Here is a 116,556-nt window from a genome sequence, read left to right on the forward strand (position 1 = left end):
AAATGACACCACGTGGTATCTCATGCCGTGCCTTTGTAACATGGCACAGTTCAATCCACCTTGCAGCAGAAAATTTGATCTGGAATCTTCTATGGCGTGACCGGAAAGGGCCAGTTATTAGGAACCAATCATTGTGCAGAAAATAAAAAACTTATATAGGAATGACGATTGTCTGTTGTCATTAGCTCCACCCATAAGCTTCGAGAAGAGACTTCCCAAGACAGAGATATAGACAGACAGACAGAGAGGGCACTCAGAGGTCAGACAAAGCAAGGTTCTGATGGGAGCATCCCCTTTAGATGACCCTTACTCTTCTCCGTAAAATCTTGTCTTGCCCGAAACGAAGAGAAGCAGCCAGCCCTTCCTGCTTGTGATGAGAGGTCCCTAACCCCTCCGTGTTCGAGCCGAGGTGAAGCAGCGAGCTACATATCAGTGACGAAGAAAAGTAGTCAGCCCTTCCTGCTTGTGTGGAGGGGTAGTTGCTAAGCCCTTCTTGTCTGTGACAATGTGAAGTACTCAGCCCTTCCTGCCTGTAGCAAGGACGAGTCTTCAGCCCTTCCTGCCCTCCATTTGCACCATCTTAAAGGCACCCTTTATGTGACGTCTACGAGCCCATGGTCATCATACCAACAACATTTCTGCTGAATTCCCAGCTGCCCTTCTGTGACGTCTTCAAGCCCGAGGTCATCGTGCCAGCATCATGTCTTCAGCTGAAACCCCACCCATGAAAGGATAACTCACCAAAACACCATTTAAGTATTAAGATTGCTCTACCTTGCAACCTGTTCCCCTATCTGTGACTGCTTAGATTTATTTTGTTTAGTGTTATGTTGATTGAGAGCAAAGGGGAAACAACATTTCATTTTCTTTGTAAATAAGGTTGTGAATAACCGTGTTGTAGTGTTGTGAGAGTTTCTTTTTATATTTATTTCCCATGTTTCAATTGCTGGTGTTGAAACATCATTGTTTAGAGTTTGAAAGAACCTGGAACGATTCTTGGATCGTGACAATTGGCGACCTGGCCAGTATTTTCAACACCATAACCAATTGAAACAGGGAGGATATAGAATGAAGCAGAATGAATCAGTTAATGAAAGAGTTGGTTGAGTCGTGTAGGCTTCTGGGTCTGGAAAGTGATGCTCTTCTCGAGTATGTTGAAAAGAAAGAAAGGGAGAAGTTCGAGAGAGATGAAAGAGCAGTTGAAGGAGAAATTAGAAAGCTGCCGCTAGAAAGAGAGAGAAGAAAGAGAGAAAGAGTGTAAACATGAGTTAGAAATCGCTTGGTTAAGGCGAAGTTCTCATAATAGTCTGTCAGGCAGCACACAAGGTAGTAATTCATTATTGAACGATGAAGATGTTGATAATTTAGGTATGGGTGCAGCGTGGAAATTAGTGCCAAAATTTGATGAGGAAGATGTAACGAAATATTTAATGAAAAGAGTAGGTTGTCCAAAAAATATGTGGACTTTGTATTTACAGTCGGTCTTACATGGTAGGGCACTTTCTGTGTATAGTTGCATGTCTGAGGAGGAATGTGGGGATTATGATGTTGTGAAGGAAATTGTTCTTAGTGCATACAGGTTAGTATCGGAGGCGTACTGCAAGAAGTTTAGAAGTCTGAGAAGGGACGAGAGCAGTGCGTATGTAGAGTATGGAAAGAAGTTAGAAAGATTTTTTATGACTGGTTAACTTCTGCTGAAGCTGATAATTTTGATGATCTCAAGAACTTAGTTTTGCTAGAAAACTTCAATGATAACATATCCCAGAGATTAAGCTATATGTAGAAGATAGGCGTGAAAAATCTTTTGCAGATGCAACTACGTTGGCAGATGAGTACAGTCTAACTCAGTTTAAGTGAGAGTAAGAAGAAAAGTGGTGCTTTGACAGGTAGAATACAACGTAGTAAGTATTCCTGTAATAGTTGTAGCAATACAGGTAAGAGTGACTACTATTGTTATGCATGTGGAAAACCTGGTCATACTTCTAGCTTTTGTAAGAATAAAGGGACATCTAGTAGTTCCGAGGTAACTTGTTAGCGATGTAATAAGAAAGGTCATTTATCAAGGAATTGTGTAGAAGGGAAAATGTTAAGAAACCAGTGTCTCTAGTGAATAATCTTTCATCAAGCGTGAATGACATTATGAAAGAAACTAGGAAATTTTAGGGAGAGTTTCTGTCTGAAGGTGTAGTTTCTTCTCTCGAAGGAGGGAAGTCGAGAATAGTAGTTTTGCTTCGGGACACCGGAGCAGCTCTCTCCCTCATTAGAAGAGACAGTGTGCCAACGAGGCCGGTAATTAGTATAAAAGAACAAGTAATGTTGGGTGGGTCTCCGAACACTTGTGTTGTTTGTCCTTTGTTGGAGGTGAACTTAAAAAGTCGGGGAGTGTCGGGAGAAGTAAAACTAGCAGTTGTAGACAATTTCCCTGTTGATGGCGTTGACATAATTGTCGGTAATGATTTAGCTACAGCCAAGTGTGTGAATCTTATTTTGAGTGAGACTCCAGTTCCTGAATTAGTAGTAACTAGGTCAGGTTTAGATACAGATGTAGACTACGGTCATGATTTGTTCGTGGATTCGAACGGGTGTGGTAGAGGCGGTATAATTGATCTGAGCATGAGTGTGGCTGAGAAGACCGACTATTGGTGTTGGCAGTGTTAGCCAAGCTGACGATGTAGCTGTCAAAGGTAATGACGTAGACGTAGTCGATGTAGTGGTTTCAAGCGGTAGTTGCTGCGATGGGTTAGGCATTAACATTTTGAATAAGGATGAGCTAGTCAAGTTACAGAGAGAGGATGAGACGCTAACCCGAATCTTTGAATTTGAGCTGGATGATGAGCTCGACAGTGTTTGTAAGGAAATCTTTTGTCTAAAAGACGAAATTCTGTGTCGTTATGTTCGTCCTAAGTCAATTAGCAAAGAGGAGATTATCGAACAACTAGTGATCCCTAGGAAGCTTCGCAAATTAATTTTGAAATTAGCACATGATGATCATGGACGTTTGGGGGTAAATAAAATGTTTAAGTGCATAAGTAGGACGTACTTTTGGCCTAAGATGAGAAGTAACGTGAAAAGATATGTCCTAAGTTGTCATGAATGTCAAATGGCCGGTAACCCTAATGAGGTAATCCCCAGGGCTCCTTTATGTAATATTCCATCGGTAGGCGAACCCTTTGAGAATGTTGTTATTGATATGGTCGGGCCTTTCCCTAGAAGTTAGGGAGGGAATATCTATCTGTTAACAATCATCGATAGACTAACCCCGTAAGAAACAGTAATGCAAAAACCATAGTTAAACGCTTGTTGAGCTATTTTTCTAGGTTTGGTCTGCCTCGCGTTATACAAAGTGATACGTAATGGCAGTAGCCTAACTTTGTGTCTAAGTATTTCAGGGACAAAATGAAAGAATTAGGTATCAAACTTGTAACTTCCTCACCTTATCACCCCGGGTCACTGGGTATTGTTGAACGTTTCCAGAAAGTGTTAAAGAGTTGCTTACGAAAATTGTGCAACAATTCTGAACATGAATGGGAGGAAAAGTTACCATTTGTCTTGTTAGCCTGTAAAGTCACCGAATGACGCGCCAGGATAGTGTTTTCGGCGAGTTATTGAGTGTTAAGTCTCCGCTGAGCTTGTTTTCTTTGGTGAAATTTTTCTTCAAGCTCAATTAGTCACGCCTAAAACGTGCCAGGTCACGAGATTTTAATCATTTTTACTTTATGGTATTTATACGAATGTCAACATTGTGTATCACATGTTTCTTCATTCACAGGCATCAAGACTGTATCTATATTGTAGCTCTATATATTTTGTATTGTAATTTGTACTCAGTTCACTGCATATTATTGTTTATTGTTTCGACCTCAGGTCACAGTCAATTCCATTGTCTCTCATGGCCCGGCGTCAGTCGGCCGCAATATAAGCCGCCTGGATCTGTAATAAAGCAGCAGTAACCTTTACCTGCTCGTTTCTTTGACACCTTACAGTGGTGACCCCGGAGTATCCCGGAGCCATTAGCGGACTCACACGGCGACTCAGTCTTGGCTCCAGGATTTCTCCAAAACGCCTTAGCGGCCTAAACACGGCGCTGTAACCAGCGTTTGAGCGTGCTGACTATTGTTTAACCCCACCAGCGTCATTTTAGCATAAAATACACGGCGTTTATGATAATATTTTCAATAGCATTTCAATTTACCCCACTCCAGTAAGGGGTCAAAGGAGCAAAGCATGGAATTGATATCCCCTCCTTCATGCAGTTAAACGCGACCTCGCGGACTCCGGGTTTACCTACCTCCCATCACAGCCGCGCCCACCCCTGTAGGCCCTCCCGCAACTCCACACCAGCGCCCTGAACACAGGACGGCCGGGCAACACAATCGCGGTTACCTCACCTTTGTAAAGCTGCGCGTTACGCAGGGGAACCCATCGAGGTGGCTGCTCAGGGTGGAGAGCCACTTCAGAATCGCGGACCTCACGGACGAAATGTTATTACAGGCCGACAAGTGCTGTTTTTTTATTTCCGGAGGACGTGTACAACAAACTCATCTCGCGAGTACCAAACACTCACCCTCACATACAGCACCACAAAAAGTTCCTCCTCGAAGCTTGCTCCCTGCCCATCGCCATAGCGGGCCGCCTATGCTATATATCGACCTTGCCAATAATCCACGCCACGACCTCAATCCAAGAGATATTTGGGGCATGGTCGAGATCTCCTGTCAACACCAGTCTTGGGTATATACAAACAAGCGGCAGGAGATAAGCTTCATACGGGAAATCTTCCTTCGCCAACTCCTCCCGAAGTACGCAACCAGATCGCTCACCCCTACACCATGCCTGTCGAGGACCTCATAGAGGCGGCACAACACCACACAGACTCCGTCAAGGCTTCACAGCGGCTAAAACCGGCCACACAGCCGGTCAGCTCAGCTCCAGCCTGAAGAGGATATAGAGCAGCCCGTCAACGCCATCGCCAACAGACGTCCACCGAACCACAGCAGACGGTGGTCCCCTTTCTGTCGCTACCACAAGTGGTTCGGAAAGGACGCCCGAAACTGCCTGCCGCCCTGCTCGTTCAACCGCTCAAAAACGGGGGTGGCGGCGGCCAGCAGGACAGGCCGCCATGGCAGCCGAAGAACCCAGGGCCTCAAAAACAGTAGGTTTTACGTCCGCGACACCGTCTCCGGCAGGATGATGCTGGTCGACACAGGAGCCTTTAAGTCGGTCTTCCCAGCATCCAGAGAGGATAAAACCAGACACCAGACCCGGCCGCCTTCCTGACGGCCGCCAACGGAACCCCATCCTCAAACGGCACCAGGCTCCTGTCGATCTCCATCCTTGGCCAGAGTTACTCCTGGGACTTCATCGTCGCGGACGAAGGAACCCCACTCCTGGGGGCCGATTTTCTGGCGCACCGGCCTTTAGTCGACGTGGGGCGTAGCGCCTCGTTACCGACTCCAGCCGGTCTCTCCCGTTAACGGCGGGACCCAGACCCACCATCAGCACGCCGCCCACCAGTATGCACACCTTCTGTCGGAGTTCCCTGAACCAAAACGGAAGCCGCGAAGTCCCCGGGGCCCCAGCCAACGGCACGGCATATACCACCATATAGTGACTAAAGGGCCCCGACACATGCGAAGTTCCGCTTTAGGCTTCCCTCTCAGAGCCTTCAGGAGGCGAAAAAGCATTCATGGAGATGGAACGGATGGGCATCTGCAGGAAAGCCTCCAGTCCATGGGCCTCCCTCCACATGGTGCAGAAACCGGACGGCTCCTGGAGACCCTGGGGCGACTACAGGTGGGCTCAACATTGCAACGGAGCCCGACCACTACCCTCTGCCCAATATGCAAGACCTCACGGCCTCCTTTCACGGGGCCAAAATATTCACTAAATTGGGCCTTCTTAAATCTTATTTCCAGGTACCTGTTGCGCCAGAGGACATACCAAAGACAGCCATCATCACGCCTATGCAACGGGTCCTATGTGTTCGATTTTGTTCTCCACCCTAGGGCTGAGGAACTTATTGGGGCCACCTTCCAGCGGCTCATGGACAGCATCCTGGGGATTAAAATTTCAGGTCTGCTATGAAGTTACGACATTCTCATATTTTCCAGGAACAGAATAACACCAGAGGCACATCAAAGCAGTCCTCCAGCGCTTTTCCAAGAAAACGGCCTCGTCGTCCGTTTTGACAAGTGTACCTTCGGCGTCCAGAAAGCAGAATTCCTGGGTCACGAGGTGTAATTAAAATCATCCATCTTTTCTTCATCAAAGAGTGGGTAAGTTCTACAAACACCCACCTCCATCAAGGCATCTCCAGGAGTTCCTTGGGATGGTAAACTCCTACAAATCATTTTCATCCCCGGGATTCAGGCACACCACGGCCCCTGAAAAAGTCCTCAAAGGTCAAGAAAAGTTGTTGTCTTGGGGACCCAGCCAGCAAAAGGTTTTATGACTGTTGGCGCCCTCACCTAGCTGGCAACCGGTAGTTTTGTAAAGTCACCAGGATTCAAGGCGCCCCTCCAGCTGACGACAGACGCCAGTAATTAAGTCCCCGCTGAGCTTGCTTTTCTGGTGCAAATCATCAACGTTTTCCCAAGCCCATTAGTCTTCAGCAAAAGTTGCCAGGTCACGCATTTTAACATTTTTACTTTATGGTATTTATACGAATGTCACGGCATTGTTATCACATGTTTCTTCATTCACAATCATCAAGACCACCAGCCATCTGGTTCACGCTTCTTCCACGAAGCAGGGGTACGATGGTCTTTGACAGCAGCGCCACCTCTCATATTATTGTTTATTGTTTCGACCTCCCGGCAAGAAAAATTCCATTGTCTCTCACGGAGTCGGCGAACAGTCGGGTGCAAGATACCAGGGCCTTGCCAGGATCTGTGACCCAGAAACCCCAGCATAACCTTTACCTGCTCGTTTCTTTGACACCTCAGTGGCGGACCCGGAGTATCCCGGAGCCCCAGCCTGCTCTGTGACATCAGTCTTGGCCAGGATTTCTCCCTTGGTTCCAGCCTAAACACGCGCTGTAACCAGGTATTTGACATGATTCGTCACGCCTCTCACCACCCCTCCAGCAGGAACCACCACGCGCCAAACTGCTTTCTGAAAAAAGTTCCCACTCCAGCACGGGGTCAAAAGGAGCCACAGCCTGGGAAAACAGATATGCCTGCCTTCATGACCAGTTAAACGGTCGTCACGCGGACTCGAGGTTTACCTACCTCCCAGCCACAGCGCCGCCGCCACCCCACATCGACGCCCTCCGGGCAACTCCCCATCAGCGCGGATCCAACACTCCTCACGGTGGTAGGGCAACACAATCGCGGGCCACGCCCATGCAAAAGCCACCGCCAGCGCCGCGCAGGGGAACCCATCGAGGTGGCTGCCAGTTGGGAGAGCCACTTCAGAATCGCCCCGGTCATCGGACGAAACCGACAGGCCGACACAGTGCTCAACGCCCCTCCGAGGCTGTGGTACAACAAAACTCATCTCGCGGGAAACACTCACCCCACATACAGCACCACAAAAAGTTCCTCCTCAGCTTGCCCCTGCCCACGGTTCCCAGGTCCCGTCATCCTCATCGACCTTGCAATAATCCACGCCCAGGACTCAATCCAGAGACGGGGGCATGGGTTGAGATCTCCAGAGTCAACACCAGTCTTGGGTGGAACAAACAAGCGGCAGGAGATAAGCTTCATACGGGGAAATCTTCGGATGATCGCCAACTCCCCTCCCTGCAGACGCAACCAGATCGTCACCGCTACACCATGCCTGTCGAGGACCTCATACAGAGACAGAGCAAACACCTCACAGACTCCGCCAAGCTTCATCCGGCTAAACCCGCCACACAGCCGGTCAGCTCCGTCCAGCCTGAAGAGGACAGAGCACCCCCGTCAACGCCATCGCCAACAGACGCCCACCGAACCACAGCAAGACGGTGGTCCCCGGGCGCTAAAGTCGCTTCCACAAGTGGTCCCGGAAAGGACGCAGAAACTGCCTGCCGCCCTGCTCGTTCAACCGCTCAAAACGGGCGGCGGCGGCCAGCAGGACAAACAGCCATGGCAGGCGGGAAGAACCCAGGGCCTCAAAAACAGTAGGTTTTTACGCCAGCGTCCCACCAGGTCAGGGCAGGATGATGCTGGTCGACACAGGAGCCTTTAAGTCAGTCTTCCCAGCATCCAGAGAGGATAGTGCAACCAGACACCAGAATAAGCCGCTGAGCTTCCTTTCTTTGGTGACCGCCAACGGAACCCCATCCTCTCCACGGCACCAGGCTCCATTTTAATCATTCCATCTTTATGGCCAGAGTTACTCCTGGGACTTCATCGTGTATCACATGTTTCTTCCCCACAGGCCAAGGGGGCCGATTTTAGCTCTGTATATTTTGTATTGTAGTCGATTTGGGCGTTCACTGCATTCGATTGTACCGACTCAGGCCGGTCTCTCCATTAACGGCGGGACCCAGACCCACCATCAGCGCCGCCGCCCCCACCAGTCTGTACATTCTGTCGGAGTTCCCTGAGGTGCTTTTTCTTTGACAGCTTCGCAAAGTCCCGGGGGCCCCAGCCAAGCACGGCATATACCACCATTAGTGTAAAGGGCCCCGACTACAGGACCCTTAGAAGTTCCGCAGGCTAAATTCAGCGTTTCAGGAGTAAAGAAAAGCATACGCGGAGATGGAACGGATGGGCATCTGCAGGAAAGTTTCCAGTCCATGGGCCTCCCCCTCCACATGGTGCAGAAACCGGACGGCTCCTGGAGACCCAAGCGGCGACTACAGGCGGCTCAACATTGCAACGGAGTTGACCACTACCCTCTGCCCAATATGTAAGACCTCACGGCCTCCTTTCACGGGGCCAAAATATTCACTAAATTGGACCTTCTTAAATCTTATTTCCAGGTACCTGTTGCGCCAGAGGACATACCAAAGACAGCCATCATCACGCCCCGGGTCCTATGTGTTCGCCTTCTCCACCTTCGGGCTGAGGAACTATTGTTTACCTTCCAGCGGCTCATGGACAGCATCCTGGGGGACCTAAAATTCTGCGTCTGCTACATCGACGACATTCTCATATTTTCCAGGTCTCACAGCGAACACCAGAGGCACATCAAAGCAGTCCTCCAGCGCCTCCAAGAAAACGGCCAGGGCCGTCCGTTTTGACAAGTGTATCTTCGGCGTCCAGAAAGCAGAATTCCTGGGTCACGAGGTATACCGACAGACTATCCGCCCTGCTGTACATCGAAAGTGGCAGCCTTTAGTAAAGTTCCCGACACCCACCTCCATCAAGGTTTTCCAGGAGTTCTGCCAGGATGGGAACTTAAGTTTCAACAGGCCCCCCTGACGGAAGTCCTAAAAGGTCAACGGAGAAGTCCCTGTCTTGGGGACCCAGCCAGCAGCAGGCCTTTTCCCTGACGAAGGTCGCCTCACCAAGGCAACTGCCTTGGCACACCAGGATCCCAAGGCCCCCTCCAGCTGACGACAGACGCCAGTAACGTTGCCTGCGGTGCTGTTCTGGAGCAAATCATCAACGGCCCCCAGCCCATCGCCTTCTTCAGCAAGAAGTTCAGTCCCGCAGAGTCCTTTACAGCACCTTTCGACAGGGAACTCTTGCGCGATGTACCACCAGTTCGGCACTTCAAGTTCCTCCTGGAGGGGACGCCCTTCACAATCTTCACAGACCACCAGCCACTGGTTCACGCCTTCACGAAGCAGGGGACGTTTGAAATGGTCTTCCAGACAGCAGCGCCACCTCTCAGCCATAGCCAAATTTACCTGTTCCGTCAGGTACCTCCCCGGCAAGAAAAATCCCGAGCAGACGCCCTCTCCAGAGTCGAGTTGAACGCAGTGCAGCTTGGTGTAGATTACCAGGACCTTGCCAGAGAACAGGCCGCTGACCCAGAAACCCCAGCATACCGCACCGCCATCACATCCCCTCAAGTGGCGGGACGTGACCCTGGGCCCCGGAGGCCCCAGCCTGCTCTGTGACATCAGCACAGGCCAGCCCCCCCTTGGTTCCAGCCTCACGCCGCGCCAGGTATTTGACATCATCCACGGCCTCTCACACCCCTCCGGCAGGACCACGGCCAAACTGCTTTCAAAAAGTTCGTCTGGCACGGGTGCAAAAGGACGCCACAGCCTGGGCAAAACAGTGCCTGCAGTGCCAGACCAGTAAAGTGGGTCGTCACACGCAGTCGGGGGTAGGCGAGTTCCCACAGCCATATATATATTCGGCCACATCCACATCGACGTATCGGGCCCCTTCCCCATCAGGCGGATCCAGATACCTCCTCACGGTGGTATTTTTCAAACTAGGTGGCCCGGCCACGCCCATGCAAGAAGCCACCGCCAGCGCCGCGGCGCCGAGGCCCTGCTCTCCAGTTGGGTTAGCCGCTTATTTATTGAGGCGCCCCGGACCACATCACAACCGACAGGCCCCGCTTCCTCTCCGAGCTGTGGTCTGCCCTGGCTCAACTGCTGGGAACCACGCACCACACCACCACAGCGATACAACCCAGCGGCCAACGGCCTGGTTGAACGGTTCCACAGGTCCCCAAAGTCATCCTCATGGCCCGCTGCACCGCCGAGGACTGGAAACATCAGCTGCCGTGGGTCCTCCTCGGGTTGAGGACGCACCCCAGAGCCGACGGCACCCCATCCGCAGCTGAACAAACCTATGGGGAACCCCTCGTGGTGCCGGGAGAGCTCGTGGACGGATGATCGCCACTCCCCATCTCTGCAGAGGCTTGAAACGTGGCGGGCAAGTTCGCCTTGCAGGCGCTCAGACATCGACAGAGCAACCACCTGAACCGTGCCGCCACAGCTGTCATCCGCCACCCACGTCTTCGTCAGAGTCGACGCCGTCCGTCCACCACTAACTAAGCCCCTACAGGGGACCCTTCCGCGTGCTGAACGCAGAACAGTGAGGTTTACTTCCGGTTCAGACGACCAGGCAAGGTGATGGGTTAACAGACCGGCTAAAGCCCGCCTTCCGGTTCGGAGAGTCCCGGCAGCGACGCGCACCATTCCGCCCAAACGGGCCCAGCACGCCCTCAACCAGTAACGCAGGCGCTGGTGTAAGGAAGGGACCGCCCAAACAGCAGCCAATGAAAGGCGGGAAACCATTTATTTCTATTTGTTAGAGCGGCATTTCAGCGTCCCACCAGGTAAGGGATTAATCAGACGCGTCCCTCGTCTTTAAAAATTATTTGTAAAGTCACCAATTCGGCGCCAGGATAGTGTATTCTGCGGCGCCATTGATTTAAGTTCCTAGGCCTGAGCTTGTTTTCTTTTATGACTTCCCGTTTTCATTCAATCTCATATTAGTCACGCCTAAAACGTGCCAGGTCACACATTTTAATCATTTTTACTTTATGGTATTTATAAATTGTCACACATTGTGTAGAAAGTCTTTTAAGAAAATAATATTTTCTTCATTCAAAATCAAGACTGTATCGATTAATAGCCATCTTCTCCATATAATTAAAATCATCATAATTTGTACTCGTTCAAAGAATATTATTGTTTATTGTTTCGACCTTTAGGTAACAGTCAATTCCATTGTCTCTCACGGTTTAGGCGTCAGTCGGTCCTATAAATCATTTTGCCTGGATCAGGCAGCTTGAACACAGCCTAAAACTTCGTGCTGGCACAAGAAAACTTGTTGTAAATCTAAAACATCTTAAAAAGTTGTTATGACCTTTGACCTGCTCGTTTAGGTTTGACTGCTTACAGTTTGACCAGCCAGAGGGGCGTTTAGCTCTAACCTTATCACAAGCAACGTAAAAAAAAATCACTTCAAATAACACGGGTTACGAATTATACCAGTGCATAAAAGGAATCATATTTATATGACCATAGGGAAAAGAGTGCTAGCTTAGAATTAGCAAAATTGTCGGCATGTATGACATTAGAAATAAAACAAATTAACACTACTTGGCAACGTTACGTTAAGTCTGAGATTTTGTACGATACAAAAAGAATCACAACGCCTCAGATTTGAGCATGACTATACAACAATGAAGTGTATCTTGCAAAGACTTGTGTTAAGTATTTATTGCAAAAAAAGGTCATATTCCAGGAATAAAGCTCACGCACAAACTAGTGAATTCCTAAGAAAGTAAAGCCAAAGACGTTTGAAGTAAATTTAAAAAGAGAGAAGCAGTAAATAACAAGAGGAGTTAGTATCATTTTGAAAACGGGATTACAACGTGAAAGGGGAAAGTGTAAGTTAAATAGTTCCGCACCTAACGCGAGCAGGAGATTGTGTCCGCAACTGAGTTTGTGGAATGAGCACATAGGAGTGGAGGAAATAAATTAGGAAGTCTGAAAAATTAATTCAGTAAAAATAATATTGAAAATAAAAAAGAAAATTTACTACCATATGTGGAGAAAAATAAAGGAATGAAATTACCAGAGCTAGAGAAAAAAAAACCACATGAGACATAGAGGCGCCGTTACATAAACAAAGCTTCGACACTAAACTAGGCAAAGTGGCAAACTACTCGGCGGTAATATTGTTATTTATTATTGTTTACCAAATTCTTACTAGAGGTAAGGCTGTCAATTTTATTTAATAGATAATTTTCTAAGTTTAATATAAAGTAGTACCCCAATATATCATCATAGAGTGCTGCAAGACTCGTATTTTGCTGAAAGATGTCTCGGTCTGTGGTTAATACTAAGTGGACCAGAGGTCATGTTTAGCCGTCACTCGTCAGTGTTTTTGTTTACTTGCACGAGCAGTCGAAATTTCACCGGTCCTCATGCAGTAAGGCTCAGCTGTGTTTATAACTATACTATTCCTGGTCTTTGTATGTCAGAGATTCATTTATTACATGATATATGTAGGCAATTCAATATATGACAAAATGAAACAGGCTAGGCTGTTGTCGGGTCTAAAATTTCAACAGGGATGCATCCTAACCTAATCTAGTCTATCTAGGGCATCTTGCCCTCACTTGGCTGGGGTCGGGGTGAGGAATTTCCCCTCTCCAGCCCCCCTTCCCCCCAACATAATATCATGAATGCGGTAATCCTACAATTTAGGGGTCCAAATTCACTGCATCAGGGTAAACGATCGGACATGACACGCATTGGTGGCTGAATTTTCAGTTTTCACTTGATATTTAATTTGAGAAATAACAAAAAGGGTGGAACTATATAGTAGCTCTGCGGTGGCGACTGTCTTCTAACTTAACTTTTTTACATTTTTTTGGTTGCTAATTATGAATTTACGGTAAATTTGTACAACAGTTCCAACTCCATTTTTCTAAAGTAATTATGTATTTTCATGTGTTTTAATGTGTTCTGAATGGTTATGATAGTAATACATCTGGGAAATGAGTTGTTTTTGAGTTACTACCCTATACACCCCCATGACATCCAACAAGGTTAGGGACCCTTTGGGAATGGGGGCTTTTGGGTCGGGTAAATCACCATCGACACAAAACAGCATTTGAATAATGAATAAAATGAGGTAGATCATAGCATACCTAGCAAGCCATAGTCAGGCAATGTAGGCTAGTGTAATGTACCCTAACATCCCTTAACTTTTAATATAGGGTGATAAAACTTGCAACGCTCGCGCCTTATCTGCATTTATAAGGATTTTTGGCAGGCATGTATTTACTGGCAAGAGGTAATATTGCGCTGCGTGCGCCAGCCACAGGGGTTACAGAAGGTAAATCATGTTACAAAATTATTTTAAAAACAATTATAAATTTACCTTATTTGGATGGACACAAACGTTTTGATGGGTTATATCCAGAACAAGTTGGTTGTGGCTCATCTACAGTGTCATCGTCGTCGTCATCGTCGTCATCAGAAAATGATTCCCTAGTTGGTGATGGTGGCTTCAAGTAAAAATTGGTGTAAAACTGAACTGTACTGCTGCAGGTAACACTCCATGTTGTCTTTAAAAATTAATGCATTATGTTTCATTTTCAAAGAAATCGTGAATTATGCGAAAATAATCAAAGTTACAAGACGAACACAGACTGGACATAAGCTCACTCCATGACAGACTTGAACCAAATGGCAAGGGAAAATGTCTGACACCTATAAGATTTTCACCAGGTCACGTGACTCCTAGACAACACGTAACTACCCACAATGTAATTTTAAGGGGGAAAAAATTCGCATCAGAACCACAATGCAGTTCTCAACAAAAACAAATTCGCATCAGAGCACAAACTGTGTCCATGTCAAAGTAAACAAAACACTTAGAAATTTTTCGAGGATGGAGATTATATAAACATTCATATCCCGAATATGGTGAATTTCCCCAAAAAGTGTTCAGAGACAAAGTTTAATTATTTTTTATGCAAAATGCATCTATAATAATATAATTATTATAGAATGAGTTGGAACTATTGTAAAATAATACCGAATTTACCTTTCATTTTTGGCGCTCGAGTGTAATCAACCTTTAATTAATCCCTGAAGTCCATCCAACAAGGGATTTCCATAGGCGATCTTCACAAGACAGAGCACGGGTACGTCTGTTTCGAATGGTTCATATCCCGTCCGGCAAGTGCAAACTTGTTAATGTATGGGTACCCAACCTCCCGGGGCCAGTACTAAACACGGTGAAGGGACATTCCATTTGGCCGACAACAAACAGGTGCACAGCCAGTATCAGAACCCTTAAAAGTGTAGAAAAAACCAGTTGAAAAGGTAAAAACAGGCTCGAAGCTAATATATAGAATTACCAGCAAAAACATTAAAACTTTAAGAAAACCTTTCAAAAGATTGAAGTTTCATTAACAAAATGAGCTATAGGAAATTTCAGTAGATCTAAGTGGTAGCTTTGCGGCTGCGATTTCCTTCTAACTTGACTTTTTCTACAGTTTTTTGGTTGCAAATTATAGATTTATCTTCAGTTTTTGTCGCATGAATGTAATTAACCTGTAATTAATCCCTGAAGTCCATCCAACAAGGGGTTTCCATACGCAATCATCACAAGACAGAGCACAGGTATGTCTGTTTGGAACGGTTCATATGCTGTCCGGCAAGTGCAATAACCTATTAATGCATGGGTAACCCCCCACTCCCCGGGGCCAGTACTAAACATGGCGAAGAGACATTCCATCCCCCCGATGCCAGTATTAAAAACAGCGAAATGCATTTAACTCCCTCCTGTTGGCAAATGGCTCCCTCTCGTTTTTCCCCTCCAGAGGGTACCTCCTCAACATAAACATGTCCGCTCCATTTCTGTGTTCTCCCCTACCCAAAACCCTGAATTCTCACAGTCTTCCTTTACTGTTGAGCAGAGTTAGGGGGCAAATAACAGTTGGTGGACAACAAACAAACTCACCGCCAGTATCAGAAGCCCTAAAAGTGTAGAAAAACCAGTTTCAAGGTAAAAACAGCGTTGGAGCTAGTACTTAGACCTGGTGTAGAACTTACCAGAAATTTCCGTACGAACTAAAAAAGCATGTGAAGTCTTCGTAAAATAAGTGTTGAAGGCAATTTTGAATCCAATGTGGCGTCTCCCCAAATGCTGATGCAACGTGAATGACGATTGGACACTTCCTTCCCAGCGCTCATTTAATGGTGTACTGAACACTAATTGCGTATACAGTATATGTAATTTTTATTGATATTACTCAAGATTCTAGTTGTAAATTGTAATCAGCATGATAAGACAAGATTTTGTTGCCTATACTAGTGAAAGTATGAGACATGGAATTCTCATCTGTCATGTGGTTGAACTGAAATGCATTTTTACCTTTAATCCATGGTTTTATCCTTACTGACATCACAGTTGAGCTCCACAGTGCATATTTGATTGTAATTATACACATTTTGTTCTCATTTCACTCACAATACCACTTAAAATACGTGAGAATGTTTGTTTACAGTACTTTACTCCATCAAGGTAGCAAAACTGTGGTGGGAATAATTTTCCAACCGTATTGTACATCTGGCTGTCATAAACATCCGAGAGCAGACGACGCATTAGTGAATTGTTTACTATAGAAATGTAGTTTTCCTACACAGTATAGCCTACAAACCGTCAGTCCTTTACATTAGGAATTACTTTCGGCGAAGCTGGACACGGCTGTTAAACTCTTGAACAAGGTGGTTAGGCAGTAACTACTGCCAGGTAGGCGGGAATACCCGCCTGCCGGAGTGCCTGGATGTAAACATTTCAGTTTGCTTTCGGTCGTCATGCGTTGCAGACGTGTTTTTGGATCTCTTTACCTGACTGTTGTTGAGCTCTTTATTATCCCATTGGGATCTTTCTGTATTTTTGTGTATATATTACGTGTTATTTGATATTTATTAATACAAACCCACGATTTGTGATAGCCTTGCATAAGCTGTCGTTTGTATAGCCTTGCATAAGCCGTCGTTTCCCTGCATCTGTGTCTTGGGTTTGATGGCCAAGGGTGTATTTGGAGGGGTGTAACTGAGTGGTAATGCTTCTCTTCCAGTAGCCCTTTATTTAGATACTGAAGGTGTTCCCCTGTATGTGTGGAGATATTAGTTTGGACGTAATATCTTTGCTCCCCTACATTGATCAGGACGTAAGAGTTCGCTTCCCTTCTTGGGCTTCCGCCCTCTGTGTACAAGAGCATGACTACTTCCTTCTTACTTGTGCTGAGTGTTGTTTTCGCTGCCTGCACTATAGAGAGTTGCGGGCGTCGTCAGTAAGTTCCGCCTCCACGGCGTCCTTGGTGGCCTCCCTTCCTTCCTTCTCTCTCCCTGAAGGTTCTTCTTTATCTCTCCTTTGGTAGAGATCTCTCTCCTTTCGCCCTCTTCACTCGCTCGTTGGGCGGAGACCGTGAAGGGGGGGTTGCGGGTAGTTGGGCAACCTCTTCTAAGGGGCCTCCTCTTGGTGCGTAGGGCAGTTCCCCTCGTAGCGAGAGGAGTCTCCCTCTACTAATCATCTTTGCTTTTTCCTTCAGGTTGATAGTGAGCATCGCAGGCACAGCAGAAGTTGGCTGGATATCTCAGGGGATATCTTGTATGAAGGAGTCCCGACGTTCATTCAGTGTTGCTTCAGGATCGACCACAGTACCTGTTGGAATGGCATAATTCCACGTCGGGATCATTCCGACTCTGTTCCCACCGATGTGGATTGATCGCTGTCGCTGCTGGCCTTCTTGTATGCTGTGGCACTGCCTTTGGTGTATCTGTGGTCCATCTGCTCCTGCTGTTTCCTGTGTTATGCTCCTGTTAACTCGACGACAGTCTCTGGGAGGCTCTTTCTGGTCTCCTGCCACAGCCGTCCTGATTGTTCCTGTCGCTGCTGGTGACTTTCATGTGACATTCCTGGCTGCTGCTGTAGCTCCTGCCTTCCGAACTGCTTCCGTAGCTCCTGCATCAGCTGTCCTGATCATACCTGCTGCTTCTCTTGGTGGTCTTGTTCTGGGCCGCTTCCGTTGTGATCCTGCCTAGCTGCCTTGGGGGTTACGATGTCCACCATCCTGTAGATGATGTCGGAGTGAAGGTAAAGGAAGTTGCCCTGTGGAAGTGACATTCCTGGCCATTGCGGTAACTCCTGCCTTCCGAACCACTTCCGTAGCTCCTGCATCGACTGTCCTGATCGTGCCTGCTGCTTCTCCTGGTGGTCATGTCCTGAGCCGCTTCCGTTCCTGTCCACCATCCTGCAGAAGATGTCGGAGTGAAGGTGAAGGAGGTCGCCCTGTGGAAGTAGCTGCTGTCTTCTTCAACTTATCTTGATTTCATCCTGCTGCCTCTTCCCTTCCTCTCCTGAGGTTCGATGGGGTCCGGGAACTGGACAGACCTCCGTCTGCCAAAGGAGAGGAAGGCTGATGCCCTTGGACGTCTGGGGACTGCCTCCTTCCGAGGAGGCAGTGGGTCTCTCGCTGGCTCTTTCCGACCTTCAGGTTAGGAAACCGATTGGTATACCCCTGGGTTTTGTGTTGCGGGAACTGCGGGCGCACAGACCTCGGTTTGCGATCCCGTTCCCAGCCCTAGAGGTTCTGCCTCTGAGACGGGGGCTGCTTCGGGCGCTCGTTGGTGAGCCACTCCGAGTGCTCGAGATTCTGTGGAATATCGAGTATCCCGATCTGGTCTGGAGAGTACTTTCCCTAGCCCAGTTCGGGAGCAGTGCGAGAGAAAGGGCCGAGGCACCCAGGTGTCTCAGCTCTTCCTGCCAGCACCACAAGTGCTACCTGAGTGCTTACCAGTGCTTGGTCGGGTTCCCAGTATGATGTCTCGATCCTGTCGGTTCGAACACCAGAAGAAGCAGGGAGGAGATTCCCTTCAGGAGTCCTGCAGGATTTCTAAGGGACTGACTCTCTTCCAGGAGACAAATTTCTCTCGTTGGCTCTTCCCGCCCTCGGGCGGGACCGATTCGTATTCTCCTCTGGGGTCTCACGCTTCAGCGGCCAGTCTTGGAAGTCTGCGCCAGGACTGGTTCTGTGCCTGGTTCTTTTTGATTTCTTAGGAAACGGAAAGCAGCCACTCCCAATTTTTGGGAGTCTCATGGGTCGCTCAAATTCTATGAATCACGAGCACTCTCCTGACGAGAGGCACAGGACGAGAGAAAGTGCTGAGACACCCAGGTGTCTCCGTGCCGAGACGCCAGGTATCTCGATACTGCCCACCAGCTGCTTCAGTTGCTTGGCTGGGTTTCATCCTTGTGTCTTGAACCTTAGGGTTCAAGCATGCAGGATAGTAGACACAGAATTCCCCTTTGAACCTTCTTCTTGAGGGGCCTCGGCCTCGAAGGAGTTTAGAGTTCGGGAAACTAGTGCTAGTTCACGGCAGACTAGTTCCACCTTGTCCAGTTCGATTGTGTTCACATGATTGGCTCGGCTTGCTTGCCCCGCCCCGCCCCTTGCTGCGTTTGTGAGACTGGCTAGGCTCGGCTTGGTTCAGCTCACCCCACCTGCCTCCCAGTCCACTGCATACCACCCCTGGATCGCGTTCACGTGATCGGCTCAGTTCAGTGCGGCTCCCTCGGCCCCACTCAGGTTTTTCTGAATTGGGTTCTTGGCTCTGTTCGAGTGAACTTTCTGCTCTTCCCAGGAAAGCGCTTTGCCACGGCACAAGCGCTCTTTCCGTGTGGCAGTAATCTCCTTCGGTTGATTATTGCTCACGGTCCACCTCTCCTGCTGGTCTTACTGGCAGGACAGGTAGGGGTACTCTTTCTCATCACCTGTTCTCTTTCCTTCTTGGTTGTTCCGAGAGGCGCGAGACGGACAGAGAGAGCTCTGATGAATTTGTCTTCGGAGTTCGGCTGCCTGGCATGCTTTTGGTGTCGGTCCTCCAATTGTCTCATAGTACAACCAGGTAGCTGAGGAAGGGTTTCTTGGGATCTGTCAAGGTCTCCCTCCAAGGAGAGAGATACAGGAGTTTCACGCTTTGGAAGCAGCGAGGGTCTTCCTCTTCAAGTTGCGATTGCCCTCGTTTTTCGGAGAACTTCTCGCCTATTTGTCAGCGCGAGGATCCCCGGGACTGGACTGCAGCTCCCCCAGTGAATAATCTTCATCACTCGCAACCCATGCAATTCCCGAGTGACAGAGAGTTTCGGGGACTTTCGCGATCCTTACTTGCGAGAGTGTTCTCAACCAGATGAATACTTTTCTTTGGACAAGGAGTTCATTCAGGTCGAGCCACCAAGCTTCTCCCCTGCCTTGACAGAGTATGAATTCTTCTTGCCCCGGAGGGTCTTGCTGACTTCAGTTCTGTGGGTAATTCTGGTGCTAAGAAGAAGGACTTTGTCCTAATTCGGAACTCCGGTTTCGTAAGTCCCAAGTTGGCTCGACCCTTAGGAATGAATCTTTACTTGGTTCTGCCTTTCTCTTTCAGAGATTTGCCAGATACCCTGGTAATCAAGGTTCGTACCAGGGCACTGCCTTATCCTTTGGACAATGGCCAAGACCTTTGGGTCTTAGTCATCTCGGCTTGACCTTGAGTTCAAGCTAGGCCCCCTCAACTCCTAAGAAGTCCCAGGCTTCGGAAGATCACAGAACACATAGCCCTCTTCTTCCCTTCTTGGAAAGTGTGCATAACTGGGTCTCTTTCCACCCTCTTTTCCATAGGGGAGGAGGGAAGAAGGGAAGAGAAAAAGAAGTATCGGCTGGGAAGAAGTTTTACTGCAGATGCCTAGATGAAATGATAATTATTGAGTTCTCTAGAGCTGGCAGCGACATTGCTGAGACCTGGGAATGGATTCCTTCAGAAGTATTTATTTCCCTTGCAGAAGCTTCCCCATGATGGAGAATGGAGGTCTGCTTTCCTCCATTCTTCTTTCCTCTTCGAAGTATGAGGAAAGAGTTAGGCTAATGCTTGATTGAAGGAACCTTCAAATATGCTTGCATATTCCCCTCACATCATGTGTCTACTTCTGGATTCACTGATCGAGGAATAGGCGCACACCTGTAAGACTTTGTCTTGAAGGTGTGTGACCGAGACGATTAGTACCTTCTTATCAACATCCTGGACTCAAGGCAGCATTTTGGCCTTCCAAGAATTCAGGATGAGTTTTGTGACACTCAGTGGTTTTGTTGAACAACAAAACCACAGTAGTGGCATTCATTGACAAACAAGGGGGAATCGTTTTTTCATCCTGTTTCATCTGTCAACGTTTGCAGGTACTCAAGTGTTCTATAGCGCACTTGACAGCTCAATTAGCCAGATGCATTCCCAGTGGGGATGTATTGGTAGGTGAGCTTGGCCTCAGGTTTGAGTGATCGGGACAGAAAATGCTCTTCGCTCTTTTCCTCACGAAGATTCCCTAAGAGACTGCTTGACTGAGAGATCCCTACCGTCTTTAGGTTGCCTTCCTGCACAACAAAGTCGGTAGTTTTTCTCACTCCTTCGTACCAGACCCAGGGGCCGCTACGGTGAGTCATGCTGTCTATTTGGGAAAAAATCGATAACTATGTTTTCCCTCCATATTTGTCTGCTTCACTAGGGGTTCACATGCATTGCTCACCCCGAGTTACAGACAATTGCTGGAAGACTTCACCTTTTACCCAACCTGATAGCTCTGCTTCCGAGGCATCGAGAAGATTTCTGCTTGACCCAACCTCCTGTAGCAGCTACACAAGAAGCGGTTCTTCAGGCAGTACATCCCTGTCTGTTCAGGACTGGGAGACTTTCCAGCTTTCCTTGCAAGCATAGGCTTTCTCGCCAAGCAGCAACGGATATAGCTGGGTATCTCTTGAAGTCCTGTGCAACACTGTCCCAGGGACTGAATCTGTCTTCGCTGGTAAGTGTCGTTGACGGAACTTCTTCTCAGGTCAGAGTCGCTCTTCAAGTTTGGACTTTCTCGTCTTCTCTGCCGTGGGTTGCTTCTCTCCCTTTCATTTGTGAAGAACGTAGGCCCTTGCGACCTAGTCTTCTATCTGAAGTAGCCTTCCTTCTCCTCAGTCGAGATTTAGGTACGGATGAGAAGCTTCTTTGGTCTTGCTGTCCCAGGGAACTGCTCCCTGGGAGGCATGTGACTCTTGTTTAGGGTGGGTTCCTGTCCCGTGCTCTGCACATGCCCCTACAAGAATCGTCGGATAGAGATTTGCCCTCTTAGGACCATCTCTCATCTTGCTCCAGCCTTGGCGTAGAAAATGGAAGAACAGAGGAAGGGGATTAATACCTCGACTCCTTCTCGGATGTCGTAAGTGGACAATGCTTCATTGAGGCGAAAGCATTCTCGACCTGAGTTGCCATCATCACAGCTGGTTGGTGACTGCTCTTGGCCCGCTGCTCCTGCTGGTTCCGCCAGCAAGACTGGCGGGGGTGCCTGATCCTCCTTGCCTGTCCCCTCAACCTCCTGGGCTTCCCCTAGGAGGTGCGAGTCGGACAGAAGGAATTCCAGTGAGTCATATCCCCAGAGTTCGACTACGAGGGCTTACGTTCCTGGCTCGGTTCTCGGATCGACCAGATCGTACGTAGTACAGGAAGGATCCCAGGACGTGGATGCCCCTGAGGTAAAGAGGACCTTTGCAAAGGTAATTCCACTGATGCGTCAGCACAGTGACCTAGGGGAAGGGACCGTGGCCTCGTCTGTGGACCTTCCTTCATGACTCGAATCCTTCTGGGGTCCGAAAAAGGAACCCAAGGTTTCGGTTGGGCTGCCGTGGTCCATGCTTGCTGAGGGGGTTCTCGAAGAAGTGAAAGGTCTTGTGTCTGGGGAAGCCAATTCGCTTTGTTCAAACTGCTCAGACAAGATGCTTCCCCCTCCTCAGCCTCGACAGAAGCAATTCTACATGCACTTGGAAGGGGCATTGCCACCTAAGCAGCTTGACCCAGACCTGGTTCGTCTAGGCCTGGGTCTCTCATTGCAGTAACATACTGCAGAAGGTATTTTTCTTTCGCAGCAAGGGGCAGCAACCCTGGAAGCCACTGCCATGGTGCCTTTCCAGGCATTTTCCTGGTTGGATCTGTGGTCATTCACAGTATCCAAAGTGGCTGCCTCCTTGGGCACTATTGTCCCTGGGGAAGACTCCGCTTTCGGGAGACTGCCAGTCTGGAGGTAGAGCCATCTCCTGCCTTGCCCACCAGATGGCAAACGTGTGGGCCAACCTGGTTCTTAAGCGAAGAGACGCTGTTCTTTCTCGCTTCACCAGGTCTGTGGGACCCAAGTCGGCAATGACCTTGTGGAACGGATTGTTGCTGGGTTCTACCTCTTTCTTCCCTAGAGAGTTGGTAGATGCTGCAGTGGACAAACGTTGGGCTGATGACAGTGACCTAAGTAAAAAACTATTGAACACTACTTGGGGAGCTGATAGACATACGCTTACTTTATCGTATAAAGCAACAGTGCTGTCTATCATTGATTATGGAAGCGAAATGTATGGCTCGGCATCAGATGCAATGCTGAAAACATTAGACTCAGTTCATAATGAAGGCCTTAGAATATGTTCAGGAGCTTTTAGATTGTCACCAAAGTCATCTCTACAAGCTGAATGTGGTGAAGTAACTCTCTCTCTCTCTCCATAGAGTAGTAACAATGAAGAGTGCTCTGAGAATTCAGGCAAATGATTCTCCAACCAAAAAATTACAGTACGTATTTGGATTAAGAGATGTGTTTATAAGCAGTCATCCACCTCCTTTCCCAATTAACGCTAGAAGATTGTTTGAATCGCTAAATATAAATATACAAGTGCCTTTAATAATAAAATCACCTCTTCCTTGGACAATGAATAAAATGAGAATTTGTACACACCTGAAATATTTATCAAAAAGTTAGTCATACGCACCAGAACACCATAGAAAACACACAATAGAGCATATAAGCCAAAAAGGTCCACATTACGCAATATATGCAGATGGATCTAAATCAGAGCACGGAGTAGGATATGCTGCAGTGTCCCAAGACAAAACTTATCAGTTCTCTCTTCCTAATAATGCTTCAATATTCACAGCAGAATCATGTGTAATTGTATCTGCTATAATAATTAAAAGAAACCTCATTCAATAATTTTGTGACGTTTAGTGACTCAAGAAGCGCTATAAAAGTCATTCAGTTACAAATTAAAAAATAATACAGTACAACGTATTGTACAACAAATTAAGTTATTTCTCCATAAGTTATATAATACTGTAATGGGAAAAACATAGAAATATGTTGGATCCCTGCTTATGTAGTGATCAAAGGAAATGAAGAGGCAGATAAAGCAGCCAAAGAAGAAATCCACATGACAAGATCACATGTGAATATCTGTTACTGATTATGTAACACACATAAAGATGGGTATCATAAGTAAATGGCAATATATATGGAATGAAGAACCTGAAAATAATAAATTAAATAAAGCCTAATGTTAAAAAATGGAGTTCATTATATCAGAGAGAGAGACATGCACAAGTAATTTTAACCCACCTCAAAATAGGCCACACTCGTCTGATACATGGACGCTTGAGTAGCCCACGTGGCCCGGCTCCTAAGTGCTCAGAATGCAAGGTGATAATAACGGTCAGAAATGTGTTATGTGAGTGTCCACAGTATGACCAACAACGGCTGTCAACTTTTGGAAATAAATCAATGAAAGAAATTTTGTCAGAATCTTTTGCATTTTCAGTCATTCCGATTTTAGTGTTCATGAGGAAATGTGGTTTAATTAATAAAATATAAAAATAAGTAAATAGTAAAAGCACAAAAACCCATATAGCATGTCAAATTTAATTATTTTTTATTTTATTTATTTATTTTTTTTACTTAGCTTACTATGAATTTCAATATACCTTTTTAGTGTGGAAGCATGAGTAAATGTATTCATTGTGTGTATGTGTTACAGTGTGAGAACATGTGCCTATGTGCAGTTTTTAATTTCATTTTAATTGGCTCATCGTCATGCTGAATGACCTATTGGGTCCCAGTGCTTGGCCGAAGGCCTAGCCCTGCCTTTTTATTCTAATCTTTCGGGCCAGCCCTATGAGAGCTGAATGTCAGCTGAGTGGTCTGGTTAAACTACTTTATACTACTACTACTGTCCATCAGCCAGTGGCTAAGACCTCTGGGTCTTTGCAATCCACTGAGGCCCGGCCTTCGGGCCAGGCTAGCACTTCCTCTTCCTCCAGAAAGGGTGGGCTTTTGTGCCCCTTTCAGCCCGCTTTCCAGTCTGGTAAAGGGGGCAAGGGGAAGAAGAAGGGGAAACGCTAGGGGTGGCATTTCCCCCTGATTGCTGCCAAAGTGGGGGGTGCGCTAATAGAGCCATTGGGCAACATGACAGCGATATGGAGCTGAGACCTGGATAGTGGATGTCCTTTGGGAGGGATATCTACTACCCTTCAAGTCTCGGCCACCCCTCACCATCACACCGGTCCATCTTCGCACGTATGTTCCTTGATCTCCAAAGGACATCACACTAATGCAAGAAGTTCAGGCTATGCTGAGCTAAGGTGCTGTAGAAGTCGTGTTGTATTGGTCCCCAGGCTTTTACAGCTGAATCTTTCTCGTAGAGAAAGCCACAGGGTGTTGGAGACCTGTCAAAGACCTCTCTTCCCTGAACCATTTCATTCACCAGACTTGGTTCACGATGGAGATGGCGCGATCCGTGCTCGCCTCCATCAGAGAGAACAACTTCAGCTTACGGTGGACTTGAAGGATGCGTATTTTCAAATGCCCATTCATCAGTCCTCTCGCAAGTACATCCACTTTATCCTCGGGGAGACGGTCTTCCAGTTCAGGGCACTCTGTATCGGGCTCTCGGCTGCTCCCCAGGTGTTCATGAGTATTCACCCTGGTGTAAGCTTGGGCCCATTCGCATGGGATACATCTGCTGAGGTATCTTGACGACTGGCTGGTCCTGGCGAGCCTTCTCGCAGTTGCTACAGGACAGGGATTGGCTCCTCGAGTTTTGCCGCGATTTTGGGATCATAGTAAATCTCGAGAAGTCGGATCTCATCCCCAAGCAGTGGATAAAGTAGCTAGGCATGCTGATAGATATGATAGCAATGAAAGTCTTTCCCTCGGACTCTAATGTCAGCAAGTTCAGGAAAGCGGCATAGCTGTTTCTGTCTCGACAAGAACAGCCAGCTTGGCAATGGCAAGTAGTCATCGGTCACCTGTTGTTGTTGGGGAAGCTGGTCCCTCATGAGCTTCTTCACTTTCAGTCTCTACAGTGGAGACTGAAGGAGTATTGTTCCCAGTCCCGAGACCCCCAGTCCTTTCTCATTCCTCTTTCCAATGAGGGTAGGGAGGACGTAGACTGGTGAATGGGCAACAGGAACCTCTTAATAGGAGTGTCTGCATACTCCCCCTCTGGACATGCTGCTGTTCTCAGACGCATCGACTGAGGGATGGGGCGCACACCTGGAGGAGTTGCTGACTTCTGGGTGTGGCACTGAGATGACAAGCACCTTCACATCAACATTTTGGAGCTCAAGGCAGCCTTCCTGGCTCTCCATGAGTTCCAGGATCGAGTGATGGGACATTCCGCAGTACTGATGAGCGACAATACCACGGTAGTGGCATACGTCAACAAGCAGGGCATCTAGTATCCCTCCTGCTTCACCAGTTGACAATGCAGGTGCACGAGTGAGCACTGACTCACTTGGTAGAGCTGTCAGCCAGGTACATTCCAGGCAAGAGGAATGTAGTGGCAGACAAGCTCAGCTGCCAGAATCAGGTGATTGGAACAGAGTGGTCCCTTCACCCGGAAGTCACGGAAAGGTTGTTCGACTTGTGGGGGCATCCAGTCATCGATCTGTTCACCACCTGGCACAACAGAAAACTTCAGGTCTTCTGCTCAGTCGTGCCGGACCCATGGGCTGCTGTGGATGACGTGTTCCAACATCCATGGGACAATCTCTACGTCTGCACCTTTCTTCCGTTCTGTCTGATTCGCAGAGTAATCAGCCAAGTGATGATCACTCCAAATCTCGGAAAGATTCTGGTGGCACCCAAATGGCCCATGCCGTTTGGTATCCCGACCTGCTAGCTCTCCTTTCTAAGGTACCAAGAGAGATCCTCCCCTGGCCCAAGCTGCTGTGTCAACCCCATGTCGAGCGGTATCACCTGGCAGTGCAGTCCCTGTGTCTTCACGGCTGGAGGTTATCCATCATCTGCGAGTGAGAGGCTTTTTGCGTCGTGCAGTAATGGAGACAGCTGGATACCTCAGACAATCCCCCGCAGCAGTATACCAGGGAAAGTGGTCCATCCTCTGTGGTTGGTGTTGGGGATGGGGTATCTCTCTGGTCGGAGCTACTATTCAGCTGGTCGAGGACTTCCTGTCTTTCTTCGCTGAGAGAAGCTTCTCTCCGTTTCAGCAGTAAAAGGCTATAGTGGCCGCACTCGGCCTAGTCCTGCAGCTGAAAGGTGTAGATATCTCCTCATCCTTCGAGACATCTCTACTGATGAGAAGCTCTGAGAGGTCTTGCCCTGCACGGGATGTGACTCTTGTTCTAAGGAGTCTGACTCATGCACTGCACGAGCCTTTACGAGAGGCGTCAGACAGGGATCTGACCCTCAAGACTGTCTTTTTGCATACCCTGGCATCAGCGAAGAGAGTTGGCGAACTTCATGGACTTTCCTTTGCTGTTAAACACTCGAGGGGATGGGGATCGGTTACGCTCCACTTCATCCCGGACTGTAGCGAAGACTCAGAACCTATCAGTCCCTGACTCTCAGTTCGAGTCCTTCACGATCCCCTCCCTAGAGGACTTTGTTGGTAATGACCCAGACAAGATGCTACTGTTTCCTGTTAGAGTGCTGCGGTGTTACCTGAAGAGAACTCGCCATCTCCGGCCTGAGTGTTGACGACACTTCATTAGTACTGGCTCGACAAAGAAAGAAGTGTCCAAGAACTCGATCTCTTTCTGGATTCATAAAACGATAAGGAGATTGTATTCTGCTGCTGGAGAAGACGACATCGGTACACTTCGTCTGAGAGCTCACGAAGTCCGCAGCATTGGTCCGTCCCTTGCATTTCGGAAGAACCTGTCGGTCCCTCAGGTTTTGAAGGCAGGGGTGTGGTCCCAACAGACCACCTTTCACTTCCTTCTACCTTCGGGATGTTGCCCACAAGTCCTTGGACACTTTTTCCTTGGGTCCTGTGGTGGCTGCTCAACAAGTTGTGTAGCTTTCCTGGCTCCTCTGACAGGACAGGTTGCATCTCACCTAAGATGTATGGTTGTGGATGGGAGAATGAATGTGGAGTGACTGGCCTCTCTTCCTTCTCTCCATCTCGGCTCTCTTCCTACGGGCAGGGAGTGGACGTGCCGTTACATCCTGAATCCAGCGGTTGATGCAGGTAAGCGCTCATTTAGAGCTTCCATTCTATTTCCTTTCAGGACCATAGAAGCAACCCTGCTCCTTCCTCTAGCAAGGGGAGGAGGGAGACCTTGAGAATAAGACAAACCCAATACTTGTATTTGCCTTAATGTCAACAACTATCAAGGTTCTTCCTAACCTGCTTTGTTTGAACTGATGTTTCCTCATTCGTGCAAAGGGACCCAGAAGTCTGACAATTGATCTCACGTTTCTTACAACCCGATCATTTTTGTCAGAGGCAGTTTTCCCTTCCTTGCTCTATCAACCAGGAAGGGAACGCAAGATGTGGCGAACTCCAGTCAGTTCATAGAGACTCACTCAGATTCCTCCCTTCAACCAGTGAGTCTTCCTAATGTAAAGGACCAATGGTTTGCTTATCGTGTCGGAACAAATCACAATTTTTTAAAGTAAATTGTATCTTTCCTAACTATACAAACCTGAGGTCCTTGACATTACATTTCATGCCCATCTCATGCCACTCGTCAATCTGACACCTGGGCTGAAAGGCAAATTGGAATGTTTACATCCTGGCAAGCGGTACTCCTGCCTCCCAGACGGGGGTTAACTGCCTAACCACCTTGTTCAAAAGTTCAGCTGCCGTTTCCAGCTTCGCTGAAAGTAATTCCTAATGTAAAGGACCTCAGGTTTGTATAGCTAGGAAAAATACAATTTACTTTAAAAAAATTGTGATACTGACAAGTACTAAATGGATAAATAGTTTCATAGGGCAGTAGTGCAAATAGTATGTGCGCAGATCACCTCAGCTGGACGAATAACCATTTGGTCCTGCTGAGGCAGCAGAGTCATGTTCACACTTTGCGCAGCAGTGCATAGTGAAGCCACCCATCCTTTTGTTCATTAAGTACATTTGTAAACTAAAGGACTTGAGGCACACCAGTTTGTATACAGGATTACAGACTTTTAAAAACTTTAGAAATTTATTTATACTAAATTTTATATTTAACAGGAATGGCTCAGGTTCGGTCCTTAGGAAGATTAGCAACGTCTCTCCGAACATCTGTTAAATTGGGTAAGCCTGGATATTATTTGGTGTACAGTTATGCAAATTATTTTTTGTATCATGCATAGACTACCAGTGTAGTTTAGTTGACACTTATGTGAAATTCCCGTATAATTTTTAGGTGTGCCACTTAGCAGTACGGCAAAAGTTCGTTCGACAGACGGTGCTACAGAGATAAACAATCATGAACTGGAGAAATCCTTCAGAAAACTTTGCTTGTCACCAGTTGAGGCTCAGTTAACAGCAGACAGGATGTCATTCTGTAATGAGAATGTCTTTTCTCCTTTAATTATAAATGAGTACAGGTAAGCAATGTTGGCTTTTTTATGGTTGGTTGTTATGTTAAAGATTGTGTGTTTTTATAATGGTACAGACTATTTATTCATGTTGTCTTTTTCCACCATAGTATAGTAAAAGCCACGGCTCTTTGCAACCATGCCTTGAAGCTGATTGGTTGGCAATGGTTTTGGAAAGTTGGTTGACCTGTGGTTCTTTTCATCTTCATTAATTTATGAGTGGTTGTTTTACTGAAATAAAATCATAGTACAGATCTCTCTAAAAATGGTAAGAAAAAATAGGAATATATAAATTGTGTAAGAAGTGTTCTGTGATCTTGCAATATGGTTTTTCATAAATTAGGGTCACCTGATCATGAAGGTGATTCAAGGAATGTCTGCATTCGAATCGGTACACTTTGAATTAGAGGACAGTACAATAACTGTGTGGTATTGTCAGGCATGTTCACCATTCTAAATTTAAACACAGACTGCCTCAGAAGAGCTATGCAGACTGGTATTTCATATTGATTTAAGGAAATTTTACTAAATTTTAATAGTCATAAAATCGATTTCATTGCAATTGTTTACACATTTGGTGGGATGACATGCAGTGACTGCTCTGTACAAAACAGAATAGGCATATGTTTGGCTTGAAGCTACAGTATGATAGGCTATACAAGTCACACTGGATATATTTTGCTGAGAATTTTCTGAAGGACATTATCTCCTTTCAAAATAATACAATAATAAAGAATCATGTAGACCTGTAATGTCTAATGTCTTTTTGTTGGTTTACACAGTGTATGACATTTCAATTATAGGCCTACCGCATATTCAGTTGTTTTATTGGGGTTCTTCTTGTTGTCATGGTTATTCTTGTTTTTGTTGTTGCTGTTATAGTTCTTGCTGTTTCTTGAAAAACTTTTCACATGGGGACCTAACATTGCAGAATACAGTAGAGTAAACATAGACTTATTCATAAAATGCTAGCATAAAGAAATATTTGTGTACTACTGGTAATTGAAATTTAGTCATTTGTTTGAATGAGAGAGAGAGAGAGAGAGAGAGAGAGAGAGAGAGAGAGAGAGAGAGAGAGAGAGAGAGAGAGAGAGAGAGAGAGAGAGATTGACATTTGTCTATCCTTTTGTCCAACAAGGTATTGTAATCTACAAGAATGTCCTCAAAATCAAATGAACAGAAAAAAGAGCCTTGATCCTGAATATTCAAATGTTTGAAACTAATTTGATTTCAATGGCATCTGAAGTCACAGTAGTCTCAGTGAAGTCCATTTACAGTATTAAAAAGCAATCTATGGATGACGGCATAAAATCTCCCCCAGCCAGGATAGCACTATTCCCAGTTTTAGGGGAATTGACAATTTCGATAAAAACTGCATACATAAGGAAATCCTTTCATTTCATGAAAGAGGTGATCATCCAACGATGGATGTGGTACTGGATAGGGTATAGGAAACATCTGTCAACTTCCCGGGTAGCTGTAGCTCATTGGAAAGGATTGTGAAACAACGAGTTCTGCTTTATAGAGGTATGAAGTGGTAGATATTTCCAAATGGGAAGACAAGATGTGGTTGCTGCTATAAATAAATATCTGAGGTTAATAATGTAACTTACATGCCTCATGTATGGAGTAGCTCATAGAGAGACTTCGTGACACATTGCATTTCCTATCTGGATGGTCCCTAGCTAGAATAGGGTATATAATTTCCAGTCCAGGAGCCAAAAGCATAAAAAAAAAAAATTCAAATATGGTAGATGGTTGGACTACACATTCAAAACAGAGAAATGTTGAAAAATGCATTATAGAAACCTGAAGCTACCCTTTACCAGTACCATGGAATCACCCTGAGGTATGGTATAGAGCCTACCTCTGCTTGAGATTCCTTGAATTATCAGGAATAGAAGCAACTGATGCATGAAAGATTCATGATTCAGGAGCTTCAGGTGTGTGGTCTTTCAAGGAGACCTGTGTCACCCCAGGTGCTTGGGTTTCTTGCAAACCGCGAGTTAACTTTACCAGTATTGTGGGTCAACCTCACAGGTTGGTGCAGGCTCTTATATCACTGAAGAATCTCCACAACACCGATAAAGAGGAGTGATTGCACAGCATGCAAGCGCTGCCTCACTCCCCACCAGAACTCTCCCGAGTACATGGCCAGGATCCTGTAACTGTGCAGCCGACTTGCGAGTCCATGCACTGAGGAGAGCGTAGCAGTTCATGCGAGCCTAGCTGAGCACTCAACTCCACCGAGCCAGGCTGGCCACACGAATGTGACTGGGAACTGGGCGGAGTTGAGCGCATGGCTGGCTGGCGAGAACTTGCACTGTCCTCTTGACAAGCCCCAGTCTTGAGGCGGTGGCCTTGCGAGAAGACTGTATAGGGGACCTCTTCTCTGTCTCGCCAGATGTTCAGACTTGAGAGGTGGAAGCACCTACTTGGGAACCTTCCTTGGCTCTCGAAGAAGTGCTAGCAGGAAGAGCCGAGACACCTGCATGTCTGGGCTTTTTCTCTCGAGCTGTGCATGAATTAGTATGGAGAGGTCTCTCCGGTACCGGTTCAGGGTACCCGAGTCTCCTTAGAGACCCGGGTACTCGGCACTGCTAGCAAACGAGCATCTGACACAGTGCCAGCCTTCGAAGCGGACTTCTTAGACTCAGCAACAAGTGTGCAAACCGAGGTCTGCACGCCCTTGGCTCCTGAAACGACAGACCCAGGGGTCAACGATTTGGTTCTCTGGCCCGAGGGCTGGGAAGAGCAGGATGAGAGACCCCACTGCCTCCCCTGTGGAGGAGGCAGTCCCTTGGAAGTCCCAGGATGGGATTTCTTGTAGAGGGGAGAGACAGCCTTCTTCCTCTTTGACTGACGAGCCTCGGAAGAAGGAGAGAAGGTAGCAGACAACGACGACAAAGATGAGGACGATGAAGATGAAGACGAAGACACCTTACAAGACTACTTCTTTGACTTCATCTTTGTCATCTTCTTCAGGATGGCAGTCAGGTCATCCATCCAGGAGGGAGCAGCAGAAGACGTAGGAACAGCCAGGGAGAGCCAGGGTAGCAGGAGCAACCCAGGCAGTGGAGACGTCAACGATAAAGCCAGAGGTGACCAGGGCAGACACTGCAGAGTGGGAGCCAGGGAAGCCAGTAGCTGCAACAGGAGCGCCCGGCATGGGCAGGGTAGGTGTAGGAGCCAGGCTGGGCCAAGGGCCAGGTAAGTCAGGAGCTGGGACCGGAGTGGGGAACCTGAGGAAGTCAGCAACAGCTGGAACAGCAGGAGCAGGAAACGGGAGATAGGGTAATCAGTGAATATTTCTCAGTGAAAAATACCACAAATGGGTGAATTTTCAGCGAATAATGCGTATATATGTTCCATAGAGAAATCTGCGAATAGGTGAGTCTGTGAATCGTGACAACGTGAATGTGGGGGTTTTACTGTACACAAAGGCTCTTGGCAGGTGAGCGAGCTCGTTCTTGCGAATGCGAACGGTAGCCGGCCCGGGAAGAGCGGTCACGTACTCTCAGGCTTGAGCTTGCACTGTCCTCATGATGTACTCGAGCCATCTCTGAGGCCGAAGCCTCCTGACAAGAAGACGACTGTAAGGGGGACCTCCTTGAAGCGGCTCCTAGTGAGCAGACCCTTGAGTCAGCAACACCTTCACAGGACCTTGGCTGCATACTCGGGCAGGTAGCAGCAGGGGGAGGGAAAGCACCTGCATGCTTGGACCCCATCCTCTCACATGTGTCTGAACCAGAATGCGGAACTGACCCCACCTTACTGGTCAAGGTAACTCGAGGTTTCACGGAAACCTGAGCACCCTGAGATACGTTTGCCTCCTCGAAGGTCCGCTTACTTGAAGCTTCCATAGTATGTGAAGGTTTCGCTGAAGACCCCTCTGCTCGAATGTCCAAGGAGACTCGAGTAGAGGCAGGCACAGCTCTCCACTTGGAAGCAGAGCTCTGAGCAGAAGTGCCGGATGCCTGGGCCTCCTTGGAGGTCCGCACACTTGTGGCCCCCAAGTCCGAAGACTGAGGGGGGCCAGTGAGAGTTCCCCTTCGGAAGACCCAGAGCGGGACTTCTTCCTGGCAGGAGAAGCTACCTCCTTCTTCCTCCACTTGTGGGCCTTGGAAGAGGGAGGGGAGGAGGTGGCAGCAGACGAAGGCGACGAGACCTTCCTACTCCTCTTCTTGGACTTCTTTGACTTCTTCACCTTCTTCAAGAGGGTGTGGAGGATCTGCTCCCCGAGGTTGGAGGAAGACTACAGAACAGACTCCTGGGGAGTTGGGACGGGCACCATGAAGAACACAACAGGAGCATGAGTCTTATATACCACTGCTTGGTTACTGTCATAGCAGTATGAGTCACTGGAGCGAGTGCAAGTGTGTGAGCAGCTTGCAGGTGACCTAAGATGCCCGCATCAAGGGAACTCCTTGGAGGCCAAGAGACTGCCAGGTCTCCTTGAGTTCCTCCTCCTCCACACCTGGAAACAAAAGTCAGGTCGGAGGGGGTAGTCTACATTCTCACTGAGGGGATTCCCCTCCCCTCCAAGCGAATGGAGGCCACCTAAGGGAGGTCATCCTGGCTTCAAGTTCCCCAATGACAATCTTTGCCCAACTAAGCAGGCGAAGATGATGAAGTGGAAACCTCTTCCAAAGGAGTGGTAGCAAAGCTGGGAAGTTTCGCTGGTGGGAGGAAAGTATCTGAAGGATTAGCCACCAAGGGAGTCATCGGAGAGTGTTACCCTCAGATGACAACTTGGGGCGCTTCTTCTGATACTCCCTCCTCAAGGAATACTTCAGCCATTGCTCTGGAGTCCAGTCATGGCACTCCTCACGCACACAGTTAGGTTTTCACTCATACCCCATGCACGATGTGCAAAAGCTGAGTGGTAATGGCTACAAGCCTTCTCCTCAGTACCAGGACACTTCCGTTTAGGCACCGCCTTATGCCCGGATGGCTAAGATCATTCGTGTGTTTGCTTATCCATATTTCACTAAAGCAAACACAAACACATAAACAGATGGAAAATACACAAGAATGAAACAATCCCGGGAAAGGAAGCGGTGTTCACAATCCCGGGAAAGGAAGAGGTGTTCACAGACATAAACATGATGAAACAACGGCAAGCCAGGCAGAGGGCAGCGCAATACAACCTCACCATACCACGGCCAAACGTAAAGTGGGTGGGACTACCACCTGGTCGTTTGGTAGTCAACTACCATGCCACCTTGTTAAAAAGTTAAACAGCCGGTTTCCAACTGCGCTGAAGGTAATTCCTATATAAAGACGGAAAGGTTTATATATTGTGTAGGAACAATTAGTATTTTTTCCATGCTTTAAAAGTTGTGAACTTCAAGAGAATTTTGCAGGAGCATCGTCTGACATTGGAAGTTCTCAAAGTGAACAATTTACACTGTCATCTATTGACAAAGATATATACTAAATGTTTCTTATGAGGAGAGGAAATACAGAAAATGGGAATTCATCAAAGAATGAATAGGTTATGAGACAGCCCTATGATTGATATGTGTACGCCATCAACTACATGCTCAAAAGTTTTGCTTCTTTTGTCTGTGGTATAAGTGGCTTTACAATTACTATGGCCATCAACTCATGTATGTGTATATGCATGTGCTTATACGTGTACTTTTGACTGTGTACATATATTATGTATTGTTGGGTCAAAGCTACATTAATTAAAAGCTACACTTATTTCCAACAGATACAGGAAAGAAAACTATTTACAATAAGAAATTGGTGTGTAGGCATGTGCCCTGTTGTTGCCTCAAAATATAAGAATTTTATATGTAGGCCCAATCTCACATAGCTGTTAGCATCATATGACATGCAGGGTTATAATGAATTAACTCCCTAATAGTGGAACTGGCTGCATAAGTCTTTGCCTCATTTCAGTGAATGTGGTGTATGTGGAACTGCTAATGTAGGCCAACACCAGTTTAAAAAACAAAAAAGCTAGATGCGTATATTTAGGGCTGTTCATGATCAAAAGAAAAAAAAGATGCATTGACAGATGACCCAAGGTCTTCGTAATGATAATATTATATAACTTAATATATATTTTATCAGAAATAATTACATACTTCACAACTTCAGGAACTCAAATGTGTGGTGTTATCATGCACGGAGCAGAACATTTCTGAATTGTGTCAAATCTGCACTGATAAACAAATGGACTGTTAAATAGTGTGACGTCATTCCCCTTTTGTGAGCTAGCCACCACTGTAATGCAGTGGGCAGTGCTTAGCTACAAAGAGCCGTGGCTTTACTATAGTCTCAGGTTAAACCAATATTGATAAATAACTATCTAACCAGTGATAGTTTTGGTATAGATAATGAGGTGCTCTTGCCTAATTGATTGGCTCCCTTGCCCTCTTTTATTTCTTATTTTTTGTCAGCAAAAAATTTGATACAAGGTTTGGTCTTCTTAATTATAATGGCTGGTTTCCTTAAATGTATTTTAATGTATTAAACACATTTTAAAGTTGAAACTCGCCCTCTATCATTTGCTTTATCTGTGACTACTTGGTTCAGGTTTGACAAGTGTTAAAATTGAAACAATCATTAATGAATGTTCCCGACAGTTAGCCCCACTCTTTGAAGGGTATGGGTAAGACAGTGATCGTTTTGGTGGTTGTTCTTCTCTTGTCGATGAAACTGGCTGGTTGTGTAGACAAGTGCTCTGAATTTTGGTTCTTTTTTTGGGGGCTTAATGTATTGGATCATTTGGATCTTGGTATGTTCTTGACAATATGGACTCTTCTTCTCTGTCTTCCCTATGTAAAGCTGTTAGATTTTGTAAGGTAAGTGGTTGTAAGACCAGATTGTGTTAATTGAGGCATGATACTCATTAGATATGCATTGATCATCGAAGGGTAAATTGTGATTCAGGCAGCTGTTGTGATCATTGCAAGGATTGGTCTTCGGAAGAAATAGAGATGGTAAATTTTTGTATTAGAAGAGAGGACAGACTTAGAAAGAGAGTAAAGAGAACAGCTAGTCTTTAATCTAGGTCTTCTTTAGAATTAACACCTGGTCAGGAAGATAGAGATAAGTATATAGATTTATCTCAAGTGGATAGATCCTTCTATACCCACTAAGTCGGTAGTAGGTTAGATTTAATGCAGTCAGATATTGATTTGGTTAAATCTAGAGTTGAATTTTTTTAACAAACTTTTGTCTTTTCTATCAACTGTGCCTATGCATTGGGCAGGGACAGTGTCCCCTTGTTCCTTTGGCCACTCTGCAGATGCAGCCTTGCCTGTCACATCAGTGCCCCCTACCCTGCCAACAGGCCTGGTAGTCCCGGGGTTTCCAGACTTGGACAAATATCCCAGGGTGTTCAAGGACTGTGCCCTCTGCCTCCTGCCCTGGCTCCTCGGTCCTCCATGGACAACTGTAGATTGCGCTCGCTGGCCTAGACCTTTATGTTTGACTCCATTGTCCCACAGTTATTCTAGCAATTCATTCGAGCCAGGTAACCAATTGTGATAAGCATTGAGTGCTGCTGTTGCTCCTGCAGAAGCCTCAAGGAGTTCTGAGTTTGTAGATACACATTCAGGTTGCAAACATTGGTGCCACATCTCCCATTCTGTCAGCGATGGTCCAAGTTTTGATTTCACTAAGGCCGTAGGTATGTCCGCATCTGAGGCTTTTGTAGTTTTTATGGGCTGTCATTCTGAAGCAAAGGCTAAGCATCAGGTCCATAAGTTCTACTAGGCATTCAAGGCCACATGCACTTCCGTATATGTCTTCATCAAGGCTGCTTGAGGTGTCATTGAGTCCACATGAGACATCAGCGAGTCCACAAGGCATCACAAGTCTGACCGAGACGGCAGGGCGTAGAGGTTCGTCGAGGCCACAATTAGCGTCGATGCCATGCAAGTCTTTGAGTTGTAGGATGCAGGAGACGTTGAGTATGCACGAACAGGTTCGTATTGGCCTTAATGGGGTGCGTTAGGCTTTTCTAGTATCGAGGGGTAAGTTGCCTAGGAAGAATGGTTCTCTCTCCCCTGTGACTGCTGTATTGTCTACATCTGGTGTTGAGAGAACTTTCAATGTTCAAGTTTCTGCCTGAGTGGATTACAAGAATTTTAGCTCCTGGTCTTACAAGACCATCAGGTTTCGGCGCTAATTCTTTTGTCTCGGATGAGGAAGACTCGAATATGCCCAGCTTTTCCTGTCAGCGTTCTCCTTCACTGCCTCTACAGAATATGGATAAGGAATAGGAACACTTATAATGTGTCCCCTCAGTTTTTAAGGAACTGGTTCAGTTGTGTTTCGACAGATATCCGCAGTTCATTTCGGCTGAGTCTTCAAGGCTCCTTGCTGTCCAAGAGCTCCCAGGTTGGGGTCTGACTCCTGCCTCTCCCTCTTTCAAGCTGTCAGATTCTGCACCTGGGCGATTTGACTCGATTGCAAAGGTTCTACCCAAGAAAATCTCCAGAGGATTTTTTTTTTTTTTGCTTCCCTGCCTGCCTTGTAGGAAGTCTACGGTTTATTGGATGGGAGTTTCTCCTCTTTTCTCTTGATCCAGGGGTGGATGCCGCTGTTTTGGCCATGATTTTTCCGACCAAGAGAGGCACAATTGCGTCAGGTAAGCTGCATTTTTCTATTCAAGAGGCCAAGAATATGTATAAGAGCGTAACTAACACCATTGGGGTTACTGTATGTCTTGCAGTGTTTGTAGGAATCCAAATTGGTGAACTGCTTCCTCCTTTGGCCAGGGATCATTTTGTTAAGGCCTTAAGGTTTTTTGCTTCCCTAGAAAAGACTTTTCTTGATGTGATAAGGGAACTGTCTCACATCATGATCAACCTCAAAGTTCACAGGAGAGAGCAACTGTGCTCTCTGCTGGCTCCTTCAGTCTCCTCAGCAAATAATCGTTAGTTTCAGCTCAATCCCTTGGAAAGATAGTAGATGACAAGCTGTCCGCGTCTATAGCTGTGGAGACTTACAAAACCGAAAGTAGAACTTATTCTCCACCAGTCCCTGGCCTCTAAAGGTGAGTCTCTCCTGCCTCTTCTACTTCCTTTGAATGCTCTTTGAGCAGCATTAGCACTGTTTACAAGTCTTCCTTTCCAAGTTCAGGAAGGAAGAAAGTATCCTAGCAGCAGCAAGGTTCCAGACCTCGTTCTGCCAAGGGAGGAAAGTTGAACTCCTCTACTTATAGCAAGAATCTTAAGTCTGATAAAGAATAGCTCCTTAAGCCCTTGGGTACCTGTGGGTGGCAGGGGTTGGTCCACTTTGCTTGAGTGTGGGAACGCTTGGATGTAGATGCCTGGGTAAAGAAAGTACTTTTGGAAGGTTATTGCATTCCTTTCAGGAGTTTGCCACCTCTTTGAAACCATCTTATATCCTTTCAATCATACAGAGGCAACCTAGAGAAGAAATTGGTGTTCAGTCAGGAAGTCTCATATGTATTAGAGAAGGCAGCAATAGAGGAGGTACCAGGATATCTCTGGATTCTCACAGCAGGATTTTCCCAGTTCCAAAGGCCATAGGAGGTTGAAAGCCTATCCTGGACGTATCCATGCTCAACCTCTGTGTCTATCTGTCCCTTTTTTCCATGGAGTCAGCCTCCATGGTCTTAGCTGCCTTGGAGAAGGGAGCATGAATGTTTATTGTGGATATGAAAGATGCCTACTTTCATGTCCTCATTCACCAACATTCAAGGAAGTTCCTACACTTTGTCTTCTGGGGAAAGACATCAATTTCAAGCTCTTTGTTTCGGGCTAAGTTCTGCACCTCATTTTCACAAGGGTGCTATTCCCCTTTGCAAAATGGCTTCACTTGATGGGAGTAAAGATACTTCTGTACCTGAATGATTGGATTATCAATGGGATGTCCAGGGAGGATTGCTTGAGGGTAAGAGAGCTAATACTTAGCTTAACTAAAGCCTTAGGCTTACTTATAAACATTGCAAAGTCTTCTCAGGAACCGATACAAAGAGTGACCTACCTGGGTATGGTGAGTCAGTCGCTTCTTTTCAAGGTTTTTCTGACGTGCTTGAGTAGGCAATTTCTTATCAATCGTGAGAGAATTCGCCTCCCCAGAGAGAATGCCTGCCAAATGCTGGCTCTCTCTCTTAGGCCACTTGTCTTCTCCTGGGTGCTTGACTGCAGATGATACTGCTTCCGATGCTCTTGAAGAAGCACTGGCACAGAGACAGACAGCCAGTCCTCAAGTTGGTGCCGTGGAGCCAATAACTGTTTCTTAACCTTCGTTGGTGGATGTCCGAAGAAGTTCTTCCTGAGGGAAGTCCCTAGAGTCTCAAGCCCAGACCTCTCACTGTATTCAGATGCCTCGGATGAAGGCTGGTGTGTAGTTATGGGGAACCAGGTTGTTTTAGCATAGTGGTCCTCAGATAAACTGCAAGGAGTTGTTGGCTGTGGAGACGTTGCTTCAGGACCTGGAAAGAGCAGTGACCAACAGTAATTTTTGACTTCTCGGACAGCTCAAGGTCTCTGGCTTATGTAAGAAGACAAGGGGGCACAAAGTTGGAAGCCTTGGTAGCTATCACCTTGGATTTACTCCTCTGGACAGAGGAGAAGAATATGCACCTAATGCCCCAGTTTGTGTCCGGTCCACTGAATGTTCTGGCAGACATGCTAAGTCGTCCGGGACAGGTGCTCTCCAGTGAACGGACTTTAAACCCTGCAGTTTGTGAGGCAATTTGGAGAGAGTTCAGCCGACCTCTCATTGATCGCACCGGCTGTATCTCTCACCAGTCCCACTCTCAAGCCTAGGCAGTATGGTCCTAGATTAGACAAGCCTATTTGCGTATGCCTTCCCTCCATTTCAAACTGTTGAAAAAGGTTCTCAAGAAGTTATGGGAATCTGAGAACACCACCATAATTCTAATTGTGCCTTGGTTGCCAAGGAGACATTGATTCACAGACCTTTAGGAAATGTCAGTAGTAGTTCCCAGACAGTTACCTCTTGGGACAAATCTTCTTCGATAGTTGGGAACAGGGAGGCTTCAATGAAATATCGACATGCTTGTCTAATCTCATGTAAGGTGTCGACAAGCTCAGCTCTAGAGGTTTTTCAAAGTCATCTAGGGACTCTCCATGCTGCAAGGAGAAAGTCAACTAACATCTTTTATCAGTAACAGTGGGAGCTATATAGATCATGGTGCAAGCCCAGGGGCATTTCCTGTCTTCACTCCAGCAGTGAAAATGTAATAAAGTTCTGCAATCCTTGAGATATGCCAAAGGTTTGTCTGTTGTCTCCATCAAAGGCTATAAATCCATGCTGGCTTCTGTTTTAAGGCATAATAAATTAGATATTTCTAACGATCATGACTTGCACAAAGCTGTTCACTCATTTCAGCTGGAATGCTGAAGGTTCTGCAAAAGCCACTTTTATGAAACCTGAATATTGTCCTAAGGGGCACGCCTACGCCATAAGGCCCCATTTTAAAGTAAGTAACTGTTTCTACCTTATGATTGAAGGGATTTGCATCAAATTTTTACCACTTATTCTACAACTAATAATGAAAATTCCCTCATTCAGAAATTTATAAGTTTGACCTAAGTTCATTTTTTTTCCAGTTGAATAAAATCATGACATCACTTTTCAAAAACAATATGCAAAAAAAAAAGTTGGACTAAAAAATTATTTTCCCAACAAAAAAATAAAGATATATAGTTATACTACAGTGTAAAAGTTTCATTGAATTTGGTTCGATGTTCTTAGAGAAATAAGCATTTAGTTTTTAAAAAAATAAATTTTGAGAAAACAGCAAAACAAAAATTTTTATACCAGCTATTTTGACACTTTTTTACATGTATTTTTACAATTTGTCATTCACAATGCCATACAAGTGATGAACAAAATTGTCCATGAACCAGTCTACAAATTTTTTTAGTAATAAAGCTTCAAGGTATGTTTATTTACACATAAAACTGTCCAAAACAGTCCATAACTCACTTGGACCTATCCAGAATTAATCGTACAGACTTTTTTTTTTTGTTTTTATAATTTTTCATTCACAGTGCCTTATAAGCGATGAACAAGTGTCCATGAACCCATCTAAACATTTTTTTTTTTTTTGGCAATCGTGCTTCAAGATATGTTTATTTAGACACAAAACAGTTGAAAACTTAATAATTAAAATTCGATAATTCCGTGAAATTTGGCAGTTGGCACTCTCCTTAAGACACCTTAGAGGCCCTCCTTTTGGATCCTTGAGAGAGGCTTCTCTCAAGGCTCTTTTTTTTTTTTAACTCTTCTTTCTGGTGGCCTTAGCTTCAGCCAAATGAGTAAGTGAATTACAAATGATGTCATTGTTATTAGGGTTTTCACATATTGGAGGAGAACTACCTTTTTTGGTATCCTTTTATGCTAAGAATGGTGTTAGGGCCAAAGCTCTTCCAAGAGTTTTCTCTATCTCCTCTCTAGAAACTAACTGATGAGGAAGAAGAGCTACTTTTATGCCTTGTGAGGACTGAGAATTTATACACCCCATCTTAAATCATTAAGGAATCAGTGTATGAACCTATTTTGCACTGTAAGAAGCATGAGGTTCTTTGCACTGTCAGAAAGCTTGAGGTTCTTATGTCTAAGAATGCTATAGCTTACTTGATTAAGTCCTTAATCCTTTGCACTGTCAGAAAGCTTGAGGTTCTTATGTCCAAGAATGCTATAGCTTATTTGATTTAGTCCTCAATCCTGGAAGCATATCACGCATTATCGTCCCTTGTTGAGGGTGAAACCACACGATGTCAGAGCAACGGCTACGTCTACTAGTTTTCATCAGCACCTCTCTCTAGATTGACGTACACTAGCACCTATAGTTTCAGTAAAAGAGATTATCTCCTGGTCTTCCCTTTACATGTTATGAACAGGTAAAGGTTCTCTCTATCAACCTCCATCTTGAACAGGTAAAGGTTCTCTCTATCAACCTCCATCTTTGTTAGTGGGGAAGAGTATGTATTTGAGTTTGCACATTTTACCTAGTTGTATTTGCTTTGTTTTCTCTTAGGCGAGGGCAAACAAAGTTCTTTAGAGTAAGTAATGATTGTCTTATTTTGCAGAGCCTCTGCTCCTCATTGGAGAAAGCTACCTTGAGCTGATTAAGTACGGCTTTTTCTTACAAATTGTTCTTGTTGTTTTGGGTGTGAGCTGCCACAGCAGCTCAGTTAGGTAGATGGTAACTTTATGGATTGTGGTTGTAGCTCCCAACAGCTCTGCAGGTCTGAGGCATAGAGGCCTAACTTGCCATTCTATGTTGCACAATCATCAGCCAATGGCCAAATGTAGGGTCGACGCTCCACCTACAAAAGCGGACCTCACTTGATGAAGATCCTCATCTGACAAGTGCTTGCCATGGGATCATATTAATCACGTAAACAGCGATGAGGATATTTCTAATGATATTGAATAATTTAGCCATCAGGGAATCTCTTACCCTCCTCCAGCTCACAGTGTTAGATTCGGCAAGTGATAGAGGGTAAGTTTCACCTCAAAAAGATTAAGAGAAGAATGACAACCAAAACCATCACTGTCTTACCCCTACCTTCCGAAGAGTCAGGTAACTGTTGGGAGCATTTGTTAAAGATTGTTTCAGTTTAAACACTTGTTGAACCCATGCTAAATAGTAGCTTATAAAGTAAATGATAGAGGTAAGTACCTAAAAAATTGATTTCATCATAAAAATTTAAATTTTGTTGTAAAGAATCTATTATTTGGGATGAACCTTACCTGCTGTTAAAGATAACTATATCTTTGTGCTGGCAGGCAAGTCAGTATTCAAATAAAAGAAAATTAGTCCTCTCCTGGCAACAGTGCCAACAGATGGATTGTAGTCATTAGGTAAAAAGCTCCTTATACCTGGTGGAATTTTGTTGTTTCTTTGGAGGTCTAATTATTTGTCTTTACACCTTTTTCCCACCTCCATTTCTTCAGTGTGTGAATCAGCTGTCATAATAGGGAAGTAAGATTCATTTCAAAATAGAAATTTTTATAATAAAATTTATTTTTAAATACTTACCTCTTTATTATGCATCCCCCCAACCTCCCCACTCATGTGGATGGAGAAAAACTGAAAGATAAACAATAGATGCTTGAATCACCTGAAGCGGGTGTGTCCATAGACAGTTCAAACTAAACGACCCTGTTAATTTTTTAGTTGTCACACACTATTGTCCTTCCGCCTGATGCGGGAATTACAGCTATCATAACAGAGAGGTAAGTATTTAGAAAATAAATTTTATTATAAAAATTTATATTTTCACAATAAACTTCATTATTTGGGTACTTAACTACTTTTAAAGTAGATCCTGACCAGCCTCCCCACAACTTACCAGGCTGTCATGAAGAATTTTGACACAACTGGTGGAGAACAGTTGAACTAAACAGTCATCCAGGTGAGCCAAGCAATCATCATCTTTTATTTGAATGCTGACTCACCAGCCAGCATGGAGATATGGCTATCTTTAATAGTTGGTGATTATCCAAAAAAATAAATGTTATGAAACTTTATATTTTCAGGAAAAATAGTGGAGGACTGTATTACACTAACTACAGTACTTTTCAAGTTAGGAGCTCATATTTGTTACACAAATATAATGTATGTAAATGAATTGCATAGAATACCCAGACTTGAACTTTGTTATAATGCAAGATTTTCGGATGTAATCTATGTAAATGAATTGCACTGAATACCCTGACTTGATCTTTGTTGGAATACAGGAGTTTTCAATAAATAAAAAATTTTCCAGGTTACCTTCAGTATACAAGCCTGTCAGCATTACAGTCCCATCACTGTATAATGGAGGAATTCTTGAGAAAGAGTTACCTCCTATACCTACATGTAATGAGGTGATTGATCCAGTTATTAAGAATAAAATACAAGAAGTTCCATCAGATCAGGTTGGTGGTTTTCATTTTTAGGTTTAGATAGCATTCTTAATTACTTCTAGTAATCCAGGTTATAGGTGAATACAGATGTGTCAAGTTTTGCAGAAATTATTATTTGTTCGTACACAAATACAACCCCTCACCTGTATTTTCGGTTTAGCTTGTGAACTTGAGTTGGAATGGCCGTTCAACTTTCAGACAAGGTTGTTAACTACTGATGGTAGGGGGGGAAGCCCTACCCACTCGTTGGTCTTCACTCCACTTTGCTTTCGGCCACAGTCGAGTGAATACGTCTGCTGCACTCTGCCTGACTGCCGTTTGCTTTCATGCTTTTTTCAGTTTGCTTGCTTGTCAGTATACTGTTTGTTATAATTAAGTATGCCAACCTCTGATCTCTAAAAGCCAACTGTAGAGAGGAAACTGCTAATCCTTTGGCACTGCTCAGGGAAGGACAAGCTGTGCAAACGGTTCTTCTCTTCTATCGAGGTAGATCCTCATTCCTTGTGTTTGTTGTGCCATAGGCATGACTGTAATCAGTCTGGCCCTTGTCCATAGTGTTGGGTTTGGCCTTCTGAAAAGTGGGTGAAATTTGCCAGGAAACAAGAGAGATAGGAAAGTTTCTCCTGTGTCATCGGAGTGCAATACTCTGGATTCTTCTTGCCCTTGGCCAAACTTCCACCTGCTGTTACCACTCCTAAGGAAGTGGTTTCCTCTTCACTGACTCCTACTGCTACTTCAGTAGAGAGCTGCTGGGGGGTGAGTGGACATGACCAGCCCGGTTTTGCTTCACGGGAGGAGGCGTTGTCCTGGGGGGACGCTCATTCTTGAGGCATGAAGAGACTGCCTCATGTAACCTGACCTCCTTTGCAGGGTGCTGTGGAGCCTGAGGGGCTTAAGGAGCTCTGACCCTTCCCCTTAGGTCACTCGGGGGAGCCGAGTGTGACTAGTCTCATTGATCACTTGAAGGCTGTGCAAGGCCTTCTTGTTGCTGTTTCAACCATACCTGTGATGACTTATACAGTTACGCTATCCACCTGCTCAAGGGTAACCACCACATCCTTGGTAACCGTGTTCATGCCTTCGGTGATATGCCCCCAGATGCTGTCGTCAACTTCATCGCTTGGTGATGTCCTCCTCCACATGCTTGCTGTCCAAAGCCGCTCTTTGCAAGAAAAAGAAGTCGAAGAAGAGAAAGAAGTCGTTGTCTTCGTGTTCATCTTCGTTACTGACTGCTGTCGTCTTGCCTTCTCCTTGCCTTCTTCTCCCCAGAGCTAGTAAGTGGAGGAAGAAGGTTGACACTACCGGTCCCCATACCTCGCCCATGGGAAGTCTTATAGAGCTTCCAGTGGCCCAGCCCAAGGAAGGTGAGAGGGCTGCTGGTGCTCTCTCACCCCTCCCCCTATACTGGTGCTTTTGCTGCTGAGCGCACAGGAACGACTGATGCCCAGGGTTCTCCGGACACTGGTACCGGTCCCCATACCTCACCTACTGGGGCCAGTAAGGGTCCCCAGTCTATGGACTTGGGGCCTTTCTCCAAGTAAGGCCCGGCAAGGGAAGGTGAGCAGAGAGCGTGCAGGTGCTCCCTCACACCCCTCCAGCTCTTCAAAGAGAGCGACCCAGGGGTCCCAGGATGGTGGCCTGGCCTGACTGGCCCAGTCACCTGGGCAAGGTAAGAGGAGGTCCCCGTTCAGCCGTCTTCTCCTGTAGAAGCTCTGGCTTCTAAGAATGCTGGAGCACACTTGCAGGACAGTCCTCTTTCACATTTGTGTGAGCAGGACCTCTCTCCTTGACCCTTGCAGATGTCGTCGCTGTGTGTTGAGGACCACCCATGGCCTCTCCTGCTTGTCGGGAATTCGTTCCTCAAACAGAGGCAGCGGCACGGGAATGGACTGCCATGGCAGCATTCCAGACAGTATCTTGAATTGATCTCTGTTCATTGTTGGTGGCCAAGATTGCATCCTCTTCTGTGGGTTTCCATATGCCCGAAGGAGACACTAGGTTTAGGAGACTGATGTTGTCTGGAGGTAGGGTCATCACCTACCTAGCCAACCAGACGACAAACCTGCGGGCGAACCCAGTCATGAAAAGGTGCGACACTCCTGTCCTTGGTTTGGACAGGACATATGCTAGAGTGAGGGATCACCAGGGGGCTATGGTGTGTGTGCCTCTCATGCGGAGGGAATGACTCGGGAGGACCATGACCTGGAGGGATCCAAGGGTCCTATGCCCCAGGACTGGGATGCACCCAAGTTACAGAGGCATTTTCCCGAGGACCATTCATCAGCCATCAAGCCTTCTGGGGACCCCAGAAGGAACCCAGGGCCTTGATGGGCTTGCCTTGGTCGAGGCTTGCCCAAGGGGTCTTGGCAACAGAATTCTCTTTGTTCCAGCTTCTCTTGCAAGATGCTTCCTCCATCTCTACCTGGCTAAAGGAAATACCTGAGTGCTTTACGTTTATGTCCTACCTCTGCCAACCCTCATTCTGGTACCTGAGCTGAAAGGCAAAGTAGAGTGCAAGCTGACAAGTGGGATATGTTATAATAATAATTTTTCATTATTAGGATAAATATTTTAGTTGTTTTCACAAAACATGACCTTGTCTGAAATTTTAATTGTGCCATTCTTTACAATCTTACATTACCTCACTTTTGTGGTTATATACAATGTAAAGAACTCATGGTTTGTATGTTAGGGAATAAATTTCCTTTAAAAAATACAAATTTGGCTGTTTTTTCTTTAAAATGTTAGTTTTTACAATTGTTTAATTGCCCCGGTTATTTATATAACTTATTAAATTAGGCCTCCTTAGAGAGGATGGTCATCTCAGCCCTGGTACCTGGGTTCCAGCCCTAAGCATCATACATCCATCCATCTTATAAGGAATGTGTTACCTTAGTAATTACCCTTAATGGGATTGGCAGAGGCTGTGTCTTTGGCTAAATTCCAATACCGCTTCTCGTCAGTTTCTTTCTTTGAGGCTATATCAACTCATAATATCCTCGTAACCAGCTCTGTCCATTTTTATTTGGCCATTTAGGTCCCCTCATATCTGTATCGCATCTGACTGCAGCGCTTCTTTTACTGCTTCTGATAGTCTTTCCCAAAATTCATGCTCTTTTTCTTCTGGTCTTCCTAATTGTAGTGAGCAGCCAAAAACATATTGACCTTCCATATTCGTTCATTCATTCGGCCTTGATGTCACATCTTCAATCATTTCACCTTTTACCTGAATGTCTATTCCATTTTGTCTTTTTTTCCTGTCAGTTTTCCAGAAGTGTTTTTCTGCACCATTTCATCCTGTTTGCTTTCAAAGCTCTTATCTTTTTTACAACTCACCTGTCATGGTCTCTTTTCTACATGACCACCAGATTCATGATCCATAAATAAAAATGGGACTGGAATGGACTGATGGACTGCAACAACCCAAGGAGGAAGGAGCAAAAGAAAATACTCAAGTAGCTTAAACCTAATTTATTAACCTAAGTTATTTACAATAATTACAATGAGCCCAGGGTTTGGGAAGCACAGAGACATCCAATAATTACAATGAGCCCAGGGTTTGGGAAGCACAGAGACATCATAAATGGTCATTATCATAAATTACAAATAAATTCAGTTAACTTTAACTAAACAATCAACAGTTAACAGAATAAAATGACCTAAAATAAACACGTTAATCAGCAGCAATAAATATACCAATAAGTATTCAACCATACACTTGTTCATTACTGACAGTAATAACCAATAACAATAACTAATACAAGCCATACACTTGCTCATCACAAATTACAATAACAATAAGAGCCATACTCTTGCTCCTTACTAAGAAATAATCAGGTAATGAACCATCATACGTCATGCATAAAGTAAAATGAACCATCATAATGATCACTCAGAGCCATACACTGCTCCTTCAACATATCTAATAGAGTAATCATCCAGAGCCACAATCCTCGAGGATGACCATCATACACTGCCGGGCCATCACCAGTGACCATGACAGAGTCGATGCGACAGTCACTTCGTTGCCTCAGAAGGATATCTCCTCTAAACTGGAAACCATGATTTGGTCACCACCTCGACCTCGGGAGCTGGGTTGACTTTCTCCTTGACAATCAACAGGTGACCCACAACTGCTGTATCAGGACCATCACCAACTAGGTGATACTTCAAAACTGCTGCTGATTGTTCTCGACTGCATCATGAGAACCTGTCGATCTGCCTTCCAAAACCTGACTGGGAAGAAAAGCACAAAGAGACGAACATAACCTTGCCTCCTCACAAAACAGGAGTGCACGTTAACAAATTAAACAAGGCTGTTTCAAATTAACAACTGAGAAACCTAACACACCCTACCCAGTTTTCTGGCTTGTGACCAGCTTTTGGACCAAGGTAGCAGTAAACTAACCCTGTATCACTAGCTTTATCTGTGGCTACTTTGCACAGGTTTGACAAGTGTAAAAATTGAAAGAATCGTTAAAGAAAGCTCCCAATGGGTACTCCCACTCTTTGGAAGATGGGGGTAAGACAGCATATGTTTCATTTGTCATTCTTCTCATGTCAGTAAATATGGTTGGCTATTTAGACAAGTGCTCTGAAATTTGGGTTTGTTTTCTTGGTTATTGAATGGATTGTCTGGATTTTGGTCTGTATCTGGCAATATGGATTCTTCTTCTCGTTCTTCTCAATCTCCGCTATTGAAATCTATTAGATTGTAAGGTAAGTGGTTGTAAGACGAGATTGGGTTAACTGACGTACGAACGAATGAACTATGCATGGATCATTGAGAGGTGAATTGTGATGCAGACAGCCTTTGTGATCATTGCAAGGATTGTTCTTTGGAAGAGATAGAGAAGATGATAAGTTGCCAAATTAGAAGAGAAGGATAGACTTAGGAGAGAGTAAATAGAACAGTTAGTCTTGAATCTAGGTTTTCTTTAGAACTAACACCTGGTCAAGAAGATAGAGATAAGTCTATAGTTTCTTCCCTAGTGGATATAGATCCTTCTGGACCCAAATGTCAGCTCTGGGTAGTAGGTTAGATTTAATGCAATTGGATATTGACTTGGTTAAATCTAGAAATTAATTTTGTGTAGCAATTCAAGTCTTTTGCAGCAAATGTGTCCAGTGCATTGGCAGGGGCTGTCCCCTTGTTCCTTTGGCCACTCTGTGGATGCAGCCTTCCCTGTCACCTTGGCACCCCTGCCTACAGGCCTGGTAGTCTCGGGGTTTCCAGACAAGGATGAACATCGCAGGGTGTTCAGGACTGTTCCCTCTGTCTCCCGCCTTTGCTGTCAGTCCTCCATAGACAGAGTTAGAATGTGGTCGCTCAATGACAGTGATGGTAGGTCTCTATATTGTCATAGGTCTAGATCTTCTGTTTGACCCCATTGTCCCTTGGTAATTCTAGCAATTCGTCTGAGGCAGATAACCTGATAGCGATCTGTAGTGAGTGCTGCCGTTGCTCCCGCAGCTGTCGCTAGCATCCCTGAGTCTGTAGTTAGGCTATCAGGAGTAAGTATTTGCGCCAGTTCTCCCCTTTGATCACCAGTGGTACAAGTTTTGTTTTTGACAAGGCCTCTGTTATGTCCGTGCCCAGGCTTTTGTGGTTTTTATGGACTGTTTTTCAAGCTTGGGCGAAGCATGCCAGATATTCACATTTGCCCATTAGTCCATCAGTTTTTGTGCAGCGTAGAGTCTGTCAGTTTCTGCATGGTGTAGTCCAAGTACAGTTCCGTATATGTTGTCAATCTGTACGAGGTGTTGTCAAGGCTATGCAAGGCTTTATCGAGTTCACACAAGGCGTCAGAGAGTCTGCACGGCTGGCAGCGAGTTCTCTTGGTTGTCAGTGAGTCCACACAGCCAGCAGCGAGTTCACATGGTTGTCAGCGAGTCTGCATGGCTAACAGCGAGTTTGCACAGGTTTCAGAAGTTCTGCATGAGGCTTTAGCAAGTCTTCATGGGCATTAGCGAGGCTGCATGGGCATCAGCCAGTCCACAGGTATTAACGAGTTTACACAGGCGTTAGTGAGTCCGCATGGGCATTAGCGAGTTTGCACAGGCGTTAGTGAGTCCGCGTGGACGTTAGCTAGTCCGCATGGTTGTTAGCAAGTCCAAGGTATCAGTAAATCCACTTGAGGCTCCAGCAAGCATGCACAAGATGTCAGCAAGTCCACTCAGTTTGAGAGCTTTTGACTTACAAGTTTCTGCCCGATGGATTATGAAAACTTTAGTGCTTGGTGTTGTGAGACCATCTGGTGTTGGGGATAGCTTTGTTCCTGAGGGAGAGGACTCCTATTGGCATTGCTCTTCCAGATAGCATTCTCATTTGCTTCCTATTCAGGAAGAGGAGCATTTAGTCTATCCCTTCAGTTTTAAAGAATTAGTTCAGATGTGCTTAGATATCCACAGTTCTTTAAGCTATCAATTTTCGTACTTGGGAGACTTGACTCTATGGCAATTGTATGGCTAAAGAGAGTCTCCTTTTTTGAAAGTCCTCTCTTTTGTCCCCCTTGCTGTCTGCTAGGAAGATGATGGTGTATCAAGCAGGGGATTTTTTTCTCCTTTTCTCCTGATACAGCTGTATGGTCCATGTTTTTCCAGCCAAGAGAGCCACAATTGTGTCTGCTAAGCAGTATCTCTCGATTCAAGAGGCTGAGAATATGTATTAACTTGGCTAACACCATCGAAGCTATACCCCCTAGTGAATTGTGCTGAACACTGTTAACTGTGTTTGAAGGAGTTTGGTGGACTTCCTCCTCCTTGGGCCAGGGATCCTTGGTAAGCCCTAAAGGTTTTTGTTTCCTTAGCAAGGTATTTTTGGATGTGATAGGTGAACGGGCTCGTATCACTAGCAACCTCAAGGTCACATGGGAGAATAGCTATGCTCTTGGCTGGTTCCTTCAGTCTCCCTCCTTAGCAGACAGTCATTGGTTTCAGCTTATCCTTTTGGGAAGTAATAGACAACAAGCTATCTGTTTCTATAGCTTCAAGTACAGGGAAGGAGACAGAGAAGACTGAATAGTACTTTTCTCCACCAATCCCAGACCACTAAAGGGAAGTCTCCTCTTCCTCTTACCTCTTTTCCCCAGTCTTCCTTTCCGTGCTCAGGAAGGAAGAAGTGTCCTTTTGGCAGCAAGGATCCAGATTTCATTCTGCCAAAGGGGGATGTGCATTTCCTCCACTAATATCAAGATTCCTAAGTCTTATTAGCTCATCGAGCCCTCGTGTGCCTGTGGGTGCAGGTTGGGCCACTTCACTCAAGTGTGGGAACACTGTTTTAGATGCCCTGGTAAAGGAAGTTCTTTTGGAAGGTTATTGCATTCCTTTCAGGAATTGACCACCTCTTCAACCAGCTCTTAACTTTCCAGTCATACAGAGCAACCTAGAGAAGAGACAGGTGTTGGTCAGGAAGTCTTATCTCCATTAGAGAAGGCAGTATTATAGGAAGTACCAGCTATTTTGCTGGTCTTTTTACACAGGCTATTCCTAGTGCCAGGCAATGGGAGGTCGGAGGACAGTCCTAGATATATACAGGCTCAACCTCTGTGGTCAGCTGTTCCCCTTTTTTTCTATGGATTCAACCTTCACGGTCTTTAACCGCCATGGAGGAAGGCACTTGGATGTTTATGGTGGACATAAACAATGCGTATTCTCGTGTCTTCATTCACCAACTTTCTAGGAAGTGCCTACACTTTGTCTTTGGGGAAAGACATATCAGTGTCGAGCTCTCTGTTTTGGGCTGAGCTCCATGCCCTAAGTTTTCACGTGGGTTCTAGCCCCCTACATGAATATATTACTTATTACCTAGATGACTGGATTACCTTTGTGAAGTCCAAGGGGTTGTCCTGATGGCAAGAGATCCTGTACTGGGCTTGGCAAGGCCCTAGGCTTACTAAGAATGTCAAGAATCCAGTCATCTCTGGAACCTACACAGAGAGTGACCTATCTGGGCGTGTGATTGATTCTGTTCTGTTCAAGGTTTTCTGACACAAGCTCGAGTGGACAATCTGTTATTAATCATGAGAGCATTCTCTTCCTCAGGAAGCATGACCTCTAATGCTGATTGCATCACTTAGGCCACTTGTCTTCTCTGGAGAAGTTAGTTCCAAGTGCTCGACTTTGGATCTTACCTCTTCAGTTGCACTTGAGAGGCACTGGCATGAAGAGAGACTTGGCCAGACCATGAATTGTAGCCATGGAGCCAAGAACGGGTCCTTTCCCTTCGTTGGTCCATGTCCGTGGTATTGCTTCTCGCAGGGAAGTCCCTAGAGTACCTGGACCCAGACCTCTCGCTGTATTCAGTTGCCTCAGACGAGGATGGGGGTGTGGTTATTGGGAACCAGTCGCTTCAAGGGTGCGGTTGCCAGTAGAAGCGAGTCTTCACATTAACTGCAAGGAGTTGTTGGCTATCCAGAAGGGATATAAGTAATTTCTGTCTTCTCGGGTGTGTCTTCTCTAGCTCTTACAAGAAGGCAGGGGGCATGAATTAGGAAACATTGGTAGCCATCACCAGGACTGTAGCATCTGGACAGTGGAGAGGAATATTGTCCATATGCCCCAGTTGGTTCCTGGTTGACTGTATGTTGGCAGACACGTTAAGTCGTCCAGGAAAGGTACTTTCCCATTATTGATCTGTACCTTGTAGTTTGTGAAGCTGGAGAGTGTTCGGCCAATCCCTCATTGATCTCTTCGCAATGAAGCTGAATCATTGTCTCTAGCTGTATGTCTCCCCAGTTGCGGGCCCTCAAGCCTGAGCAGTGGAATGTTATGGTTTAAGATTGGACAAATATATTTGTGTACAGTATGCCTTCCCTATGTTTCCAATGTTGAAGGGGGTACTCAAGGGTTGAGGACTACTGGGAACTCCACCATGTTTCTAATTGCGCTTTGGTGACCAAGTAGGCATTGGTTCCTAGTCTTTCCATAGATCAATAGAGTGCCTAGGCATTATAGCGAACACCCCGTTTTCGTGGGGAATGCATACCACAACCCTCCCCCGACTAAAAATGCTTATAAGTACCTATCTTGAAAGTTCAAATACCAAATGTATACCTTAAACTAGCATCCTACATCAGATATACCTTAAAACTATTATTCTATTACTGTATTAATCTTTAAAATGATGTTATTAATATCATTTCAAAGTCATCTTGAACATTTTACCCTTAAAAATATATACTGAGAGAGAGAGAGAGAGAGAGATAGAGAGAGTATATCTTTCTATCAACCACTCTCCATTTCTATCTATCTATATATCTATCCATCCATCTCTAACATTCTGAGTATCCTTTGGCGAGAGAGAGAGGATTTTTAGTATCCTTCATAGTGGTATTTTGACCATCCTTCATAGTGGTATTTTGACCACCAAGTGGGCAACATATTTGACCATGAGTGGGCAACACTTCATCCCCTTCATGGTCAATATGTCAAGATAATTGACAGTTAGATTACACCCCACCTCTCCAAGCTTTCGGAAAAGAGTGGGAATCGATACGTTTTCTTTTAAATTTTACGTAATTAACTATAGAAATGCATAAATGTAATTATAGCATGGAAAATATGAAAGAATTAATAACAAAGTAACATCACATTTATCTATAGAACTACAGTATACAAAACAAATAGACATATGTTACATATGCATAAAAAATCTATCTGAGAGAGAGAGACAGAGATATGAAATACAAAGAACATAATCTAGATTAGTAGATGAGAAAAAAAAAAATATATATCTTAGTTTAACCAGACCACTGAGCTGATTAACAACTCTCCTGGGGCTGGCCCAAAGGATTAGATTTATTTTACATGGCTAAGAACCAATTGGTTACCTAGCAACAGGACCTACAGCTTATTGTGGAATCTGAACCACATTATAGCGAGAAATGAATTTCTATCACCAGAAATAAATTCCTCTTATTCTTCATTGGCCGGTCGGAGATTCGAACTCACGGCCAACAGAGTGGTAGCTGAGAACAGAACCCGCTCGCCCAACGAAGAACTTAGTAAGAGAGAGACTCTTCAGCCAAGTACTAACCCTTTTTTTTGTGATGACAGTTATGCCTTCATCCCTCCCTCAAAGTTGGATACAGTAAAAGATCAGGGATTGAGCTAAAATCTTACTAATTCACTATATTTCTTTAATGAATTGATATTTTGCTGTGTTTACATTGATATTAATATTTGAAAATTAGTAAATGATTTATTTATCATAAAAAACAAATACAGTAAACCCCCGTATTTGCGGGGGATGCGTACTACTCCCCCTCCCCCCGCGAATAGCTAAAATCCATGAATACTTAAAACCCCTAAAAACACTTAAAACTGCCTATTTTGAAAGTTCAAACACAAAAAAACCTCTAAAAATGCTTATACCTGAGTATTTTCTTAGTTTTATCACAAAAAGTGCATCTTGTCATGAAAAATATATGAAAATACAGTAATTAGTGAATATTTCTCAGTGAAAACACCACGAATGGGCGAATTTTCTGCGAATAATGTGTATATATGTTCCATAGAGAAATCCGCGAACAGGGAGTCCACGAATATGGGAGTTTACTTTAAGCATACATATTACTTATGCATAAAAATTCTGTCATCTCAGTAAGAGAGAGAGAGAGCCGAGAAAGGAAGGGAGAAAGAGAAAAGAGAGAGAGAGAGAGAATTATTATTTTTATTTTTTAATGTTATTAGTCTTATTAAACTTAATATTAATATTTGAAAATTAGTACTTTTAAATCATTATTTTATCATAAAATAATGATAAAATACTGTATGTACAGTATAGTATTTAGTCACGAAAATATTATGAAAATACAGAATATTGCTCTATGAAAGAATCCGCGAATGGGTGAGTTTTCCCGCAAATAATTTATAGGTAGGTTCCACAGAAAATTCCGTGAACTGTGAGAATGCAAATCTGGGAGTTTACTGTACCTCTATAGACAAATCAGCTTTGTTAGGTGGGGACAGGAAAGCTTAATGGAAATATTGAAATACAGGTACTTCATCTAACTACATGGAAACTGTAGTCTAGCTCAGCAGTTCTAGGGACTTTTATAAGTCACCTAGGGGCTCTTTCCTAATGACAAACCCTGTAGGGGGATAGTGCCATCAGTGTACCACATGGGGTGCATGGTAGTCATTACTTAAGGGTCTTTGCAGCATTGTAGGGGTTTTTTTCAATACACTATTGGAGATGAGGTGTCAAAGAACAAATTTACAGGTTAATAAGAAAACTCGCCTAATAACTTTAATATTGCAGTGGTCTGAAGACCTTCAAACAGAACCTTATCCTAATTTTATTTACATTTACCACGATTTATCAATTATCACCTTAGCAATACTTAATGTAATTTATTTCCTGCTTACAATTATAGATTATCAAAACAATGTTCCTATACTTAACTTAGCCTAACTTAATACTACCAATAATCAAAATATTATCAACAAATCTCCAACTCTGGCACATGTCCCAAAATAGTTCCTTATGTTTCTCAGCACTTCATCTCAAAAGACAATCATGAAAGTCAACATATAATTTGGGGATCACCACGGAGTTTATTGTAGCTTTGACATCCAAGTTGAGGGCAGAAATTACTTTAGGATCTCTTAATGCCGTCTTTTCTACACAAAAGCACTTCACTCATTACTAACAGGAATCTGAGATCCCATTTACGACTAAGTCAGCTTACAGACATTTAAGCACCTTCTCTGATCCCCATCCCATTTGGGACAGACACTCTCTTTAGTAACTGCTATGTAAAACTTGGAATGGAACATGAGAATGGGTTCGATCTCACCAGCTGCTCAACTGATTTGTCAGTTGCCAATACAGACTTTTATTTCCACTGCAGTTCCCGTCGGTACATATCTATTCCCGATGTCGCTTCTGATAGGGAAATACCCTAAACCAGATGAAGCCTCTCATAGATCAGGTGAAGGGGTGCCAATCACCCTACCCTAACACACTCAAGCAAACTGAAAGTAAAAAAAAGAAAAAACAGACATGAACACGTAACCCCACCAAGCATTTACAAACAAAAGCATGCGCAAAACAAAAATGAAAAAGTACCAATTTCATCATACAAACCAACCAATCAACGCCACCACAGCATCCCTGCGGCCCCTAGCTGCAACCTGTCTGATTTCTTTTACTTTATTCTTATTCTCTTTCTTCCATCTGACTTTCCACCCTCTCTAAAAATTGTTTCCTAATGCAACTGCGAGATTTTCCTCCTGTTACACCTTTCAGACCTTCTTACTGTCAGTTTCCCTTTCAGCGCTGAATGACCTCATGGGTCCCAGCGCTTGGCCTTTGGCCTCAATTCTGTATTCTATTCTATTCTTCCTAATGACAAAAGGAAAAGTCCACTAATTTCTTGTTGAGTATTGTGGGAGCTTTATAGATTATGGTGCAAGTCAAGGGCAGTCCCTGTCTTTGCACCAATATTAACAGTATACTAATAATAAGTTGCTGCACTTATTGAGAGATGCTAAAGGATTGTCTGTTTCCTCCATGCTGACTTGGGCAAAAGTGTTCACGCTTTTCAGCTGGATTGCTGAAGGTTATGCTAAAGCTGCTTTTATGGAACCTGGTCTACCTTAGGGCTCCTCCTTTCTACCCGAGAGAGAAGCTTCTCTCTAGACTCTTTCTTAGAACACTCTGGTGGCTGTGGCTTTGGCCAACAGTATGTGGGTTACGTGATATAATCGTTAGTAGGGTGGTCACTTGCTAGAGCATAACTATCTTTTTTTTTTTTTTATCCTTTTGAGCAGAGAATGATGTCAAGACCAAAGCTCTTTCAATTTTCTCTGTCCCCACTTTAGAGAGACGGACTCCTGAGGAAGTCTCTAGATGGACTCCTGAGGAAGAAGAGCTTCTTTGATGCCCTGTTAGGGCTACAGGGATTTTGCATCCCATCTTAACTATTAAGGAAGCAGTGTGGGAACTCATTTTGCACTGCCAAAGTATCCTTAGGTTCTTAGGTCTTGGAATGCCATGACTTTCTTTATTAATCCTTAATCTTGGAGGCACACCATGCATTGTCTCCAAGGATTGTCCCCTTTTGAAGGTGAAATTGCACAATGTCAGAGCAACAGCTACATCGATTGCTTTTCATCAGAACCTCTCTCTAGACTACCAAGTCTTGGCAGTACAGTGGAGGTGTAACTGTGTTTACCTCTAACTACTTGAGGGCCGTTTATATCCAGTAGGAAGACTGCTGTACACTAGCACATATAGTTGCGGCGGGGTAGATTTCTCCAAGTCTTCCCCTTATGTGCTATGAACAGGTATAGGTTTTCACTATCGACCTCATCCTGGGTAAGTCAGGAACCTTATTTATTGGAGTTTGTATGTGGTAATGTCATTCCTTACTTTTGTTTTGATTGCAGTATTATGCTTAGTTGTATTTGCTTTGTTTCATTAGAGTAAACAATGTTGGACTTATGTTGCTGAACCATTGCTCCTTATTGGAGAAAGCTACCCCGAGCTGGTTAAGAACCACCTTTTTCAGGCAAAATTGGTGGTGTGCCCACCCTCCCGGGAGGAGAAACATTCCCCGCCGAGAGAGACCGGGCAGCATGAGGTGATCCTTCTCCCAAAACTTCCAAAGACAAATCAATGGAGGAAAAGGAAGGAGACAAACCTGACAAGGAAGGAGAAGCAAGGGGAGAAGCAGAACATTGAGGAACCTGAGAAACATCCATCAAAGGAGGAGAAAATTCTTCCCAAAATGGTGCCCCCGACTTCCTCTTGTACTGCTTCTTGACAAATCTCTTCAACCATTGCACAGGAGGCCAAGAACGACACTCAGGGCAGGGGTTAGCCACATTAAAACAAACACTGAACACAAATACAACAAAGAAACATGGGCAAAGGCAAAAACAACCGGCTATGGAGAGGAAAGAGAGAAAGAAACGACCTCTCTCAATGGCAGTAAGAGGAAAACTGGAAAACCGATACGTCATGGGGTTGAAATAAGGTCGCTGCTCGCTTCCCATCTCACCTCCGTGATGGGTGCCTGATGCCACCAGTTCTTTGCATGGACAATTCTTGCTTTTATTTTTACCAGTTTTCAGCTGGCACCAGAAGATTTATCCAGCTATGAAAAATACAAATTAATTTAAATATGTCATTTTTAGCTCCCATCAGCTCTGCAGGCCTAAAGTACATTGGCCTAACTTACCATTCTGTGTTGCACAATCTCAACCAATGGCTATATTCAGGGTTCATGTTCCACCTCCTTGCAGCACTGGATCTACCCTGATGAAGATCCTCATCTGACAAGTGCTTGCCATGGGATCAGGTAAGCAGCGATAAGGATATTTCTATCTGATATGTTGGTTATAGGGAAATCTCTTACCCTCTCCCAGCACTCAGTGTTGGAGTCAGCTAATGATTGAGGGTAAGTTTCATCTAAAAATAATGATTTTTATGATAAAATCAATTTTTTAGGTACTTACTCTCTATCATTGAGACCCCTCCCTCCTCCCATCTGAAGAGATTAGGAGAGGAACGACAACCAAAACATACGCTGTCTTCCCCCACTTTCCAAAGACTGGTGGTAACTGATGGGAGCCTTCGTTATTGATTGTTTAAATTTTAACGCTTGTCAAACCTGCGCCCAGTAGCAGCAGATAAAGCCAATGATAGAGGGTAAGTACCTAAAAAATTGATTTTATCATAAAGATAATTATTTTGTTTTCTTTGCACTGTAAACTTTTTATTAATTAAAGTATTTAAGCAAGTTAATAAAAATTTGGGCATTAATTTGGGTTGTACATGTATTACTTGGTGGCATTTAGGATTGGTTTCAAACAAGTTTTTTTCCTCCTCTCTCTCTCTCTCTCTTGAATTTTTCCTCTTTCTACGGTAATTTCTTTATTCAGTTGCGTTAGAGTAAGTAAGTGTATCAGTTTGGATTGATTTTATCAAGTGTTTGGGAAGATTTTCTCAAAGCTATGAAGTGAAGGCAAGTGTAAAGATTCTTTTCATATCTCTCCATCTCTTGTATTTTCTTGAAAAGGACAATATGTATATCTCATATTTGCAAATTTGTTTAAGGTTATCTAAATGCAGCAATACTTGTTTGTGTGTGTAGTAGCCTATACACAGAGGAACATGTAGCTTACTTTATTTGCAGTTATCTGTATGAATTATCATGGATTACTGTCATTTAATTGTACAGTACTTCTGTGTCAAAAAGGCATATTACTGAGAATTTCTTAAGATGACGCTCTTTATCTTTTGGGAGGTGAGAGATGCCCCACATATAAGAAAAAAGTTACTCTTTCACCAACATCCCACAGTTAGAGGATGCAGCCACAGTTAGAGGATGTGGCATGGGATCTCTTTCACCAGCATTCCACAGTTAGAGGATGTGGCATGTGATCTCATTCACCAACATTCCACAGTTAGAGGATGTGGCATGGGATCTCTCTTTCACAAACATTTCACGGTTTGAGGATGTGGCGTGGGATCTCTCTTTCACCAACATTCTACAGTTAGAGGATGTGGCATGGGATCTCTCTTTCACCAACATTCCACAGTTAGAGGATGTGGCATGGGATCTCTCTTTCACCAACATTCTACAGTTAGAGGATGTGGCATGGGATCTCTCTTTCACCAACATTCCACAGTTAGAGGATGTGGCATGAGATCTCTCTTTCACCAACATCCCACAGTTAGAGGATGCAGCATGGGATCTCTTTCACTAACATTCGACAGTTAGAGGATGTGGCATGGGATCTCTCTTTCACCAACATTCCACAGTTAGAGGATGCAGCATGGGATCTCTCTTTCACCAACATCCCACAGTTAGAGGATGCAGCATGGGATCTCTTTCACTAACATTCGACAGTTAGAGGATGTGGCATGTGATCTCTTTCACCAGCATTCCACAGTTAGAGGATGTGGCATGTGATCTCATTCACCAACATTCCACAGTTAGAGGATGTGGCATGGGATCTCTCTTTCACAAACATTTCACGGTTTGAGGATGTGGCGTGGGATCTCTCTTTCACCAACATTCTACAGTTAGAGGATGTGGCATGGGATCTCTCTTTCACCAACATTCCACAGTTAGAGGATGTGGCATGGGATCTCTCTTTCACCAACATTCTACAGTTAGAGGATGTGGCATGGGATCTCTCTTTCACCAACATTCCACAGTTAGAGGATGTGGCATGAGATCTCTCTTTCACCAACATCCCACAGTTAGAGGATGCAGCATGGGATCTCTTTCACTAACATTCGACAGTTAGAGGATGTGGCATGGGATCTCTCTTTCACCAACATTCCACAGGATGCGGCATGGGATCTCTTTCACCCAGCATTCCATAGTTAGAGGATGTGGCATGGGATCTCTCTTTCACCAACATTCCACAGTTAGAGGACATGGGATCTCTCTTTCACCAACATCCACAGTTAGAGGATGTGGCATGGGATCTCTCTTTCACCAACATCCCACAGTTAGAGGATGTAGCATGGGATCTCTCTTTCACCAACATTCCACAGTTAGAGGATGTGGCATGGGATCTCTCTTTCACCAACATTCCACAGTTAGAGGATGTGGCATGGGATCTCTCTTTCACCAACATCCCACAGTTAGAGGATGCAGCATGGGATCTCTTTCACTAACATTCGACAGTTAGAGGATGTGGCATGGGATCTGTCTTTCACCAACATTCCACAGTTAGAGGATGCGGCATGGGATCTCTCTTTCACCAGTATTCCATAGTTAGAGGATGTGGCATGGGATCTCTTCTTTCACCAACATTCCACAGTTAGAGGATGTGGATCTCTCTTTCACCAACATCCCACAGTTAGAGGATGTGGCATGGGATCTCTCTTTCACCAACCAGTTAGAGGATGTGGCATGGGATCTCTTCTTTCACCAACATTCCCACAGTTAGAGGATGGCATGGGATCTCTCTTTCACCAACATCCCACAGTTAGAGGATGCAGCATGGGATCTCTTTCACTAACATTCGACAGTTAGCGGATGTGGCATGGGATCTCTCTTTCACCAACATTCCACAGTTAGAGGATGCGGCATGGGATCTCTCTTTCACCAGCATTCCATAGTTAGAGGATGTGGCATGGGATCTCTTCTTTCACCAACATTCCACAGTTAGAGGATGTGGCATGGGATCTCTCTTTCACCAACATCCCACAGTTAGAGGATGTGGCATGGGATCTCTCTTTCACCAACATTCCACAGTTAGAGGATGTGGCATGGGATCTCTTCTTTCACCAACATCCCACAGTTAGAGGAGAGGATAGCGGATGTGGCATGGGATCTCTCTTTCACCAACATTCCACAGTTAGAGGATGCGGCATGGGATCTCTCTTTCACCAGCATTCATAGTTAGAGGATGTGGCATGGGATCTCATTCACCAACATTCCACAGTTAGAGGATGTGGCATGGGATCTTTCTTTCACCAACATCCCACAGTTAGAAGATGTGGCATGGGATCTCTTTCACCAACATTCCACAGTTAGAGGATGTGGCATGGGATCTGTCTTTCACCAGCATTCCATAGTTACAGGATGTGGCATGGGATCTCTTCTTTCACCAACATTCCACAGTTAGAGGATGTGGCATGGGATCTCTCTTTCACCAACATTCCACAGTTAGAGGATGTGGCATGGGATCTCTTCTTTCACCAACATTCCACAGTTAGAGGATGTGGCATGGGATCTCTTCTTTCACCAACATTCCCGGTTAGAGGATGTGGCAGATCTTTCTTTTAGAGGATGTGGCATGGGATCTCTCTTTCACCAACATTCCACAGTTAGAGGATGTGGCATGGGATCTCTCTTTCACCAACATTCCACAGTTAGAGGATGTGGCATGGGATCTCTCTTTCACCAACATTCCATAGTTAGAGGATGTGGCATGGGATCTCTCTTTCACCAACATTCCACAGTTAGAGGATGTGGCATGGGATCTCTCTTTCACCAACATCCCACAGTTAGAGGATGTGGCATGGGATCTCTCTTTCACCAACATTCCACAGTTAGAGGATGTGGCATGGGATCTCTCTTTCACCAACATCCCACAGTTAGAGGATGCAGCATGGGATCTCTTTCACTAACATTCGACAGTTAGAGGATGTGGCATGGGATCTCTCTTTCACCAGCGTTCCATAGTTAGAGGATGTGGATTGGGATCTCTTCTTTCACCAACATTCCACAGTTAGAGGATGTGGCATGGGATCTCTCTTTCACCAACATCCCACAGTTAGAGGATGTGGCATGGGATCTCTTTCACCAACATTACACAGTTAGAGGATGTGGCATGGGATCTCTCTTTCACCAACATTCCACAGTTAGAGGATGTGGCATGGGATCTCTCTTTCACCAACATCCCACAGTTAGAGGATGCAGCATGGGATCTCTTTCACTAACATTCAACAGTTAAAGGATGTGGCATGGGATCTCTCTTTCACCAACATTCCACAGTTAGAGGATGCGACATGGGATCTCTCTTTCACCAGCATTCCATAGTTAGAGGATGTGGATTGGGATCTCTTCATTCACCAACATTCCACAGTTAGAGGATGTGGCATGGGATCTCTCTTTCACCAACATCCCACAGTTAGAGGATGTGGCATGGGATCTCTCTTTCATCAACATTCCACAGTTAGAGGATGTGGCATGGGATCTCTCTTTCACCAACATTCCAAAGTTAGAGGATGTGGCATGGGATCTCTCTTTCACCAACATTCCAAAGTTAGAGGATGTGGCATGGGATCTCTCTTTCACCAACATCCCACAGTTAGAGGATGTGGCATGGGATCTCTCTTTCACCAACATTCCGCAGTTAGAGGATGTGGCATGGGATCTCTCTTTCACCAACATTCCACAGTTAGAGGATGCAGCATGGGATCTCTCTTTCACCAACATTCGACAGTTAGAGGATGTGACATGGGATCTCTCTTTCACCAACATCCCACAGTTAGAGGATGCGGCATGGGATCTCTCTTTCACCAGCATTCCATAGTTAGAGGATGTGGCATGGGATCTCTTCTTTCACCAACATTCCACAGTTAGAGGATGTGGCATGGGATCTCTCTTTCACCAACATCCCACAGTTAGAGGATGTGGCATGGGATCTCTCTTTCACCAACATTCCACAGTTAGAGGATACGGCATGGGATCTCTCTTTCACCAGCATTCCATAGTTAGAGGATGTGGCATGGGATCTCTTCTTTCACCAACATTCCACAGTTAGAGGATGCGGCATGGGATCTCTCTTTCACCAACATTCCACAGTTAGAGGATGCGGCATGGGATCTCTCTTTCACCAGTATTCCATAGTTAGAGGATGTGGCATGGGACCTCTTCTTTCACCAACATTCCACAGTTAGAGGATGTGGCATGGGATCTCTCTTTCACCAACATCCCACAGTTAGAGGATGTGGCATGGGATCTCACTTTCACCAACATTCCACAGTTAGAGGATGTGGCATGGGATCTCTCTCTCACCAGCATTCCACAGTTAGAGGATGTGGCATGGGATCTCTCTTTCACCAACATCCCACAGTTATAGGATGTGGCATGGGATCTCTCTTTCACCAACATTCCACAGTTAGAGGATGTGGCATGGGATCTCTCTTTCACCAACATTCCACAGTTAGAGGATGCGGCATGGGATCTCTCTTTCACCAGCATTCCATAGTTAGAGGATGTGGCATGGGATCTCTTCTTTCACCAACATTCCACAGTTAGAGGATGTGGCATGGGATCTCTCTTTCACCAACATCCCACAGTTAGAGGATGCAGCATGGGATCTCTTTCACTAACATTCGACAGTTAGAGGATGTGGCATGAGATCTCTCTTTCACCAACATTCCACAGTTAGAGGATGCGGCATGGGATCTCTCTTTCACCAGCATTCCATAGGTAGAGGATGTGGCATGGGATCTCTTCTTTCACCAACATTCCACAGTTAGAGGATGTGGCATGGGATCTCTCTTTCACCAGCATCCCACAGTTAGAGGATGTGGCATGGGATCTCTCTTTCACCAACATCCCACAGTTAGAGGATGCAGCATGGGATCTCTTTCACTAACATTCGACAATTAGAGGATGTGGCATGGGATTTCGCTTTCACCAACATTGCACTGTTAGAGGATGTGGCATGGGATCCCTTTCACCAACATTCCACAGTTAGAGGATGTGGCAAGGGATCTCTCTTTCACCAACATTCCACAGTTACAGGATGTGGCGTGGGATCCCTTTCACCAACATTCCACAGTTAGAGCCTGTGGCATGGGATCTGATGGTGTGGTGAGAGTTTGTATATTTGAGACAAACTTTAAAACAGATTATGTATTTATGTGAAATACAGTAGAGACAAGTTGAGGAATGTGATTTAAGTAGAGAAAAACACTCAAATTGACATGTCAGTCCAGTAAAAATTGTTTTATGCACCAGCATCAATCATTTTACCATCCTACTTGGTGTCAGATTTGAGGCTGGGCTTTAGTTAGTGCCAGGTTGAAAAGATATACATCAAGGGTTGCTGACCATTTTAGTATAGCAGATAGAATTAAAGCTAAATTTCATTGATTGGCTTAATAATCAGTGAAATGAAGTGAGTAGGTGAAGCTGTATTGTGTAAAGTAAAATATTTAACTTCTCAGATTGCAGTAATCTTAGATGTGAAGTAAACATTTTCAAGGAACTGAAAATGTCTTTTAAGTAGGATAAGATTAATCAGCACCTCAGATGTGCTACGTATTATACCTGTTTAATAGAAAAGTTGTGCTTAACAAGGCAGAAGTAGCCAAAACCCAAACTTTCAGCTCTTTCAATTTGCTCAAATGGCTTTTCATTGAAAAAACCTTTTTTTTTTAAATCCTAATTTCTATCATTGTAGTGTCATGTTATTTGTCTATCTTAACAGGTTTTCCCTCATTAAATAAAAAAAAACATTGGCTGCTCATTTAATTAACATTATTTTATTATTTCTGTAGGTCACAGAAAAACAGGCTGCCCGTCTTATTGTAATAAGGAGGGCAAAGATGAATAAGCACAAACTCAAGAAACTACGGAAGAAGATGAAATTCGTCTGGCTGAAGATTATTCAGAAAAGAGAGTACAGAAAAGAGAAGGCTTTTCAGGTAAAATATTCAAATTTTCATACTGTTTTATGGTATTTTTTCTTTGTGTAGATTGTAGATGTGTTGCATATTTTGGATTCTTTTTCACCGGTTTAAACAGTGTCTAAGGTATAAAATGGTTCTTGAGCTCCAGAATGTGGCATCTTTTGCTTGAGAAGTTGACTACTTCTGACTGGTAAGTATTTGTAGTCAAATATACCAATTGGCATAAAGAGATCAACAAAATGATGTACCAGATAAGCTGTCTTTTTCAAAGCACTTGAACACATCTAATACTATTCAAAAATTAGATGGTATTAATACCACATTCTTCATGTATTTTCTACACGTTATCAGGAGGTTTTCAGATTTAATGTAAGCAGTCTCTTGCCATCTTTAATTTTAAGACAGATTTTCTCGAAGTGGTTGTTTCACTGGAAGCTATAAATATTGATCATCTTTCGAAAGGTCTGTTCGGTAAAGACCCACTATTCACTTTATTGCCAATGCCTCAAGAACTAGTGCAGGCTACTCACTGTGGGGTTTCAGAATTACTATTCTGTTGATTGGTTATGTTCTGTATGTCTTGCAGTGTCTGTATTGGAAAAGTAGAGCGGCATTACTGGGAGTGTTATTACAAATGACTATGAATTTAAAAGGGACTGTAATATTACTCTACTTTAAAAGTGCTGCATACTGTTACCTTAGTTTTTTTATGCACTGCTGTGTGTAAAAAGTATATCTGTTCAATTCATCTTTGTCATTCTTTCCCTCCCTTGTTTCCGTAAATGATTTTGTAAGTTTACATCCCCATATACTTTTGTTCTCTATGAATGGCTGAACATTTTCAGATATAAAATAAGTCAAAACAGCGATGAATAAACTATTGTTCCACTTTCAGCAATGTCCAATTTTTCTCATCATAGACAATAAAAAATTTATGTTAGCTGTAACGTGGGTTATCAGAGCAAGAAAAATTTTCTTGTCACTTGTCAGAGTTTGGAGATTTCTTAATGAATTTCAGGCAAGCGGTCTAACCTCTCATAGTAGTTCTTGGATTAGTGTTGACAGGCACAAGGAGGTGGTGTCCAAGAATACTTTTCCATTCTTGCTTCATGAGGATGTCAAGCGGGCATAGACTGTGTCATCTGGTGAGAGAGATGATCCTATGACTGCTGAGACCCACAAGTCAGGCATTGCCCCCATCCCTCACTTTCAGGGTTAATTACTTTGTTGCACAGATATTAAAGGCATGTGTCTGGCACTGCTGGATCACCTTTAAATCCTACCTCAGGATTGTTGGCCATAAGCTTAAGGAAACTTTCTCCTTAGGACCTGTGGTGGCTGCTCAGCACATTGACTAGCTGCCAAAGCTTCACTGAGCAAAAAATGATTGCGCAATAGGTCTCTCTCTCTCTCACAGCCTCCTAAAGTCATGTATGTTGTGATCTGGCTTGATGCAGGTGAGTTACACAGAGCATTATATCCCTGGCTACAACTTGTAGGTGTGACTCCCTCCATCTCATGTTTAACACTGGGCATGCTGGAGTAGAGCATTGATATTCCTCGGTGTAATAATGTTGCTGCCTACTGAGCTGGCCCTCCGGTTTCTCATAACAGGAGATCCAGGTCGTTATGAAATTCCTTGAGTGCTGTTTTCTTAAAGTCAGTTTCTGGTATTGTTCCCTATCTACCCCTGCAACAGAAATGTAATGCTGCAGATGACTGGGAAATTGGCAATTTCCAGTGGTTGGAACAATGCCAGTTGTGTTTCTGTGTCAATCATCTCATCTAAGGAGTGTCTTCTTATGAAAGACAAGTTTGTTTTCTCATAAGTAACAATATTTTAAGGTTACATATTTGCATTTTACTTAGACATACAAACCTGAAATCTTTATCATTGTTCCACCTGTAAACATCCCATAATCATCTCTGCCCACTTAAGGAAAAAGTAAGGGGTGACGAACAGGTGAGTACAAGGTATATCCATGTCCAGTATCAGTGTCATCCTTCACCATACTTGTTTTATGATCATAATTTTAATAAGGAACAACTGTTTTTGTTGGACTGTTTTTGTTGGATATTGTACATTCTTGGTGCTCAGTATTAGTCCATTGGTAAGTGGCTGTTATCATCCACCCAGTGTCTGAGATTTGACCTGTATTCGATGCAGGTATCATGCTCATGGCATTTTGTATCCAAACTTAAGTCCCATGATCTAGACTAGTCCCTTTCTGAGTTAGTTACCAATTCAGATCTCAAGGGATAAGTTGTTGTTTCTCCCAAGATCATTTACAAGGCCCTGTTGTCTAGGTAGCCAGTTTAGGGATTTAGCAGTAGTGCAGTCATGTTCAGTATCCAATGTTCTGGCTAAATTATAAGTGATGGACTTGTACTGAATAAATACAGTTGTTCTTAATGTGAATTTATTTTTCATAATATCAACTGCTCATATAGTGATTGCTTGCCTCCCTCCTTTGCTGTTTTCTCAAATCCTTTTCTGTATTTCTGTATACTGCCTTTCACCTAAGCAGCAAGTGGAATGTAGAAAATATTTATGTAACAAAAATTTTTGGTTTTGACTTAAACTCTTTACTGTAGATATTTTGCTTAGTTTAAATGTTTAAATTGTGTACCGTGGGTAATTTTTTCAGTTTAAATTGTGTACTGGGGATAGTTTTATTCAATTTTCTTCAGTGCAGTTGTCCTAAAACTGGATGTAATTTTTAAAAAGTCAAATTTTAAGATTTTAATGGATTTGACACAAACTGATAGGAAACAGGAAGCATGTTAAAGACACATTACAAAATTTGAAGTAACTAGAATGTCTTACTTTTTGTAAAAGAAATATTTTTATATTGTATACTATGTATACAGTATAGGATGGTATTTAATTAGGCATTATTTTTTAATCATTAATAATTAGTACCTTGGAAAATGCCTTTAAAAGCTTGAGAAATGGTTAAGTAGAATTAGTATTGATGATGATGATGATTATTATTATTATTATTTTGTTGAATAAAATGGCTGCATTTTGTGAATGTATTTTATACTGAGTTTTCTCAATTCTTCTAATAATTTGCTGTTCCTGCACACCAGTATTAGTCACTAATAGTCCAATGTTCATATTTTGGTGGATGAAACAGCATATTTCTTACAGATGAAATTCTTTATTCTAAAGCATTACAGCAGGTTACTGAAAATTGTAATGTAAATCCGTAGATTTTCCTGAAGGTATTTTCATTGTTATTTCTTCTTTTTTCTTTTTCTGACGTCTGTCTGGTATTTTCAGTACTTTTTCTGTCGACGTGTTTCGACCAGCTCGATGGTCATCTTCTGGACGTTGGGATGAGTCTGGAGACACAGTGCACTTGTGTCAGTATACATAGGGGGTCTCAGATCAGGTTGATTTTTCATTGGCTGCCTGAGGTGATTCTCCTCGGGCGAAGTCTCCTCTCGCGCGATGATGGTTGTATGTACTCTTGCATGCGTGCTCTGGAGTGCACGTTAATTAGTGTATTGTTTGTAGGGTTCCTGATTGGTTTCCTCATCCGGGGTACCAGTAGGGGCTGCCCTTCTCGCCGATGTCAGGAGGAAGGTCTCCTGTGTAGTATTGAGATTCTGCTTGTCTCTCCTGATGTGTAGGGATTCCAGGAGGCTGAGTCGGTGATGGTTGGTCGCTTGATCTATTATCTCGGTGTTGGGGATAATGTCATTCCTTTTATTCTCAGGTTATGAGCAGTCCTGGCATGATTAAATATGGCATTCTCCTGGGCATGACAGATCATCTTGGAGAAGCACATTGCAGTCATACCGATATAAGAGCGGCGGCACTATCGGACGGGGCATTTGTATCGGCAGACTAAGTTGGTTTTCTTCAAGGGATCCTGCTTGAGGGGGGCCAGGTTATTTCTCATCACCAGGCTGCTGGTTTTCTTATTCCTGTAGAATATGATGAGTTTAATTTTCTTATCGGGATTGGATGGGCTGATGTTACCCTCAATGATGGTCCTGAGGGCGCGTTCGTCTTCTTTATAGCCTTTATGGAGTTTCATTATAATGACTTACCAAAACACTGTAAAAGCTTTTATCTCTTTAAAATCGACACGTCCGAGATATAAATTTTCAAACTTTGTTTGGAACGCTGATACAATTGGCGGGAGACCCAACCCCACCGGATGCCGGTGGGGGTGGCGTGGCAGGAGACATACCCATAAACCCAGGTCAGTTTTCATTCTCGGGAGTATTGGGAACGCATCTCGCGCGTCCGTCTGCCTCAAACTGTTTGGTTTCCTTTGTCTGCTTGCGCTTAGTTGTGGCGTCTCTCCTTGGTGAAGTACTCAATTGCCTGTTTATTAATCTCGCTAGCCTAGCTCTGGGAATTGGTAGCTATGTCGGATTCAAGTTTCTCGGGATCCAGAGTTTGGGCAGGGAATTTGTGCTCCGCCAAACTAGTTAAACTTAAGTACGATCGCCATTCTTTGTGTACAGCATGTAGGGGTCAAGAGTGTTCCCAGGAGAACACATGCAGTGAATGTATGGAATGGAGTCAGGAGTTTTGGCAAACATACAGTTCCCATCAGGGAAAGCTGGTTAGGGATAGGGATAGGAAAGCCTTTAAGCGTAAGGAAGCTAGGCTATCTTCTTTGGTGGTGGCATTGGCGTCACCTCCTCTACCGGCTGTTCCTTCCTCCTCTCCTACCCCCTCCTCTACCGCTGCTCTTTCCCCCTCTCATATTCCCCCCTCTTCTTCACCAGCTTCCCAGTATGTTTTCCCTAAAGCCAAGCCCAGCCTCGAGGCTGATGAATCAGAATTCGTTCTTTTCAGAAATCAAATGAACGGTTTCATGGAGTCGGTCTTAAGTTTAGTGCGCTTGCACCGTAGTCCGGGCATTAGCGTCGGTGATGACGTCAGTGTTGGTGTTGGTGATAACAATGTGGTTGTTCGCGATCGTGTTTCAGGCGAGTCTGCTCGTTTTTCTGAATCTTTTGAGCAAAGGCAACTGTCCCGCTCGCCTTCTGAGGCTAGAAGACAGTCCGCACTGGCGAAAGGTCTGAGGCTAGAAGACAGTCCTGGTGGCAGCCTTGACTCGCCGAGCGTCGAAAAGCTTCAGGGAGACGTGAAAGTGATTCGCAAGGCCCGGAGGTTCGGGGCGCGTAAGCTCGTGTAGTGTTTCTCCATCGACGCGTCGATCTTCTCGCCATCGCCGACATTGCAGGATGGTGTCCCCAGAAGCTTCGTCAAGGCGGTTGCAGTCGAAGCGGCACTACCTAAGGTTAAGTTCTTCAGGTGAGAGTAGCAGCAGTTCATCTTCAGTCTCTTCATATTCCAGCTCTTCGGATCCCCCCCTCCTTGTCATCGCAAGTGGGATCAGACCTCTCGGCCCTTAAAGAGGCAATCTTTGGATAATTCCTGCCCTAGGGTTACTAAACTCTTCAAGAAAAGGACAGCCAGCCCTATACCTGGTTGCTCAGCGTGGGGATCCGATCAAGAAAATACATTTCAGACGCTTCCTCCCAGGTCACCTAGTGCAGTCAAGAGGCCTAGCCCTCTCCAGGAAGTTCCGCCGCAAGTGCCCGGGTCTCTTACTCCTCCTCCTACACACGAAGTGTCTGCTCCTTTGGCTACATCCTCGCCCTCCCAGGAGTCTATTCTGTTGGGTGAGAAGCTAGAAAAGGTAGTCCACAAAGTCCTTGGTATTCCTGAGGATAAAGACGTCGTTCCTCCTCAACTCCTGGATGGTCTGGGCACGGAACCGATTCTTTCTGGTGAAGAGGAAGGTCCAGGTGAATCGGGGCCTTCTTCACATTATGCTTCTCTACTCAGCTTTCTGCTGCAGTCGTACCCTCAACATTTTCAGCCGACAGCCCCCTCTTCTCCGACTTCTACGTTGCGTCTAGGAAAACAAGGTCCTGCCACTTCACTTCCCAAGTTGGTACTCTCCACTGCCTCCAAGAAAGCATTAAAAGAGGTAGAGGCGTGGTTGGAAGCTAAGAGGTCCTCGGGTAAGTTGTCGCCATGCACCCTCCTTCAAAGCTGTCGAAAAGGAGGCAAAATTATTACAGCACAGGAGCTTCTCCTTCACTGGGATCCGCAATTTCAGCACAAGGGGACTTGGCTCCTTGTGGACCCTCAAGACGCATTTCATTCGAGGCAGCCAAGACCTTCTTTTCTGCCCTAGATGTAGAACATTTTTCCAGGAACCTCTTCAAGCTCCTAGAGATTGTCAGCTTTATCGATTGGTCAATGGGAGCTATTTTTAAACAGGTGGAGCAGGCTAATGTCGCAGAAGACATCTTGGAGAAAATCACGGGTTCCTTTCATGCACCGATATTGCTATCCATGATGCGGCAGGCGAAATTTCATCCCTCTTCGCCATGGCCACTCTGAAGAAGAGGGAAACTTGGTGCTCGTTCTTATCTAAGGCTGTGACTTCTTCGCAGAGAACGGCGTTGATGTTCGCACCCTTTGACAAGGAGGGCCTTTTCCCAGGAGCAGTAGTGAAAGATGTCCTGTCAGCCATGGATAAGAGGGCGTCGTCACACTTCCTGTCTATGTCTTCTACCAGACCGAGGCCTGCTCCCGCTCCTTTGACCAAGATGGTATCTCCTCTTAACAGGCATCCGTTTCGTAACTCCAGGTCCAAACCTTACTCAAGGTCCCGCTCCAACTCCAGGGGTCACAAGTTCTCCTCGAAGCCACAAGGTCGTCATACCAGTAAGTAGGATCCCTGTCCTCCATGCGCTGGTGGGGGCCAGACTCAGCCTCTTTTGGGAGGAATGGAGAGACAGAGGTGCAGATCAGTGGGTGGTGCAAGTGCTCCAGCTAGGCTACCGCCTTCCGTTCGCCCAACCTCCTCCTCTCTCCAGTTCTCCCATTTCCTTGACAGCATAATCAGGAGGCTCAGTCAAGTTTTCGGCCCTAGAGACAGAAGTCCAGTCTCTCTTAGGGAAAACGGTCATCGAAGTAGTGCAGGACGTGTCAACCTCGGGTTTCTACAACCGCCTGTTTGTAGTCCCCAAGTCATCAGGGGGTTGGAGGCCAGTTCTCGACATAAGTGCTGTCAATCTGTACTTAGTGAAAACCAAGTTTTCCATGGAAACGAACCGCTCAGTTCTTCAGGCACTAACTCGGGGGGATTGGATGGTGACCCTCGACATGGAAGATGCCTATTTCCATATTCCAGTACATCAGGACTCCAGGAGGTATCTTCGCTTTGGTTTCAAGGACAGAGTTTACCAGTTCCGGGCCCTCTGCTTCGGCCTGTCGACAGCCCCGCAAGTGTTCACCTTCCAACCCGTGGCCTCGGTCCTTTACCATTCAGAACCTCTCCGAAGTGGCTGGCCCTCAAGAATTGGAGGCTTCTTTGTGCCCCGTTAGAGCTATCAACACTTACTTAGCCAGAATGGCCAGCATCAGAGGACGTTCCTTTAACCTGTGGTGTTCAGTGAAAGATCCAACCAAACCTTTATCCAAGAATGCCCTGGCTTTCTTCATCAAGGAACTCATCTTAGAGCCGCACAGGCACATCAACGAAGAGGACGCACGCCTAGTCAAGTCTCACATTCACGAAGTGCGCTCAATAGCAACTTCAGTGGCTTTCCGTCATAATAAGTCACTTTCGCAGATCACACAGAGCACCTTCTGGGGGTCAAGTCGGTGTTTGTGTCTCACTACCTTAGGGAGGTTGAAGTTGCGTATCAGGACCTGTTTGCGTTAGGTCCCGTGATCGGTAGCAGGCTTGGTTTTAGGGGAACACACTAGGGGGGTAGGTTCTTTATCTTTCCTTCCCCCTGTGGTTTTATGGTTGCTGAGTTAATGGGAAGCTTGGGGTGCTCAGTTCACCTGGAGTACCCTCCATTCTAGTTGAGCTGCTGAGGGTATAGGGAAGGGGGATGTATTTAACTGTTTTTAGGTTAGGCGGTGAGACCCGTTTTTCAGTCTGGTTGCTTTCCAATTGCTCAGGGCAAGAGCAAAAGGAAGTCACCCCTTGTCTTAGTCAGCGGTGTACTTCCCTGACTGCTTGGGTTGTTATGGAGCAGAGTGGCTAGCAGTGCTTACACCCAATGCCTCTGCAGGTAATGGAGCTTCAACCAGCAGCAGTACCTCCCTGCAAAAGCCCATCTACCAGGTAAGGTGACTCCTGCCCTTTTGTTGGTAGGGATCCTTAAGATACCCATGGTTAGAGTTTGTTCCTTTTCTTTTTTTTTATGTGTAACCTTTCAATAACTGGTACCTCATCCCCTACCCTTCCACCTTAAATGTGGAATCAGCTTTTACAGTGTTTTGGTAAGTCATTATAATAAAAAGGGATTTTGACAAAGGAAAAATCTATTTCTGGAGAGGGGACCGTGTCACCCGGTGAAAAAGTCCATTCAGCACTTATTTCTAGGTAATTCCGTTGCTAGATACCAGAGAAAGCTAAATGAAACGCTGGAGTTACTACCCCCAGAGCGAGCTCCATTAGATGGAGTTGTGTATGGAAAAGGGTGAACTATATAAACACGGAACCTTATCCTATAGAGATCCCAAAGTCAAAAGTCCCACCGAGAGGTGCCAGAGCAACTTATGTACCACCATGATTGTACACAAATCACCGCTTAGCCGCATTCCATGAAAAGCACCACCCCACTAGAATGATGTCTACTATGGGGGGGGAGACAACACACACGATAGGTGGGTCATCAGACATCGTCCCCTTCAGGAAATAGATTTTTCCTTGTCAAAATCCCTTTTCTGGATCAGGTCCCGTGTCAGCCGGTGAAAAATTAACAGAGAAATAAATATCATTCTTATACTTTAAGAGATAACAAAAAGTAAGGGGAACAGAAGACCAAAGGTCCACCGAACAATTTAATTGCTAGCACAACAAGTACGCGTTGGAACTGGTGGGAGCTTAAAATTAACATGACAATGTAAAATATACTTAAACAAATTAATTATACAAAAACTGTAAACATTATAACATAAATGTCACTTGGACAGAAATACAGATAACACGGGTCAGGACAAGATCAAGGCATGCCTGACTGAAATGACTGTAAGGGGATAACTGAGGCAGTGGAGGAAGAAATGACTAGGAATCAGAAAGGGTTCTAGAGGGAGGGACAATGTTCCCTGCCGCAACTGTTGAGAATTTAAGGGCTTCTAAAGATTTCAAATAGTGCCGTTTGAAAACTAAGGGTGACTTCCAACCAGTGTACTTGGTAAGATCCGTGAAATCATGCAATGGAAGTAGTTAATGGAGGTGGCCACAGCCCCAATATCGTGAACTCCTTGGACTGAGTTAGGATTAGCCTGTTTGATGAAGTAGGATCTGTTGTCTAATAGCAGGCATAGAGATATTACTCACTTCTCTGATAAAGAGAGTCTAGATGATGTGAAGAGGACCTATGTCTAAATAAGCCTCAATGTATGAACTGACACAGGGACAGGTCTTGAGGAGGGGGAGAATTTTAAAAGCACACCTGCCTATGGATCTTCATTTTTATTAGAATTTAGGGGTGAGGAATCAGCAAAACCTCCCTGATAGAAGGGAAGTCAACATGGTTGGTTTCCCTAGAGAGTGCAGTGACAGCCTCTGAAAATTTAGCACCCGAAGTTAGGCTGACTAAGAACAACGTTTTTCCTAACAAGGAAAGGTAAGAACAAGACTGATTGTCAATACCTGAAGCTAATTTCAACATTTGAACATCTAAAAACCAGAACCGTATGTGGACGGATTACTGGTCTCAGCCGTGCACAGGCCTTAGGGATGGAAGAAAAGTAAGGGTCTGAGAGGTCAATTTTGAAACCGCACAAAAATACTTTCCGTAAAGCCGACTTGACTGTAGTAACAGTACTGGAGGCTAAACCCTTCTCAAACAGTGATCTAAAAGGAGATTGCCAAATTTGTGGTCATTACTACAGCACTCAGATCTTCAAAAGAGTGCGCTAGCTTCTTAACTGCTGAGTCGTACTGCCGCAGAGTAGAAAATCTGCTTATCTGATTCCAAGAACATGGTATTAATAGATCAACATTAGCATCCCTCTGAGCCGCAAATTAGAAAACAGCACAAAGCCAGGCATTTTGAATTTTTGAGGAAGCTTACACAGTCTGAGTTTGTACTACCTGTGTCAGTTTCAATTGGGATTTGATGTGGCAAAGTTTCAGTTCCAGCAGAAGGGAAACCAGCGTTTTGGCCAGTAGGAGCCACCAGAGCTACTTGACCCTGAATGTCCTGGGAGCTGTGGAGGACCTTTTAACAACAAGTTTACTTCAGAGGGAACAGATAAATCTTCTTCCACCTGTTCCTAATCCAATGACATTGGTGTCCGGGTGGAGAGAGCTTGAGGGTCTGTGTTGGGAGCCACATAATGAGGGAGTTTGTTGAGCTTGGCTGTAAATTAAATCTACCCTCCAGGCCCGGAACTTGGTCGCAGATCCAATTGAAGGAGTCCCTGTCTAGGGACCACTCCGACTCGAGGGGAGTCGTCCTCGATAGAGAATCCGCCACGACATTCCGGACCCCTGCAAGATGAGTGGCAGACAGATGCCACTTGTTCTTGCACGCCAGGGAGAAAAGTGCAATCATTACCTGGTTGATCCGGCTGGATTTTGAACCTCCCCTGTTTATGCAGAAAAGACTATTGTGGCGCTGTCCAGAACCAGTCTTATATGAATCTTCTCCGGGGAGGAAGGAGCTCCTTTAAGGTAAGGGAAGACTGCCATGGCCTCCAGAACGCTTATATGGAACTGGCGGAACATGGTGACCAAGTCCCCTGCACTTTTGGAAAGGAGAACATCCTCCCACTCCGCTTAAGGAGGCGTCTGTGTGGATAACCAACGCCGGAGGAGGGAAACTGAAGGGGGAACTGACTTGAAGAGGCTCCTGACAGCTGACCAAGGCCGGAGCCCTTCTAAGATGGAGGAATCAGAGACACTTGTCTCTGAGCCTGATATTTGCTCGATTTCACTATACTCCCGTTTATATCTTTCGTTTTGTCTTCAGCAACAGATCTGTCACTGAAGGAACTGGAAGGGAGCCCAAGACTTTCCTTGTCTGGCCGAGAGGCTCGCTGGACCTGAGAAACTGCCTGGTTGCTCGCTATCTCTTTCCTCTCTGGTTGGTGGAAGAGAGAGCTCTGTGAGAATTCAGATCCCATCGGGATTCCTAGCCATTGAAAACAACTGCTCGAACCAAGCGACTCTCCTGTTTACACGGAAGCCCAGATTCCAGAAAGCTGACCAACGGGTTGTAACCTCCGCATTCCTCAACGCTGATGCCCAGATATCCAGTCGCCTGATACGCCGCCAGCGCCATCCCTTGAGACCGGAGTTGCTGCACCACTGCGTCTGTCAACTTGGTGAAAATCCTTGGGGGCTACGCTGGAGGCCGAAAGGCATCACCTGAAAGAGTATACCTGCCTCCCGCCTCGAACCCCAGAAAGGAGAACCTTCGCAACCGGTACGTGATAATAGGCGTCGGAAAGATCTAAAGAGGTGGTTACGGCTCCACGGGGCAGTAGGGTCCGAACTTGGGAGACTGTAAGCATCCGAAACTTGTCGCAACGAATGTAGGAATTCAGACGGGACAAGTCCAGAATTACCGCTGTCGGAACTCCTCTTGGGAACACTGAAGAGCCTGCCTTGGAACTTCAGTGTCCTCACTTTTCTGATGGCCTGACAATGTTAGACCCTTCTTCACAAAAGTCCTCGAGATCCTTGGTCAGTGTCTGGTAAACCTGACTGCTGGAGTGGGGACCGGGCTGATCCAACTCCACCCTAGGCCCTTGGAGACTATAATCTGAGCCCAGGGACAGAAGGTCCACCGGGCCCGAAAATGGTACAGCCTCCCGCCCACTGGAGGCGCTGGTCCGGTGTTTGCTTCCTTCCTCTGGAGCCTCGACTTCCTCTGTTCCTGGAGAGGAGCGTGGCCCTTCCTCTAAAATAGCCTCACCTGTTGCCTTCTGGCTGACTGCCCAGAGCTTGGGCTTTCCCTGGCTTTCATAAGGAAGCGCCGGAAAGCCGGGGAGGAGATGTAGGAGGGGCAGCAAGAGACTGATGTGCCGGGCTGAACCAGAACATACTGAGGCGGAGGCTGGGAGGAAGAGGCTGATGGTTGGTCATGTAAGGGAACCTGACAGCCTGACAAGATCAGCCGGAGGCACAGAATCGCGAATTTCTTTTTGCCGGACTTTAAGGCCCGGCAAGATCTGACTGCTTCCGCTTATAGGCAGACCCCCAACGAACGGAGACTCTGATTGACCCTTCTAGCCGCCTCAGATAAGACTGCGTCAACTTCTTCTTGGGGGAAAAGATTAGCTCCCCAGATAGAACTCTTCAGAAGCTTATTCGGTTCATGGCGAACTGTGGCTGCCGAAAAGATATGCTTCCGGCAGGCCAGCCGAGCTGTTATAAAGTCAAACAGGTCTTGTTGAAAACTCGCCAAGAGAGATTTCGTCAAGACCTGGAACAAAGAATCTTCCCTGTAAACCAAAGAAGTTGCTTCTGCCAAAGTCAGGAGTTCGGGCGACCTGGCGAGCCTATCTTACTTTCAGCTTCCGCCAGGAGCGACTCCGGGATCTTAGGAGCCGCTCACTGGAACAGGTCAGAAGCGCAGTCTGGGTCAAGACGAGACACCGTGAACGGATAGGGCCTCCCTTCAGAACTCGGTGCCTCCGGAAGGACGAGATGTTGGGTCCGCCTCTCCCAGAGATGAGAAGAGGTTTACCTTTCTAAGCAAGCCTGATCTGGTCAGAGGAGGCCACTTTCGAAGTGCAAGGAGGAAGGAGAATATCACCTAAAGTGAACATAGTGAAATATCTCCCTTGGCTGTGAGCTCACTTCCGTTTGCCAATTCCGAAAGCGTCCTCATCAAAGACGACTGGGCTTGGTCCCTAGAGTTGTGATAACGGGTCTCTCAGGGACTTTGTCGACCTTATTCCAAACCTCCTCCTTCAGCCTGGCAAAACCTGTGAAGGGAGATGTCAGGTCCGGAGGATGGAATTCTAGTTCCTCCAGTCTCCTTGTGCCCAAACCCTCTATGGTAAGAGTACCTTCGTGCTCGGGAGCATAAAGGGCAAGACGCCAAGGATTCCCCAGGTCAAGGAGTGGAGAGGAGGGCCAGAACAGAATGGGGATTTTGAGCGAGGTCCGGCTATCGGCAAGTCCTGGATTAATTCCTGCCGTGAGTCTACCTTTTCCGAGAGAGATTACCGAATCGGAAAGACCAGAAAGTGAGCAGTCGACTCGCGTCGATCCTTCCAAGAAGAAGCTCGACTAAGAGTCCAGATCGGCGGTAGAGGAGGGGAACCACCTTCCGCGACCGTGACCTTGCTCGCTTCCGAGGAGGCTGCATTGATGGAACGGGCTTGCCGCCCGTGCCGCCGCTTCTAGGGAACTCAGATCGACCTGCTAGAGTTGTTAAAGCCTTCTTTTCTTTACAGACTTACCTTAGGGACGACAGATCTAGAAATCGTCCGTAAGTGTTAAGTGAGGGGATTTAATGAAACTTTTGAAGGAGGAAACGATAGAGGAAGGAGAGCTAACAGGAAGAACCTGCCTCTACTTTACTCCCCACTGCTTATGCCCGACAACGTTCGGAGATTCAAGGCCGAGGTCAGAGATCCGCCGCGCTCTTCGGAAACACCGCCAAGGCCGAACCGTCTGGAGAGGGCTGGGTCAACTCCCGAATCCTGGCAATCAACGGAGCAGCAACATCGTCGGCGACCGATGCTGTGATCCAGGCGCCGGGAAAAAGGACATTGCAGATGTCCTTCGAGAGTATGTAGGGGTTGCCAGCCCCTACGTTGCGTCCGAAGCCGCTGACCCAGACTTTAAGGGCCTGGAGCGAAGCATCGCGAGACTTGCGGTCAGCCTGTCGGAAGAATAACATTATTGCGGTTTATCGAAGGGGAGAAAAGAGTAATTCATATGCGTGCCTGCGCCTGGTTAAAAAGCAAAGATGCATGACAAACTCACTGAATCATCGGGATAGCTTGCTCGTAAAGAGCGTAGCAAACATCACATCCGTCAGGGCGCCAACCATGAGATCCCCACGGACCGCACACCGAGTGGGATTCAGAACTTCGTGGCCGCGAATGCTTGCAGGGCCAGCGGAGCACCCCTGTTCTTGGCAGCGCACCACCTGTAAAAGTATGAGATTATTATACTAACGGAGCAACACGTTAGTATAATAGAACCGTGAAACCTGCCGGAATGACCCGGAAGGAAACCGGACTAAAATAAAACCTCATACATAAATTACATAATAAAACATAACAAACACACCGGAACTAGCCGGAGTAACATGCCTTAAAAGTATGTGACGGATACAAAACATAATGGGAAGGTTAAAACTGTCCGGAGTAGGCGCATTCCCGGCAACGAGAGAATCAAATTCTGAGACTAGCGATAACGGTGGTATGTGACCGGTAAACACTAGAACCGCCGGAGCGGGAAGCAAGGAATGCGCCCCGGATAACAGTATAGCGGACAGTAGTTAGCTAAAAGAAGGGAAAAGTCAAAGGCCCGGACACGAAAAGAGTCAGGTGGAAAACACTAACTGGCCTCGAGAATACATCCAAACCGGAGTGCCGTCTAATAAGAAGACACGCCGGAGGAAAAGAGGCCTGACGCAAGGAAGGGAGGGATGAATAGACCAGGAGGAAGAACCAGAAAGATGTACTCCGCAGGTGGATCGCACACCCGGGCGCCACCATGTCCACCGCTGGCTGAGATAGCTACCCAGCGAAGCGCGAGAGGAAAAAGAGTAGGGGAGAACAACTCTATGGTTCAAGTGGGGCAAAGAAGGCCAAAAGATGGTGGACGGGAGAGGGAAGCACCGGCCACCAACAGCCCTTTGAGGGGTAAAGCTCAGGTCAGAGACTGTACCATGGGCAGGCCAAACAATGCAGTGGGGAAGGGGGACACAGGCTATAGGTTGTAAGAAGGATAGAAATGCTCCCAAGTCTTGATAAGCAATCAGATTGAAAACGAATCAAGGGAGAGAGGAGCACTTGGGTGGGGGGAGGGTAAGGGTGTGTCGACATAACCAGAAGCTGAAAAACTAACCTTAAGAAACCACAGAACCAGGTAGGCTGTTGCTGACACCTCGCTATTCCAGCTTAACCAAGAGGCTTATTAGCCTACGCGAAAAGCCGAAACAGGGAGAGGGAAAACGTAAGATGAAAAGACCCCAGCCAAAACTTAAGGAGAGCGCCATACTGGAAAAACGCACACAAAACACAATGATGGTCATGCGTACGAATACGTATGATCGACCACCCCCCCTTTTCATAGAAAAAGGGGGCTGTAGCCTAAATCTGGCGATAAACTAGGATGGGGAAACTAAAGCTAACAACCAACCCATGATAAAATGGATAAATAACTAATAGTAGACGATATAAGAGGAGGACCAGACCCAACCCGATGTGGACGTGAAGGAAACACGTCCGACAAAAGAAATATCCATACACCAACATATATCAAAATGCATCCAACACAAGGGTAAAATTAAACAACTAATCTTAACAGTACCAACGAAAATAAAATAAGGCATGTTATGGAATTGATAAGAGGCGAATAGGCCCGAGGGGGTAGCCTGTAGCCTAAACGACAGCCCTCACTTCCCGAAGCAAAGGGACACAGAATAAAATAAATCAATCAAAATCACTTAAATTAGGCATCACGAATAGGAAATACATCCTAAAGAAGAGGAACAGTGAGAAAAGATTGAGAAAACAAGGCGACGAAGACCGCGTAACCTTCCCAGGAAGGTCAGCCGTGAGGCCGCAGAGGAGATCGAGACGTGTGTTATAAATCCCTCTTAATTACTAAACTAAAGGGGAAATACGGAGCCTCAATCGCCAACAACAACCAAACACTGGCATCAACTTGATGGAGAAAGACCTTGTGAGGATGCCATAACGATGTGCAAGTACAAAATAAAGAGCAATAACAAAAATCACATGTGACCAAAGGTGCTTGGTTGAAATGGAATGTGTTGAAGGTGATTGTACAACCACAGCAAAAGGGTTAAATTATGAATTTGGTGGGAATTTGAATTTGATTCTGGCAGATAAGGTTCCGTGTTTATATAGTTCACCTTTTCCATACACTCCACCCCATCTAATGGAGCCGCCTGGGGGTAGTAACTCCAGCGCGTTTCATTTAGCTTTCTCTGTATCTAGCAACGGAATTACCGAAATGCGCTGGAATGGACTTTTTTCACCGGCTGACACGGGACTCGATTCAGAAATGACATTTTATGATAAATGATGTTTCACTATACCTACCAAAACACTGTAACGCAAATGCCTCCCTCTCGCAGGGAGAGACGTTATCCTCAGGTTTCCTCACTAATTGTGTATACCGAGAATGAAACTGCACCTGGGGTTTATGGGTATGTCTCTCGTTATACGGCAATTTCAATCGCACCGTAAGGTCTCCCCACTAATTGTATCAAAGGTTCCAAAACAAAGCTTTGAAAATTTATATCTCGACGCGGTCGATTTTAAAGAGATAAAAGCTTTACAGTGTTTTTGGTAAGTATAATGAAACATTTTGATTATAAATGGCTAGTTTTTCCTGGTAAAAGTTTGATGTCATCAGAGGTGTTTTATCGAGGTTCCTGATGGTACCATCTGTCCACGATTCTAATGCACTTGTCTACATCCCGAGTCATATGTCCACTATCAGTGAGGATCTGGGCAATACGTTCCAGCACTCCGTTGGTGTCCGCCCAAGAGGAGCAGTGCGAGAGAGCTCTTCTGACAAAGGCGCTGATGGTGGCTTGCTTTTTTTTCTCTCAGGGCACTCACTCTCACTCATTTAAGACACAATCCGCCATCAGCACTTTCATCAGAAGTATTTCGCACTGCTCCTCCTGGACTGACACCATGGAGACCGGAACGCGTTCGCCCAGATCCTCATCACACGGACACACTTAATCGTGGAGGGCGGACAAGTGCACAGAGGAGCCGTGAATGATAGTGCCATCAGGAACCTCGCTCCGACACTTCTGATGACACATCAGTATTAGTCAATAATAGTCTCAATGTTCATATCTCTGATGGATGAAACAGCGTGATTTCTTACAGATGAACTTCTTTATTCTGGCAGCATTACTTACGTTACGGAACCTGGTGATAAACCGTGAGATTTCCTGATGGTGGTCAGTGTATTTAATTTTTTCTTTCTGACATCTGCCCTGGTATTTTCAATACTTTTCTGTCGACATGTTTTGGACCAGCCTACATGGTCATCTTCGGACGTTGGAATGAGTCTGAGAGACAGTGCTATAGTGGTGTGCTACATAAGGGGTCCTAGGTCAGGTCGATTTTTCATTGGCTGCCTGAGGCATCTTCCCGGACGGTTCTCTTGTGCGGTGATGGCTGTATGCGCCAGTGCGTGCCCTGGAGTGCACATTAATGAGTGTATTCTGTGGTTGGTTGCTGCCCTAGGATGGACGTTCCTGATTGGTTTGCTCATCCAGGTGCCGCAGATGCCGCCCTTCTCAAGTGCCGGGATGTCAGAGGAGGAAGGTCACCTGTGTAGTATCTCTCTCTCTTTGATGTGTAGGGCTTCCAGGAGAAAGCAAATTATTAAAGAATTGAGAAACCTGGTGAGCAAATCGATTCTCAAAATGCAGCCGTTTTATTCAACAAAACTTGTCTCAAAGAGGGTCTTCTTCCTTCGTATATTATTATTATTATTATTATTATTATTATTGGGCATCACATGTATGACATGAATCTCTGATGTAGGTATCACATGTTTACAGAGCCTAAGGGTATATTTATTAAAGTTAAGATTCTTTTCAGGCTGAACAGATGGTTATTGTACGGGAAGCGAAGTTTTGATGCTCAGGGAAGTATAGATGATGCTCAGACGTAAATACAAAACATGAAACAAGGTATTATAAGGGCAGAAGGCTAACGGATTTGTTGTTGCAGAATTGTTTCAAAGAGACAGAGCCTGAGAAAGCCTGGGGGAACACAAAAGAAATAATAGAAGAAATGAAAGAAGAGTTAAGGGCAAAAGGTATACTGAAAGCAGTAAATTTTAGATCGGAGTAACTTTCTTGTCTTGTTGAATTCTGAAAATTAAACAAGCATTTAATTTGAAGTTTATACAAGTTAGTGATGCATAAGTACCTTTAGCATGTATGGTTATAAATGTATATGATAAATATGGTTTATTATTTAATATAACAAATTGGCAGATTCAGTAACACCCTGTCTTTCATTTCTGCCATAGATCAACTAATCTTTCATTAATAAACAGATATTTTACATGATTTATTGCAGTTGATTGTATAAGCATTTGGAAATGGGTTAACTGCACATTGTGCCTGCAAGGAGCTTGTTCAGTATGGTTACCTTGAGTACTCGTTAAAGTTTTTAGACTTTAAAAATCCTTATCATGTATACTATAAGAAAGAATAGCAACCTTTTAGACCTTGTGTTCATTAAATGTCTTGTGGTTACTATTTTTTAAGAAACTTCATTGGAAGAAAAGTGTTATTAGATTTTGTTTACTTATGTAAATATTAATAAATATACAAAGTAGATGGCTTTTAAATATTGATCTTTTTTACTCCAGGAGATAAGGTAAACTTGTACATTTATGCTACATAACTCCTCACATAACCAATAGGGTTTAATGTTTTCATATAAGTAGCTTACAAAGTAATTACATAACTATAGTATCTAACTTTACTGGCAGCCTTTAAAAATCACGTGTAGCTCTTTGATTGTTTAGTGCAGGTATTGCTTCAGCCTACTAGCCGGGAGCATTGAAAATGACTTGGCAGATAACCTCATTCTGTTTCTGCCGGCTCTCAAGTAAACATCAGGTGTTTGGGTGGTGCAGTTTTATGCATTGGGTTTTGCTGAATAACTGACGGTGAAGTATTATCATTTATTTTGTGGTCTTCAAGCTTTCGTGGTTTTCAGGATCAGTTTGGCTCCCTGTTTGAACCAGATGCCATTGCCAGTCTTGAGTCTAGGTTTGACAAGAAAATTAACCTATGGTGGAGTTAGGGGCATCACTGAAAGTGTTAATGGAAAAAGTTTATTTAGATAAAAAGACATGTGATAGTGTTATGCAAGTGGAGGAGGTGGCTACTCATCCTGCCGTTTCTCCTAGATGAAGGTCACTGTCCTGCTCCCCTGAACCTGGGGGAAGACATACTGGAAGTCCAAGGGAGGCCGAGGGGGTTTGCCCACAGGTAGCTGCTCCCTCAGTCGAGCCTGTTGCAAATTCCCAGGTATCAGCAGACAGCCACCGAGTGCTGGGCGTCGGATGGATGTGCACCAGTTATCATCCAGTTCCGAAGATTCCGGCGCAGACAGGAGACACCGCAAACGCTTCCTTGATTCTTCAAGGCCGATGAAGAGACACGAGATGACGGTTGCCATTCTCCGCTTCCTGTCAAGTGGTATAAAGAAGCTAGCCACATCCCACGGCCTTCCTGCAGTTTTGCTGTGGATCCCTTTGTCTCTGCCTTGGTCTGACATTCACTCACTTGCCAGGGGAGATCCTACATTCCCACTCGCCGGGGGAGCAAGGTACATGGGACAGCCAGAATACCTTCTCTCCTGAGCGCCCAGTGGTTGAGTGCCCTTACTTGGCCCCCAAGTACCCAACGAACTCTCTCAGGCGCCCGTCATTATCATCCAAGTGCCTGACGCTTGAATGCTCAAGGCCACTTCCCGAGCGCCTGGCACCAGCTTACAAGTGCCAGGCTCCAGCTCCCAAGTGCCCGCCCAGCTCCCGCGCCTCGCCCACTCCTAAGCACCCTGTGCCAACTCTTCAGTACCAGTCTCTCGTTCGAGCGCAAGGCAACGGTACTTGACAGTGGGTCTCCTTTCCTAAATCAAGACTAGTCGTCTTTGTGCCCATTAAATAGAAAGTTAGTAGATTATGAACTCATAAAGAAATTTGCCTGCCTTCAAGACGTCTCCTGATTTGTCCTGTCTCCAGTCTTCCCCAGGAGAGGACGAGAATTGACCAAGAATCTGTCTCCCTCCTTGGCCTAAAGTAGCCTCCTTCATTTGTGAGCAGCTTTCCTACTTGCACTCAGCTACTCTGGTCTTGCCTGCTTCTTCCTTCCTGATGAGGAGCCATCCAGATGACAGATCCAGGCTACCCAAGATGGTGCTTTCCTTGTCTTCTAGGAAGGCACTCAAAGAGATTGAAGATTGGCTTTCCGCTAAGAGGAAGCAAGGTGAGGCTTCCCTTGCCTTTCCTCCATCGCGCTTAGTCCGCAGGAGGTATCTTTCCTATGCCACCGGGGAAACTCCTTCTTTGGGAGTTGCTGTTTCCTCCCAAGGGGGACTTCTCTGGCCTTATCGACTCTTCCCGATGCTCTGCGTTTTCGTTGGCAAAAATTGTGCTTTCGTTGGCAGAGAGCTGACCACCTTGGTCGCTTCCTTCCGCAGGCTAAGTTTTAGTTTCATGGACTGACAGTGGGGAATGCTAGCTAAGAAGACTGGAAGACTGCAATGACTTAGTTGAGACTGCCTCTGACTGGCTAGAGTCCTTCTGTGCGGACATGGCCATCAGGACAACTCTCTTTGAATTTGCAGCTCTTTTTTTCTCTGGGGTTTTAAGAAAAGATAATTATAGTGTTCCTCTACCACTAAAGGAGTCACTCAGATCCAGAAGTCGGCTATGTTATTTTCACCGTTGGATCCTCATCACCTCTTCCCTCAAGATACTGTCAGGGAAGTTGCCTCGGGCCTCCAAAAGAAGTACACTCAGGATCTGCTGTCAGTCTTCCGAACGCCCCGAGAATTCGTCTGCATTTGCGCCCAAGACGGTCCCTCCTCTTTCACAGCAGCCCTTTCAAGGGATTAGGCCCAGGTCACAGCCTAGAACTCGCTCTTATGTCTGCTTCTCTTCAAGGGCCATCAAAAAGGGTCCAACCAAGTCCTTGCCTAACAAATGAGAAGGAGGTCCTTCGTGCGCCAGTGGGAGCCAGACTCCTCGAGTTTTGGGAAAGGTGGGGGATCAGAGGAGCAGGGCCATGGACTATCAAGGTTCTGAAGGAGGGGTATGTCATCCTGTTCGTGAAGAGCCCTCCTTTAGACACTTGGAGCAAACATTCAGCACTTTTGAGGTATGTTCCTCATCCACAAGAGAGCCATAGAAGAGGTCTAGGACACCAGCTCAAAGGGCCTTACAACTGTCTTTTTGTGGTCCCCAAACATCAGGGTTGAGACCAGTCCTCTAATGTGAAGTACCTCAATCGCTTAACTGGAAGACGGTTCAAATGGAACGAACCAGTCAGTCCTATCATTCATTCACCAGGGTGATTGATGACAACCTTGATATGCAGGTAAACTTCCATATCCCCATCCATCTGACTCCAAGAACTATCCGTTCATCTTCCAGTTTCAGGCTTTGCTTCAGCCTCCCACGGCACCTCAAGTGTTCACTGAACCTTCGCCTCCTCTGTAGTAAAATGGCTCCATCTTAATAGGCATAAACGGCGGTCTATATCTGGACGACTGGCTTCTTTGATCCCTCTTCGAAGGAAAATGTACGAAGGATCAACAAGATTCTTCTCCCCGCGCAGGAACTGGGCATCACATCAACCTTCAGAAGTCCCAGTTGGACTTGTTGGGTAAAGATCCTCTATTTGGGGATGAGTCTCAACTCTGGACTTTTCTGCGCTTCCATCTGCAAGAGAATCGCCATTGCCTTCAGACGATCCACAAGTTTCTAGCTCCTTTGTCTTGCTCGGCCCATCAGTGGATCATCCTACTGGGGACTCTGTCATCCATCGAGATGTTTGTCAACTTAGGCAGACTTCACTTGAGAGTTGCAATTCTATCTTAAGGCCAACTGGGACAGGAAAACACAGCTGGACACCAGTGTGTTTCCCATAACCCCGGAAATCATATCGGACCTGCAGTAGTGGTGGCTGTCCGAACGAAGACTTTCAGAAGAAAAGTCCCTTTATCCTCTGGGCACAGACCTAGACTTCTACTCAGACGCCTTGGATCTAGGTATGGGGACTCTCTTGGGGAACCGGGAAGTTTCCGGGACATAGTCCTGAAGAACAGAACCTTCACATCGACATCAGAGGAACTGAATGCAATCCACCAGGGCCATGCTTTATCTCAATTCACAAGACTGTGGTGGTCCATCCGTGACAATACCACAGTCCTAACATACATCTGCAAGGTGGCACCACTTACTTTTCTCAGCCAGACAAATGTTTTGGCGGGTGAAGTGGCCGCCGGAAGCAGGTCCTTCCTCTGGAGTGGACCTTGGATCCCCTGGTCTGTCGGGATCTATGGGAACTATGGGCTGACATTGGACCTGCTCTGCTGTTCCTCAAGGAACCATTGCCTCACTCTGTTCTCTGCCCTGACCTCTAGCATGGGCAACAGATGCTATGCTGCAAGATTGGTCCAACTTGGACCTCTACGCCTTTCCACACTTCAACATACGGGAAGTGCTGGAATAAGTTTCAGGTCTATCGCAACGTTAGGATGATTCTCGTAGCCCTGTTCTGGGCCCATAAAGAATGGTTCCCGGATTCCGGGCAGCTGTTGGTGGACTTTCCAAACTCCTTCCCCAAAAACAGTGTCTACTCAGATAACCATTTCAAGAAATACAACCAGGGGTTATCCGCTCTTGCTCTGACAGGCTTCAGACTGTCCAGAGACTTGTCAGGAGCAAAGGGCTTGTCAAGATACTGCTGAGGCTATTGCAAGTGCAGGCGCCACTCTTTAGCCGAGTCTAACAGGCGAATTTCTGGCAATTTTTCCAGCTGTGTCTCAGACAACATTTCTTCAGACACCAGACCCAAGTCAGGATTCCCCTTTTATCTGAGAAGATCTAGGAATCTATCATCCTGTACCAGGCATCGAGCTATGCTTAGCCTTATTGTTTAAGCACAGCGCCTGGACCTATCAAAACTCCAGATTTTAGCTACCCTATCAAGTCCTTGATACATCCAAGCAAAGGAATGAAGAGCCGGTCTCCTGGAACCTGGACGTAGTGTTGAAGTGGCTGACAGGTCCCAGCTTTGAACCCGCACGTTCCTTTTCTCTAAAGAACCTTACCCAGAAGACTCTCTTCGTAGTGGCCTTGGCTACTGCTAAACAGATTAGCGAGATCCAAGCCATCGATAAAAAGGTAGGTTTTTTCAGAAGGGAGACATAGTTTGCTCCTTTTTACTCCTCTTGGAATTTTATCCAAGAACTAGACTCATCCAAGCCCTGGCCCTCGGTTTTTCTCCTCCATTAAGAACTTAACGGACATCCTGGCTCTGAAGGAGAAGAGAGAGTTTTATCCTGTTAGGGCTTTTAAGTTATTACCTGGAGAGACTGGAAGAAAAATTGAGGGCCATCCAGTAACTCTCTGGTGTTCTGTCAAGAACTCCATCTCGCCCCTCTGACTGAGAACACATTGTCCTTCTTCCTGAGGACTTAATTCTGGAGGTGCACTCTCACTCAGGACGACATTTTTGCCTACTTTAAAGTGACAGCTCGTGTGTCAGGCAGTTCTCACTTCATTAGCTTTCAGGCACAATATGTCCCTTTACTTCCATTCTGCAACTGACGTACCGGAAGTGCAATTGGTCTTCGCGTCTCACTGTCTGAAAGAAGTTGGAACAGTGTTTGAAAATTGCAGTACCTTGGGGCCATTATCAGTGGTTGGCATGGTATTGGGAGAGGAAGCATAGGAAGCTCTCTTTTTCTTTTACTATCTCTTTGCTTTGAAGTAGGTGTCAAGCTTTGGGGGAGCCTAGTAAATACTCTGGAGTACCAGTCTCAGTGGATGGGTTGTGGTGTTTTCAGTGTAGGTGACAGCGTTGTCTGGTTGTTTTTATATTGGTACTGCGCCCAGGGCAAGGGCACTTGTGTATGCTTTGCCAGCGATCAGGCCTATCCTCTGCTGCAAGGCTCCCACTTAAGTAGAGGCGACCCACAGCTCAACCGCCACGCCACTACAGGTTAAGATGAGCACCAACCAGAGGCAGTATTCAACCTGCAGTAGCTCTCTTACCAGGTAAGGGAATGACAAGCATTGTTTCAGTGCTAGCAATTTTTCTATTTCAAAGTCATTACCATGCCTTTATGTTTTGGAATAGAGTATGTCCATGTATCCCACCCTCATTCAATGTGGGATTCAGCTATGTAATTACTTGGTAAGTTACTTATATGAAAACATTTTCATAATAAAATTAAGTTACATATATACTTAGCAAGTAATTACAGAATCGGAGCCTGCCCTCCTCCCCTCATGGACATAAGGCACAAACAGAATGAGGTTATCTGCTGTTTTTTCCAGTACTGCTGTTGGTGTTATATTATCACTTTACACTCAAACAATCGAAGTTCCTACCATGATCCTTTAAATAAAATGCGTTGCTGCGTGAGTTAGAAACTATAGCTATATAATTACTTGGTAAGTGTATATGAAACAATTTTATTATGAAAATATTTTTTTTTTTTATTCCAGCAGCTATGGCCATTATGTTTTTATGAATGTCCTTCCCATTCTGTCCATGCACCTTGTGAGAGCGCCTGGAAATTTTGGATTTTCAATGGGGAGAACTAACGTTGAAATGTTGGAGGAGGCCAAAACCTAACCGTCCATCCAACTGAATAGCTTACATCCTCCCATAACCTTACTCAGTACCGAGTACTCACCACAGAGTACTGTATATTAAAGTTACCCATTACATCTGATTAACTACAAATACAAAGTGATTTTGCAAGAGGATGCCTCTTACATGATTACTAACACTTCTGGCTAGGTCACCTGACAGAGTTTCACCAGATTCTGACTAAGTGAAACTCATGCTCCACTCTCATGTCTTGTTCAATTTGTACTTGATTTCATGTCTAATCTAAGTTCACTCATGCCCTTTCTGGCCTCTTCTTATTGTCTTGGATTCTGCTATTTTATATCTTCTTTTTTTCCTCTCTCACTAACCCTTCCCCTTCTGTTGCATGTTTAACCCTTACAGGCCAGGCTAAAATATACATTAAGAACACCCCTAGACTGGGCAAACTTTAAGGTTGGCCAATTAAAAAAAAAAAATCACTGGAAAGAGGGTTTGAGTCCAAGAGTCCCGCATATCATATGTTTCTTTGGATTACTTCAGGAATTTTCCACTTCTTTGCTGTAAAATTTATTGGACCTGATAAACAGGAAAGATATCATAGCCCGGAATGGCTTATATCCAGAGCTAAATAGTGAAACTATGGTAGGACCATCAACTGCCTGATAATGTTCGACCTGAGAGATACTGATTGATAGCCCAAAGATGGAACTATTCTTTAGGCTGGACCACGGATTCCAAGACATCTGGTTCTGGGGGATAGGACTCGGTATTCTACCTGGTTTCCATACTATGATTAGGTGGGGATGATTGTATTCTTGTAATACTCTCAGTCCTAGCAAGCAGGTTTGGTGCATACACTTGGGCCACTCTAATCATGTTGTGCTATTCCCTGTGGAGTAGGGTAGGGACGCGGGCATTTGAGAGTCAGTTCTCACTTGTGCCATTGGTGGAAGAATAAACTCCATGAAAGGCTGATGATATTTTGTCAAGGTCTTCTGGTTAATTTTTTCTCCCCCTCAAATCTTTATGACAAGTAAAAATAAAGATTCAAGTACCCCTGGACCCTTTGATGGTACCGACTAAGCACAGTTGATGACCGCTGGAACCTCCTCTGTCAAACTTTTAGAAAAATCTAAAAAAAACCCTAGTTTGATTGTACTTGGAACCCTGTGCTCCAGTACAGAGCAAACCTAAAAAAAGTAAATATCGTCTTGACCTAATCTTGACTCACTTTGGACTTCTACTGGGAGTGGAAGTTGGTCAAGGTCTCTAATCTTAGAATGGAAAATTTCAGCAGATAGAAAACTGCCATTAAACAGACATTCAACGGCAGAAATGTTGTTAAGACAGATAAAAGATGTGGCTTATAGAAGCCACAACAAAGAGTCAATCTGAGGACTATATGTCTATAACGACAATAGATAATATAAACATAAAAATTAAAAACAGGACACTGGTGAATATGGATTCAGGGTACTATTGTGCTTACTTGGAACAGTGATGAACCAATCGAAAAGAGTATTCTCTGACTCTCTAAAAAGATATCCTAGAGTCCAAGACTGTGAGATATATAATAATTGAGTAAGCAAAGAAATAAGCAAATGTTAAAAAACACAAAATAAAATTTGGAAGGTCAAGATCTGCCTCAAAAAATAAACCATATGTCCCAAAGCCACTAGTGTCAAAATTGTAGTAATTATGGGCACGCAAAGAAATACTGTAGAAATGAACCTGTGTAGTGTATCGTGGATCTGAAGAACATGCCACACAATGGAAGTGCAGTGAGCCAAAATATATAAACTGTGGGCAAGACCATCATGCAAGGTCCATAGAATGTATGTACTATATTTACAATACAGAATTTACGAGAAAGAACTGGGATGGCTATAAAAGAAGCTAAATTATGTTTAAAAGTGCGAGGAATTCAAGATCCGTCTACGAAACGTACATATTCTTCAATAACAAGAACCAGTAATGAAACAAAAATGCATACAGATAGAAATAACGGAGCACAGAAAAGTAAATCTCGATAAGAAATTAATGCTTTAGAAATAAAAACTAAAATGGGAAAGAATAAAGAAACAGGTATAAATGAGATGGATAATATTTTAAACAATTCATTTGAAATGTTAATGCAAATAGGAACAAAGGAGGATGCTACTACGAAAGTAAATATAGTGCTTGTGAAGGACTGACACAGTTGCAAAAAAGGCCTTTGGAGAGAGCACCACTCAAAACGAAGAAACCAAGTATTATTCGAGAAACATCGGTTAAACCAAAGATAAAGGATATGAAGAAAGAACAAAATTATGCTAAGAATATACCTTTTTATCTCCTCAAAATAGTAAACCTATGGAGGCAATAATTCCAAACTGGAGAAGTGGATTTATGAACCATACCATAGATCAGGGTTCCTGTTAGTACATAAAATTTCAATGGTACTTATGTACTCCAGGGGGTACATTGGATCTGAGAGAATAGCCAGTAATGCGCAATACATGCATTTTAAACGACTAAATTTTAAAATGTTAATATTCAGAATTTTAATATACCTTTTAGTGAGTATATATAGAAACATGAATATAAATGTATTTGTGTGAGGTTCCAGTGGGAGCAGTATGCCTTGTGCAGTTTCTTTAATTTCATTTCTACTCATCATACCACTGGTCTGGGTTAAAGTTTTAATAATAAATAAATAAACAGAACATATTATTCAAAAACACATGGAACATTTTCCCCAGTAGACTTAAACCTATGTACCTCAAATTTAGTAGACAGATTCAGATTGGAATACAGGTGATGACTTGTACACCAGTGATCATTTCCCAATAATAATTTCCTTATTACAAAATGATCCTGCAAAACATGTCCCTCACTATAACATTTATAAAGCAGATTGGGAGCAATATGACATGCACACTAAAAATATCCCAACATCTGAATATGTAAATGACCATAATGAAACTAATAAATTTCTTGTATTGATTTCATTGCAAAAGGCTGGTTGATAAAGCAATACCAAAATCAAAACCTCATACAACAAAACACAGAGTTTTGTTCCTTGGTGGTCTGATAAGTTATCAGAATTAATAAAAATAAAACACTCAATAGGGAGATGACTAGATAATTTAAAAAAAAATCAACAAAATGAATAAAACATTACTGATATTAGGAAATTTACAAAAACTGACCACATTATTACTAGAAATTCATACATTAAAACCTCTCTGCAATAAATTATCTGTACCCTAAAAGTAATTCAAGGTAATCATTTATGAGGAAATATATCAGATCTCTGATAATACTCCCATACAAAAAAATATGGGAAAATTCAAGAAAACAATGGTTCCTATGTTAAACTACCTAGACATGCCATATTAAAGGATGGCAAAAGAATACTTGATCCAAAAGAAATAAGTAATGTAATAGGAGGAAACTTAGCGTATGTGAGTACTGTAGTGATAAAAATCTGGATGAAAATTCCGCACAAAGAAAAATAGTATAGAATTAATATCAAATTTTGAAACAATATATATTATAACAGAAAATTTAATACGCTCTCTTGAACAGCAGTAAATCTTCCCCTGGAGGTGACAATATTCGTTTTGAAATGTTCTGCCACTTAGCACCTTTGGCAAAGTCATACTTATTAGTTTTATAATCTCTTATGGCTTTGAAATTTATTTCGATGGAATGACGTAAAGCTATACTATCCCTATCCCTAAGCCTGGAAAGGATCCCAGTAATGTGAATTGAATTACAGACCAATTTCTTAACAAGTTGCTTTTGCAAATTACTACAGAAATGGTAAATTTTCGACTAATATGGCACATTCGAGAAAGTAAAATTTTGGACTCCCACTAGTTCGGGTCACAATGTAACAGATCTACATTGGATTCTCTATCTCACTTAGAAAACCACATACGCAGAGGATTTGAATGAAACAAATTACTATAGCTTTTTTTTTTGGCAATGAAAAGGCATATGATACATGGAGATATGCATTATTAAAAACGCCATACAAAAATAGCATCCGTGGACATTTACCCAGGTTTATCCAAAACTTTCTGACAAATCACACCAAGAGAATTGATGATGTATTGTCACACATTTCATTACGAAAATGAAACTACAAGGAAGTGTCCTTAGTGGCACACTGTTCACTTTAGCAACAATGATATCAGTAAAAATCTACCTGTTGGAATTAAAAGTAACTTATATGTGTATGATTTTACATAATAACATATTATTCAGCATCTTGAATAAGACATGCAGAATGAATCATTAATAAAGCATAATAAGAATAGATGAATGGGCCTCATTCAGACTTTAAAATTTCCATAGATAAAACTCAAGTAATTTATGTTTTATAAAATAAAAAGTGGAAAACGAAGAAATTGATTTAAAAATCAGAAACCAAAGTATATATACCAATTAGCTAAGCAGCAAATTTTTGGATTAGTATTTGATACCCACTTGAACTGGAAAGCTTCATGTAACATACATAAAATCAAAACGTAAAAACAGCATTAAATCTTATTAAAAACTATCAAACACTACTTTTGGAAGCTGACAGATATTACCCTCATTGTACTGTTTAAAGCAACAGTGTTGTCTATCACACTGTGGGAAAGGAATACATGGCTTCCGGCATCAGAATAACGCTGAAAAGGTACCCCAGTTCATTCTGGAAGGCCTTAGAATATGTTCCAGAGCTTCATGTTGAATGAGGTGAACCTACCTCTTACAGAAAGCTAGTACAAAATGAAGAGTGCTCTGAGAATCTGACAAATAATTCTCCAAATGAAAATCTTTTGGATTAAGAGATGTATTTATAAACAATCATCCACCTCCTTCCAAATTAGAGCTAGATTGTTTATCACTGGAATATAAATATACAATGACCTTTAAAAGTAAAATTACCTCCTCCTTGGACAATGAATAAAATGAGCAATTTGTATACGCCTGCAAACATTTTATCAAAAAGTTACTGATATACCTCAGAACACCATAGACACATACAGTAGGACATATAATCCGAAAAGGTCCACATTACTCAATATAAGGATGGATCTAAGCCACAATGCGGAGGGACATGCTGCAGCATCCTAAAACAAAACGTGTCAGTTCGCTTTACCAGATAATGCCTCATTATTTACAGCTTAGTTATGTGCGATAGCATCAGCCATAAAAATAATTAAGAAGCCTCATTTAATAATTTTGTGATTTATAGTGACTCCAGCAGCACCATAGAAGCCATTCAAAGTTACAATCCAAAACTAATACAGCAACAAATTAAGTTCACCCATAAGTTGTGTAATAATGGAAAAATATTGAATTATGTTGATCCTGTCCATGAAAATCAAAGGAATGAAGAGGCTGACAAAGCAGCTAAAATAGAAGAGTCCACATGACAAGAGCAAATGTAAACATCCCTATTAGTAACTATATAAGATATTAAAAACAATCATAGTAAATAAATGGGAAATGTATAAATGTGAACCCGAAAGTAATAAATTGAAACAGATAAAATCCTGCGTTGGAAAAATGGAGTTCATCATATCAGAGAGAGAGAGAGAGAGAGACACAAGTAATTCTGACATGTCTTCGTATAGGCCATTCTCGTTTGCCACATGGCCCTCCTCCTGAATGCCCCGAGTGCAAAGTGATGATAACAGTCAAGCACGTATTGTGTGAATGTCCAAAATATAACCTGCAGCAATTATCAAATTTTGGAAGTAGATCAATGAAAGAAATTTTGTCAGAATCTCCATTTTCAGTAATTCCTATTTTAATGTTCATGTGGAATCGTGATTTAATTATTAAAATATAAAAAAAAGTAAATAATAAAAATACGACCTCTTCGATTTGGGACCACCTTGGCGCGGTGAGGGTGCTCTTGAACCCCAGGAATCTGTTCCCGGGTTTGAGTCCAAGAGTCCCATATACCATAATATCTTTCTTTGAATTAATTTTTGTGGAATTTTCCACTTTTGTTAAAATTTATTGGACCTGATAGACAGGAAAAGATATCATAACTGGGTTTGGGTTTATATCCGAAGCTAAATAGTGGGAACGGTAGTAGGACCATTAGCTGCCCGATATCAGGCGGAACTATTCTTTAGGGCTGGACCACGGATTCCAGGGGGGTCCGGTTCTGGGGATAGGGCTCTCGGCATTCTATCCGGCTTGCCCATAACATGATTAGAGTGGGATGATAGTATTCTCATAATACCTTCAGTCCTATAGCAGGTTTAGCTTACACTTGGGCCACTATAATCATATGTTGTGCCATCCTGTGTGTGCTGGGGCGCAGACATTTGGGGAGTCAGTTCTCACTTGGGCAACAGGAAGAATGGGCCCATGAAAGGCTGATGATATCTTTTGGTTTTCAGGTTTATTATTATTTTTTTACCCTCTCAAATCTTAGGTCTAGCATTTATAAGGATTCGAGTACCCCTGGACCCTCTGATGGTGCTGTTCTGGCACAGATGAGATTCACCTCTGCACCCACCTTGGAGATTAAAATTTCTCCAAATGTTGATGACTTCTCCAAAAATAGACAAAAGCAGTAATAACAAATATCCTGATCCCCTGACTTCCCTCCTGACCTTCTAGCCATGCTTCATTGATGACGACTGCCAAGGACGCAGACTTTAAGAAATCTTCATCCAAAATTAAATCCTCAACACAGCCAGGTACAGTAAAAATTTGAGAATGCTCCATATCAAGACTCTACCAGTCTACAGATTATGACATGATCTCAACAGCTGAATCATTTGGAACTGTTGTAGAAATCAGGATGAACTTTATTGATATTAAATCTAAATGGGAAGTGTGTGTTACCTTTAGTAGCCATGATGAGGCTCTAAAGGCTAATAGTATGATAAGGGCCATACAAATAGGTCAAGCTACCATACGAGTGAGTTTTACTGAGCCAAAGTTCCCAAAGACATGGGAATTTATGCCATCTAAATGGGCTCAGCATAAACCAGAGAAAGCAGAATGCAGAAGTAAGGACTACTAAACCTCCCATGTGGGTGGTAGCTTCAGCCAAGGAGAAAAATTATAACTACTATAAATTTTGCAGGTTTCTTCAGAAAAAGGTGGGAGGAATAGAGCGGTCATACTTCTCGCCTTGGAGACACCGGTTTTATTTATGCCAACCACAACCCAAGCATATATGCTTAACCTCCCTGTTATAACTGTTGGACATAAAATGATGAAAATGATGATGAAGACTTCAGCTTTAGTTATGAGGAGCACTATTTGATAAAGAACAAATAAAGACCTTTTGACATGACAGACGAAGAAATTAGAAATGAGTCCCACTTCAGTTTGAGAGTGAAAAGCAGCTATTGCCAACATGATCATTTTAACCTTTGTAGACTCTGAAGTATACCTTCTATGTCATATTTGAAATGGAAGGGCATGAGATCCTTTCCAGCAAAGACCAATGGTGCTATCATTGCTTTAAGTTTTTCCAATACCCACTCAAAATCCAAAATGCAAATTGTATAACTGCTCTGCGTCCATCATGATGAATGTAACAGAAAAGCAAACATTAACTGTCAACTTGAACATAAATCCAATAACAAAATTAGAATTCTATAAATTTGAACTGAATAACAAAAATTGTGAAATTTACAAATTTGAACTGTCTGCACCAAATAAAGCCAATGGAAAGCAAGTATCGGTTTTGCAAAAAGACAATTAGGACAAATAAATCAGGAGCGATATGCTCAGTTCTTAGTTTTCACAACCCCTATCACCGCTAGGGGTGCAGTGGCAGCACTCTAATGTAGCAGGTGCATCAACCCCTATGGTAATGGCCCAGCCATCTGGGGTCAGGTGCTCTTGGCCTGTTGAGGCTAGGAGTGCAAAGCCTCTCCAAGGAGATAAGATGGCACTTAACCCAACCACCTTGGAATTGTCTCAGGCAGAGTCTCTGCCTGATTTAATGGAGACTGAGGAGCAAAAGCACCAAAAGAGGAAACATTCCCCCTCATCCTCTCCTCCAATTAAACATGCACCACTTAGTAATAGATATGAAGTACTAAGCTCAATGCAAGAACTCTCAGCTTCTCCGAATTTTAACATATTACAAGAAAGGAAACAAATGACACTGTAAATCAATGAGACAACCAAACCTGTCAAAGCCAGTCCTTCCAAATCAATCTCGATAATACTCATCAAACAATGAGAAGGCTCCATTCAAAGGGCCTTCCCACCAAGCCCAAAAACTTGTTTTCGCATCACAAATGAAAACTGTAAAGGTCTTAGGGCTTGAAATGAAGAGCTGAAGGTACTGCTCCATGAACATAGCCCCGGTATTGTGTGTCTCCAGGAAACTAAGCTTGGAAGCACACAACATAATCCTGGGTTAAATTACTGCATATATAATTCTCCACCACCAATCGGAGATAGAGCTAAGGGAGGTGCAGCAATTATTGCGCATAAGTCGTTGCAAAACTCCTTGCTATCAATTAATACTCATCTCCAAGATGTAGCAGTAACTTTCATTTTAGACATGCAAATTACAGTTTGCTCTATCTATCTTCCTCCTGATTGGTGATTTTCATGCTCACAACCCTATATGGGGTGGGAACACGACAGATGCCAAGGGTAGGATGTTGGAGGGTACTGTGGAGGCATGACTTACCATAACATCTACTCCAATACTTATTCGGCTATCGATCTGAGCTTTTGCTCACCCTAGCGTTCATCAATTATAGAATGGTCATAATTGAATATCAAAATGGGAGCAACCACCTCCCAATTCATATAAAAACGGTTAAGAATCAGCCCTGAGTCACCTCCAAATGGAAAGTAGATGAAGAAGACTGAAGAAATTCAGTGAGTGTTCTCTATGGGACAAGTAATGTAAAATCTTTTCCATTCATTCCAGAGGTATATAGTTACTTCCAATGACACCATCATCAACAGTGCAATTGCTCTATTCCAACAACAAAAGGGAAGCCCTCAGACCAGCAGTTCTTGCGGGAACAAAAACTGGCAGTAGTATGAGAAAGATCATTAGAAAATGCTACAAAAAGTATATGGGGTGGAACTACCAGTTATTTACCATGTGCTGTACACAAAATAAATATTTTTAAAAGCAAAAAGAGAGTCATGGATGTACTACAATAATGGCATTAGTCAAAAACACCATCCAAAATGATTTGAAGAAAAAATTAAAAACTAAACACAAGTTTGTCCCTGAACTCCTGCCTACCTTTTAAGATAAGTGGTGACCTAATCACCTGACCTGGAGAGGGTCGTGAGAAAAATTAGGAGGGCATTTCGAGAATATCAAGTAGTGAGAACTATTCTGTAGAACTCCCAAGACATTAGAAATTCCTAGATTTCTCTTGATTTAAGGGAAATAATTTTGAACCATATAATGCAAAATTTACACTGCATGAACTCAAAGGTGCCTTGCAGAATACCAAACCATCAGCCTCTGGTGAAGATAAAATACTCTATGAAATGCTGAAACATCTTCCAGAAAAGTCAAAGAAATTTCTTTTAGATATAATAAATGAAATCTGGGAAACTGGTATTATTCCTAAGAGCTGGAAATTATCATTAATCCTCCCGTTGAAGAAACCAAACAAGGATCCTGCTTTACCCAGTAGTCACAGACCAATAGCTCTCATCAGTTGTGTTTGTAAGCTAATGGAAAAGATGATTAACACCAGACTTGTATGGCAATTTCTAGAAACAAATAAATTGGTTTTCTCCATTCCAGTTTGGCTTTAGGAAGACTAGGGTCCACTTTAGATCCTCCTTGCTCAGGCTCTCAAAATCAAATACAACGTTTTGCTAAACAGAGCCAAACACAGGAGTTTTCTTTGATTTGGAAAAGGTATAAGTGAGACACCACATGGCATTATGGTATTATAAAAAGTTGTATAAGATGGCCTTTAAAGGAAAAATGACTGATTTATAAATCTGTTTTATCAGAAAGATATATATAAAGGTAAGAGTTGGGAATCATGTATCATGATCTTTTCTACAAGAGGAGGAGTTCTCAGGTAGTGTCCTTAGTGTCACCCTCTTTGCTATTAGCTAATGGAGAAAAGATATCATCACCTGTAAAGGCTCTTATTTAAAGATGATTTTGGTCTGTGCTGCACAGGATATGATGCAGCATCTACTAGCAGGTTCAAGTAAAAGAGCCATCGATAAAGTAAGCAAGTGGGCTAATGAGCAAGAGTTTCGATTTTCACAATCTTAAAACTGTCGCTGTTCGGTTCAGACGCCAAACTACGAAACCATTCAATTCTTACCTTAAATGGAATTATTTTACCTTGCTCTACCGAAGTAAAATTTTTAGGAATGGTCTTTGATGAAAAGTTCACATGTAATAATCATAAATCATATTGACCAGTTAAAAGTGAAAGTGAAAAGATCACTAAATATTTAAAAGTAGTATCACCTTAATTAAAAGTTGATAAGAAATCGTCGTTGAGGTTTATAATGCATATGTTTATGTAAGTTAGACTATGGCTGCTAAGTATATGGGCCAAGGCTCTGCACTGGAGCTTTTAGAACTTCACCCATTGAAAGTATTTATGTAGACTCCCCATCAGCTACCACTGGACTTAGAGGCATGAAACAGGTCTGAGACACAGCATGCAGCTGAAAGCCTGAAGAAGAATCCTTCTTTGAGAATCTTAAAACAATGTGACTCAAGTCTTTTTGGATCTAGATCTTCAATACCATTTCAGATCAGACAGCTGGGTGAACTGGAGGATGAAAGCATAAAAACACAGAAGATCCTATAAGTTAAACATCCTGCTATCCCTCCATGGTTTATTCCAGCATTAGATGTCTGCATTACTGTGACAAAGAAGAAAGATCGTCAGGAAAAGCAGTCAGAAACAAGTTTTTGGAGTACATGGAGCACATAAATGACAGGGAAATATCTAAACTGATGGATCAAAATTGGAAGATGGACAGATGCGCAGTGGTATGTGAGGGGAATCATATAAAAAAGTTATCACTCCTCATCCATATTCACTGCTGAAGCAACAGCCATAGTTGATGCTTTAAATCTTGCATCTGATAAGAAATTTAAATCCACAGTAGTATATAGTGACTCAAGGAGTGTTTTAGAAGCCCTAAAGAGGTTTAACCCTACCCATCCCCTTAGTTCAAAAGGCCCAGGAATTATTTTTTATCTTCTGTTCGCCTCAAATCAGTAAAGTTTTGTTGGATTCTTGGGCACACTGGTCTAGAAGGGAGCGAACTGGCTGATAGTATACCAAAGGATGCAGCAAGATGCGATTTCTTAACTAATAAGGTGCCGCATTTGGGTATGTGTCCAGTATCAGATGATACATTTGTACAAAATGGCATCAGAGACGGACTTCCCCCATTTTATCCACAAATAGGAAGTACAGAAACATTAGAAAAAGTATCGATTTCTGGAGTTCGAGTTTTAATCGTAATAGAAAATTTGAGATCATCCTAACACGGCTTAGGGTTGGCCACATCCGCTTCACTCATGGCTATATTTTAGAGGGAGCCAGTGCCCCAATTTGTGCTCACTGTGGTGGTCAGCTATCCGTTGAGCACATGCTGGTGCACTGTCCTAAATCAACTGCCTAGGGCAGGGGCAAAGTAGCCTACTTACTAACTGGGAAAACTTATTTTGTGAAATTTCAAATGATAACGTTAAGGTACAGATAACCTTTATGGGTTATCTAAAAGAATCTGGTTATTTTAATGAGATATGATTTCAGTATATTTAATAAAGATTTTAGTCATTTATTTCATACTAAGTATATACTTGAATTTAAAAGTTTAATATATACTTATTTTTTGTTGGTTCATCTAATATTCTTCATTTTTCACGTTCATACTTTTAATACTGAATTTTACTAGTATTTATCACCACCTATTCATTATCAATCATACAGCCCTTTGTTGGCCGAGTTGGTTGAGCTTCAGACTGTCATTCGATGGGCCGGAGTTCGATTCCTGCCGCCGGCTGATGAAGAGTTAGAGGAATTTCTTTCGGTGATAGAAATTCATTTCTCGCCATAATGTGCCCGATTCCACAATAAGTTGTAGGTCCCGTTGCTAAGTGCAACAATTGGTTCTAGCTACGTAAAATAAGTCTATCTCTTCGGCCAGCCCCAGAGAGCTGTTAATCAGCTCAGTGGTCTGGTAAAATCTGCTATACTTACTTATTATCAATCATATCATTAACTTATAGTTCTTCACCTTCAATATAGCGCTGAATAATCCTGATGGGTTTCGGCGCTTGGTCTTCCAGACCTAAATTTCATAATCAATCAATAAAAATATGAAAACCCTTAGGGCGTCTAATGAATTTTAAAACGAAAATTTTAAAATGTTACTTAATTTTTTCTGAATTTTGATATACCTTTTTAGTCAGTATATATGGAAACGTAAGTGTAAATGAATTTATTGTGTGAGTGTGTTCCAGTGTGAGTGTGTTCCAGTATGAGAGTGTGTGCCTTTGTACAGGTTTTAATTTAATTTTCACTCATTCATCACCATACCGAATGACCTATTTGTTCCCAGCGCTTGGTCTCTGGCCTAGACCTGGCATTTCATTCAGATCCTTTGGGCCAGCCCTATAAGAGCTGATAGTCAGCTCGGTTGTCTGGTTTAACTACAGTAAACCCCCGTATTCGCGGGGGATGAGCAACCCCCCCCCCGCAAATAGCTAAAATCTTGAGTACTTAAAACGCAGTTTAAACATTAAAAAACCCATCTAAAAATGCTTAAGCCTGAGTATTTTAATAGTTTTACCACAAAAAGTGCATTTAGTCATGAAAATATGAAAATACATTAATCAGTGAATATTTCTCAGTGAAAAATACCGCGAATGGGCGAATTTTCCGCGAAGTGGGTAGCTATGTTCCACAGAGAAATCTGCGAATAGCGAGACCACAAATATGGCGGGGTTTACTGTTATTTTAATAATAACAGCCTAATAATACAATTATGGCTGACATACTATCATAAAAGATAAGAATTAAAACCAACAGCAATCCTAGGGTATATTTATGAGTGGTTATACCTTGGTTCACAAACTAAATTCGTTCGAGAACGCAGTTCGTGACCTGAAAAGTTTGCGACCTGAATCAATTAGTCCCATTTAAAATAATGTAAATACAAATAATTCATTCAAACCCCAGACACACTGATTTTTTTAATTTTTTTTTGTTTTGTGTTTTGGGACAAAGGATTTAGACTTAGATTAAAATAACCTTAATTATATACAAATACAGTAGTGCACTGAGATAACGGATTGTGGTATATCTTACTTACTGGTATGTCGGTGCGAAATGGAAATACCGATTTGGGGGTTTTCACTTCCAGATCGAGCACTGAACTGTTTTTTACAAATCGGGTGCTCTTAGTGGGTACACAACTCGCTTACCAGCATCCCTTGAGTTATTTTTACTGTTTCTTTATTAATTTACATTGCTCTCATCTCTAAAAACTATGCTAAAGCTTTTACTGTCCTACAGTTTATATTAAAAAACAGCTGTTTGCCAATGTTAGTTACCATAACTAACACACGTTTACCAAGAGTTGCATTACAGTTTTCTTGTTAAAAACTTGCTTATTTTCAATGTAATTCCATAAATAAAAATCAAATACATTTTTATTCATCTGTCACACAATGGAGAAGAAGGTGTTAAGAAAGTATGCCACTAACTCGCAGCAGGTATCACAGCTGTGGCTAAAGAAACGAATAATGAGCAGATTCCAAAACGATTTGGAGGCAAAGCAACGCCCGAAACTGACAAAATCTCACATGTACTTCATTTAATTAGTGCGTCTATAAATAGAGTAGTTGCAATTTTTAGACCCAGATTTGATAATTTACAAAAGAAACGTCTCTCTGAATCAAGTTTCATTCGGCAACTACTATCCATTTAAGGGACCGCGAGTCATCGTTTTTCTCAAATATCTTTCAAACTAATTATTTGATCGAAATAGTACTTTGACATAGTGTACAAGACACCTCCCGCTAATTTTTGGTAATAGTGTGCATTGTCAAATAGTTTTAGTTAAGGCATTTACTCTTGACTTACATGGTGCTGCCAAGCATCACCAAACTATGCATTCGAACGTCCTTTATCCCCATCCTGTCCCTCCCTCTCCCGTCCCCTCCTCATCCCTCCCTCAACCAACTTTCCTGGCCTCCCCAACTCTGGCCTCCCCCCCTTTCTTGTCTGTGGGGGAATAGCGGATGTTCGATTGCATAGTTTAGGCTTGTTGACTTATGCGACTTTGCCTTTAAAAGTTAAGAGTAAATGCCTCAGCTAACACCATTTGACAGTGCACTATATTGCCAAAAATTAGCGGGAGGTGTCTTGTACACTGTGTCAAAGTAGCCTACCATTTCAATCACATAATTACGGTAGCTTGAGAGATATTTGAGAAAAACGATGACTCGCGGTCCCTGCAATGGATAGTAAAGACAGCGATGTTGTCAGTAAAACGCAATCAGCCGATGATTTTAAGAATCTAAACAAAACCAGAATGCAAATGGCGCATGATCGCTCTGATCATATTTTGTAATATGATATGACAATAATACATGCAATATGAAAAGATACATTAAAACGAGTCTTATTAAAATTATCATTATTCTTAGTACAACTATTATTCAACTTTTGCAAATCGATACATTGCTGTAACAACATGACCGGGGCAATAGTCTCTCTCTCTCTCTCACTGCATTTCATCGACCGCTATACTTGTGATGATACTGCATCCCCCACCAAAAAAATTGGGGCATTTTCAATGGACCCTTAGGGATGTTTGTGTGTCCACGCCCTGAAGCACGGTTCGCGAACCGGAACAAAAAATTTTCGAACATCTGGTTTGTAACCCGAATTGTTCGTGAGCAGGACCGATATAGAAACGATATCAGGGGATGGGGAACTGCAGTAGATTTCCCAAATTAAATCTCAAGTCACACTGATCTCCCTCTATCCTGTAGTGTACCGAGGTACAAGTGTTGCCGTAAGTGATTGTAGTGATTTGAACATTTTTCCTGCAAAATTCGTTCAAATTCTATGGCACAAAATTTACATAGGTTAGGCTAATGTGTATGTTCTCGGAATCAGCTGGTTGAGTGTACTACCAAAAAATTAGAATTATTTATTAGTTGCCAAAAGAAACTGTATAATCACTGGAATTATTTTTATTTTTGTGCATAAATGTAAAGTGCGTACACAAAGGTAAACTAACATACTTTGTGTTTAAGTAAAATCCCTAAATCCCTCAAAATCTCAAAAAAGCAGTTTCTCGAATGTTTGTTTACAACGCACTCAGTGTTGTTTATGTCAGTTCTTTGGTATGTGGTTAAGAGATGGTTATGCATTGTTACATAAGCCAACATACTTTATGTTTAAGTAAAATCCTAAATATCTCAAAAAAAGCAGTTTCTCGAATGTTTGTTTACAACGCACTCAACGTTTTTTTTATGTCAGTTGTTTGGTAAGTGGTTAAGAGATGGTTATTGTGATCTTGTTTGAAAACCTAACCTACAGTAGTACAATCTACTAAAGATTAAATTTGCTCTACAAGCATTGCCTAGTACAGTATGATCTGCCAAAAATGAAATTCGCTCCATGAGCATAGACACGAGATGTGTGTTGAAATTATGTTTAGGGGATGAAATTTTAAGAGTCGCATGATGCAAGAGATCGAATGATACACAACTATATATATGGCATATTTAATTTGTTTTACTCATTTTCCCCTATCATGGAAACTGTGTTTGTGTAAAACAACTGTGTTTACACCTTTAGTACATATAGCATTTCTCAATACATAATGACTGTCCAAAGCAAATCCATTTTAAGAACACTACTAAAAAGTAGTTGATCATTCTCCGTTTTATTGGAATTAATGATTTTTCATTTCACCTCATAATATCACGCAAGCTTTGTTGTATGCCTGTGTGTGTGTCGGCACTTTCTCTCGTCAGGAGAGAGCTCGTGATTCTTAAAATTCGAGCAACCCACGAGACTCCCAAAAATCGGGAGCGGCTGCTTTCGGTTTCCTAAGAAATCAAAAAGAGCCAGGCACAGAACCAGTCTTGGACGCAGACTTCTAAGACTGGCAATGAGGTCGCGGCCTCTCGAGGCCGGGCTCTCGCAGCCCCCGAAACGCGAGACCCCAGAGGAAAATGCCTCGGGTGGGAAGAGCCAACGAGAGAAACTCGTCTCTCGGAAGAGAGTGAGTCCCTTAGAAGTCCCGTAGGACTCCCGAAGGAAATCTGCTTCTTCTGGCGTTCGAACCGATAGGATCGAGACACCAGGCTGGGAACCCGACCGAGCACTGGTAAGCACTCGGGGGAGCACTTGCGGTACTGGCAGCAAGAGCCGAGACACCTGGGTGCCTCGGCCCTTCTCTCGCACTGCTTCCGAACTGGGTCGGGGAAAAAAAACGTAGCCTATACCTTAGTTTAACCAGACCACTGAGCTGATTAACAGCTCTCCTAGAGAGGGCTGGCCCGAAGGATTAGACTTATTTTACGTGGCTAAGAACCAACTGGTTACCTAACAACGGGACCTACAGCTTATTGTGGAATCCGAACCACATTATAGCGAGAAATGAATTTCTATCACCAGAAATAAATTCCTCTAATTCTTCATTGGCCGGCCGGAGACTCGAACTCGGGCCTAGCAGTGGGTTAGCAGAGAACTCTACTTATTCGTCCAACGAGGAACTACTGGGCCGGAGAGAGTACTCTCCAAACCAGATCGGGATACTCGATATTCCACCGATTCTCGAGCACTCGGAGGGGCTCGCGAACGAGCGCCCGAAGCAGCCCCGGTCTTAGAGGCGGAACCTCTAGGGCTGGGAACGGGATCGCAGCTCCCGAAACACAAAAACCAGGGGTATGCGAATCGGTTTCCTAACCCGAAGGTCGGGAAGAGCCAACAAAAGGCCCACGCAGTTCCTAGACGTCCAAGGGCATCAAGGGGAAAGAAGCAGCCTACCTCTCCTTCAGCCGACGGAGGTCTGTCCGGTTCCCGGTGTACCAGTCTGCATTTCCCCTATCTGAGATTCCCCCAGGGGAAAATCTGGCCCAGGATAAATCTCCCCCAGGGGAAATTTTGACCCAGGATAGTATTCCCTCTTCTGGCCAAAATTTCCCCCCGCCCCATACCAGGTGTGAAAGCACCTGCCACCTGCCACTTGCCATGTATGACGCCACCTGGTGTGAAAGCGGCCTAATATAACGAGGCAACTGGCAAATCACTGAAGCCTAACAATACAGTGATTCGATCATCACGAGACAGGGACTTCAGCATTAAAAAAAAAAAAAGAAACAAAGCCAACAACAGGCGATAGTGAGCAACTGAGTGCCAGATTACCTGAGCAGTAGTAAGGGTAGCAGCAGGTGTATCTGAACATGGAGGAGTAATCTACACACATACTTTCAATACCTGGATAGTGGAAAGTACCTGACGGACTAAAAAAGAAGAAAAAACGTGATATTAGAAAGAAGCGCGAGCCATTTTTGTGTTCAAGAGGGATATTTGATGGCTAAACAGCGCAGGAAGGGTGAAGTTCAGCTACGCCAAGTGTTAATGAAAGCGGAAGTGAGCAGAGTTATCAAAGCTTGCCATGAAGGGTTTGGGGGAGCACATATGGGGAGAGATAAACAGTTGGAAAGATAACTGCTAAATATTTTAAAGGCATTAAAGAAATTGTCATTGATTATATTTCAAAATGTGACAAATGCCAGAAAGCAGCCAATAAGCTCTCAATGCAAGCTCCTGAGTTGCATCCAGTGCCTGTTCCAGAAAAGTGTGGTCTCAGCTGGGAATGGACTTGATTGGACCCATACCTGAAACAGAAAGAGGACACTGTTACATTGTGGCAATGACGATTACTTCTCAAAATTCCCAGTTGCTGCACCTCTAAAGCATAAAAACTGCAGCAGAGGTGGCCCAAAGTTCTTTTAGATGCCATGTGTGACTTTGGTTGTGTTGAAACACTTACTACTGACCAAGGCCATGAATTTGTAAATCAACTGAATGACATCCTCTGTGAAAAGCTGCAAATTAATCACAAAATTGCTTCGCCCTATCACCCTCAAACTAATGGACTGCAGGAAAGATTCAATCAGACACTTGAAAGAGCTCTTATGAAATGCGTCAATGAAAAGCAAAACGATTGGGATATGCACATAAAAAGAATCCTGTTCGGATATCGCACATCTGTTGCCCCTTTCACTGCGATGCTTAGGAGAGATCCAGTACTCCCCATCTACTTAGACACTGGATCACAGGTGAAAGAGAGTTAACAGAGAGAGTAGTGTCAGAAAAGAAGGCAGCTGAGGAAAAAATGGCGATGAACATTGCAAAATCTCAAAGAAGACAGAAGAAGAACTATGATAAGAGACACGCAGGCAAATCAAGTGAAATAGTTGAGTGCTCATTAGTACTGTTGAAAAACAACAAAAATAATCACCGAATGGGAGGAAAATTAGAAACAGTACATAGGCCCTTATGAAGTTGTTTCTCTGCAAGGAAAGGACGTGCAAACTGAAAAATCTCTCAACAGGCAAAGAACTGAGGAATACATATCACGTGGTAAATTTGAAGCTGTACAGACTTGATGGTGCAAGCAGCAGAGATGAACAAGATCAGGACAACTACCAGGGATTAAGAATACACCACGAACAGGAAAAGCAGGGACACCGGCAAACACTGAATCGAAGTATTTCAGCAAGAGAAAGGACAATTTTACTCATGTTTGTAGATGAAGTTGTTACAAGAGTGGAAATAGATGGAGAGACTATAACAGAAGAAGAAATAGAGACAAGATCAGTCAAGCTTCCTGGTATTCTTGTCACTAAGAAGGAAAACTTCAAGCAATTTACAAGTACAGTACATGGATGACGATGCAGTTACGACGCTTCACGCTACTATCAAAGCTAAAGAGGACGACATTCCTGGAGCATGGATTTGTCCAGAATGTGCGGAAATCACAGCAGATGGACGTGAAGTGGTGGAGTGTGAATCTTGCTACGAATGGTACCACACTGCTTGCCTTGGATCTGCAGAAAATTTCAAGGCATCGTGGAGTTGCTGCAATGTAACCCAACCCAGTATGATGTTCCTTTAAAGATTTTTAACTTTTATAATAGAAGCAAATTTCAACATTGGTTCTATTTACAGAATTTTAAGTCTCCGTTGGGGAGACAGCCTTTAACCTTCAATTTTAATAATGCTATGTGGTAATATGTTTCAACTCATTTGTAATCTTGAAATAATAAATCTTAAAAAAAACATATGGGCTTCCTTTTACTTTTCAGTAACCACTGTATTCGTTACATTACGCAGTTTTGTGTACTATGGAATTGATTGACGTACAAAACGTCTCCTTCCCTACCTTATTCTTGTCTGCCCTTCCTTGTCCATAGTGCCATGACATTTCCCGTCACATTTACATACTTCATAAGCATTACAATACATGATGCGACTTGGCCCTTGGTGACTTGAGAACGGTGGTATGATTTTTGTGTGAGGGGTGAAATGGCCAAGAGGGAGGAATATATCCTCTGTCTGTAATTAACCCCAGGGGAAACTGCCCAGACCAATTTTCCCGTGGGGAAATTTAACCTAGGCTACTGTTCCCAGGGGAACTACAGTCAGGGGGGAAATTTTTCCTGCTACACCGGGAACCACCTTGAACCTCGGGAGAGGAAGGGAAGAGGCAGCAGAAGAAGAAATCGAAGATAAGTTGAAGAAGACGGCGGCTACTTCCACAGGGCGACTTCCTTCACCTTCACTCCGACATCTACAAGATGGTGGACACGAAACATCTTAACTTCCAAGGCAGCTAGGCAGGAACAAAACGGAAGCGGCCCAGGACACGACCATCAGGAGAAGCAGCAGGAGCTACGGAAGCGGTTCAGAAGGCAGGCGCTACAGCAACGGCCAGGAACGTCACCAGCAGCGACAGGAACGATCAGGACGGCTGCGGCAGGAGACCAGGAAGAGCCACCCAGAGACTGTCGTCGAGTTAACAGGAGCATAACACGGGACACAGCAGGAGCAGATGGATCACAGATACGCCAGAGGCAGTACCACATCATACATGAAGGCCAGCAGTGACAGCGATCAATCCATATAGGCGGGAACAGAGTCTGAACGATCCCGACGTGGAACTATGCCATTCCAATCAGGTACTGTGGTCCATCCCGAAGCAACATTGAATGAACGTCGGGACTCCTTCATGCAAGATATCCCCTGAGATATCCAGCCAACTACTGCTGTGCCTGCGATGCTCACTGTCAATCTGAAAGAAAAAGCAACGATGATTAGTAGAGGGAGACTCCTCTCGCTACGAGGGGAACTGTCCCACGCAGCGAGAGGAGGCCCCTTAGAAGAGGTTGCCTGATCGCGGTCTTCGCTCAACGAGCGAGCGATGAGGACGAAAGGAGAGAGATCTCTACCAAAGGAGAGATAAGGAAGAACCTACAGGGAGAGAGAAGGAAGGAGGGGAGGCCACCAAGGGCGGCGTGGAAGCAGAACTTATCGACGACGTCCGCAACCCCCTCCCCAGCAACTCTTTATAGCGCAGGCGGTGAAAACAACACTCAGCACAAGTAGGAAGGAAGTACTCATGCCCTTGTACACGGAGGGCGGGAGCCCAAGAAGGAAAGCGAACTCTTACGTCCCGATAAAATGTAGGGGAGCGAAGATATTACGTCCAAAATAATATGTCGGAATGTACAGGGGAACGCCTTCAGTATCTAAATAAAGGGCTACTGGAAGAGAAGCATTACCACTAGGTTACGCCCCTCTAAATAGGCCCTTAGCCGTCAAACCCAAGACAAGCGCAAGGGAACGACGGCTTATGCAAGGCTATCACAAATCGTGGGTTTGTATTAATAAATATCAAACACTCGCAATACATACACACAAATACAGAAAGATCCCACCGGAATAATAAAGAGCTTAACAACAGTCAGACAAAGCGGTCCGAAAACACGTCTGGAATACATGACGGCCGAAAACAAACTGGAATGTTAACATCCGGGCAGGCGGGTATTCCCGACTACCTGACGGTAGTTACTGCCTAACCTCCTTGTTCAAGAGTTTAACGGCCGTGTCCAGCTTCGCCGTAAGTAATTGGTAATGTAAAGGACCGTTTGTAATTATGTAACAACAAGGAAAACCAAGACGCATGCTACGTTGTCGAGGAGAGCCTAATAAAGCAACACCGATTTGCATTTCGTACCAGCAAATTAGGAGACAGACATTATGTATGATAGTTTTCCTAATGTCATACTAGAGATCTCAGATGTATGTTTTACTTATGAAAGTTATTGCAGATTATATACTAGACAGCAGCTTGACATTATAAACAATCATCTAATTCTCGCAGCTTGGACAGTTTAAGTTGGACTGATTTTTTAGTGAAATTGGATGAAAATTTGTATTTGGTCATGGCGTCACTGACTCAAGTTAGTTTAGTATCATAATGCTCCACGTGTTTTTTTTTATATAACATTAAGACAAACGGATTTGTTTGTGCGTGAGGTACTGGTCGCACTGCTGATGTTTTGAGAAACAGTGGTTGGGAATTTTTTACATAAATCCTGATGTCCTTCCACAATAAGCTGTAGGTCCCGTTGCTAGGTAACCAACTGGTTCTTGGCCACGTAAAATACATCTAATCCTTCAGGCCAGCCCTAAGAAAGCTGTTAATCAGCTCAATGGTCTGGTTAAACTAAGGCATATTTAACCATTTTTCCGGCATATCTTTCATCCAAAATAGAGAAAAATTTTTTTGCTGCTGTTAAGTGCTGGAAAAAGCCAATTTGATATAGTACAGTGTATTACTAACAAGAGATTATCTTGCTGGAACTCACCTTAGTGGAGTCATGATGAAAGCCGTGCCACCACAATTCAGAGCTGCTACATAGTTAAATGGAAGGAAATTTCTTAATTTTTCGTTCTCAATAAAGCAAACGCTGATGGAAATCCACATTTCTTGAGAAACATTGAGTTATGAAGACGCTCTTCATCTAAATTTATCTCTTGTCCTCAGCATAAATCAATGTATCAATGTTAAAGACAAAATTTCCAGAAAAACAATCGTAAGCTCCGTGTACTTTCATTTAAAATTTTGTTATCAGAAAACGTGCTTCTAAAATGATGAATCATTTCACACGACTAATATCAAGATCCCGGTACGAGAACTTTAGAGAAAATTGAAAGCATACTAAAACTTTCTCTTAGATGTCGAGGAATACCATCTCACAGAATGACAAGTAGTTTACGGAGCAGGAGACAGCGAAGCCTCTTCAGACGAAACAAACAAAAGTTCGAGACAGCAATTGTCCGGAAGTTTCGGAATCTCTTGTTCAAATCACCTCGTTAAAGTGTCCTTTCTTGCATTGATAGTGTGAGAAGTGAATCTCCACGAGTAGCGCTTGAAAGTTCGCGAATGCATAGAAAGCCATCAGTTTGTTTCCTTTATTCGCTTCTCATATTGGCAAAACATTTTCATTTGAATTATGTAGTTTACTGTCTCCACTTTGATACTAAACAAGTTTGTTGTTATCAACGTGTTATAATTTCTAATTTCAGTGTCGATAACTTCACTGAAAGCAGATTATTAGTAAGTAAGGTTGATATTGTGGGGAATTTGACAGCTGATAGGGTTGCCCCACGTATGGAAATTGCGTGCAACATTCTAGGCTTATTGACTGTGCTATCTTTAGCAATGACTCATCATTTTGACATTCCGGATTGTTAATTAGACGTGATTTTAGTTTGGCCTGCTTTGATGTCGACGATATATCAGCTAGTTTTTCCCTGATTCACGTCATTTATATCTGCAAAATTAAAATAATTTATAACGTTTCCTCTGTCTACTTACGCAACTCAGGAAATCGTCTAAGTGTACAATTTTGTTAATCGTTTATCAGAGAGTGTGGGGATGCAGATCAAACGAAACTTTATTTTGGAAGTGTCAAGTGCATCGAAAATTGTTACCAACACTTGTACTTATAAATTAACAAGTTGTTGGATTACGTTATATATATATATATATATATATATATATATATATATATATATATATATATATATATATACATACATATACATACATACATACATACATATATATATATATATAAATATATATATATTAAAGGATGAACATGATAGTGACTATTGTCTTGTTTTATTTCTTTCGAGCTACCCTTAATTTGAGAAAATGGTTATTGATGAATATTTGTAATTAAATAGAGCAATTTTAATACTTGTTTACAAGTGAAATGCCTCGTAGGGTTGTTATATTGCTTTGCAGCTGATAGTTAAATGTGAATCTTGAGCATCGAAAGAAAACTGAACTGAGAAATAGACGTCGAAAGTGGCACCCTCAGAAATAACACAACTGGAAATAATCAACTTACAATCATGTGTTTAATAGAAATAGATTTCTAACCTCATCGAGATCGAGCCCAGGGTCGCTAACAACCAACCCACACAGGGTAGAAATTTATCACAGAACAACAATATTGTTTTTCGGTTATACGCTAAGCCCTCTTGTTTTTTTTCTGTTTTTCTGTTATTTTTCCTGACAATGCTTCCTCGTGATTATATCTTATTCTATGGTCCCTGTTTTTTTATTTTATTTTTGTGATTTCTCTGGGGAAACTGGAGATTTATTATCTTTTTGCTTCTAAGTGAATCAATTGTGTTAAAAACATTTCCCGAGTGGACTTAGTTCTTAAGAAATGAGAGATATTTTATTTATGAATTTTAATTGCCCAGTAGCGTAGAACGATATTTCCAATTTGAACAACACACTTTTCACAAGATCTCTGCGAATCCACCTGTAAAGATGGGTTAGGGAATGGAAGGTCACTTTAATCAGACGACTGATGCTGGCATAAGACCAACAACAACAAACGTTATCTGTTAATATTTTCAAGCATAACAAATAACCTGGACGCATTCACCATGTCTTGGGAAATTCACCGTCCATCCTTTGATAGCTAAACAATTTTATATCATAATATTTTCGAGAATATATAATAAGATTCACCCCTATTTTCTAGTGTTCACAGTTTTGTGTAAGTAAGCGTAGATATGAAGGAACTACCTAAAATAAACCAATGTCTACTGACTCCCTTGGATAGGCCTCAGGAATCGTTTTAACATGGTAATTTATTCCTTTGCGCTTAGCCTACATTTTCATTCTTAACTTTGGAGGACTTGTACAAAAAAGAGATTGATTAGGAAAAGCAGTTTCATTCAAAGTTTTCTTGCGCTGAGTTACACGGTGACAGGAAAAGTGGATTTTTCTTAACCATTTAGTGAGTGAATGACAGTGACACAAATTATTATATGTTATTGACTGTGATAGTTGTGCACCATTAACATTACAGAGGCAGGATTGGGAGTAGCTGCTTTTTCAAAATAAATTGTGAAAAAGAAGAATCGATTTAACTAACAGTTATCTTTTGAAATAAATTCAGCGTGAAATAAAGACGACCACGCCTACTTTATCCAAGCAGAGAAGGAAAAGTACTAGCAAACGAAATTCATTTTCCCAGTGTCTCTTTCTTGGTATATTACGCATTAAAATTGCATCATCATTACAACAAAATGAAAACAGTATAGCATTATGAACTGGTATCTTAAGATTAACTGCAGTACAGTTTAGTGAAAATGAAAATTCTCTTCATACCTCTAATAAAGCGATTGGAAAGATGAAAATAAAAAAAAAAAAACACTGTCAGCTATATGTCCCAGGATGTCGTTACCCTTAGTCGTGATTGATTGCTTTTTTGAGTGTTACCTAATACCTGTCACATCGTTTGTAATTCCCGAACGTATACAACCGGAAACACTGCCTTGGACAAGCGACATTGGTTATAATAATAATAATAATAATAATAATAATAATAATAATAATAATAATAATAGCGTAAGTGATTTTATCTTGGTTCCAAAAGGAGATTGAATTCACGTATTTGACAATGAACTCTTGTTGTGTAAAGATGTGAGCGTTTTGAAAGCAGACTCCCATTTTTCTTTGCGTCATTGTAATTACTGTCTCTTATCATTTATTATTTCAATGATGTTTTCAGTTTTATAGCGCACAGAAATGCATTCGTGAGGTAATTACGTCTTAAGAAATTAATGTCGCATATCATCTTAATTGCTAGAGAACATTCAAACTTTCTATGGAACTTCCCTGCCCGGAAGGTAATAAACTACTTTAATGAAAAATGTATTCTTCCAGAAAGAATTCGTAGAAAGCCTATATTACAAATAAGGTCAGCCAGGTGGAACTGAAATCTTCCTCTGTTTTTAACCATAATAAAACAGATAGCCACTATGTTGTTTAATCTTGCCTTAAGAGCACTGTGCTGTTTCCCGGGTGCGTTCAGTGATAGAACTTAGCTTACTGGTGCATGGTGATGTTTACGTTAATTTTTTTTTGTTTGGTACATTATTAATTCATTCATCCTGCTGATACTGGTTTAAAAAACTGGAATGACTTTTAATAAGCAAAAGTCCGTTTAACACTGAGCTAAAATATGATGGGTACCAATAGAGGTAAGTTAACTGAATTGTTGTTATTTCTTATTATGAGTCTTAATCTGTTGTTATTATGAGCAACAACAACTGATAGGACAACAATGCCGAGGTTAAAATGTGATGACAAAGTAATTTTCAGTATATTCCTGCGAAATACTTTAAAAGACTGAGAGCAATGCGAGTATATCGGTTCTGCATCAACACTTGTCCAAAGGTCTTCACCGACGCGAGCGATGTGCAACCCTACAATATCCCCTAGATTTTTTTTTTTTTTATTTACCAATAGAAAGAATGATGTCGGGGATGCGGACGAGGATACTGTTGAGCCAATCAGAGCCATGGTGTCAATTTGTATTTTCTGGACTGTATTTCTTGTTCATTTCTTTAGTGACGTGTCCAAGATAATTATAAAAATTTCCATATTCTAAAGGCTATAAAATTAATATGTAAGCACCGTTCACAATTTTATTATTCAATGTGAAATCCAAGTTTAGAAATAAGGGGCCATTAAGAACTGTCTTCTGAATTTTAGATTAAAATGGAACAGTAAAACGGAAGAGTAATTTTACCTGTCTTATAATATAGTTTCTCTTCAGACAATACCTCAAAATTGTGTGACACAGGCGTGGAACTGCTCAGTCCGAGAGCCCTGGTACGGCACATGTATTATTCTTGTGCGATCCTTGTACTCTGATCGGTATCAGTAGCCACCCTTTACAATCTTAATATCTCTTGTCTTTAGGCCTTCCAGCATCATCTCGCGTTTACGCTACCGCTTAAGAAATTATTATTATAATCACTATTCCAGCAACCATTTTCATTATTTATGTTTGGATGGAGGAACTGTGGAAAACCTAGATTTCCTTTGAACGTTTCGGAACTTTGTTTCGGAGATATGACACTTTTTTTAACTAATAAACAGTTATCTTTTTTCTGGAATTTTCAGAGTATTAAATAATTTTCAGTCTTCTTTCCTCTAATCCGCTACCTCTCCAATCAGGCCATAACCTCTTCCTGTGCAAACTATCTCTATTTCAGGGTACATTTTGGATCTTCACAAGCGTTTCTTCTTCTGTTTTACCATTTATCTGATTGATGAGGAGACGGCAACTCAAGGGCAAATCAGAGTAGCCACTCCATAATAATAATAATAAAATCATTTAGTTAACCTTAGTTCTAACTCATTCTAGGCCTGATGGAATTATTATTCCATAATTATGAACATTCAGGCGCTCTCGGTGAATTAGGAACAACCAATAATTACAATAAATTGTATAAGTAAATAAAATGCAATTAAATTTATACAATTTACAAAATTGGTATTGATGAACGGTAACCTTCACATATACAGTATATATATATATATATATATATA

At 43.6% G+C, this 116,556-nt stretch overlaps 1 protein-coding gene across 1 annotated transcript; it reads left to right on the forward strand.

The window, feature by feature from the left end:
• The first annotated feature begins 12,489 nt into the window (after positions 1-12,489).
• Positions 12,490-83,566, forward strand: LOC136854686 (uncharacterized). The gene is made up of 6 exons (XM_067131282.1): positions 12,490-12,559; positions 28,669-28,731; positions 28,844-29,027; positions 43,760-43,910; positions 64,888-65,034; positions 82,820-83,566. The coding sequence occupies exons 2-6, from the start codon at positions 28,671-28,673 to the stop codon at positions 82,856-82,858; spliced, it is 582 nt and encodes a 193-aa protein (XP_066987383.1). The 5' UTR covers positions 12,490-12,559; positions 28,669-28,670; the 3' UTR covers positions 82,859-83,566.
• Positions 83,567-116,556: the final 32,990 nt, after the last annotated feature.

Source organism: Macrobrachium rosenbergii, chromosome 29 (assembly GCF_040412425.1).
Source record: "Macrobrachium rosenbergii isolate ZJJX-2024 chromosome 29, ASM4041242v1, whole genome shotgun sequence".
In the NCBI taxonomy this organism is placed as follows: Eukaryota; Metazoa; Arthropoda; class Malacostraca; order Decapoda; family Palaemonidae; genus Macrobrachium; species Macrobrachium rosenbergii.

Excerpts from the sequence above, each read along its gene's own strand:
- LOC136854686 (XM_067131282.1), top strand. The coding sequence starts at position 28,671 with ATGGCTCAGGTTCGGTCCTTAGGAAGATTAGCAACGTCTCTCCGAACA. Across the intron at positions 29,028-43,759 it reads TTAATTATAAATGAGTACAG|GTTACCTTCAGTATACAAGC; the intron begins GTAAGCAATGTT and ends AAAATTTTCCAG. Across the intron at positions 43,911-64,887 it reads AAGAAGTTCCATCAGATCAG|GTCACAGAAAAACAGGCTGC; the intron begins GTTGGTGGTTTT and ends TTATTTCTGTAG.